The sequence below is a fragment of the Vigna angularis genome, chromosome 9, assembly GCF_016808095.1.
Source record: "Vigna angularis cultivar LongXiaoDou No.4 chromosome 9, ASM1680809v1, whole genome shotgun sequence".
In the NCBI taxonomy this organism is placed as follows: domain Eukaryota; kingdom Viridiplantae; phylum Streptophyta; class Magnoliopsida; order Fabales; family Fabaceae; genus Vigna; species Vigna angularis.
Window position 1 is genome coordinate 7,759,294 of NC_068978.1, and position 144,179 is coordinate 7,903,472.

The 144,179-nt window shown below is 34.0% G+C and overlaps 10 protein-coding genes and 1 pseudogene across 19 annotated transcripts; 5 read left to right on the forward strand and 6 right to left on the reverse strand.

The window, feature by feature from the left end:
• Positions 1 to 10,491: 10,491 nt before the first annotated feature.
• Positions 10,492 to 19,103, forward strand: LOC108321585 (putative UDP-rhamnose:rhamnosyltransferase 1). Its single transcript, XM_017553383.2, has 3 exons — positions 10,492 to 10,614; positions 16,315 to 16,413; positions 17,453 to 19,103. The coding sequence occupies exon 3, from the start codon at positions 17,524 to 17,526 to the stop codon at positions 18,910 to 18,912; it is 1,389 nt and encodes a 462-aa protein (XP_017408872.1). The 5' UTR covers positions 10,492 to 10,614; positions 16,315 to 16,413; positions 17,453 to 17,523; the 3' UTR covers positions 18,913 to 19,103.
• A 633-nt stretch (positions 19,104 to 19,736) lies between these two features.
• On the reverse strand, positions 19,737 to 24,870 carry LOC108321600 (mechanosensitive ion channel protein 1, mitochondrial). Of its 3 annotated transcripts, XM_017553407.2 has the most exons (7): positions 24,745 to 24,870; positions 23,679 to 24,567; positions 23,306 to 23,583; positions 22,311 to 22,411; positions 21,722 to 21,829; positions 20,606 to 20,827; positions 19,737 to 20,129 (listed from the first exon to the last, which is right to left on the reverse strand). In XM_017553407.2, exons 2-7 carry the CDS (start codon positions 24,476 to 24,478, stop codon positions 20,016 to 20,018), a joined length of 1,623 nt encoding a protein of 540 aa, XP_017408896.1. In that variant the 5' UTR covers positions 24,479 to 24,567; positions 24,745 to 24,870; the 3' UTR covers positions 19,737 to 20,015. The 3 variants fall into 3 exon arrangements, with proteins under 3 accessions (XP_017408896.1, XP_052724323.1, XP_017408897.1); XM_052868363.1 differs by lacking the exon at positions 20,606 to 20,827; XM_017553408.2 differs by lacking the exon at positions 24,745 to 24,870 and having other exon boundaries at positions 23,679 to 24,738.
• A 1,436-nt stretch (positions 24,871 to 26,306) lies between these two features.
• LOC108321576 (sufE-like protein 1, chloroplastic/mitochondrial) lies at positions 26,307 to 29,523 on the reverse strand. 3 transcript variants are annotated; one of them, XM_017553370.2, is made up of 3 exons: positions 28,287 to 29,523; positions 27,452 to 27,657; positions 26,307 to 26,934 (listed from the first exon to the last, which is right to left on the reverse strand). In XM_017553370.2, the coding sequence occupies exon 1, from the start codon at positions 29,369 to 29,371 to the stop codon at positions 28,310 to 28,312; it is 1,062 nt and encodes a 353-aa protein (XP_017408859.1). In that variant the 5' UTR covers positions 29,372 to 29,523; the 3' UTR covers positions 26,307 to 26,934; positions 27,452 to 27,657; positions 28,287 to 28,309. The 3 variants fall into 3 exon arrangements, with proteins under 3 accessions (XP_017408859.1, XP_052724324.1, XP_052724325.1); XM_052868364.1 differs by having other exon boundaries at positions 28,228 to 29,522; XM_052868365.1 differs by having other exon boundaries at positions 26,307 to 26,950; positions 28,228 to 29,522.
• Positions 26,558 to 26,934, forward strand: LOC108321578 (nuclear transcription factor Y subunit C-2). The gene has a single exon (XM_017553371.2). It carries the CDS (start codon positions 26,558 to 26,560, stop codon positions 26,921 to 26,923), a length of 366 nt encoding a protein of 121 aa, XP_017408860.1. The 3' UTR covers positions 26,924 to 26,934.
• A 14,897-nt stretch (positions 29,524 to 44,420) lies between the features above and the next one.
• On the forward strand, positions 44,421 to 47,724 carry LOC108321579 (uncharacterized). The gene is made up of 3 exons (XM_017553372.2): positions 44,421 to 45,412; positions 46,658 to 47,197; positions 47,313 to 47,724. Exons 1-3 carry the CDS (start codon positions 44,582 to 44,584, stop codon positions 47,412 to 47,414), a joined length of 1,473 nt encoding a protein of 490 aa, XP_017408861.1. The 5' UTR covers positions 44,421 to 44,581; the 3' UTR covers positions 47,415 to 47,724.
• A 299-nt stretch (positions 47,725 to 48,023) lies between these two features.
• Positions 48,024 to 49,621, reverse strand: LOC108321588 (stemmadenine O-acetyltransferase). The gene has a single exon (XM_017553386.2). It carries the CDS (start codon positions 49,476 to 49,478, stop codon positions 48,123 to 48,125), a length of 1,356 nt encoding a protein of 451 aa, XP_017408875.1. The 5' UTR covers positions 49,479 to 49,621; the 3' UTR covers positions 48,024 to 48,122.
• Positions 49,622 to 55,960: 6,339 nt separating this feature from the next.
• LOC108321583 (UDP-glucose flavonoid 3-O-glucosyltransferase 7) lies at positions 55,961 to 57,630 on the reverse strand. The gene has a single exon (XM_017553377.2). It carries the CDS (start codon positions 57,528 to 57,530, stop codon positions 56,091 to 56,093), a length of 1,440 nt encoding a protein of 479 aa, XP_017408866.1. The 5' UTR covers positions 57,531 to 57,630; the 3' UTR covers positions 55,961 to 56,090.
• Positions 57,631 to 82,470: 24,840 nt separating this feature from the next.
• LOC108321581 (ferric reduction oxidase 2) lies at positions 82,471 to 86,893 on the forward strand. 2 transcript variants are annotated; one of them, XM_052868367.1, is made up of 8 exons: positions 82,471 to 82,718; positions 82,807 to 82,909; positions 83,596 to 83,793; positions 84,186 to 84,420; positions 85,040 to 85,367; positions 85,483 to 85,726; positions 85,826 to 86,532; positions 86,618 to 86,893. In XM_052868367.1, exons 1-8 carry the CDS (start codon positions 82,517 to 82,519, stop codon positions 86,758 to 86,760), a joined length of 2,160 nt encoding a protein of 719 aa, XP_052724327.1. In that variant the 5' UTR covers positions 82,471 to 82,516; the 3' UTR covers positions 86,761 to 86,893. The 2 variants fall into 2 exon arrangements, with proteins under 2 accessions (XP_052724327.1, XP_052724328.1); XM_052868368.1 differs by having other exon boundaries at positions 83,599 to 83,793.
• A 1,229-nt stretch (positions 86,894 to 88,122) lies between these two features.
• On the reverse strand, positions 88,123 to 89,447 carry LOC108321595 (disease resistance protein RPV1-like; annotated as a pseudogene).
• A 1,123-nt stretch (positions 89,448 to 90,570) lies between these two features.
• LOC128194004 (uncharacterized) lies at positions 90,571 to 94,808 on the reverse strand. 5 transcript variants are annotated; one of them, XR_008245226.1, is made up of 3 exons: positions 94,543 to 94,801; positions 93,431 to 93,522; positions 92,182 to 93,134 (listed from the first exon to the last, which is right to left on the reverse strand). XR_008245226.1 is itself a non-coding variant. In XM_052868369.1 (2 exons), the coding sequence occupies exon 2, from the start codon at positions 91,662 to 91,664 to the stop codon at positions 91,158 to 91,160; it is 507 nt and encodes a 168-aa protein (XP_052724329.1). In that variant the 5' UTR covers positions 91,665 to 92,175; positions 94,543 to 94,801; the 3' UTR covers positions 90,571 to 91,157. The 5 variants fall into 5 exon arrangements, 1 of the variants encoding a protein (XP_052724329.1); XM_052868369.1 differs by lacking the exons at positions 92,182 to 93,134; positions 93,431 to 93,522 and adding an exon at positions 90,571 to 92,175; XR_008245225.1 differs by lacking the exon at positions 93,431 to 93,522 and having other exon boundaries at positions 92,182 to 93,066; positions 94,543 to 94,808.
• A 39,350-nt stretch (positions 94,809 to 134,158) lies between these two features.
• On the forward strand, positions 134,159 to 135,066 carry LOC108321589 (brassinosteroid-responsive RING protein 1). The gene has a single exon (XM_017553387.2). The coding sequence runs from the start codon at positions 134,256 to 134,258 to the stop codon at positions 134,763 to 134,765; it is 510 nt and encodes a 169-aa protein (XP_017408876.1). The 5' UTR covers positions 134,159 to 134,255; the 3' UTR covers positions 134,766 to 135,066.
• The last annotated feature ends 9,113 nt before the right edge of the window (positions 135,067 to 144,179 follow it).

Below are 144,179 nucleotides of genomic sequence, written 5' to 3' on the forward strand. Positions count from 1 at the left end.
TCTTTGCTTGAGGACAAGCAAACGTCTAAGCATGGGGTATTTTGATGTATGAGTAAATGTAATTGCATTCATGTCTTAGTTTAGGTCATTTGCATGCATAATTGCATTCATTGAAGGATTTAGTCATGGATTATCTTTGTTTCGGATTATACATTGGCATTTTGTGTTTTTATTGTAGATTGATGATTCTAAGTGCCAAAATCACAATTTGGGAAGAATTGATGTACAAGATACCAAGATGAAACTAGAGAGTTCAACAACCAAGCTGTGAACAGTCTCACAACCTGTGGATGTTGCTTCTAAATGGAGTTGCAAAACAGAAAGTTCAACAACTGTGCTGTGAAAGTTCCCACAACCTGTGGAGTAATCTGTGGATTCACGTACAACAAAGGTCTCTTCTTCTTCATCTTCTTCTGGGGAGCTTTTGGCTGCAACTTTTTGCGGAACTTTTTGCTTTTTGATTTTTCTTTTCCATTATGCAGAACTAAATTTCCTTTTGTTAGTGGATTGATGTAGTGCTTTGGATTATATTTTCTGAACCTTTTTCAATTGATGTTAAGTTCATTTTAATTATCCCAGTGTTCTATTTATGTTTTAATGTCTATTCTATGAGCAGTTTCACAGTTGGGAGATTGGGAATTGCTTGCGTTTATAAATAGAACAGATTAGATGTTGTCACAATTGGGAAATTGGGCAGGACTAGTTAGTTTGAATTGAGATATGATTGTTTTTCATGATCTTGTTGAATTTGTAATTGGCCTAAGGGATTGGGGATTCAAATTCAAGGGATATGTTTGCCTACTAAGGGATTAGGGGTAAACAAGCTCTAAATAAACTCAAGGGGATAATTATAATTTACACATCGATTGAAAAGGGGAGGAAATTATATGAAAAGGTATGAAATCAATTCTCTAACATTGTTTATATCATTTGAATTTCCATCACTTGTTTATGTTCATCATTCACTGGATAAATTTCATCACTCAAAATTAAGTAAGTTAGTAAACTGGTACTCAACTCATTCAATCCCAGAGGACGATATTTTGTTACTACAATTACGATTGGTATACTTGCCAAACGTACATCAGTATTCCTTTGAATTCAATTATGTCCCCTATTTTTTATTTGGTTTCATTAAGTCTTTGTATTTGGTAAAGTGATCTAATTTATTTTCTTTTTTCTTTAGATTGACGTTAAGGTCGTGCCTATACGTAGCTCATAGTATTTTCAATTATTTTTTTTTTGTCACATGTCAAGTCATTGTCATGCCATTTGGTAGTAGGCAATGATATTGCACATGTCCGTAAAATGTCACATGATAGTGCCTTGAATTTTATTTAGTCCATATATCTTAAATATTAATAACTCAATTGAATCTTATTTTTTTTAAAATGAAACCATGTTGTCCCTCTCCAAAATGAGACCAAATTAATAATTAAGCTTACTTGCAATTAATATATACATGTTAAAATATGTTTTTTGAATTTATATATCAAACCATTCTACTTAAATATTTAAATTAATTTTTTACACTTTTAATATCAATAAAAAAAGGGTTAAATATGTTTTTAGTCCCTAAAGTATCATGCGATTTTGGGTTTTGTCCCTCTTCCAAAGGTTTGTTAATTTTCATCCTCGTAGTTAGGAAACTCGTATTTTTAGTCCTTAAAATGTAATGACGTTAAATTTTTTTCTGAGGTGGCTAATAGTGTGCCACGTATGATGCGAGCTTTCATGAAAACTGTGTGCCACGTTTCTTGTTAAGGACTTCCTCCTCTTAATCTCTGTCTCCGATCACCGGACCGCCTTCGATCGTTGAGTTGTCCCCTCTCCCCCCGTCTGCGACTGGTGGCAAACTGTCTCCTTCTACAGCAACCAGACCAGTGCCAACATTATCATAATCTCTATCAGATTCACATTTCACATTTCAGATTCACAATGAGAAAAAAAACACAAATTTCTAAATCCCCATCCTTTTGAATCAACGTTCTACGTAATTTCAGATTCTTTTTTTTTTCTTGATTGGAATCGTTTTTACTCTGAATTCTCTCTCACCCCTCTTAAAATTGAAAATATTTACCAAAATTCACATTATCTGGGAGTTAAAGATTTTGTCTTTGAACCACAATATTTGCCAATGATCACGTTGAACTTTGGTGATGAAGAGTTCGAGGAGCATGAGGAGGTGGAGGATCACTCTAGCAACGAGGATTCACATGGAGATGGCGAGGATCTGAGAAAGAGAAGGCGCGAGTTGCTTCGTCTTCAGATTAGGGATTTGGCGACGCACACGAGGGGCATAAATTTTGATGGGCCTGGAAGACGTTGGCGGAGTACGAGGCGTTGCTGCAAACTCTGGCGGAGACCGACGGCGGAGGTAGGAGAGGAGTGCCGCCGGCGTCGAAGTCGGCGGTGAAAGCCTTGCGGACGATGAAGATTGCGTCGAAGAGTGAAACTGTGGTGTGCGTTGTATGTTTGTTTTTTATTTATCTTGAGATTATTGATATTGTTTATTTCGTCGAAGAAGAGATGTTGTTTAGGACTTGGGAGAGTGAAAGAGAGGAAGAGTGTTGAACAGAGCTTAAGGTAGCATCCATAAGTTTTTTTTGTCACTGTTTAGTTCAGTTGGTGCCTTGAAGATGAAACGTGGCACACAGTGGGCAAGTAAGGTGACATCATACGTGACACACCGTTAGCCACCTCACAGAAAATTTAACGCCGTTACATTTTAAGGATTAAAAATACGAGTTTCCTAACTACGAGGATGAAAATGAACAAACCTTTCGAAGAGGAACGAAACTCAAAATCGCATGATACTTTAGGGACTAAAAACATATTTAACCCGTAAAAAAATCCCTATTTTAAACTAATATTTTTTTAAAAAAATATTATAAATATAATATAAAATGACACTTGTAGTTTTTTAATTTCTATATTTGTCATATTAAATTCATAAATAAACTAACAAATATGTAAAATATATTAAGTTAAAAGCTATAAATGTATTTATGACATTAAAATTATAAATAAGATAACAAAGAAACTAAAGTTTTTTTAAACCTTCATATATGTTAAATTCTAAACCATAAATCCTAAATATTAATCCTAAACATTACCGTATGATATTAACCCTGACAGTTGAACATTAAACAGTTGGACAAATGGACCCCAAAGCTTTTCTCACTTGAAGATCAAACAGTTGAAGCATATCTAGAATAAGATAATCCCCACTCCTTATATAACATTCATATAATTTTAAATTTTGTAACATTATATACTTTCATTACGTTGTTTTTAATCCCTACAATATTTATATCGAATATTTAAGAAAACGCAACCTTACTTAAGAAAACACAGTTAAAAGAATTGTTATATCTTTGTCAATTCACACTTCTTACTTTGAGTACATTTAATAAGATTTATATTTAATTATTGTTTTATTTGATGAATTTATAAACTAATTTCACTAATATAAAAGTATTTGATAAAACATAACGATAATCTATTTTATGTTTTTCTAACTCAAACAGATAATTCCATTTTTGTAACTTATTGAATATTTTATTATTATTGTATTTTAGAATAATAGATCATGATAAATGTATGACTAGTATATGTATTTGATTCAACAAATATTTCAGAAATTGAGTTTACATCATGTTAAAATTTTAATAGATGATTTTGTTTATATGAATGACACGATACAGTGCATTGATTGAACAAACTTACATTGATTAATAATATATAATAATGTAATATGTTAAAAAGTTATTTTTGATGTAACATGTTATCAGAACTATTAAAAATTCACTCATGATTCGTTTTAGTGGAGTTCACGTGTCAAGAAGGGGGCTCGACACTCAGATGGTGGGCGGCAGGTGTTACCAGCTGAGCGGACGTCCGTTTTTGACGTTGGAAGGAAAACTTTGATTTTTCAGAAATCCACGCCACTCACTGTATGCAACCTTCTTCCCCAGAATTCTGAAATCTCCTCCTTCTCTCTAAATCTCCTTCATCTTCTCTTTAAGAAATCCTCACTGTTTCTTACTCCAATCATCATTCACGCACCGCATAAGCACTTCCGGCGTCAAGAGCTTCAGTTTGAACCGATCAGTCTCGGGTTCTGAACTGGTAAGTTCTTCTTCTCCTTTAGCCGTTCGTTTTCTGGCACATGCAAACCAATATTCTGGTTACATGAGTTCATAATCTCGTTCTGAGCCATTTTTGGTCTTTTGTTTAGTTTAGTTTTGGAGAATTGTTGAGCGTTGAGGGTAGAAGGACTTGTAGTAGGACGAACTGTATTCTGCCTCTGTGAACGTTCGGTCACGCTCAGAGGTAAGGGAAACTTATTAATTTAATTTGTATATTGCTTGTATTGCATGAACGTTCGTTGATTTGATGAATTAAAATGAAATATGATTGTGCTATGTTCTGATGTATGAAGTATGTGGAATTTCTATGATGTGGATGTATGAAATTATGTAGATAAATGTTGAGAAATTGAATTGAGATAAATGATTTCTAAGTATGAAAATTCCCCATGAAAATGTACGTTCGTTACTGAATGGTCTTTGACCGTTCGGTTTTTCTCTGGGACTCGTTTAAAACTAGATTCTTTCATTTGGAAGGAAATTATGTTGAGGACGAGCGTCTTCGTCTAGTACAATTTGTGTACAGGCGTTCCACTAAGAATATTCTTTTCTTGGCATTTTGATATAAATTTAAGTATGTCCATAGGTAGTAGTATAGTCGTTCGTTCTTGAATATTAATTAAATAATACCTTATATTCCAACCGCTCGTATTATTTAATGCTAGGTCTTTCACCAAACGCTCGTAATATTTAGTGCTCGGTCTTACACCAAGCGCTCATTCTCTTTTCTATAATCTATCTTGATGAAAATAGCGTTCGTCCAACTTCAATAGAGTTCTCTCTCTACCGTGCTCGGTCATTGACTGACATTCGGTTTTCTTGATTGCTAAACTCAAATAAGCTAAGTATTTATAAGTGTTCGGTTTCTTCATGTGAATTCTTCTAAGTATTATTCTTTGAATGTCTTGAAGTGTCTGTATCCATTGGTTCCGGCCTAGAGTCTTAGTACTCGGCATGGTCTTTTCGGTGTTCAGTTCGAGCTCTCAAGAGTCAGTTCATTTAATTGGCTCACTTTGTAAGTAATATTCGTTCTATTCGTTCTTGTGATATATGTTTGTACTCGGTTTCTTTCTCAACCCGATAGTAACACTCTCGGTCTTAATCTGTTCTGGAACTAGAGACCTCTCGGTCTCGCTCCAAGTGTTCGGTCTCATTCTAAGTTAGGATTGAACGTTTGGTATTTGGTATCCTTAGGGATCTTTGTACAAAGGGTTTAATTGAGATGATTAATAATGAAAGATGAATAAAATATGATATGGATGAAATGTTTTGGATTATGGACGAGAGTTCCGGGGAGGAATAACTCATGAATGTATATTGGAATTTGGTAAAGTATGAATGTGGGCATGCTAAGCTGGCGGTTCATCCTGATGGTAAGTCATGTGTGGGAACGGCAAGAGGTCCTAGTCCTTATGGTTAATTTGGACAGATAAGACTAACATCGGGTGGCAACTGTTGAGGGCATCCCAATTATTACATCACCCGGGTGCACGAACGTCGTAACTACACATATTTCATACAGTCCGGACAGTCAGTCTAGTATTAGGCTTTGCATGAACGAATGATGAATTATCTTGTTTGGTTGATTGTGTGAAATATATGTTTATACATGAATTAAATTACATAAGCTTACCCTGTGTTTCTTGTCTTGTCTGTTTTTGTACGTTCTATTGTCTTTCTGTTGCAATGATCATCCATGTGGATGTGAGCAGAAGGAGACGAGCTGTTGGAAGAGGCGCTGGAGGAAGAAAACTTAGTAGAAGTAGAAGTTAAGACCGAACAGTAGAACCGTTTGGTCAGTAGTATAGTCTGATAGTAAGGTGATCGCTCGATCACCTTTTTCCTTTGTTTTTGTATGACCGTTCGGTATGGGCTTTTGTAAACCGTTCGGTCAGGATTTGCTTATGTCGTTCGGTTTTAAATTTTCTAGTTTTTCTGTAAGGCCATTCGGCCACTAGCTATTTCTCTTTTAGTGTAAGACTGATATGTAATATTATTTAATGTGATTATTCTATTATATAGTTTTAGAGTGTATTTTTGGGATGTTACACATGTTAAAAGTCATAACATTTATACAAATAATAATTTTGGTCTCAAGTTGGAGAGACACAATATTGCATTATTTTGAAAAAGTTGGAACTAAATTAAATTAAAAAGATATATACAAAGACTAAATTGAAATCAAGACAATAACACTTGTCACTCATACTAACACTAATACGTGACATTGTCTTGCCACATAACATTACTAATGCTACGTGTCACACCAGGAACCTGACATGCAGACAATAAAAACATTTCAAAAAAGAAAAATTACAAAAAAAACACTGATTAACACATGAAATGTCATTACCATGGTTAGTATTTTTTTAAGGACTTATTTGTGATACTTTTTCAAAAGATAGGACATAAATGAAACAAAAAAAAGTTTAATAAGGACTAACTTGAAACTTTTCAATCAAAGAAACCAAGCGAGTAATTAAGCCTTGATATAACCTTGATTACCGCTACATCATCTTCTGTAGTGATAAAGGAACTTTGCCGATCATTATTGTTCTCCAACACAGTTTTTATAAAAGATTTAATTAGTAATTTGGTTATTGTATTCCTTTCAATTCAATTATGTCCCCTATTTTTTATTTGGTTCCATTAAGTCTTCGTATTTGGTAAAGTGATTCAATTAGTTTTTTTTTTCTCTTTAGATTGACGATAAGGTCATGCCTATACGTAGCTCATAGTATTTTCAATTTTTTTTTGTCATATGTGAAGTCATTGTCTTACCATTTGGTAGTAGGCAATGATATTACACATGTCCATAAAATGTTACATGTCAATGTTAGTGTCATGTGATCATGTCTTGAATTTTATTTAGTCTATATATTTGAAATATTAATAACTCAATTGAATTTCAATTTTTCTTTTTAAATTGAAACCATGTTATCCTTTCCAAAATGAGACCAAATGAATAATTAAGCTTATTTGCAGTTAATATATATATGTTAAAACATGTTTTTGGAATTTATATCAAACAATTCTATTTAAATATTTAAATTAATTTTTTACACTTTTAATATCAATAAAAAAATCCCCATTTTAAACAAATAATTTTTAAAAAAAATATTAAAAATATAAATATAAAATAACACTTGTAGTTTTTTAATTTTTATATTTGTCATATTAAATTCATAAATAAACTAAGAAATATGTAAAATATATTAAGTTAAAAGTTATAAATATATTTATGACATTAAAATTATAAATAAGCTAAAGAAATTAAAGATTTTTTAAACTTTTAAACATGAACCATATATAACCATAAACCCTAAATATTATCATGTAACATTAATCCTGACATAAAACACTATTATTACAACTATCAGTGACATGACAAAAACCTGACATATGATATAAAAAATGAATAAAATATAAAATAATATAAACAAACACGTGACATGACTATACAATATAATGAAAAAAACTTAATTGAATTATTTTTACAAATATAAAGACTTAATTGAATCAAATAAAAATTAAGATATAATTAAATCATTTAAACGCATACTAAATTACTAATTAAATTTTATGGAAACAATGAAGGTTATTTTTTACATTAATTGTAATATCAATAATATTTTCTTTAACGTGTAAACAAAATGACAAAATATAATAATAGTCAACATAAATGAAATGAAACTAAATTGGGAAATAATATTTTTTTATGACTTGATACACAAGAAAATTTTAATAAAGACTTGATTGAAAATAAACTTAATTAAACCAAAATTTAAAATAACTTAACTATTTTCAAACAAATTTAATATTTTTTACATCTAACAGCTGGTTTAACGTATACTACATTAAATATAAATTGAAAACTAAGTTATGAGCTATCAGTTAGATTAGGAAACTATTAATGTATTTCTCTTTCTACAATAATGAATTTATATAAGAGATTGTCAAACGTTTTATGGTTATAATTAGTTTCATAATTTTCTATCTCAAAAATAAATTATTCCAATCCTTTAATTAATAAATTTGTCTCTAAAAAATGTTTAACTCTTATTTTTGTCCTCCCCATCTCATTCAATTTAGTATAAATACCTTCCTCTCCTTGTGCTAATTTTCATTCTCAATTACAATAACTTTCACTCATATCCTCACTCTTTGCAATTTCTCTCAATATTTTGAACAAAACTTGTTGCAATTTCAATTCTTCCTATTTTTTCTTATATCTAGAAGACAGATTTTGGTTTATTACCATCTTCCTTTTTCTTTCCAAGTTTTTTTTTACCCTTTCTCCAAATAAGGCTTATATTTCATTTTATTCTTCAAATTAGGATTCTTCTCCCTTTCATGGTCCTCTTGGAGAACTTCAGTGCATAAAAGATACATTTTTTTTTACTCTCCAAAGTTTAGACTTCACATAAATTTCTCACTTTTGATAGAAAAAGTGCATTGAGTGCATAAACAAATTAGGAATACACTGACTTTTTATATTATGTTCTTTTTCATCTCTCAAGCAAATTTTTACAGGTTTCTGATTTTTCATTTCTACATGTTTTGGTTTATGTTAAACTATCTTGCATTATCATTTTTCATTATTATTATTATTGTTGCTATTATTATTTATTATTATTATTTATTATTTGCTATTTATTATTATTACTGTTATTTATCTCAGTTTGAGTATTGTATTTTGTATTTCTGATTAATTTTCTTGTCTTAAATTCTAGTGTTATAATGTGTGTAATTTTACTAAAAATAGTGGATACTTTACCTTTTTATTTAATTGAGTAATAATAAGGTGATATATTTTTACATTTATTTGATACACAATATAAAAATAAAATAGTCATAAAAGATGAATTTTTATATTTTTTCAAAGTAAAAAAAAATAGTATAAATGAATGTAAAAGGTTTATATATGTGAAAGTATTATTTTTCTTTCTAATTTAATATTTTTTTTTTCTAATTTAATGTTTTTCTTTCTAATTTAATGCAGCAAAATGCTAATTTATCATTTGAAACTGGTATCTACCTCACTTTTAATATATTTTTATTTTATTTATTATAATTATCAAAGCATTTTTCTTGAGTAATAATGTTTATTTTTTTTATGATTGTGCAATTTATTTCTCAAGCAAAACACTTTCTAAGGTATTTGCAGATTATTAAGTGGCCTTTATTTCTTACACAGTATGTAACCAAACTGTTCATTTTGTATCACCATTCTTTCAAAATCTGCAGTTTCAGGTTTCTTTTTACAGTAACAGTTTCAACAAGATCTGAAACCTTTTGATTTTGAAACTCTTCGAGCCCAAATAGTGAGGAGCCAGTAACCGAGCTGTCTGCTGTTTCTTCCTACAATGACCATGTTTTGCCCATTTTTTTAAAATATGCAAATTCTTTTCGGAAGGGCGAGTTTAAAGAAATTAAAAAAAAATATTGGAGTAAATTACCATTATAAAAAAATTACATATTTATAAATTTAAATTGGAAGGGCAAGACCGATATTGAGTGAGTGAGTAATGGTCAGTGCAGGGTAGGAATAGCAGCCAACTCAGTTACTGTCTCCTCATTATTTTGTTTCGAACAGTTTCAACGTTAAAAAGTTGTACGTCTGTTGCTGTTGTTTCTGCTAAAGAAAAACCAAAAGAGTGGATTTTTGAAAGGAAGAATCATGCAAAAAGAAAACCCATTTGGTTACACACTGTACTAAGGTCATATAAATTTGTGACATAGGTACCTTGAAGAGGGTTTTGCCATAATATCAAATTGCACAAACATAAAAATTTGATCTGCTCTTAGTTTTTCTTGAATGATGATTCTGTTCATCATGAGATTGGAAGGGAATATGAATGGTGGCTTCAGAGAATTGTGACATAGGCTGCACCCCAAGATTCAGATACAAGATTTCTCGAGATGATAAGGAAGTTCCCAACACAGAAGGTTTTACAAATGGTGACGAAGAGGAAAAAGCTAAACTAATGATGAGAAACATTTATCTTTATCAAAGAGGAGATTATTTAGTTCTGAGATAATTTCAGGCTTTTGGAAAGTGTTGTATTTTATATTTCAACTTTTATAATGTAAATTGTCTTATTTCCCCCACACACCTACCATTCCTTTCTTTCCAGCGTAGCAACTTTATGTTTTGACTTCACATCAAACGTATCTCCTAGTAATCAAATGAAACAAAACATGCACAGGACTTGGAAGGAAGTTAAACAGACATTAGGCTTGAATTAAGGAAAATTGTTTTCTTCTTTTTAGAAACGTCCAAACAAAGGGGCTGGTAGCTTCAAGGATAAAACCTTGACTTCCTCCGTAATGAAACTTAAGGAAAATATTAAGGGAACCAGAAGAGAAAACGTGAGGTTGGAGATGGTTGGACGAATTCTGGGAGATCTGGACAAGTAGGAGCCACCATAGAATGTTTAGATGAGTTGGAGCTGGAGTTGAGGTAGAGGAGCTAACCTTTGTCTGGATTGTATGTATACCTTGAAATAATTTATCTGTAATACGTCTTCTGATCATATAGTTGATGAATGTTGACTTCGATGCTTGACTTATGTTTCTGTCTTGCCTCTTGACTTTGTGAATGCGAATTAGATGATGTTGATGCATGTATTGATGATCTGAGATTGTGAAGAAGAGAGATCTTGATTCTCAATATGTTGTATGCTGCAAGTTTCCTCTGTAATTGATGTGTTGTTTCACGGCTAGTTCCCAAGAGAAGTGAAGGAAATGGTCTTCCTTGTGTTTTATTTCTTGTAGACGTGCAGAATCATTTTACTGCTGCCAGGAATTCCTTTTGATCGTACATACATGATGGAACCATTATGTCTAAATTTAAGTTGAATAGAAACTTTTTATATTTCATTGTGTACGTTTTCTGCCTTAAGTAAACATGGACTGCAGTTATAAGATAAGCATAGGTGGAGTACCATTTTCCTTTGTGCGGTCAAAACAGGCCAAGAGTCAACCAAGGGTTTAAATTGAGTTGGATTTGAAAAAAATATATATAATATTTTTATGCGCATTAGTTTTTAAATCGACTCATTAAGAACTCGACTCATCTGGATTGAACCCATGAGTCGAGTTGGCTCACAAATTCACCAATTTAATTTAATTATTTATTATTTTGTGTTTCAATATTATTAGTTAGCATTTTTTTATTATATTGTAGATGAAATAAAAAAAGATGTTTGAAGAGGAAAAAATCTTATAGATTTATCCATTTAAGACTCTAATATTATAGATGGACAAGTGATACAAAAATTATATCAAAAACTTATTTGTTCGCGTGTTTGTTTTTGGATTACACTTGGATTGTATGATTTTTTTTATTTATTTTGAATTGTCTTTAGAGTTAGAGTGAAATTTATTTAGATTTGAACTAAAAAAATTATAATTTTTTATTTTAAAAAACTTATAATTAAGTGAGCTAACCCATTTAATCCACTAAACCCGTGGTGGGTCGGGTTGATTTCGAATTTTTTCAACTTGCTAATAAGTGAGTCGAGTTGGGTTAGCTCACTAAGTGACCAACCCGTGATGAATCGGGCTGGGTCAAACCGAGTTGTCCATTTTGACAGCTTCTCCAGCATGATTCCTCTTTGGCAGACCTTGATTAGGTGTAACCGTAAAGGTTTATCTTTGATAAAAATTCTTGACATGTTGATGTGCAAACCCACTTTAAGGCCGTATGTCTTCTAGAGTCCTTGTTGCTACCATGTCTCCCTTCTTCTAGATTACGTTTCCAAGAGTGCTAAGCCTTGTCTTGGTATGATTTAGTTCTGAAATCTAATTAACATCTTTGAATGAACCGTGAAAATATTTATATGAATAAGATCAAGTTCATGTTAAAAAGTGAAAAATAGTAGAAAGAAAAATGAAACAAGGTTGTGTGGTTAGAGTAAATAATGAGGAAATGCAATACAGGTTAAACACACATTAAGGCTTTGTTCACTTAAGATGATTTGGGGGAGAGTGATTGAATGGATTTGAGGATAAATTTTTTGTTGTTTGTTTGAGTAGATTTGGAGCTAATTGAGAGTGGATTTGTAAGTAAAGTTTGTGAGAATTAGTGTAAGATTTGATTGATGTGAGAGATTTAAAAAATTTCTTTAATTGGTAGAAATTAAAGATTACCAAAATACCCCTAATTATTAAAATAATATAAAATAATATTTTTTAATGTTATATTTAATTGTAAAAATGTTTATAAAGAGTAAAAAATTAAAAATAATTATTAAAATTAGTTTTTAAAAAGTAAAAAAATTATAATTTTTGTTACCTTTCGCAATGAGTAAATCCGAGATTTGTATGTGTTTACATGAATATTATTTAACTTAACATCATGTTACTGTCTCAGCAACCAAATATCAAATAAGAAAACTATATCCTCTTGTATAGTTATATATCAAAAAGATTTTGTTTTAACAATATCTAAAAAGCATCATGTCAAAATCACTTTTTAAATAAATAATTTAAAATATAATTAAATCACCGAAACCACTTCTAATCAAAATCAATTGTACAGACTAGAACTTATCCAAACCAACAATGTTCTTCATTGAAATCATAATTAGGGATTTTTCACTGCATCTGTATCCAATATACTAACACGGGCAAAGATTTTCTCCCAAAAGAAAACTCTAGTAGTATTAGAAACATGAAACGTACTAAAAATAAGTGGTCATTGAAGTCTTCTTCAAGAGTTGGGTCCCCATTTCCCTATCAGCTTCGTCTTCATCATCATCCACCATGGGATGCTCGCTGTATCCTTCCAACCTCCACCATCATCAAAATCGCATCAGCCTGCAACATGCATCAGCCATGCACGAGGGAGGAAGAATGTTGGGAAATCAATTACTGCACACGCATTCTTCAAAGCTAGAACAAAATACAAGAACGTGGAACCCAATACATTATTCTCTGCATTTTTTTGAAGGAGTGGAACCGGATACTCGTGATGGAACCTAATACAACTCCATCTTCATTTTCTTCTTACCATTGGAATCGATTACCAAATTTGTGGAACCGAATACACGCCCATGAACCACCTCTTCTTCAAGTGTCACTGCTTCAGTAAACTTCATCTTCATCCATCAAGCTGTCCTCAACATCAAGCTTCAATCAATCCCGTTCTTCGTCTTGAATGGTTGTGCCAATGGCAGAGAATAACGCCAGCTAGGGCTACAAGCGCTGCACACCGAAAGTGCAAAGTTAACAAAATTATGAGGGCACACACGTAATTTGCAAATAAATCAGCGCAAATCTCCTTGTTTCAACAAGATGAAAAAAATAGCCCTATCTTACAAATCATTGCATTTCACCGCTCGCAAATTCGCACAGACGAACACCTTCTCACTCTCAATTCATTGCTCGCATTCGGCTTTGAATAGTAAAATCTGTTCAAGCGAACACTGCCTAAAAGAGCAAATGACTTTATGTTTGTGAATTGGAAGTTAAATGATTAAGTAAATTGATGGACAAAATATTAGTGGAAAGACCATCATACCCTTACTTTGTTGTTTCTCTTCCACATATTATTAAAGTGTTTTAAAGGGTCTGATTAATTAGTTAACAATATACATGAAATATTTTATTATCGTTAATTAAATTTTGTGTTAGCTATAATTTAGGTATTATTATAATTTATGTAGATTTATGGAATTATCATTCTTTTAATAGATAAAAAATTATAAGATCTTGTATGTATATGGTACATTATTATTTGAAATAATATATCAAAATTATTCTTTAAACCTTTTTATATGATATCAGAGTAAAACACTACACCCTCTACAATATAGAAATTGGTGCTTCTTTATTTTATTGAATATTTATGATGCCTCCTTTCTATAAAAAACAATTAGAGAAACATGATTATGGGACTTCGGCTGCTTTTAAGGGTCATACTTCTATTGCTACCAGATTTGTGACCAAGACATGAATATCTAACTTTTAATCTAACTCCACCAGGCATGACAAATTCAATTGGAATGAAGGTTTGCAATTTAAAAAAGACTCTATATGGATTAAAACAATATCCAAGAACATGGTTTGGAAGGTTTACTAAGTTTATGAAGGCTTTTGGCTATAGATAACTCTGATTACACCTTATTTTTTAAAGGTTTAAACCCATTAGTTGTCCCTATTTATGTGGGTTTTTCCCAGTTTGATCTCTTACTTATTAGAATCCCCAATTGAGTTCTTAAAAGTGCTAATTTGAGTCAATTGAACCCTTGCCGTTAAATTTAGTTAATGGGGTTAAGTTTTTGTACAAGTGGGAGGTTGATGTGTAATTTTTTGAAATGTGGCATGTTGGTGTCAGAGTAATGTGCTTGTGAACCTCTCTGATTGTTTTTTCCAATTTTTCATATAGTCACTAGAGATCATCACACTCCATCACCTCCTTTGTAGTGCCAGTGATGCTCGTCTCCCCACCACCAATGCAAACCCTCGCGCCACCGTAAGAAGAAGCCATCGCGAGTTTCGTCAGCGCCACCGTGAAATCTCGAAACTTGTTGCGCAAAAACTCCAAAATCACAGCGTCACCATGAGCATCATCGCGAAACGAAGCTCCTCGCTTCATCTCCTTTATCGCGAAACACTTTCTCGCAACCTGCAAAACCTGAAACACAGAAAGCCCCAAATCTCTTCGCACCAGAAACCCTAAATTGCGACTTCACTCATCTTCCAAATTGAATCCCAATACTTTACATTCCAAATTCCTCTTAGATTTTTATTCTCAAATTGAATCCCAAATTCAGTTTTATTGAACCCTAAATCCCTTTTTCAGAAATCCATATTTTTTCTCAACTTGAAAAAGAGCATAGTCATGTTTTCTCGGTGCCAACCACAACTTCGAGCATGAGTGGCTTGTAATCAGCAGATTTGTAGTTTTTGGCATTGTGATATAAGCGGGAGTTACTGTAAGCAACACTCGTGGTTGTTTGGAGAAGATGAAGAATTGGGCACGAAGAGACCATTTAGATTAGAATTGATTTTTTTTTTCAAGTTGAGAAAAACTATGTTTTTGGCCTCTCTAAAAACTTTAGTTTCAGTCCTACAATTGTTTTTCAAAAATTCGTATTATTATAATTTTACAAGTTGTCAAATTCCACGTTTCAACTCTCACCATGCCACGTGTTCAAAAATTGACACTTCACCTTCTCATTTGTGCAAAAACTTAACCCCGTTAACTAAATTTAACGGCAGTGGCTCAATTGACTCAAATTAGCACTTTTAAGAACTCAATTGGGGATTCTAATAAGTCGGGGATCAAACTAGAAAAAATCCACATAAATAGGGACAACTAAAGAGTTTAAACCTTTTTTAAAAGAGGAAAAGGAAAAATTACAACTTTGATTATATATGTAGATTATTATATATGTGGATGACAGATTGTTACATGAAATGATCAAGATGAGATTTTTAGTTTACAATAATACCTTGTATTTGAATTTTAAGATGAAACAACTTGGAAACCTCAAATATTTTTTGGATATTGAAGTAGCTAAATCAAAACATACCCAAAAAAATATATTATTGACTTACTATCGAAAACTTGACTGCTTAAAAGAGTAAACCATTTAATATACCAATTGAACAAAATTATAAACTTTTTTAATATTCAAATTCAACAACCATAATACCAAATACTAGTAGGAAAATTAATTTATTTATCCTATACACATTCATATATTATACTTATGAGTGTGAATGTTGTTAATCAATGCATCGTTTTGTATAAATGCTTAGGTCCATTCTTAGAAAATATATTTGTTTTTAAATCATGAAAATTTTGAAAGTAAAAAAATATATTAAATAGACAGGTTGAAAAATAATATAAAATCTTCTTCTAAATATTTACTTTTGTATGAGGAATCGTATAACTTAAAGGGAGTAAAAACAATTAGCAAAATCTAGTGCCACTTTTAAAATTTTTCTATAAACAAGAAAGTTTCTTCATCTAAATAACAAAGACAATGTATTACGTAAATCAATGAACTTCATGTTTACACGCGTCTATCTGCATGTTTAGACGCGTCTCTCTGCATGTTTACACGTGTCTCTCTTTGTTATTTGCCTCCATTGTGTATATATAGGGCTCTGCTCTCTCTGTTAATGATATCTTTTCTCTTCTACATAGTATTTCTTTATGGTTGATGAAGGCAGTGAGAAGAACACAGAATTTAATGGTGAAGTTTGTGTTTGAAGAAATTCAAATTCCTCAGAACATCAGTCACTGGTAAATTTTCGTGCTCTTCCTCCGTATGCTTTAGTATGAAGAGCATAGTTTTAAGAAAAAACTTCTCTATTCTTTATACCAAACGATTCTATTTGTGTAAGTAACTTTGACATTCCACTAACACATAGTTACACACTCTACTTTATATTTCATAACAATTCATGTCTTTTATTTTTAAATTATAAAATTAAAATGAATATACATATCAATTTAACTATTTAAAGTAAATAAAAATTAGGAAAAACATGTACATGTGTTTCAAGTACTATATTTAATTTGAGTTTCAATTAGTATTTAACGTAGTAACATATTAATTTAGTTTGAATTTAATACTACTTTAGAGAAAATTGAAACAATTTCACTGATTCATAGTTTTATTGGTAAACGTTCATCTTTAATTTTGAAATAAACATTTACATATCTTATGTTTTAATAAATAATATTTATCTTTTTTTATATTTTAAATAAAATAACACCTCCTTTCTTTATTTTATTTAAAAATATTATATTAACTATAGTTTAAATATAAAACACACTACACCATTTTATTTCATAGCTTAAACAACACATAACAACGGCTAAAAATCATTATCTAAAAAAATTATAATTATCTAAATGTCATGACTCAAAAATCATTATTTAAAATAAAAGTCATTATCTAAACAACGGTGAATAATTTATATCACATTTTAAAAATCGTGAGCAATTTAAACATTTAAAAGTGAGTAGTTTATTTATACCACGGATTTGAAAATGTTGGTAGTTTAAACCATATAATTAAAATTGTGAAAATTTTAACTTAAAATTATTTAACATTACTATCACTAGGTCTAATAATAAATAAATTATAGCAGGATGCACAATTATTCCTCAGGATTATTCCCTAGCGTAGTCCGGCTTTTAATAATTAAATTTTATTTAAAAACATTAAACTTTTTTAAGACTTAAGCAATTAGGAATCTAACCACGACAACCTCGTTACCCATTTAATTGAAATGACCAGCATTGTTTGTTGATATTTTCTTCTTTACTGTTGCAGACATTGTGAAAACAATCTTGAAAATATTCTTGAAAATGCACGAGTGTGTTTGAAAGAAGCCTTAAGAGCATATGCAGAAGCAGACCTATGAAATGGCTGAGAATACAATTCATGTGGTGATGATTCCATGGTCTGCCTTTGGCCACTTGATCCCATTTTTCCAACTTTCCATAGCCTTGGCCAAATCTGGTGTTCATGTCTCCTTCATATCAACGCCCAAAAACATTCAAAGGCTTCCTAAAGTTCCTTCAAATTTAGCCCATTTGATTGATCTGGTGCAACTTCCTTTGCCATCACTAGATAAAGACCTCTTGCCAGAAGGTGCTGAGGCCACTGTGGACATTCCATTTGAAAAAATTCAATACTTGAAGTTGGCATATGATAATCTGCAACATGCTGTGAAGCAATTTGTGGGCAATCAGTTACCAGATTGGATAATTTGTGACTTTTGTCAGCACTGGATCACAGACATTGCTCAAGAGCATCAGGTGAAGTTAATCTACTTTTCTGTTTACTCGGCTTCTACAATGGCATTCTTGGGACCACCAGGCACAAGAAAAGCTCCCGTATCTCCAGAAAGTTTAACAGTACCACCACAATGGCTGACATTTCCCTCATCAGTGGCTCTTCAAAGACATGAGGCAAGTGCTTTTTGTGCTAATCACTACGAGGAAAATGCTTCAGGGATAGGGGACTTAGAAAGGTTTGCAAAAGTATTCAGTGCCTCCAAAGCTATAATATTTCGTAGTTGCTACGAGATTGAAGGAGACTATTTGAATGCATTTCAGAAATTAGCTGGGAAGCCTGTGATTCCCATAGGTTTATTACCTGTAGAGAGAGGAAATGTTGAAGGGGTTAGGGGTGAGACATTTGAGTGGCTTGATAGACAAGCATGCAGATCAGTTTTATTTGTAGGGTTTGGCAGTGAGTGCAAGCTGAGCAAGGATCAAGTTTTTGAGATAGCTTATGGAGTTGAGGAGTCTAAATTGCCATTTTTATGGGCACTCAGAAAACCAAGTTGGGCAAACAATGATGAAAATTCTTTACCTTTTGGTTTCATTGAAAGGACATCTAAGAGAGGAATTGTTTGCATGGGATGGATACCACAACAGGAAATATTGGCACATCCGTGTATTGGGGGGTCTTTGTTTCACTCTGGCTGGGGTTCTGCCATTGAAACCTTGCAGTTTGGTCATACACTAGTTTTGTTACCCTTCATTGCAGATCAACCTCTTAATGCAAGGTTTTTGGTTGAAAAGGGTCTAGCCATTGAAGTTAAACGAAATGCAGATGGGTCATTCAGTAGAAATGACATTGCCACATCTATTAAACAAGCTATGGTATTGGAGGAAGGGAAGAATATCAGAGCTAATACAGGAGAAGCTGCTACAATTGTAGGAAACAGGAAGCTGCACCAAGATCATTACATAGCTGCATTTGTTCAGTTTCTTAAGAAATGAATCCAGAAGAAAATATGAAGTTGAAGAGAATCATTAAGGCTTTTTGAGTTTAGGGCTTAACAGTTTGTTAATCCTATTCTTTAGAGCAGTGTCACATAGGCTTAGCATTTTTCTTATCTATTGATTTAATTTTTGTTTTCTATCTAAGGCTATTTATAAAAGCAAAAAACTTGTATTCTGAATTCAGCAAACACTCTCTATTGTTGTAGTTTTTTAATATTCCAAAAGTCCAATTCCACATGCCATAGTGCACTCTTTTTCAAATGGTTTATATATCTCTACATTCCTTATATCCTCAAAATGAATAATAAAAGTCATGGTGCTTATATGTAGAAGGTTAAAGCATGAGATAAAAATATAATTGTCTTTTTGCAGTTTTTGGTTTTTCTGCTTCAAATGGTGTGTATGGTTGTTAAGCCTTTTAATTGTACCATAAGCAAACATTCAAATACCTCATGTATACAACGTCGAATCTTTTAGTTATGTTCAAAAACGATTTTTCTCACATGCACGTTATGATGTCAGTTTGCAAATGTGATAAATGTTAACGTAGTTTTTTTAAAGGTTTTGCAATAGATCTTCATGGTAGTAACCAAAATAAAACATTTGGAAACGTTAGGAGACTAAAAAAAAATTACAAAAAACACTAGATTACAAAATTAACATTAAGGCCTTTTGCCATGAGATCGATGGTGGAAACTCCAACCTTGTATATCTTAGTTAGGTGGATCGAAATAATTCATTAAGTTATTTTATTGTGATTAATTATATTGATAATAAAAATTGAAATTGTATTTTTAAATTTAGCCATGATATTTGAGTAATTTATTTCACCGAAATATAATAATGAAGGGGTATATTAAAAAAATAACTTCTAAGTAAAAACATAGTGCCAAAATTCACTCAACGAAAAAAATCACATTAGTAAATCAAAATTAAAACCTGAAGGCAAATGAACCAACTGCACAGGGGAAACTATAGTATTGGAAAACTGCTTTAGTGTGAATGAACGACAAATTCCTTGTAAGCATTGCATTAGTAAAAGCTAAAGCTCACGATGTCTTGCAACCACTTCTTCCAAAACTGTCTACTTGCATAGCACATCATTTAGAAGGCATTTCTTGCCATGTGCTGCCGAGAGCAACCCCATGATTTTTAATGATCTGAACTGCCAGAAGCAGAATTTCTTGTTCAGCAGAGTATAGTTCATCTTTGCGCTGTAGAAAGCAGAGACACAAGATAATCAGTAATCAACTTGGAATCACAACTAACTCTGAAGATTGCAAGTAACAGATCCTCCTGTATCTATTTTAGAAACCCATCAGAAAATCAGTTTCCTTGGCCAGTTGGCCAGACCATTATTCCTACTTACAGGTCTAAGTATGGTGTTCGAAAGTTAGCGGCAGTGAGATATCATTTAAATATTCCTTGAACGGTCAAAACAAATGTAGAACAAGCTGGAAATCCAATCAAAATAAATGCAACACAAAATGAAGCAAAGGGAAGTTAAAAGATAATTATAGCACCTCCATATAGTATTCCTATAGGTGTTTCACTGTGCTTGCACGTCAATTTCTTAAAATGTATTTTCATTTAAGAATAATTTTTCCAAATTATGAACAAAAAGGATTAATCAACTATGAAAGAAAAAACATAATATTGTTAAAATCAGAGATTCAAATGGGTGAGGTACCATATGTTTGAGGTTGTACCCAAGAGTCAATTCTGCATATGAACTTTCTATACGGGATAAGAAACAGTAGGGAACATCTTTCCCTAAGAAAACCTTTGCATTTGACCTGAGCATGCTTTTTACATCATCTGATATCTGGGGAATCTTACTTATATCCTCACTTTGCAGAGGAATTTTGCTAATAATGGCACGATATTCAGCACGGGACTTATTCACAATAACCTACAAAGTTAGCATGAAAGAGGGTTGTCCATTCAATGAATGAGGAAAATAAAGTATATCATAGTCACAACATCAAAAGCTTAAGCACGACACATGCTCATAGAATTAAGGTACAGCTTCGTATCAATAGTGTGTGAGAGTGCAAACATGTAAACGTGAAGTGTGAACATCAATTTATATATCCTCCAGAGAAGTTTTCAATTACACAAATTCAAGCTCAAAAATCAAAGGGAAGTATAAAAATTAAAAACACAAGTGCGATCAAGTAATTTAATCAAATATTTTGGCTTCAGTCTAAAAGCTGACGAAAAGAATGGCTTGACAAATCTAAACTCTAGAGACAATATCCAACAGTGTACCATGAAGGAGCAGCACATGGTATGATAGCAATGCATTACAAAATTATTTGACCAAAAGAATAATGAAATAAAAGAAAAATCATGTTCAAGATAAGAAGAAAAAAAAAACATGGTTTGAAACACAGGCACATGTCAGCATTTTCTTCTTCCTTCATAATATATTCGTATTTATTTTTTCTCTTGCAACAGATTATGAAATAAAACTAACTAAAACAAACCAAGGAGCAAAAAGGTCGGCTTAAACAGAAGTATAAGATGAAAGACAAGAGAACTATATATATGCTTTCTCAAACTAGTGCTTCGAAAGTCAAACTACAAACAAAATTTTCCAACTAGTTGCATATCTTAGCATGATGTAGTGCCAAAGATAAATTTGTAATGTGCAAGTGCTCAGAACATATTTTCTCTTTCGTAAAGTCATTTACATAGATACATTTTAGAGAAAGAAAGAAACAATAGAATAGACTTCACTAATCTTAAATTATGGGCCCCATTTCTCTGTATTGCTTAAGCAGAAGTGAGCATAGAGACCCACCTGGCTAGAAAAAAATGAGTTTGGAACAATGACTGGAAACTTCTCTGAACTCAGCAAAGATGTAGTAGTAAGACCCATTTCCACCACTTGACCCTCTATCGAGCCTGCCTGCAATTTTTAAAATTTCTCAGACAGATAAGAAACATGAAACTTAACCAGGGGAAGACCTCCATTGATGCAAGAACACTTCACGATTTCCGAATTTTGGGAAATGCTCTTTGCAGTTACAAAAAAATTTATGATAAGTATGTTAATCAATCCAAACTCATGGTATCTTTTCTCCAAAACACTCATCTAATTTTTTTTCTTTTTATTTTGGGCCCTCCAATGTTTCATATCAATCCTAATCCTAAAGCTAGACGTACTAACTACATCTATATATGCACTACACGTTGGGCCATTTGAAAAAAGCACCAATAATGAAGGACTATCTAACTTAATAATGTGCATGAAGTAAAAAAACTAATTATAACTCCTCACCTAAAAAGTTAACCGTAGAGAGGGCATTCAAGTGAAAGACCATAGTTCAGAAAATAAATTATACCATAAAAGGACCAATCCTTAATGTTCACCTACTAAATCAACATACTTTTATTGTATCTCCAACTGAAAAAGGCTTAGAAAACTGCATAGATAAACCACTAAACACGTTGCCAAGAATGTCCTTGGCAGCAAAAGCAGTAGCCACTCCTGCATAAGAAAGAAAGAAACATGAAGTCTTCTATTCTCTGTTTTATTGGTAAAAAATGAGTGAAACTTGTCAAGGAATGGGGAGCAAGTCAACAACATGATAAAACATTTATCAACTGGATAGCTGATGGTTCTGCTAAACGGAACAAAAGAAATACTATATGTGCATTTGTGTATTCTATTTCTTTCATTTACCTACTGCTGACTTTCTTCATTGTTTTACAATTCTAAAAATAGAATGCAACTCCTCTAAAGTCAACTGTTCATTGAAAAAATACGAATCAACAGTTGAGAAATGTAACAAAATCAAGCATATGTATATCAAGCTTTGAATCTTGTTAGTATCACAACTGTTGATTAGCAAATTAAAAGCTATTACTGCACTTTATTCTCTAAAGTGGACTCCCCTAACTTTAGAGGTCAAAATTAGACGACCTAGTTGTACAGTGTATTTTTATAAAAACAACTTATGCTGTGCGTACTCTCCCTTTGAGTTGTTTTGCGAACGAAAAGCACCATTAATAGATGCCTAATCAATTCCTTCAGTAGGTATACTTATCCCAATACAACTTGCAAATAATTTTTGTCATACTTGACCCTTTTATAAACTAATTCAAATTATTTGTCATACTTGACCCTTTTATTTAAGCAAACTGAAGCTTACCACACCAGATAATAATATACCAATTTCTACAGTGCTAATGGTTGTCATCTTTCGACCAAATTCTATGCTTATAAGGAACTTTTCTTTTCGAAATCGGATCAACAAGACTTTTCGGCTTCAATCAACACTCAACTTTAATGAAAAACAAACACATAGGGGTAACAGAGATGCCAAAAAATATTAAGAATCCAAAATTAAATTCATCAGACTTAATTTAATTTAATACTTACCTCCTATACCACCAACAGTAACAATAGATTGCACGGCCACACCACAAGCCTCAGCAAAAGCCATTATACCAATCACAAATAGACCAATTGATGAGATTTTGTCAAGAGCGAGCACTTTGTCCCTATCAAGTCCAAGTAAACTTTGACTGGACAATGTCCGTGCAAAAACATTTGTTTTCCATCTATGCAAAAACCATACAAATGAAACTATGACTGCACCCCTCCAAACTGGTGCAAGATATTCTGCGGTTATAGTTGTTGGAGCTACCATTACACCACTGGAAATCAAAGTCAGCTGTCATATAACCATAAATACAGCAAACAAAATGACACATTTAAAAAATGACTGAGTGTATACATACAACCCACTAACATTTGTGAGAATGCCATAAAGGTAACTAAATATCGCACAGGATCCTCCATAGCACCCCAGAAGCTTTTCTCGTAAGGAACTGGATCTCCAGACATGCTTCCTGGCAATAGAGAAACGGGACCTTGCATTGCATATCTGTGAAATTTCCTCAAAATCACAGGCATCAAGAACCAAGCTATTAGCGTAGCAGTTAAAGTACCACCAACCGGAATAACCACCTTGCCTAAATATGGGTGTGAATCAAGCAACTGCTGAGCATATGGACTGAGATCATCGGACGTTGATTTAACCTTTTCCCCAGCATATGATGCTGACTCTCCCACACTCTTCCAAACATCTCTAATCCTCTCAGCCCAATCACCCCCAGCAACAGAATCACCAGTGGTATTCATGTCACTCGCACCAGAACCGGCAGAGACTTCTGTACCAGCATCTCTACTTCCTTTATCACCACCCACCGTCGACGAATAAAATCGGCGATTCAACACGTGGCTCGCAGAAGCAAAAGGAAGGGCACTCCGAAAACAATAGCTAGAGAATCTAGGATTATACGATACATTGGATCTAGTACCAAATTGGTGTCTACTTCCAAAGGATTCAGAAGCCAAGTTACTAAACTGATTCTTAGCAGACTGCAACTCTCTTTTGTAATAAGGATGACTAGGTAAATCACTCGGCAACCTTGCAAGGTTCATGAACACACTATGGTGAGAGTGACGGTGCTGAACTAATTCCGTACTGAAAGAAACATTGATTGTGATTCCTATACGTCTTACAGAGGAAGCCCTAACAGCTGCCATTGTAGAACAAACTAACAACTCAACATTTGAAAGTAAACAGCGATGACATTGTATGGAACAATATCAATCAAATACAGTAACGAGTCAATCTGCGAATTCGAGAACAATTATCAGAATGCAATCACAACATAATTAGATTGAATTAAAATTTGATATAACCAATTCAGAGTAATAGAATTAATTGATAAACCCTAAGCATAGAGTATTTGTCAGCAGAAAAAAGAGTGGAAATAAATTAGCAGAGACTGCCATAAACGAGGTCTTACTTTCGCCCTGAATGATTTCATTTGGGAACTAACAGAATCTTCTTTTACTTGCCTTGGAAAGAAAGACAACAACCCAATAAATTAATAATATTTTTTGGCACAGCATCACTGGATGGTAACTCACCTGCAGTTTGGACATTGAAAATTCGAGAGGGTAAAAAAAGTTAAGTCTTATTTTATAGAAAATTTGAAGAAAAATGTTTAAGCTTTTATTTTTATGATTAACATTTTTTATCACTAATATTTTAATCTTTATAATGTATGGACAATCTTTCATTTTATTAGTATTTACAAAATTTAAAAAGAATCAAGCATAAGTATGATTTTTTAAAAAATTAGATATAAGTATTCAATAAATGAGACTTTTCAATTTAATAATTGTTCACTGTAATTTAAAATAAAATAAAGAGAGTCTTGTAAACAGTATTAAGTGAGACAAAAATTTAGGAATATATGCTATTGGTATTTTAAATTATATTTTTAAAGAAAAAGGTGCATTTAATGAACATTTTTAAAAGTTATAATAATTAATAAAAACTATGCGGATCTTTCATAGCAAACTGCAAAATATGATGATATTAAATTAAGATTTGAAAATGATTAAAAAAAATTGTCTTGAATTATTTTGTTATGTGATTTTTACGGATTTTGTCTAATTTTTAAAGGAAGAAAAAAAAAAATTGGTAATGAACGTTTTTTTAGAGGAAGGCAATGGATTTTTTTTAAAGGAATGCAATGAACGAATTAAGAGAATAAAAAAAATTAAAATTTTATTGTTCAAGTGAAATATGATAAAAGGATGAATATATTTCTTGATTTTGAAATTCTGAAAGTGTTTGGTCGTTTTTATGTTTCTTCTAATAGAATTTCTATAAAAAAAAATTGCTTTTACATATCAATTAAAATAATTGGCTTCTTAAGTTTGAAAATATAAAAACTTTAGTCAGTAAAATTTCTTTAGATAAAATTAGTTCAATTGTTTTTTTCACAAAACAACCTTAACTTTGCCTACTGTGTTAAATACTGATATAATATGACACTTCGCTATCCTTTTTGAGTGCATGATGAAAAATTTAGTCAAACAGTATCAGTTTTCCTTAGTCTCATTCCCTCCATTAAAAGTTAACATATGACTACTTGGTACCTAATATAGAAATATAAAAAAGTTTAATACAATATCAAAAACTTTATAACACTACTAAGTTCCAATTATTTTGTTTAATGTTTCATTTTTCACACAAGGCCTGTTTATAAGTTATTATGCTACTGAATATAAAATGAACTTTCACGTGTTATAAAGTTGCTTGGTGTATACTAATTTCATATAGAACTGGTTGAATGCTGAACGTTCGAAATATCCAAAAGCGTACAATTTTATAGAACTGGTTGCTGTAGATCGTGACACCAAAAGTTTAATTTGAGCCTAATATGTTTCTTTTATTGACCAATCCTTTCAAACTGCTAAATACTTTGCTGTATTAGCAAAGAATCCTTGTCATTATTGATAATGCTTTACCAAGTCATAAACTTTTTATACTTCATCCCTAATGTTTCTTGACACAAGCAACAAATATATAAATAGTATAAAAGTCTTGCAGTCAAAGAGTCTAATTAAGAATTCATCATAGATATTTATTAAAACTCCAATTTGTGAGCTAAAAGCAGGCTTGGCCGGCCATGTTATTGGAGTGAAACTATGAAAGATTCAATGAAAATGGTGTATATATAACACTGAAGCTAGAATTAAGAGTATATCAGAGAGCATTGAAGCTGAAATTAACTCAGAAGCACATAGGAGTGAAGTAGAACAGATATGAGACAAGCTGGTGCATATTCAGGGTTACTGTGTGGAGGGGTATCAGGAAGGACAGGACCCCACTCTCTGCCCTTGGCAAGGATCAAGAAGATCATGAAGAAGTCAGGGGATGATGTTAAAATGATATCAGGGGAGGCTCCAATTATCTTCTCCAAGGCTTGTGAGCTCTTCATTGAGGAACTTACTAGAAGGTCCTGGATCATGGCCATCCAAGGCAAAAGGAGGACTCTGCACAAAGAGGATTTGACCTCTGCAATTATAGCCACTGATCTATTTGACTTTTTGATCACTTTGGTTTCCAATTCTGACAGCCATCCACTTGGTGGCACCACCTCTACCATAGAGGTAGAAACTATATATTAGTCTTCAGCAACCTAAACACAACAGCAGCTACAGAATTTGAGTTCATGTAATTATTGTAATATACATATGTATGTGTGTGTGTGTGAGAGAGAGTTTATCTGTTGGTTATGCATCACTATACTTGAATGAATGAAGTTGTGCCATGATTTTTAAGACACACAGTAACTGTATATTACTAGTTCTTCTAGACTTTAGGCAGTAAGATAAAGGCTGCATAACTTTTTCATTTAGGTGCAGTGAGACATCATTTGAATATTCCTTGAATGGTCAAAATAAAGGTAGAAAAAACTGGAAATCCAATCAAAATAAATGCAAATAAAATGAAGCAAAAGGAACTTAAAATGATAATTATATCATCTTCATATAGTACTTCCTACAGGTGTTTCACTGCGCTTGTACGTCAATTTCTTAAAATTAATTTTCATTTAAGAATAAGTTTTCCAAAACCATTTTATGAACAAAAAGGATTCATCAAGTATAAAACAACCATAATATGGTTAAATTCAGGGATTCAAATGAGTGAGGTACCATATGTTTGAGGTTGAATTCTAGAGTCAATTCTGCATATGACTTTCCAACAGGACAAGAAATAGTGGGGAACATCTTTCCAATAAAACCTTTGCATCTGATCTGACCATCGCCTTTACATCTTCTGATATATGGGGAACCTTAGTTAAATCCTCCGTTTGCAGAGAAATTTAGGTAACAATGGCACGGGACTTGTTCACAATAACCTACAAAGTTAGCATGAAAAGAGGGTTGTCATTCAATGAATGAGGCGAAAGTATATCATAGTCTCAACATCAAAAGCTTATGCAAGAAACAAGACTATAGAACTCGGGCAATAGCTTCGTATCAATAGTGTGTGAGAATGCAAACATGTAAACGTAAAGTGTGACCTTCAATTTACATATCATCCGAAGAAGTTTTCAAGTACATAAGTTCAAGCCCAAAAATCAAAGGAAATTATAAAATTAAAAACACACGTGCAATCAGGTAACTTAATCAGATATCCTGGCGTCTGTTTAAAAACTGATGAAAAGAATGGCTGGACAATCTAAACTCTAAAGACAACATCCAACAGAGTCTGACCATGAATGAGCAGAACATGGCATGATAGCACTGCATTACACTATTATTCGTACCATGTAACAATAATGAGAAAACATGTTCATGATTGCAATCCATTACATCTGTTTTTAAACGACAATTCTTACATTATTGGAGTGAAAGCCTCAACTTCAACAAATCTAAATCCATTCAATTGCATTCATTAGCGTAGGTTTCCAACAAATAGAATTTACCCTTCTAACAATACCGAGCACCATTATGGTTCAACAAACAAAACTCAGAAAACCTTGACCTCTCTTGCAGCCTAATGAACTCTCATCCTTCAACTTCAGCCGGCGTCTTCGCCTCGATAGACAAGGCATGCAATCCAGTTTCCAACTCCTCTTGCAGAAGGCCATAAATAAGCCTATGCCTCTTAACCAAACTCTTCCCTTCGAACTCCCTAGACATAACTTTAACATTGAAATGCGTTTCTCCATCACTCCCTCTAACCCCAGCATGCCCCGCATGCTGATAAGACACATCCTCAACCTCCAACTCAACAGGCTCAAGCTCCTTCTGCAACTTCTCCCTTATCCTCTTCCCCCTCCCTCCCAATTCCACACCACCCTCAGAATCCAAACCAACATCACCCTCACCAAGTTCAGAACTTTCTCCACCCCTTGAAGGATTTTCAACAATGCTATCAGAATTCGACTCGGGTGACTTCAATTCAGTGAACTCACCACCCCTTTCAGCTTCCACGTACAGCATAAGCGCCTTTTTCTGCATCAATTTAAGCATGTTCAAAAACCCGTTGTTCCTCGAGGGGGTCAGGCTCTGCTGCAACCCCAACAGCGTGACGAAATCTGGCGTGACCCGAATGATTTCACCAACGGGTCGACCCGAGAGGCCCTGAACGAGCAACGCGGCGAGGCCTTTGGTGAGGACGGAGTCGGAGTCGGCTTCGTAGATGACGTCGCGGTTGGGGTCGAGGTAGGCTCGGACCCAGACCTGGGAGACGCAACCTTGGACCTTGTTGTCGTTGGTTTTGAAGTGGGGCTCGAGGGGTTTGAGGTTTTTGCCATAGAAGAGGAGCTGTTCGTATTTGGCCTTGGGTTCGTGGACGGATTGGAAAAGGTGGACGATTTCTTGGAGCTTCGGGGGAAGGTCTTCGATGGGTTGAAGGGAATTGGATGATGAGAACGGTGATGATGATGACGATGATGATGGCGGCGGCGGCGGTGGTGATGATGGAAGTCTCTGGAAGGTGATGGATTTAGAGAAGAGAGTTTTTCTTAGAGAAGGAAGGAAAGTTGGGGTTTTGGGGAAGAGGGAGAGAGGGATTGTGGTAGTGACAAATCGAAAGGAAGATGATAAAACCGAATTGGTAGCCATTGTTGAAGATAGTTACAGCAGTTGAGAATGTACCTGAAAGTGACAGAGACAATCTTTCATTCATTAGTTTGTAGGCTTTTCGTGGCCTAAGAATAGAGTCATACTATTCCAACCTTTAGGCTTTGTTCTCTTGGGGTGAAATGACGGAGATGATTTGGGGGAGATGATTTGGGTGGGTTTGAGGGTAATTTTATAGTTGTTTTTTTGAGTGGATTTGTGAGTAATTGAGAGTGGATTTGGAAGTAAAGTCTGTGAGAATTAGTGTAGGATTTGAATGATGTGATAGATTTAAAAAAATAGTTTAATTGTTAAAAATGATAGATTACCAAAATGCCCCTGGTTATAAATATAATATAAAATGTTATTTAATAATGTTATATTTATTTGTAAAAATGTTTATAAAGGGACAAAAAATATAAACAATTTTTAAATTAATTATTATTAAATTATATAAATTATAATGCATTATGAAATGAATTTTTTTTTTAAATTTAGTATTTGTTTGTAATTGAATTTACTACCAAGTAGTATAAATTTATTTGTTACGTAAGTGTCAACACCCAATTTTGTTCGGGTATCTTAAAAACGTGTGTCAAATTTGTATCCTTTTTCTCTTTATTCCCATTTTTATTTTATCTTCATTTTTAGTTTATTTTCATAAAAAATAAAAATCAAATAAAAAATATAATAAATCTTTTCTTTTTTATTTAATTTTATCTTTATTTCATCTTTTATTTTCATTTTATTTTTGGTTTTAATTAACTTTATTTTACTTTAGTTTTATTTTATTTTCATTTTTATAAAATCCATAAAAATTAATATATATACAAAATACAAAAACATACAAAATAGAAAAGTCCAAAAAAAAAATAAATAAAAATATAAAAATGAGAAGGAGATTTCAAGGCAGTGGCTTTCCAGCCTTTGCGTGCATGGCAGCCACCATTCCCACTGTCAACCTCAGACTTACACTCCAGCACATGCCTCCGCGTTGAGGGAGCCACAGCCCACACCGACCACCACCGTGCACCGTCTCCAGCTCGTTTTCTTTTCTGGGCTGAGACTTTCTCCCTAGATTTGACAATAGCAACCTCTTCCATTGAACCTGCATCTTCATTTTCCAGCCATCGACAACCACAACACCATTCACCGTGAATACCCCCACGACGAGCTACCGCCACTTCCTATCTGAATCGCGTCCAGCCACCGCCACCGCAATCGAGAACCTGCTCCCGAGGCCGGCCAAGCACCCAACAACGCTGCATCATCAAGACTGTAACCGGTTAACGTTACCCGTAATCGATTACACCACCGCGTGTAATTTGTTCATACACACGTAACCGATTACGTCTGCTGTAACCGGTTACAACCCTCCAGCTGCACTGTTCATCATCTTCTTCATCTTTCACGCAATTTCTTTCGTCTTCTTCTTCAACTCTTTGCTTCTTCTTCCCATGACCACGCACTTTGTCATTCTTCCTCCCAACGTACACGCGCATGGCAAAACAAAAATAACTCAAGGGCACACTTGACTTTTCATCAACTATCCACGCAAATCTCTTCATTTTTGCGAGTGATAAAAACGGACTGTATCCCGCAAATCCGTCCGCGATGATCCGTGCATTTCACCTCAAACGAACAGCACCGTTTTGGGAAATCCTCGCTCTCAAATTCGCATGAACAGTACAATCTGTTGATGCGAACACAGGCTTAGGCTGTTTTCTTTTTAAGGGATTTAAGGGAGATGATTTGGGGGAGATGATTTGAGTGGATTTGAGTGGATTTGAGGGTAATTTTTTTGTTGTTTTTTTTTAGTGGATTTGAGGTTAATTGAGAGTGGATTTGGAAGGAAAGTTTGTGAGAATTAGTGTACGATTTGATTGATGTGATTGATTTTAAAAATTAGTTTAATTGATAGAAAATGTAGATTACCAAATTGCCCTTCTTATAAAAGTATTATAAAATGTTATTTTGTAATGTTATATTTAATTGTAAAAAAGTTTATAAAGAGATAAAAAATTATTAATAATTGTTAAAAATATTGTTTAAAAATTATAAAAGTTATAATGTAGTAAAATAAATATATTTTAAAATGTTTAGGGAAATTTTAACATAATTTAAGATTTCAAAGTCACATACAAACCACAATAAAGACATTCAAGTCATGGAATACATTATCGGAAATACAAATATTCTTAATCATCTAAATGGTGAAGAATCGAGTTCACATTTTGATTCAGGTTAGTAAATTGGCGGTTCATGTCTAGGGAAAGGTTTGCCAAGTTATCTTCAATACGTTGTACCCGTACCTGCATTTGTTCCATACCCTGCATCCTATGTCTCAAGTCTTGTACTCCATCCCACATTTGAGTTATCATGTTAGCATTTGATAGAGGTGGAGGAGGCTGCATAGGGTTTTGATGAGGGTGTGATTGGTCTTCTTCTTCATCATCATCCAGATCGTGTTGCCAAGCACTGTTGACATAAACAATTTTCATCCTCTTCAAAGAATTGATAGAAAAGTGATGTCGGGACCCTATTTGAGTGTTGGGATCGGCTGAGACGTCAACTCCACAATATTGCATGATGTGTGTGATAAGGACACCGTATGGGAGGGCTGTGTCATTGACCTTGCATTTAAGCATATGCTGCATGATGTGATGAGGCCAATTGATAGGTATATTATTTTTCAGCACCCATATCATAAAAATATCTTCGTGCAATAACCTGACATAATTCCCTGGTCGTGGAGTCAACATATGCACAATAATATAATGGAGAAGCCGATCATTGATATTCAAACAACCAACGGTTAAAACACCTTGACCACCCTCCAAATCTGGTATAACCATAGTAGCTAATGCCATGTCGCAGTCATATGGATAATCGTCTGGGATATTTGAGTAACATAATTTCTGACCGTCGTACTTCAAGTTAGCTACAGTCAACTAATCAGCAGGTTTGAATCTAATTTTTCTCCTATTGACCTTAGTGAGCAAATATCCATTTGCAGATATCTTAAGATTTGAATAAAATACTTTGATTAAATCCGGATAGTAGGGTCCCTCTAATGTCAGAAATTGGCTCAACCCTTGAAAAAGAAGCTGTTGTTGGAAAAATAACCCTGAACCAGTGAATGAATCAAAATTCATTATCTTTGGAGGAATTACACTTCTTGTATAGAAATCAGCTGCATAGTTCTCCATTTGATGACTGTGAGTGAAAAAACGCCGCTGATCTAATTGTTCTTGTACAGATGGTCTAACATGGGGTGCATCTTCTGCCTCATTGACAGTTTCTTTTCCCTTACGGGTTCTTTTTGACCTTCTTGTTGATGATGATGCCATCTGAGAATTTGTTCAACAACAAGCTATTTATTAAAACAAAAAAAAAAGGATATGATAACACATTAGTTCTATATAACGATAAAATCAAGAAATGATACATATTCAACCAAATCATTACATCGTTAATATAATAGAAGTAAAATATTACATCCACCATAGAAAAATAATAAGTCATAATTAAATCACTAATACAAAATTGCGTCCTTATACTAATAGTAGTAAGTCATATATGGAAATTCTTAACAGTCACCGCCCGATATCATTTTACATAATTTGTTCCACCGCTTATGTGGTGGCAATCCCATCAACCTCTTCGTGCATGTCGGGTTTCGACATAAGAAATCATAGCACTGCTCTAGCAAATTATCGTCACTGATGTTCATAGCAATCAACATTTCATAAATGTCCGCCTCAGTATATGTGTAATTGGGGGTGCGACGAAGAATCTTGGTTTGGGAACGTAGTATTTCATTTCTGTCCTCCATCGCTGATACTTGACGCACGGCGGCATCAGAAATTACACCAAAATGTACATTTGATGAGCTTAGTACATTTGCAAACTCATCCAGACTATTCGTCAACTTATCAAATTGGGTATCAATAGAATCCACCATAGGTGCCTTCCTTTTCGAGCCTCGTGAGGAAGAAGTCCCACCAGATGGGACGGAAGGCACAGATTGAGTCTGTCCCGGACTATACTCATCAACAGATGGAGGAGGGGATGGTGGAGTTGGGTCTCTGTACCCTGTCCACTGAGACTGTTCTGGAATATACTCAATATTTTGATTTAAATCAACACTTACATGAGGACCAACACGTTGTCTTCGAGCTTGACGAGCAGTTCGAACACCACTCCCAGTAGCTCGATCAGCTGCCCATAACTCGACCATTAAATCGTAGTGTTTTATACTGTTAACTCTCCACTTCGCCGCAGCTGGCCGTGACTGCAACAACAAAGACAATAAACAAACTGCTTCATATTAAGTATATTAAGGATCCACATAAAAAATAAATATTTTTATAAATACCTGAATCAGGTCAAGCCATACTTCGTCCTCAGCATGAAATGTCATACTTACTGGATTCCAAGCAAATCCACTCAATCCAGAGAACAAGTCATGCACCTCACGCCATTTATCCTTTAACACTTTCTGACGATTTTTGACATTATTTTTTGTAACTGCGACATACCCAGCGCTGTGAAGATGATCAATTATGTTAGTATATGCTTGGGTTGTCCAGCTTCCATCAACCCTATTACCCATTCTTGATTCCTCGATCATGCAGTGCAGTAGACGTGCGTCCATGTCCTCAGTCCATTTCATGAACTTTCTAGTAGGACCAGAGGACGGAATGGCGGGTGCCTTACCCCTATTCATTTTATACCTAAAGAGTCAAGAAATATTTATTAAGTTAACATAAAACATCCTTAATAATATGTTCTTCTCATACAGATAAAAATAAGTTAAAATAGAATACAATCAAATACAATAACTACGATGCTTGGTAATCACGCCACATTTGATCAGCTATACAATCCCTAATACTACTACCAATCCTATGGTCCTCTTCTCTAACTTGAGATGAAGTCCCATCATGTTCTTCCCTTTCATTCAACTCGTTATCAACTTCATCAAGTAAGGAGTCATCGTTATCCACGCCCCGAAGGAAGTTGTGTAATATACAACAAGCTAGTATGATATTAGTCATCGTCTCTAATCCATAGTGTGGTTCAGTGATAGGGAATCTTTTTTTCAACACACCAAAAGTTCTTTCAATTACGTTTCTCAACGACGAGTGCCGATGATTAAACAACTCCCGTGCATTTTGTGGTCCTCTGCGTGTATATTCTTTTAAGTGATATCTTACGCCTCTATATGGAGTCAAAATTGTGCTTTTCAACATGAAACCTGCATCACCCAGGTAGTATTTTCCTACAATTTTCCAGATACAAAGGTAATTAGTCACTACTAAATAATTTCATGGACATCGATTGTTTACACACTGACCTTGGGGGATAACCAATGGATCATCTCGATCAAGAGCATTTTTTAATATTCTTGAATCGGATGCAGTGCCTTCCCATCCAGCTAGAACGTAGGTGAATTTCATGTCAAAATCACACGCCGCAAAGACATTTTGTGTTGGCCAATCTTTTCTTCCTCGAAATCTCGGAGCTTCAGAACTTGGAACCCTTACCCTAACATGAGTACCGTCTATGGCCCCCAAACAATCCTAAACATAAAAATATTAACTCATCATATGTCACAGAATTTGTTATCTTCCTTGTTCAAATAACATTAACAGAAGTAATGAAATCACTACCTTAAAGTACGGATAAAATCGATTGTTGTTCAACACATGTGGATGAACCTCATTTCCTGATGGTTGTATTAGAAATTCTGATTCTAAACTTATGATAGCGTCCAACACATTGTGAAAGTGTTTGCTAACTGTCGAACCTGATCGATGAAAGAAAAATGCCACACTACGATTCTTAACATTATGACCAATTATATAAAGAAATTCAGCAACTTGTTCCTCCACGGTCGACCGAATTGCGTCCTTGACTAACCCAGTTGATCTTACTCTCTCACAAAGATTAATAAATGCCTCTGGACCCATCCTAATAATGTCGCGGCACCGATGAGTATGCACAAGATATGACATTAACTGCTCCCTACGACAGTCTCTCTCAGGTAGGTAATTGCTTACACTACTCGAATCAGTTGAGTACATATTCGAGATACTCAATGCGTGTCCAACAATGCATAACATTGTGATTGCCGCTAATGATGTGGTTATTTGTAAGTGTTGACGTATCATTCCAATAATCTTGAAGTCTACACCAACCACATCATCATCTACATCTTCGCGGTCCAAATATGATAAATCTATATGTTCTTCCATCTATATTTACTTAAACAATTACACATACTATTTTAAAAATTTAAAATTCATATATTCATTGAATAAAATACAAATATACATTAATACATTCAACTAATAATTATAAAAAAAAATTAATAACATAATACCATAAAAACATTTAATATCTTTCTTATTAACTACTTACATATACATATAACAAATTAAATTAATATTTCAAATAATAATACGTTAATATATTTAATAGAATACAAATATAAATGAACATAAAATATATGAAATAAATAATGTTATATTTCTAAGGTACACATGTCCATAACTCAATGATTCATTCAAATAATTACAACATACGACAATAATGTAAAATACTTACCTGTTCAACACGTATATGCAGACTTGAAGATGCTTTCACCAACAACTAATCAACCACACAAGAACCTCTTTCCTATGAAAGCAAGTGAAAAAAAATTGGATCAATAACTCATACTACACTCATCACAACTCATTAGTATATGCTTTGATTTTTAACAAAGAAAACCAAAACCGCAATTCATTTGAAATAATGTTAAATACTTACCTCTTAAACACGTTAAACACCTTTATGCACTTTCACCAAGAACTAAGCAACCACACAGGGAACTCTTTCCTACGAAAGCAAGAAAAAAAAAGGGGTTAATAACTCATACTTCTCCAATCCAACTCATGATACTTTGCTTTCATTTTTAACAAACAAAACCAAAACAACAATTAATTTTATATTTTCATGCAATAGAAAACGATGTTCTTCCTTGACCTCCACCAGATTTGGTACCTTTGGATTACCAAATCTCCACCACCTTCACGCTTCTTGCTCCACCGCGATAAACACCGCAATTCCTAGTGAACACCTGCATCACAAACCCACTGTCAGACCATGATAGATCACCCACTACAATCCACTCCTCATATAATCAGTACATATGGTTGCTTCTCCATCATTGTTTCAACAGAACTCTATCTTCCCTCTCCACCTTCTTATCTGTCACATGGTCTCGGCCACCCTCACCTCCTCCATAACTCCCTACAATGGCAATCAATAACAACCATTACAACATAACTCTTCTCAACCACTGAAATCCACCATGCACCAACGTCTCTCTCCCACTTCGCGCAACAACCACCAACACTCTTCCATCCATTACAGCAGCTCTGGTGCCCTCCACTGACCAACATACACCACTTTACCTTTACTTTCTTCTTTCTGGAAACTGGTTAACATATAACCATATGTCCCCTCAACCCTTTCATGATGCACACTGCCTGAGAAAATTGTAACATGCATGTTCTGAATCATCACCCATCCACAACGACCTCTCTGCACCCAGAAAAAGAAGCCCCTCAACACCCAGCTCTTCAAGCCCCTAAACGTGCACAACCACCTCTTGAAGCCCCTCAACATCCAGCTCATGAAGCCCCTCAATGTGCACAACCACTTCTCTGCACCCAGCTCTTGAAGCCCCTCAACACCCAGATCTTCAAGCCCCTCAACGTGCACCAGGCAGCAGCAAGGAAACAGCCACCAGGGAAGCTCTGTAATCGGTTACCACTTCACGTAACCGATTACAGAAATGCATGCATTTCTTCAGTTTTCTGTAACCGCAACACCCACCCTTGTAACCGGTTACGCGGATCTGGTGCACTGTTCACCATCTTCTCCAACACGCCCTTGGACTTTGTTCATCTTCAACAACCACGTCCTGCATTCCACCAACACGCAGATGGTGCTTCTTCCTCCTCTTATACAACCTGCAAATCAAAACAAACTTAAACCCTATGATAAACCAGCATGGTATGTTACTGACCTATGCACTTGCTGTTCTTCTTCTCGGGAAAACCTTCTTCTCTTGTCTGAGCTTACACCGGACAACTATCTCTTTGCACACAGCTTACAACACTGGCAACCAATTTATTAAGCTTGTTACCACTCAATAAATAACATGACCTACCAACAACCAACCACGTTTGAATTCTCACCAACGGGTCCATGGCAATTCTGCACTGTAACTGTGTGGATGCGGGAATCTTTCCTGTTCAATGGCTGTTCGAAGCTTATCAGCTATCAGGAGTAGCTCAGGAATATTTCAGGCCACGCCCCCACGCCAACTTGCTTTCTCGTGCATGCACAGTGCAAAAGTAAATACTTCACTGTATTGGATTTCTTTGATATGTAATCGGTTACCCTTAACCATAATCGATTATGTGGTGCACCCTTTTCATTTCCATAGGATTCAGATTGGAATTTAATTTAAAGGTAAGGGCACACTGGACATTTCAGTCAAAATCATCGCAAATCTTCTCACTTTCGCGAGTGATGAAAAAGGGAGGTATCTTGCAAATCCGTCCGCGCAAATCCTCGCTAATCATCTCAAACGAACAACATGGGTTGTTTAATTCATCGCTCTGTAATTCGCATGAACAGTAAATTCCGTTCATGCGAACACAGCCTTAGGGTCTGTTTGCTTCACTATTTACGAGTAAAGGAAAACACGGATTTAAAAAAAATTTATGTTTGTTTTAAAAGAATTGCGAGCGATTGAAAGGAAGGATTTGTGGGATCAGCTATTTTTTCAATCATCGGTGCTATGTGAAGATTTAAGATGATTTATAATCAAATGTCTTTTTAGTCCCTTGCACTTACCATTATGTGAATGTATTTTATCACCACTGTGTGAATGTGTGAATGTATTACATCTTCAACCAAAAAACAAAAATAATAACTAATAATAATAATAATTAATAATAATAATAATTAATAATAGTAATGATAATAATTAATAATAATGATAATAATTAATAATATTAATAATAATATTCATAATAATGATTTTTTCTCTTTCTTTATAATAATAATAATAACGATGATGATAATAATAATAAAATTAATAATAATAATATTATTATTATTAATATTAATAATAATAAAAATAATAATGTTATTACTAATAATAGTTATTATTATTATTATTATTTCAATTTACTAAATTATCATTTTTTTACATTTTAAAAATTAATTTTTATTTTTTCTCTTATAAACATTTTTATAATTAAATATAACATTAATAAATAACATTTTATATTACTTTAATAACTAGGGGCATTTTGGTAATCTTCAATTTTTACCAATTAAACTAATTTTGTAAATCTGTCACATCAATCAAATCTTACACTAATTCTCATAAACTTTACTTCTAAATCCACTCTCAATTACCCACAAATCCACTCAAAAAAACAACTAAAAAATTACCCTCAAATTCACTCAAATCCATTCAAATCATCTCCCCCAAATCATCTCCCACAAATCATACCAAAAGAACACACCCTTAGGCTTTGTTCCTTTCCAATGACTTGGAGGAGATAATTTGGGGAAGGAGATTTGAATGGATTTGAGAAGATTTGAAAGTAATTTTTTTAAATGAACTTGTGGGTAATTGAGAGTAGATTTGAAAGTAAAGTTTGTAAAAATTAGTATAATTAATGTAATTAGTAGAAATTAAAGATTACCAAAATGCTTCTAGTTATTAAAGTAATATAAAATGATATTTGTTAATGTAGTGCCTTCCCACCCAGCAAGAATGTATGTGCATTTCATGTCAAAATCACACGCCACAAACACATTTTGAGTTGGTCAATCTTTTCTTCCTCGAAATCTCTGAGCATCACATCTTGGCACATTTACACGAACATGAGTACCGTCTATGGCCCCTAAACAATCCTAAACATTACAAATAACAAGTCATCATAAAAGTAAAAATTTGTTAGCATCCTTTCATCATAGAACAACTACAAATATGATGAAATGAGTACCTTACAGTACAGGTAAAATTGATTGTTGTTCAAGACATATGGATGAACCTCATTTACTGAGGGTTGAATTAGAAATTCAGATTCCAAAGTTAAGATAGCATCCAAGACATTGTGAAAGTGTTTGCTAACCGTCGAACCGGATCGATGAAAGAAAAATGCAACACTTCTCTTAACATTATGACCAATTATATGAAGAAATTGAGCAACTTGTTGCTCCACTATCGACCGAATGACGTCCTTAATTAACCTAGTTGATCTTAGTCTCTCACAAAGATTAATAAATGTCTCTGGACCCATCCTAATAATGTCGCGGCACAGATTAGTATGCACAAGATATGACATTAATTGCTTCCTATGACGGTCTCTGTCTGGTAGGTAATTGCTTACACTACTCGAATCACTCGAGTACATATTCAAGATACTCAAGGCGTGTGCAACAATGCATAACATTGTTAGTGTAGCCAATGAAGTGGTTATTTGTAAATGTTGACATATCATTGCGATAATATTGAAGTCTACATCAATCACATCATCATCTATATCTTCACGATCCAAAAATGATAAATTTATTTCTTCTTCCATCTATCTTTACTTAAACAAATATACATACTATAATTAAAATCATGCATTCATATATTCATTTAACTTAAACTTCATATATACATTAATACATTCAATTATATTGAAACGGGTGTTTGTTTAAGTTTTGTATTCTTAAATATAGTTACTTATAAATCAATTTATCTAATAACTTATCTTAATCAGTATGTTTTGTTTTTATATTCATCTCCCATTTTAACTTCAGCATAAGTGTCTTCACTAAAAAAAAATCACAACTAAAGTATATACACTAATAATAAACCAAAAGGTTAACATGACAAGTGTGTCTTTATTGTTTCTTCCCACGTCAAATCTAACCATAGTAAAAAAACACATTACCATATTATGTATATTTGTTATAAAAGAATCCATCATAACGTTCTCTAAACTCGTTTTGGAAACTCGGAAAAACACATTTTATATATGGATTTTTTAGGAATAAATTATGGATACTACGATTATATATTTCCATATTTCCACATTTCCACGTGTGATGATATTTAATATTAAAGTAGATGAAGTAGATGATAATATAGAAATTAAAAGAGATATACGGTGTTAGGAAGATAAATTAGCATCAGGATAAGTTTGGAAATAGTATTTTAGTCTTAGATTTTTATTATGTTTACAGTTCATATTTATAATAAAATAAAAATGAAGTTTTATTTTAAATTATATAATTTTATGTTAATTATAGATTTTAGAAAACTAAAATCTTTTATATATGTTCTTCTGTAACTGCCAACAGCATTTGAAATAATATAACTAATCCACTGCCAACTACTAATGTGATAATGTTTTATATTTTTAACTGTAAAATCTCAAAAATACAATCTAAAACTATATAATAAAATAATCACATTAAATAATATTACAGCTCAGTCTTATATTAAAAGAGAAGTATGCTTGTGGTCGAACGGCCTTACAGAAAAACTAGAAAATTTAAAACCGAACAACAAGCAAATCCCGACCGAACGGTTTACAAAAGCCCATACCGAACGGTCATACAAAAGTAAAGGGAAAAGGTGACCGAGCGATCACCTTACTATCAGACTATACTACTGACCGAACGATTCTACTGTTCGGTCTTAACTTCTACCTCCACTAAGTTATCTTCCTCCAGTGCCTCTTCCAACAGCTCGTCTGCTTCTGCTCACATCCACATGGATGATCATTGCAACAGAAGGACAACCGAACGTACAAAACAGACAAGACGGGAAACATAGGGTAAGCTTATGTAATTTAATTCATGTATAAACATATATTTCACACAATCAACCAAACAAGATAATTCATCATTCGTTCATGCAAAGCATAATACTAGACTGACTGTCCGGACTGTATGAAATCTGTGTAGCTATGACGTTCGTGCACCCGGGTGATGTAGTAACTGGATGCCCTCAACAGCTGCCACCCGACGTTAGTCATATCTGTCCAAATTAACCATAAGGACTAGAACCTCCTGCCGTTCCCACACATGACTTACCCTCCTCTACGTTAGGAAGAGTAATCACGAAACATCAGGATGAACCGCCAGCTTAGCATGCCCACGTTCATACTTTACCAAATTCCAATATCCAATAATGAGATATTCCTCCCCGAAATACTCATTCAAAATCAAATACATTTCATATACATCATATTCCATCATCTTCCATTTTCAAACTTCAATTTTAACTAAGATCACTTAGGATACAAAATACCGAACGTGAAACTTTAACCTTTAACGAGACTGAACACTTGGATTGAGACCGAGAGGTTTCCAGTTCCAGAATAGATCAAAGCCGAGAGAGAATTGCTATCGGGATTTGAAAGAGACAGAGTTCAATAATATTTCTCAAGATTTAAAAGGATCGAACGTTATTTACAAGGTGAGTCAATTTGATGAACTGACCCATGAACGTTTAAACTGAACAGCTTAAAGCCTAGACCGAGTACTAAGACTCTAGGCAGAAACCAATGGAGACAGACACCACAAGACATTCAAATAATAGTACTTAGAAGACTCATATGAAGAAATCGAACGCTTATAAATACTTAGCTTACCTATAAATTTATCCTCAAGAAAACCGAATACTAGTCAAAGATCGAGCACGATAGAGGTAAACACCATTGAGGTTGGACGAACGCTATTTTCATCCAGATAAATTATAGAAAAGAGACTGAGCGCTTGGTATAAGACCTAGCATTAAATAGTACGAACGCTTGATAAAAGACCTATGAGTAGATAGTACAATCGCTTGGTGAAAGACCTAGCACTAAATCGTACGAACGCTTGGAATATAAGATATTATTTAATTAATATTCAAGAACGAACGACTATACTACTACCTACGAACATACTTAAATTTATATCAAAATGCCAAGAAAAGAATATCCTTGGTGGAACGCTTGTACACAAATTATACTAGACGAAGACGCTCGTCCTCAACATAAACTCCTTCCAAATGAGAGAGTTCAGTTCTAAACGAGTCCCCGAGAAAAACCGAATGGTCAAAGACCATTCAGTAACGAACATACATTATCTTAGGGAATTTTCATACTTAGAAATCATTTATCTCAATTCAATTTCTCAACATTTATCTACATAATTTCATACATCCACATCATAGTAAATTCACATACTTCATACATCAGAACATAGCACAATCATATTTCATTTTAATTCAGCAACTCAACGAACGTTCATGCAATACAAGCAACATACAAATTAAATTATATAAGCTTCCCTTACCTCTGAGTGTGACCGAACGTTCACAGAGGCAGAATACAGTTCACACCACTACAAGTCCTTCTACCCGTAACGTTCAACAATTCTCCAAAACTAAACCAAGTAAAATCAAACACTATCAGAACTACGAATTTTAGAAAGTAAACAACACATGAAACCAGAACTTGGTTTGCATGTCCAGAAAACCGCACGGCTGAGTGAAGAGAAGAACTTAACAGCTCAGCTTCACAAACCGATTGGTTCAATCAAATCTCTTGACACCGGGAGAGTGGAAATGGTGCTTGAGTGATGATCGGAGTAAGAAACAGTGAGGATTTCTTAGAGAGAAGATAAAGGAGATTTAGAGAGAAGGAGGAGATTTCAGAATTTTGGAGAAGAAGGTTGCATGCAAAGAGTGACGTGAAGTTTGAAAATCAAGTTTTCCTTCCATCGTCAAAACGAGCGTCCACTCATCTGCCAACACCTGCCTTCCACCAGCTGAGTGTCGAGCCCCCCTCATGACACGTGAAATCCACTCAAGCGAATCCTGAGTGGATTTTTAATGGTCCTGAGAGATTATCTTAAAGCTTAAATTAAAAATATAATTAGTTTTTTTAACAAATATTTATATAAAAAATATTTTTTATTTTCTCATTTCTACATTATATAAGTTATCTAGAATACAAAACTTAAACAAACACCCGTTTCAATATAAAACTAAAATAATAAATTTTAAATTTGTGAATAGAAAAGAAACTTATTCCAAATTCGAAAAGATAAATTCACATTTAAACCTGAATTAAAATATTTACCAGATTTAAAAACTTAGGGTTAAAATAACAATTTTTTAATACATACTTTCTATTGAAAGTGAATACATATATACAAAAATCACTAAAAAAAATGTATGTGAATAAATATGCAAAAATCCCAAATTTAATGTGAATGAGAGAATAACGAATATGCATATATGTTGTCTCCTTTACCTCCTAAATTATATACTCTCCATTTTTATTCAACTTTCTCTGTCTCTTTTTTCTTTATTGTATACTTAATTAATTGTTTAATTTTACAATTACAAAACTTTTTTTTATTTCAATCTTGATATTAAAAACATCTTTTTTTAGTTAACATATGTATAATTTTTATTATATGGACTGAATGACATGTGTGCAAACTAAAGTAGATTAAAAATACTGTCAAACAATTTTAAAAATGTTTTCAAGTAAGGACACTTAAATAAGAAGATTTAATAGATATAAATTCAATTTCAATCTTTAAAAATACATTTAGAGACACCCATCGTGTCTCTTTCCCTAATAAATAAATAATAAAAGTTCCCGTGAAAGAATTATGAGAATTTTTTTAATAACATACATAATAACTACAGGTTCTTTTATAATATGTTATCAATTTTAATGATTTTGTAAACATTTTTTGAATCAGTGGAGAGTGGGTTAAATTTACTGATTTAGAATCATTATTATAAAAAGCACAACCGAAATGAATTTTAATCAATTAGTAAAAAAAAGGTTACGTTTTTGCATAGTACTCAAATAATAACTGTTGAGAAATGGCGTTAGCATATTGCTGTAGTTTGCTAAATTTAAGATTTATCCTTAACTTCAGACCAAACAGTGTTTTTGTTTTTGTTTATCATTTATCAGGCATCCTTTTCGATGTGGTACTATGCACATCTTAAAACTTTACCAAATCTAATAATCTTCCGTTCTCTCTCCTTCTTGGTCTCCCCATCCATGGGGTTCTCATGATAAAGCTTTTGGGGGTTTCAATTCATCATCCGATAAACACTTGAAAACCATGTCCACCACGAAGAACCATTTCAAAGACCCTGAACATTTATACTCTCCATGGAGCTTCTCAAAGCTCACGGCTTTCTTCTTCCTCTTAATCTCCATCTCCTACCTCTTCTACTCCCTCAGATTCGTCAGCCACTCCTATGACTGTGATCAACCACCCCACATTCCCACCGTCACTCACCATCACACATCCAACCCCCCACCCGAAGAAAAGCCTCCACCTTTTGAAGAAACCAACCTTTCCCACATAGTCTTTGGCATAGGGGCCTCGGCCAAGCTCTGGAAGCAGCGAAAAGAGTACATCAAGATGTGGTGGAGGCCCAATGAGATGCGTGGAGTTGTGTGGTTGGAGCAGAGGGTGAAGACTGAACCCGGTGATGAAAATTCCTTACCCTTGTTGAGGATCTCCGGTGACACTTCAAGGTTCAAGTATAAGAATCCAAAGGGGCATAGATCGGCGATTAGAATCTCACGCATAGTGTCTGAGACTCTGAGGCTTGGGATGACAGATGTGAGGTGGTTCGTGATGGGGGACGATGACACCGTTTTTGTGGCAGAAAATTTGGTGAAGGTTTTGCAGAAGTATGACCATAACCAGTTCTATTACATTGGGAGTTCTTCAGAGAGTCATTTGCAGAATATATACTTTTCTTACAATATGGCTTATGGGGGTGGTGGTTTTGCCATCAGTTATCCTTTGGCTGTGGCATTGGAGAAAATGCAAGATAGGTGCATTCAGAGGTACCCTGGTCTGTATGGTTCTGATGACAGAATTCAAGCTTGTATGGCAGAATTAGGAGTTCCTCTCACCAAGGAGAAAGGCTTCCATCAGGTTAGAACTCTGTTATTCTCAGAATTTTAATTTTCATTGTTGTTTGGATTGTGGCATTGCTCTTGTTTGGCTTTTGACAGATTTATTACTCTTTGGTTCCTAGGAAAATCTAGGAAAATAAGGTTAACATAGGCAGAAAAAGAAAGTAATTAAGTGTGTCCGTGACTTCAGATATTGACTCTGTCCACTTATATGATTGTAATGGAGAAAATTTGAACATTTAGAAAGTGCTGGAGAAAGTGGGTTAGTGAGAGTAGGAAGTGGAGGACTTTTAGGTTCGTTGTAATAAATTTTTTGAGCTTAATTTTGACAAAATGGTAGTGAAAGGTTTGTCATTATTTATATAATTTCATAATTATGTATATAGACATTAAATAACAAAGTTTATACGAAAACTTATCAGACATTGTATAAATTTCTATTTCTTTCAGTAGTGTTTAATTTCTATTGTATAACAAAAGAAATATGTAATGGCACGTAGCCGCAAGATGCAAAAGTAGAAAAAGACACAGCCACCGTTAGATGCCAAAATGAAGATAGTAACAGGTGATTTATTTTTTGGATGCATAAGGTGGACACATTTATTGCTATTTACTATTTTAGTTGAGATTTGAAGTGGACTGTGTGAGAAAAAATTGGAGAGATTTCATCAAATTGTGAATTTATGTGGGAGCATTAAGGTTAAGATGAATTAAATTAATTTTAAACTAGGTCATATTGGAAATTATATGACCAATCATAAATATCAATTGACTTCCTTTTTCAAACCTAAACCATTGAACCACCTTATCCATGAGCATGTTGATTTTAATTTTAATTCTTTTTCTCTTTTGTATTTATTGAATAGTATAAAATAAATGTGATTATCGACGTGTCACACAATACACATTTTGCTGTGACCTTCTTAAGGTGCAGTTGAACCCACTTACGTTTTATTTAAAAGTTTAACATCACACGCTATAAGACACGTAGCATGAAAACATGGGCCACAATGTCCTCCATTCATAAACTATTGTCTTTTGTCGGTAGATAAGACCCTTCCTAATTCCCACTTACCCTACATAATTGTGTTGTTCGATCAATTCTTATTAATATTAATACTAACTAATTATACACGTGTACAAAGCCCGCACGTGACTTGTGGGTATGTAAGCGGGCTTTCAAGAATATTTTTGGGTTGAGTTGAGTGGAGTAAATATGTAATTTTGTGACGTATGATTCTTCTTCTGATTTGACGTTGAATAGTTCGATGTGTACGGCAATCTCTTTGGGCTTCTGGCGGCCCATCCACTTACACCGCTGGTGTCTATACATCACTTGGACGTGGCAGAGCCCATATTTCCAAACGTGAGCCGGGTGCGGGCTCTGAAGCGGCTGAACGGGCCCATGAAGCTGGACCCAGCCGGGCTCATGCAGCAATCTATTTGCTACGACAAGGGCCGGACCTGGACCGTATCCGTTTCGTGGGGATACGCGGTTCAAATATTCCGGGGCATTTTCTCGGCCAGGGAAATGGAGATGCCGGCGAGGACGTTCCTAAACTGGTACAGACGGGCCGATTACACGGCGTACCCGTTCAACACCCGCCCTGTCAGCCGCCATGTTTGTCAGAAACCTTTTGTCTATTTCTTGTCAGAGGCAGTGTATGACAGTGCTGCCAATGAAACTTCAACTCATTACATTCGGGTTCAGGAAAACCCCGATTGCAAGTGGAAAATGGAGGATCCCACCCGGATCAAATCGGTCGAAGTTCGTAAGAAAATCGACCCGCATTTGTGGGATAAGGTAACTTAATTGAAATGTGTTAATCTTTTTCTAGCATTATTATGAACTATTTATTTGCTATTGAAGATAATGGAATGAAAATTTGGATAAGTAAGGGTTTCGTTGGTTTGAGCAGGCTCCAAGAAGAAATTGTTGTAGGGTTCGACGCACGAAGAAGAAAGAAACTATGGTGATTGATGTTGGGGAATGCAGGGGAGATGAAGTTGTTGAATTGTAGTTATAGATCCTTTACATCAATTCATCATTCTTAACTCAATCCCTTGGTATATGTATTTTTTTCTTCTTCTACTTTATATATAATCATTTACTTTCGGCGTTTTTTCGCTTACTGTAAACAAAAATGAGTAGCTAGAAGTCTAAATCAAACTAGTATTTTCCTTAAACGTTAATTGTTTTGCACCACAAGTTTAGGATCTAGATGCTTGTCCCAAGGTCAAAATGTCACACAATTCAACACTCTTTTTTTTCTCCTTCAGTTTATTCATTTCTATATAATAAAATTAGAATATACAACATTTGGCCCTTAATTAACATTCTCTGCATTCTCTCCCTTTTTAGAATTGCATTTCATACACCATTTGTGTTTGTTTTATCTCAATATGCAGATCGCCAAGGTGTTTTATTTCTCTGTATTAAGTGTTTTTTCTTTTTCTTTTTAATGGGGAGAGCTTCTAAGTAAAATGTTTATATAATTCAGTCAGATATCAAATTCTGACCCATATACACTATCAGTTGCTTTTACTGTTAGTCGGTCTAACAGTTAAATAAGATACAGAAAAAACTAGGTAAGTAGGTAAATGGATTTAATGACATGAACTTCAAGATCAACTAAATTAATTTGTTTTTCCATTTGGTTTCGTGAAACCAACTTATCAGCTTCAAATGAAAAATTACTTTCACTAGTAATGAAAGCTAATTCTAATAATCAGGCAACTGAACTCATTGCTAAAGGACTTGGATCGAGTGTTGCACAAGTGAGGAGTTCAGGGTTTGCTTTCAAATGAGTCATATCGTCCTCTTCCAAGGTAACCCAAGCTTCTATGCCATCTCCCAACCTTGTGTCCACTAGGATGATAAGATTCATAAACATTGAAACTGAGTCAATTGAACCACAACCACTCACCCATGTGGGTTTTCCCCACCCAAAATCAGCCTCGTAGTACCCAAAATTGCACCAACTACTAAACCCAAAATAATCCACTTCACTCTTTGATCCCATCTCACCTATTGCCCTAAGACTTTCCTGCATAGTTGACCTTCCCTTATCACCTCTCAATTCTTCAACAAATTCCTTATCTACTCTTGATATTGCAGTCCTCAACTTCCCCACCAACTCCTCCAACCCCATCTCATTATCATCCACACTCTCTGCAGCCATCAACCAAAGAAGATTTCCCATAGCATGTTCAGGACAAAGAGCCTCGTCCGTTTTTCTCCTCAGGTTCACCAGATGAGTAACAAAAGAAGGCCTTTGGGTGCCAAACCGTGCCTTGGACACCCCCATGAGGGACTTCCACAGCATAGCAGAAACCATCTGCAGACGTGTGGAATTTTCTGTGCCTGGTGTTTGAGCCTTGACTGTGGCAATAGCTGAGTTTCTAAACAGAAACCTCCTTGTGACCCACTTGCCCTGTTTGAACAAGGAACCCCACATCCACATAGATAAGTCTCTAAACCATGGACTGTAAGTGGGGAAGAGAGAAGGTACTATGAAGTTTGGTTGGGTTGATTGGTTACAGCCCTTGGCCCTTTCTGTCCACCCTTTGATAAAGGTGCTTAGTGCAGCTCCATCTAGGATCCTATGAGAAATGCACATGCCAATGGCAATTCCCCCACATTCAAAGATGTTCACTTGAATGTTAGTCACATAGGTTCCTGAATTTGATCCTTCAGACAGAAGATCAACAGGAAGAAACTTGTGTAGTTCGGTTACCTGAGGTTGGACCAGAAATTCATCTAGAGGACATTTCACTCGGGCCAGCACAAAATTAGCACCTTCATCATTGCACTCAATGGACAGATCCTCTTTGATTTTGCCACCTAGAGGGTAGAAGTTGGTTAGTGTCTCTGATAGAGATGTTTTCAGCAATTGTAACCTCTTGGGGACTTCAGAAAGGTAAGTTGTGTTACTCTTAGGTGAGTTGTAGAACAGGATTATTGGAGCATATGGCGATGGGATAAGGTGATCCAAAAGGGAAAGGCTGAAGACTCTAAGGTGAGAGGGTGTGGGAGAAGAAGGTCTAATATCTTCTCTAGAAATTATTTCTACTTCAACTCTCATCCTCTTTCTTCTTTTCGTTCAATAGCTTGTGCTTAAATGGTTACACTTGCTCCTGTAATATTAATACATATATACGCGTGGAGGGGCTGAAAATCTTCCACTTTCTTAGTTGTGAAAGTTGATTTTGCTAGCACAGGTATGAATTTTCTCAAATAAGACAACCACATAATTTGACATGTCCATATTCTACATATTTGTCAGAATCATAAATGTTGGACTGCCGAATATTTCAAGAGTGATGCTTTCAAAAGGGATAGTCAAGAGTGGCGTATAATGTTGAACTGTGCTTCTTACATGCTTAAGTCGTCTAATTCCAAACAACAATAATTCAGAAAGTAATTTGTTTTTACACAGGTTAATGTCATATAACAAGAAATATGATCTTTTGTGGGGTGAAATCACTACTTCGAAATATTCCATATTTGAACCTATGTGTTAATTCATTAAATATTTAAAATTAGTTTGATTGATAGTTATGTCAGAATTGAAATTGATTAAAAATGTAAAATGTTAATGTTTAGATTGCATGAAAATTATAAAATTCAGATTTTGTGTGGACTCAGAATTCTATTCTAACATACTGGGAGCAATTGTCTTCTCTGTCATTACTTATGTCACGTCCCATTTATTACTGTGCTGAATCACCACTCTGCTTCCATTAACGCCCGGGACACGTGTTCAGTGCCATTAACGACACGCACGTACTCTTGCATGCGACGGCCAGATGTCATATTTGGAACGTTCCAAAACGTTAATGGAAGACAGGTGGCAGCCAATGAATGGACGAACGTCCTGCTTGGGAAGAGAAACTTAATTTCTGGAAAACTCTCCCTCTTTCTCTGCGCGATTCATCTTCTTCCCCAAGATTTCTGAATCTCAAATTCTCCACCTTCTCTCTAGAACTCTTCTCCTTCTCTCTTCCACAACTCACCATTCTCTGCTCCGTTCACGTTTCAGCACCGTGAGAACGATCCCTGCAACGTGAGCTTCATCTTGAACCGATCGGTTTTGGATTCTGAAACGGGTAAGTTCCAGACTCTTCATTTTCTTCCTTAGCTACATGCAAGCCTCGTTCTGAATTTGCATGCACTTTCCCTGAACCGATATTAGTTTTCTGTATTTTAGCTTAAAGAGTTTTTGGGGCTGAACGTTAAGTAGTAGAGGAGTGTACTGGAATCTGGTTTTCCTTCCGTAGAACGAACGCACAATCCTGGTAAGGGAAGCTTATTGGGATTTAATTTATATTGTATGTTGTATGCATGTTCGGTATGGATTGTATGCATGAATTGTATGCTGATGTATAAGTTATGAACGATCGCTGTTACACTGAATGAATGTGGTATGCATTGGTTGATTCGTATGCTTATTGTTGCTTGGTAGGAATGATTAATGAGAATCTTATAAAGTATGGAATTTGATATTTTGATACGAGGTATAAAGTATGAACTGAAATATGATAATATGGATTCTGTAATGTATGAGATTTATGGTGGAGATAGATTATAAGATATGAATCATATGAAAAATTTGTGCAAAGTAATAGTTCTTACTTTGATAATGCGCGCTCGTCATCGAACGGTCCTCTACCGTTCGGTTTTCCCTGACAATGGTTTACAGTAGGATTTCTTTCATTTGGAAGGGATTCGACTTAAGAACGAGCGTCCCCTTTTAAAATGCTATTTGAGCGTTCGTCCTAATAGTGCTAGGTTTATACCAAGCGTTCGTCTTAAGTAGCGCTCAGTCTTACACTGAGCGTTCATCCTAAGTGGCGCTCGGTCTCAGACCGAACACTCGTCCATTTCCGTAAATTGTAATGAGCGAGAATAGCGCTCGTCCTGAATTTCCATAAGTGTTCGTCCTAAATTTAAATAGCGTTCGTTCAATATATTAGTGACGTTCGTCCAAGTCTTCGGTGACGTTCGTCCAAATTATTCATTAAATGCCTACTTTCACGCTCGGTCATTGACTGGCATTTTGTCCCCTGAATTAAATTGTGTTCGATTTATTTTATTCAACCAAGTCATGAGGTATCTATCCAATGGATTCGTTATAGAGTCCTTGAACTTAAATTATTCTAAGTATTTATCCCGATTGTACCAGAGTTAGTTCATTTAACTAATTCAAGAAGTCTTTCTCGGTCTCGCCCTAGACGTTCGTCCTTGTTATGAAGAGGAGTGAACGTTCGTCTTTTTAAGAGTGTGGAATATAGAATGAAAATGTATTTAAGAGAATGAATTACGATGTGCGAACACCATGAGAAATGAAATTGTGATTGTGGATTTTGAACGAGCGTTCCAGGGTGGAACGACTCTTGATTGGATATTGAGATTTGTAAGTATGAACGTGGTAAGCTTAGATGGTGATCCATCCTGATATTCCATGAGTGCTCGTTCTCAAGTAGAGAGGAGTATGTCATGCGTAGGAATGGCAGGAGGTCTAGTCCATAACTGTAACTTGGGCAGAACAGACTAACCTTAGGTGGCTACTGATGATCATTCCAGTTACCCCACCTGAGTGCACGGACGCCTTAGCTACACAGGATTCATATAGTCCGGACGGTCAGTCTAGTATCAGGATTTTGGATGAAATTTATGTATGAATTGAATGTATATGTTGTGAACTTACTTGCTGGAATTGATATGTATAAAACGTATGTGTTGATTTGAATTAAATTCAATAAGCTTACCCTGTGTCCTTTATTTATGTTGTCGTTCGTCCTCGAACCTTCGTCTTGTCTATGCGATGATCATTCGTGTGGATGTGAGCAGATGGAGAGGCGTTATTGGAAGAAACACTGGAAGAAGAAAATTTGGAGGACGCCAATCTCGTAGAAGTGGAAGTGAAGGCCGAACAGTAGAGGCGTTCGGTTTTTAGTTAGATTAGCGAGCGGCTGTGAGCGAGCGCTCTTTTATGGTTTGTACATAGTTGGACGTTCGGTCATTGTTTTGTAAACCGTTCGTCCTTACCTTTTGTGAACGCTCGTTAAATTATGTACATTTACGGCCGTTCGGCCTCTTTCGTTATTGTCGCTCCCTGTGTTTTAAAACTGTTTTGAATTATTAATATATGTGATTATTCTAAGTATATAGTTGATGACTGTATAATTTTGGGATGTTACAACTTACGATGCTAGACAAAAGAAAAAGGCATTAACTTTTTGTTTTCATATTTGTTTATATTTTTATTATATTATACACCTGTATGTTTACAGTTTTTTACAATGTTATCGTATTTTTCACAACATTCTTTTGTACCACTATTTTTATCAAGTTATAATATTTTATTGTGTTAAATTTTAGATTTTTTTAATATTCTAAATGTATTATCATATTTCTATTGTTTTTCAACTATGTTTCAATTAAAAAAAACAGAAGCATAATATGCATTGCAAGTACATAAATTTTTTAATTATAAAATTTATCATCCACATATATTTTAAAGTATTAAATATATTTTTAATCCTAAACTTTAACTCAAGATTAGAATTTGTCTATAAACTTTAATTTGTTTTTAAACATTATAAATACATATAAATCCAGAAGCAACGGAGTTTGACTTCTACGTTTATGCGGAGAAGGACAAGTATTGTTTTTGTGTGCGTAGGGTTAAAGAGAGGTCCATCACTATTTCAAAGCCCAACAACAAGGATATCATGTATTATTTACACCTCCAAGTTTCAGATTTGCCTTTAATGTGGTTTGTTGAAAATTAAATGAAGTCTAATAAAATGGTTGACCAATTTATTTAATAACCTAACCACATTTTATACTTACTTGTCCCCGCATTCCTTCGTCTCTTTTATTTTGTGTTTTCTCGTATGTGATTCTTGGTTTTTCTTGTCGTTGCATTGAAAAAGTTTTGAGAGATATTTTAGAGAGATTTTTCATTGGAGAAATATGGTAGAGGTGTTGTCGTGGTGCTGTTGTTTTCGTGATTGACATTGGAGTGATTTTGTTTGAAGTTTCTTGCGTTAAACAAGTGTATGAGTCTATTTGAAAACTCAAAGTCTTAATTAAATTTGGCAATCTGACGCGTATCCTTTCAAATATCGAAATTCGATCGGATATTAAAATTCGAAAACACGTACATTGGTTATTGAAATCCGATGAAGGCCGAATTGGTTTTCGAAATCCGATTCATGCCTGCTACCAATTCCAGATCTGATTCACTATTTTCACAACTTGTATATACAAATCTCTTTCCTTTGTCTCGTTCCAATCTCTACATACAAATTCTATTACAACGGTTGGAAGTCCCACATAAACTAGAAATAAGGCTAATTTATAATATATAAGTAGGTGCAAACATCACCTTAGAAGCAAACTTTGTAGGATTAGATTAGGCTTAAAATTTACTTCTTAACATGGTATCAAAGCCTGATTATAACCTATCTTAGCGATATTTGTTTGTTTGAGATATATATATCAAGCCGTTATATTAGGTTGAATAGATGCAACAGTACCCAAAATCAGAACGTGATCTCTAACAATAAGAAGTTGATCTCGAACAAGTACAACGTGATTTATAGATATGTGGAGAAAGATGGAGAAAATAAAGATGAAAGAAAGCTTGGCATAAAGAAGAGAGAGCTTGAGATTCAATAGAAAACCAAATATTTTAATAGAAATCGAGAATTTGGTCAAAAAGTTATTCTACTTTTATTAAAAATTAATCTCATTCTTATGGAAGAGCATTACAGTATTTCAAAAAGTTTTGGAGATGTAGATGAAATCTTTAAGAGTATAAGGTAAAACTCCCATTATTTATTAAGAGCATGTTATATGACAAAAATATATCTCATGGCAAGAATATGTTTCCCAAATAGAAAACAAGTTGAGACCATTCTTATGGAGGATCACAAACTTCTGGAAGGTTTCTTCTCAAAGTTAAGATTTTTACCTTAGATCTGTATATCTATTAAGCTTATCTCCCTCCATATTCAAAACTTATACTACAATCGAGGTCCAAATACAAGATTAAAAAAAACTCTAAATTATTTGACTTATTATATAATATTTAAAATAAACCTAATTTATTAAAAATTCATTAATTACATATGATAAATAGAACTTTATCTATTTTCCACTCATATTCTTCTTAAATATACTTAAACAGGGAGTATGTCATCATAGACCCATCTGGTCTAAGCTTCAATCTAAAAACGCACCTCACATCAATAAGATGCTTATCTCGTGGCAAATCAACCAGTTCCACGTTCCATTCTTTTCAATCACCATGACATCCTTCCACTCCCTGACTTTCAAAGTCTGTCTCCATGTGATAGGTTCTGTGTCAATCATAAATGCAAGATGCACCAACTCACCATCTGTCAATACCATGTTGTCACCATACACCTCATGATGTGCAACCTAGTGAAGGAAAATCTAGCTCTCTTGATTTTCTTTCATTTGAAACAACAACTCCAAAATCCATGGAATTGCACTTTCTAATTTTTCCTTCCACTCCAATGAGTCTCATTCATCTACTATCACATCTCAGCACAATACTGTCTAAACTCTCTTCAGTTGTACTCTCTGAATGGAATTACATATTTATCGAAAATGTCTGTGAACTTTCATTATGCAATCATGTATATTACATATATATTACGTGGAAACACTATATTATAATTAGGTTTGTGAGAAAGCTTGGTAATGTGATATGATAGTCAGTAAATAATTAGATAAATAATATCTGTTCAAGATTTAATAACGCATATTCCAAGGTAGTTTTTTATACGAAATTAGAAATATTAATATAAATTTTACATACGACCACAGTCCATCATCATATATTACTTTAATTACGCTACCTGCTATAACAACAGTTTATGTCATATAACTGTTGTTTGGACGATGGTTTGAGAAGAACTGTGAACCGTTATCAAATCTTTGAAAGCCACGAGAGAAGAAGGTTCTTTTTACATGAATAGTGTTGATTATTTACGTAAAAGTTCATGAAAAATTATTATTTAAAAAATAATATTTTAACATATGCATTTTTTATGTTCATTTAACATTATTTTTATTTATTTATTTATTTTAAAAAAATATAAAATTTATCATTTTATAATCATTTTATTTTTATACTGTAGGAAAGGATTTTGATATGTTAATAATTTTTATAATAATATTTTTGACATTATATCACATGTTATTATTTTATTAGTTCGTTTAAGTTTATTTTTAAAAAAACATTTGAAACAAATAACTTACAAACTATATAGACGTTGTCAAATTTTTTTAAAATAATATTTTCTTATATAAAAGTATTATAAGAAATTTTTTTAGATGTTAACCACTTTTTCATAATAACTTTTTGAAATATGATATATTAACAGTATTTTTTAACAATTTTTTAATAATAAATTATGTGTTATTATTTTATCGGTCCAATAAATTAATGAGTTATCCTGGATGGTTGTAAAAAAGTTATTTGTTGCTGAAAAAACATTTTTCATTATTTTATTAGTAGTTTGAACAAACAAGAAACCAGCCGTTTTTATTTTTCTTCAGAATTAAAATATACAGAACTTCACTTTTTGTTCTTGACTTATTTGTGAAGAAATCTGCATGACTAAGGTAAGAAAATGGAAGAAGGAAGAAAGGAGTATTAGGTAGATACTGGAAAGAGAGATTTGAGATGATCGATGAGAGCAGTGAGATTGTTGTGTGAGGATCCACCTTCTTGAACAGCTCTCCAAGCTTTATCCTGCATTTCCTTCGCCTTCATCCTTATCTTCTCACCTTCGTTTCCTTTATCCATCAACCTCTTCACAGCCTTCTCTATTCTCTCCCCACTCAACACCGTCTTCTTCCCCTCGTACGGCGACATGCTCCACTCCGCCGCACCCACCTCCACCCCAAACCCGTGCACCTCCGTTATAAGCTTCTCATTGTAGTACTGATCACTGAACCCCGGCATAGTCACCATCGGAACCCCAGCACTGATGGCCTCCACCACCGCGTTCCACCCACAGTGCGTCAAAAACCCTCCCACTGCAGGGTGGTTCAATATCAAAGGCTGCGGTGCCCATCCCTTGATCAACATCCCTCTCTTCTCTTTCTCCATCTTCTCCTCAAACCCCTCTGGCAACCACTTTTCTTCCTCTTCTTCTTCTTGTCCCTCTTTTTTTTTCCGGTGAACCACCCAGATGAAAGAGTGCCCGGAGGCATCCAGGCCGTTGGCCAATTCATAAAGCTGTTTGTCCGAAAGAAGAACGAGGCTTCCAAAACAAATGTAGAGAACCGAGTCCTTTTCCTTTGAGTCAAGCCACGTAAGACACTCCTGTCTGATCTCGCTGACAACGGCGGGTTTCTTAACGATTTGTTCCACCATGAGGGAGCTGGGGCCAACATGCCAAACTTTTCTTCCTGTGAGGTTTTCGTAATTCTGAGTGTACTCAGCGTCGAGTTCAGCGAAACTGTTCACGATAACTCCATGACTGTCCTCTTCACCTTCAAGAAGAGATTCCGTCAGCACTGCGAAACCCGGCGAGGGTTTGACCGGGAGAGTGAGAGGGTGAGGGAGACCCGGAATCTGGTAGGGCCCGGAATCGGAGAGAAAGGCCTCGGGGTGGGCTTTGATGGCCTGGATCAAGCAGACGTCGAAGATGGATATAGGGTTAAAGACGAGCCTCGGGATTTGAAGACGCTTGGACAAGTCCTTGCTCCAGGTGAAGAGGATGTCAGGGATGAAGACATCGGGAGGGGACTCTTTCAGGACAGCTTCGACCTGAGGCTGGATGAAGTGCGCCGCCATGTGGATTTTTCCGGCGGTGATGTTGTCTGTGGCTGAAACGAGATTTTCTATGCCTTCCGGTAGACCCACTTGGGTGTTGGGGAATTTGATGAGGTGGACGCGGATGTGGTGGCCGGAGGCTATGTCGTCGTCGATGGTTTTTTGGAAGAGGTGGGCGTTGGCGGAAGTGGCGACGATTGTGACGTGCTGTCCACGTGAGGCGATCAAGCGTGCAAGCTGAACCATTGGGATTTGATGGCCTTGTGCGAAGAATGGAAGGAAGCATATTTCCAACGGTCGTGGTGTCTCCATTGTTTCTGCTCTCTGCTTCCGATGACGATGATGAAGAGTGCGTGAGTGAGTAGTGTTAGTGGCTTTTTATATGATGAAATCCTGTTTAGCGAGTGACACGCTCTTTCGTATTTAATAAAGGAAAAATTGCACTCGTGACCTGCATGACCATGGAAGTTCATTCTATATTGGGAATTTTTGGATATATACTATTTTTTTTTTCAATACCAAATAAAAAATAATAATATTTATAATTTTTTTTTGCGTGAGTGAGTAATATTATTTTATATTTCAATATTATTATTTCACTTTTCTCATAGTGTCTTACGTTCATCTCAAACTCAATTACTAGTTAGATAGGCGAGAGATTCTACGTTTTGGAAGTGTTAGCTTAGAAAAAAAATATATTTAAATTGTTTTTAGTTTTGATTATTAATGTTATTGGTCATTAAAGAAAGTATAATTATTTTACAGTATTTTTTTTAAGAAAGAGTATATTTACCTATTTCTTACTTTTAATGTGATTATATTATTTTAATTTAAAATTATTTGTCAAAATCAACTACGTAAGAAACCGTGCCCTATTTCTTAATTAGGAAAGTGAATTTAATCCCTTTGTGATTAAACTGTTTTTTAAATTATATGCTTTTTAAAGTATATGTAATACGTTATCCTTATCCTGGTTACATTATTTTCATGTTACAATAATATAATATAACATGCGTGGCTCTCGTGGGAAGCTTGTCTGGTATTCTTTATTTTTGAACAGCGATATCTACTTAAAAAAAGTACTCATAATTTTATAGACCTTTATGACATGTTTGGTTGCATTTAGATTTTTTACATTAAAGACGTAACATTCCATTTAGATTTGTATGGGACAACCAATTTCATTTAATGCAACTAGTTTTTTTTTTTGTTCTTTTCTGCATCAAAAACATTGGGTTTATTAGATATGTGAAAATCTTTTGCTGTTACTAGAATATGGGAGATTGTTAGCTTTGAATAAGTCTTAGCTGATAGTTTTGACTAAAGTCTATAGTATTCTGTTTCCGTTGTTTTAGATGTTTTTGTTTTTAAAGTTGGCTATATATTTTGTATAGCACAAGAATAAATCTATCCATACTATCATATACTTTATATAACAATATGGTATCAGAGTTTCTCGTGGGTCTGATAAAGGATAGCATCAGCTAGCACACAAAAAGTGATGGCATGAAATGCTTTTGTACAACCTGTAATTCCTAAGTTTGATGAAGTTTGATGGTTACTATGATGATTGGACAATGGATGTGTGGCTCATGTCCATGTAGGACATAACTCTCGCACTAAACTAGATCAACGGAGTGTGAAAATGTATTTTATTGGGAGTTAGTGAAAAATCAAAGCATATAGAATCTATAATCCCACTACTAAATTAATAATTATTAGTCGGGATGTTGTATTTGAAGAAGATGACTCTTGGAATTGGGGAGACGAATTCATCACTTCAATCAATCTGAATTGGATTGGCAGGTCAATACAAAAAAAAAAAAGTGAATTACATACAACCAAAATTCGTATATAAGATCTAAAATCTGTATATAATACTTGGTTATATATGAATTACATACGGGCGAAAATCCGTATATAATACTATCGTAGCTAGAGTTATATATGGATGAATCTGTATATAACCTATATACGAAACTTATATACAGATATATCCGTATATAACTTATATACGGATATAAGTGTATATAACTTATATACGGATATATCTGTATATAACTTATATACGAATATATCCGTATATAATGGTTTAAGAAGAGCTAAATAAATATCCTGTATATAGCAATTCTCCATGCATAATTCATACAAACAAACTTGGACATTATAGTGAACATTCACAATTCATATAAACAGACCTGGACATTATACATTGCACATTGACATATAAAACCAATAAGCTTTTCACATACACTTAATCCACAAAGGAAACATTGTACATGAATACATAAATATTGTTTACATAAATATAAGTGCAAGAATAAACATTAGGTAAGTTCATAAACTGATTCTGGTTGTGGTTGTAAATAAGTTCAACAGTAATGGAAATAAGTTCATAAAGTGATTCTATTCCAAACTTCTGCTCCCGTAAGATATGGTGGTGCGTCATCCATCTCCACTTCCCCCTTCTTGAAAGCATTCCTATTCCTCCTAAAGGCATGGTCATTCGGTAAAAACCTCCGATGGGAGTCAAACCAGGAATTTTTTGCCCCATGATATAATCTAAAAGCCTTTGTATGCTCCATGCAATGTGGATATGCTAGTTTACCATGAGTGCTCCAGCCGGACAACATACCATAAGCAGAAAAATCATTAATTGTCCACAAAATAAAGTTTTGTTTCCTTGAAATATCATATGTTATCACACCCGTCCACAACTTCTTCAATTCGTCTATCAAGGACTCTAAGTACACATCTATGCCAACCTTTGGATTGAATGGCCCGGGAATGAGACATGTCAAGAACATGTAAGGTTTAGACATGCAAATTTTTGGAAGAAGATTGTAAGGGGTGCCAATAACTTACCAACATGAATATGGTATATTTGATACCTGTACATATGAGTTAAAGTCGTTAGAGCATAAACCGAGTCGTACATTGCGTGGCTCGATACCAAAGTTAGGATATACTCTATCAAAGTGCTTCCAAGCCTCTCGATCGCATGGATAACGCAAAACACCATTCGTCGACATGTTTAGATAGTGCCATGTCATTTGTCTTGTAGTTTGTGTTGAGGCATACATTCTTTGTAGTCTAGGAAATAATGGCAAATAGAGCATTAATTTCACTAGAACCTGTTTTGTAGTAGTTGCTCCCGTGTTACGTGGTTGATATCTTGGCTTTCCACAAAATTTGCATTCAACCAACGCGCCATCATTCTTACCATATTCATTATCATAGAAGAGCATGCAACCATCCACGCAATAATCAATCCTCTGCTATTGTAATCCCAACTTTGATACACACTTTTTTGCATCGTAGTATGTTTTAGGCAAACCTGATTTGATGGGTATTGCATCCATAGCCATTTTTGCAATAAAATCTATGCATTGGTTAGGAATATTCCAATTCGACTTGCAAGCTAATAGCCTGACACACATTGATAATTTCGAGTCTGATGCTCCTTCATACAATGGATGGTTTGCATCCAACAAAAAATTATAAAACCTTTGTGTCTCTTCATTCGGAGCCTCTTCAATGTTATTTGAAGTAGATGCTTGACACGACTCATTTTGCCTAAGAGCATCATGCACCATGTCTTCCATTGTCATAAATTGGTTAATTTGACCACCTTCTGTCTCTACAACCATCCAACTTTCATGATTTTGTACATCATCTTTTGGCATTCTTTCCCCATGATCCTCCCAAATGAAATAATTCGGCTTGAAACTATTCTTGTAGAGGTGAACCTTCACAACTCTTTCGTGCATAATCTTTGTACAATCTCACTTTAAACATGGACATCAAAGACCCTCATCTCTACGATAACATTCTTGTTCACAAGCTTTACTTATAAACTCTTCAACACCCAATGCAAAACACTCTTTCGCAACACCTCTTCCTCTATGACACCTATTGTACATCCATGAACGATTTGGTGGAGCATGATCCATGTTCTGTACATAAATCGATTACAATTAACCAACGGTTAATACACGTCTCTATATTAGGACACGTGCCCTATCAAATGACTTCCTAAAGAATAACCTAAATTAATTTAGGTCATCTTCTCTCTATCTTACAATGTTTTTCTACATGTCTCTATCTTACAATGTAAGTCAAACAAGCATTGGTTTCCTCATAAATAGGTTTGAAATACAGTATAGACCAAGGAGAACCTTCTTCTAATATAAACCAACTAATGGATGACACAAACGAAGCAAGTTTGGTTCAAGGCAAAGCTGATCCGCATAGCAACCAAATTCCAAACAAATAGAGTAAAAATATGTTAATGAAAGGCCATCACTTTATAAATAACTTAGGTGAAACCTTAAACTACAAGAAAGGGGTTTGACTATGGGAACTTGTGCTAAGACAAGGTTCAAGCATCATAATAGTATATCAATTATACAAAACACATTATCTTAATTATTATTTATTTTACCACATTACATTCCAAACTTTACAGAGTGTTAAAGTATATTCATGTTATATGCTTGAATGTAAATAAACTCTATGAATGACATAGGTATGCATTATTTATAAGTTCAATTGTTAATACTCTTACCTTTTGTCTTGAAAACTTACTTGAGAAGTTAAAAACAAGCAATTAAAGAAACCCAAAGCTGCAAACCCTATCAAGCCTCAAGATCCCTAGCAATTAAAAACAACTTACAATCAATATATTACTAAGCTGAGACAAATTTTCAATAAAAGTCTGCTTTTAGGTATAAGTAACAGAGTTTTTAAATTATACCTCCACATGTCCAGCGTGAAAGAGATCAAAACACCACCAATATATACAATGCGAGAATCAGGTCCTGGACCCTGGAACAGAGTGAATAAATTATCAAGTGACAGGAAGAAATTACTGCATATAGGTACAACCAACACAAAGCATGAATCTACTTAAAATTATTTGGAGAAAAATGTTACAATATCTCAAAGGAACACAAAAGAACATATATTTCTATAAGCATGTGAATGTGAACATTTTAGTGTTTTAGGCTATATTCGTTTATGGAGAAAAATGTTTCCAAATCATTCAAGTAAATTTATCTCCTGTAATAAAGTCATTTATAAGCATAATAAAGTTTAACAGGTTTAATATTCTGTCAACTTTTCTAATACAATTTTGTTTGTGTTGGTTGTTTTAAGATCATAACGATATAAGGATTGCAAAGTTTATATGAAATTGGTTGTAGTTAACTTAATTAGCAATGAATTATAGCAAATATCCTCCTACTATCAACAAGACAACCACATAGAACTGTGTCTGCTTAAAGTAAAAATGTTGTGACTGAGTTATTTGGTTGGCATGTAAAGATGCATGCTATCATAGAGGATTATGAATTTCCATATTGATGCATGCTAATTTAGTATACATGTTTCGTTTAGTTTGTTGCTGCTTAGATGGTTTGATGGATGATGTCTTTAATCCCAAGATACCCATTATGTTAGTTCATCACAAAATCTATAAATAGTAGTTTGAAATAAAAAAAGTAGGTTTCTTATAATCTGAACTAAACTACTTTAGTGTCACATAACCTTTCATAAGTACCCTCGACCAATGTTAATAAACAAAACTTGGATTTAAAAATGACCAATTAAAGACCATCTCTTAGATGATATTTAACACTAAAAGCAACTTATTTATATTTTAACGAGGAAAACAAAATTTTTGGAAGACAACTTTATAACTCTTTCTTTCCTTCACTATACGCAGTCTTTGAGATACTGCATAATCACACTAATCCCATCTGATATTCCCATGGCACTAAACTATGGTTAACATTAATATAAAATACAAATTTATCATATTTAATGCTTGCATGGTCACATTTTCTTCTATGGTATTGATGATGCCTTGGGAATTAAGTTGCATTTCATGAACGTTAATTCACAAAAAGCATAGGAGGAAGTGCAAGCTATGCATCAAAAAATGAATATAAATAATTATACAAGGCACGATATAACACCTTTAAATGGAGTCAGCCTAAAAAGTTTTGCTTTTCTACAATATTGTAAGGTATGTACCCTATACAGCAACACTACAATCACTATTCTGTGAAATATCCTCATGAGTTTCAATAGAAGAATGTTGAGACACTTCCATTGCTGCTTTAGCAGATGAAAGTTCACTTTCAGGGTTAATATGTGAAAGCTTAGAATTAACAAGATTGTCAGTTAGATTGCTTTGCAGTTGATTGACCAAACTTGAGTCACCAAGTTGGGAGTGATCGAATTTGGCAGCAGCATCATGAAGCGTATCATCAATATCATCATGACTAACGTCACAAAGTTGTGGTGATGCCAAGTTTTTCTAAATTACTTCTAAAATAGAGTGGCACTTCTAAATTACTTCTAAACATTTAACAGTAGTAGACCTTGGTGGAACATCCTTCAACACCACAGAACCAGATTTGGAGCTAAGACTATCTCTTCCAGCTGCTGCCACTGAAAACAGTGGCAAGTTCTAGTAATTGTAATGCTTTTTTTTTACAATTATGATTTGAAAAAGCACATGAACAATACATGCATCGTTTCAAGAGTTGAAACCCTTCACAATGGCGTTTGAGAGGTTTGTTATGGCTGGTTATACACCTAATTAAGCTTAGTTATATATATGTTTAGGGTTAGTTAGTACAATCTAATGAATGTGTATACCCATTCCTTGTTCAACCCTTCTATAATCCCTTATACCCCTATACCACCATTATTCTTCCCAAATAATTTACCCTTAAACTCACTATGACCCCTGGAATCATCTCCACCCTAAAACCAACTATATTTCCTAGTTACAATATTCCTTGCATGTTCCCTGCACATGCCGAACCCTTTCTTATTGTATCTTTCTTTCCCAACATAACCACGATGAGAAACTAAGCCCTTGACACATTATTACATTCATGCTACCCAACCCGAGGCACTCTCACTACTAAGTCCTTCACCTGCAACCTACCAACCTCTCCCTCTCTTCCACTCATACTCCTTTTCCACAACACCTACACCCACCACCTCCTTTCTCCATAATTATTCTACCAATCGACTCTCATTCCCTTCAATGTTCACACCTCACTCAACCCAAAAACCCTTCGTCCTATACACTATTCTCATTCGCTCATTCTCGTTGTTCTTGCCTAGCTTACACCACTACCTCTCACTCATATCAACTCACGTAGCTCTTTGTTTAACCTATGGCCCTTCCACAATCACTCTACCCTTCTTTCCTTTTTCTTCCAACTATGCGATATATATATAACCTAACCAGTACTTGATACAAAGAACTTATGCATGAAACCAACTTCTTCCTTTACTACCAACCCACACCAATTATGACAACCTCAAAAGGGACTTAAGCTTACTTCAGTACATTGCAATCCTAAATTTTGATACAGAACATTCTACCACTGCATTAAATATTTACAGGCCCAACCACTTGACAAGGAAAGAGACTTAGTCACTATGACACTAAAGAAGAAAGAATCGTACCAGTCCATACAATTCAAATACAAAACAACATATTGTTTACCAAACGAAGCAAAAGAACACAATACAAATCATTTTTCCACATCTAACAAACTTTAAAGGCAAACGAACTCACTCACATTCGCAACTCCAAATGCTATATGTCTCAGTCCATAAAACCAGTACAAATCTACTTAACCCGCCACACAGTAGCCTCAATCGATGCTTCCGAACACTCCAACCACGGCTTGCGACCCGAACCACAGATGTGACAAATAAAACACACAAAAATGAGATTAGGGTTCACGATTTTCACCATTAAACAATTACTAAGCATTACAGTTTACTTACCAGATGACGCTACTCTTTCAGTGCCCAACTGCGGCACCGCACCGAACAATGAGGCCCAACGATAGTGTTTGATGAAGGATTGATGAAGGACACAGTTCGAAAGAGAGAGACGACGAAGAACCAAAGCCACACCGAAGAGGGATTGAGACAACAACAACCAGACCGAAAGGGCTCGACAAAAGGAATGTGACAGGGTTCGAGAGAGAAAAGAAAGCACCAGGGTTCGAGAGAAAAGAAAGCACCAGGGTTCGAAAGAGAGGAAAGCTCGAGCTTCACAAATGAGAGTGAATATAGGGTTCCAGCTTCCACGTAATCAGAAATACATTTTTTTTAAATTATTTTCCAAATCCGTATATAATATCTGCAGATAACACTTGGTTCTAACTACATACGGATAATACAGGTTATATACAGATCCTATCCTTGGGTAATTTTCCCGCCACCCCGCGCCAACATTATATACGGATTTTATATATGGATATTCCGTATATAAAAGTCCGTATATAACGCCTTTCTTTAACATCCGTACATAATTTTCGTATATAATACCTGCTTTACATACGACTCTAGATCTGTATATAATGTTCCGTATCTAATTCCATTATTTCTTGTAGTGGAACATGATGTTGTAATGGACCCTACTCCGGAGGAATTGATGGATGAAAATGAAGTCACCAAATCAGCTCACCTAGGAGCTATTACAGAAGCTAGTGAACAAAAAAATTCAAGAAGGAAACACATTCAACCTTCTTGGATGCAAGACTATGTATCCGGTGAAGGGTTGTCTGATGATGATTTTGAGTCACATATTACTATGCACGGTGGAAATGATCCTATTCATTACGAAGAAGCAGGAGTAAATTTGTCAACACTTAATTTCGTCCGTGTAAGTAAATGAATAGGAAACAAAAATGAGAGATTAATAATTAATGGTGGGTAAATAAAAGAAAAAGAAAATAATAAAATAATTTGTTGTAAAATATTATTATTTTATTGCAATTGAAAGTTGTGCAACGTCCATAAACTTTTGCAACGTTAATATTTTTATTAATTAGCAACAGTCAAACTTTTAAGTGCTGCAACGGTCAAATTATTTATTGCTTTTATTGTCTTTTACTAATTTTATTATTTCCTAACTCTATAAATAGAGAGCTCTTTCTCCATTCCAAAACACATCCAAAATCAGTCTTTTCTCATTCTCCTCTCTTCTATTCTTCTTTTAAAAATATTCTGGGTTATTATTTTATACTCTTTTTAAGAGATCCTTGCTAGTTCTGAGATTCTCAGAGATATTCTGGGAAGTTCCTGTTGTATCCTGGGGGACTTGCGCAATACACCGCAGATAAGTCCTTAAGGACAGTGAATCTACACGCCTCAGGAAATATTGTTCGTGATTATGTCAGCTTTTATACAACAATCTTAAGGACTTATAACTGACATCAACAACTCAATCCCGAAGGATCAAAAATTGTTTTCAGAACTCAGACGGTATTTGCGAAACCCATAACTTCCGGAGGCTACCAAGGTGCTTGCAACATCGATTACTTCTGATCGCATTTGTAAGGACGACAGATGAGGACGAAGAAGATGAGGTACTTGAGTAAATTTTCTTATACTTTACCTACAAAGAGAAAAGCACAACCAGGTATTTTATCGTTTACCAATCTTAAATATTTTAAAATTGTGGGGCTGTAGGTAATTTTACTTAATTACTCGGAAAAATAAATTTTGGCTTTCACCTAATGATATTGATAATATTCTAAATTTGAAAATGGTGATTGTGTCATTATATGTTTGTATGTGGATGACATGTTAAATTTTGGTACATGCAATGAGATTGTCACTAGAACTAAATTCTTTCTAGGATCAATCTTTGACATGAAAGACATGGGTGAAGCCAATGTGTTTTTAGGTATTATAATCATAAGGAAGGGAGATAATATATTACTATCCCAAGAATAATATATTGAGAAACTTCTTAAGAAGTTTAGGTTTTATGACCTCACCAGTGAGTACCCCTTATGATGCTATTTCTAAATTAATGAAAAATAAAGGAGAATCATTATCTCAGCCTCAGTATGCCCAGATAATTGGGAGCTTACTGCACTTGATAAGATATTTTAGACCTGATATTGCTTATGCAGTAGGTAGACTGAGTAGGTACACTCAATGTCCAAATCAAGAACATTGGGATGCACTTTCCAGGCTTATGAGATACTTAAGAGGTTCAATGGATTATGCCATTGAATATAGTGGATTTCCCGCTGTACTAGAAGGGTACAGTGATGCTAACTGGATCTCTGATTTAGATGAGACAAAATCTACTAGTAGTTATGTATTCACACTTGGGGATGGTGCGATTACATGAAGATCAGCCAAACAAAAAATTATTGTAAGATCAACAATGGAATCTGAGTTTGTCGCTCTTGAGATGGTTGATAGTGAGGCTGAGTGGTTGAAAAACTTCTTAGCGAACATTCCACTAGGAATGAAACCAACCCTATCGGTATCAATACACTATGATTGCCAATCGACAATAGCTATAGCTAGAAACAAGAATTACAATGGAAAGAATAGACATATCAAATTGAGACACAATTTGGTGAAGTAGTTGCTAAAGAGTGGAACTATTTTCATTGATTATGTGAAGTAAGAACGAAATCTAGTAGATCCTCTAACAAAACCCTTGGGAAGTAATATGATCTTAGAAACATCGAGAGGAATAGAACTTAAATCATTGGTAAACAAACAAGTGATGGTAACCCAACCTTTGTGATTGGAGATCCCATGAATAAGGTTCATATGGGTAAAAACAAGTCACTTGTTAGTTCTGATAGCACTAATTTGATTTTAATCAATTATGTTCATTCCTATGGTGTGTGTGAAAGTGCTAGAGACTGCATTATTGAGAGGCTAAACTTTGTCATTAAAATTCTATGTGGTGAAAGAATTTTAGTTTAAACAAAGTTTTTAATGATTTTCATATCCCTTATGGGTGGGGTGTGATTTGCAACATACACTTGATGAAAACACCTATATGAGTGTTAAGCGGGTTTATGAAAACAAATATTTTTTTGTTTCTTATTAGTTTCTTTATATAATCATTTTTTAGGGAAAATTAAATATTTTGAAAAATCACGTCAACTTTATACATTTAATTAAAGGTACTGCTTTTGGGCAGGCGCGGTAGGATGTTAATACCTTCCCTACGCGTAACCGATTCCCGAACTTAAAATCTAGTTTTCGTAGACCATGCCTGATTTTATGGTTTTCCATAGTTTTTCCAGAATAAATTATGGTGGTGACTCCCAAAATATTTTCTTAAACCCGTTTATTTTCGATTCGCTGTCCCGTCGCTATCTTGGTTGCGACAAAATCCAATTTGGAGATAAGCCATGAAAGAAGAAATTAAAGCTATTGAAAGAAATGATACATGGTATTTAACCGAGCTTCCAAAAGATGCTAAAAAGATTGAGGTTAAATGGATTTTCAAAACTAAGCGTGATGAGAAAGGAGATGTTAGTAAGTACAAAGCACATCTAGTGGTTCGAGGATATACTCAACAATATGGAGTAGATTACAAGGAAGTGTTTGCCGTTGTTGCACATATTGAGACTATCCGATTAATCATTGTTGTTGCTGCTCATCATGGTTGGTCCATTTATCAATTGGGTGTCAAATCTGCCTTCTTGCATGGGGAGTTAACTGACGATGTTTTTGTTGACCAACCACAAGGATTCGCCAAACAAGGGGAAGAAAGCAAAGTCTACAAGCTGAAATATGCTCTATATGGCTTAAAGCAGGCCCTCTGTGCCTGGTACAGTCGTATTGTAAGTTATTTTGGCAGCAGCGGATTTGCAAAATGTGAATACGAACCCACGTTATTCACTACGGTGGTAGATAACAACTTTATGGTGGTAAGTTTGTATGTGGATGATTTGATTTATACAGGGACTGATGATGAGTTGATGATGAAGTTCAAGCAATCAATGCAATATGAATTTGCTATGACTAACCTGGGAAAAATGAAGTTTTTCCTCAATCTTGAAGCAACACAACAAGTTGATGGTATCTTTGTGTCTTAAAAGAAATATGTTACAGATCTTCTAGAGAGATTTGGCATGAGAAATTCCAATTTTGCTCATAATCCAATGGTTCCAGGAAGAAAATTAGGCAAAGATAAAGAAGGAAACGAAGTTGATACAATACCATATAAGCAGATAGTTGGGAGTTTAATGTACGCAACTGCCACACAACCAGACATTATGTACAATGTAAGTCAAGTTAGTCGATTTTCAAGCAACAAAGCGCATCATGTGTTACCTCAAAAGAACTTGTGAATTTGGTCTGTTTTATCAAAGAAATCAAGGAAAAGATTTGATTGGATATACGGAAAGTGACTATGCTAATGACATTGATGATAGAAAAAGCACATCAGGCTATGTTTTCATGATGAGTAAAGTTGTTATTTCATGGAGTTCGAAGAAGCAACCAGTGGTGAGTCTCTCAACAACTGAGGTAGAAATTATAGCAGCAGTTACGAGTTCTTGTCAAGCTGTATGAATTAGACGCATACTTGAAACAGTAAGAAGAAATCAAACGAGTCATACGGTTATCTACTGTGACAATAGTTCTACCATCAAGCTCTCAAAGAACCTAGTTATGCATGAGAGGATCAAATACATTGATGTATGCTTTCATTTTCTAAGAGATCTTACAAGGAATGAAATTGTTGAACTGCAACATTATAGCTCAGAAGAACAATTAGCAAATTTTATGACAAAGCCACTTAAGTTGGTACATAGGATGACATCATTTAGACATTGGGTTGACGTTGTCGGTGAAAAAAAAATAAAAAAAATGACTATATAAAAAATAAAAGACAACTCTATGGGGTAGGACAACTTGTTACAAATTACATTATTGGAAGAGGTACCCTCAAGCACCAACCATCTTCTTCCATCAGTGTTGAGGAGGTCGTTATCCACCTCACGCAATGACTAGAAGCACGTCATCATACTTTTGAGGATTTAAGCTGCAAGTTTGACACATTGCAAAAAGTTACCTTTAATAGCCTTAGTCTACCCTAACACCGTCCCAACAACAACCCACTTCATTGTTCACTAAGCCACTTCTTTTCACATTATTACATATTTTTTAAGTTTAATAGCCTATTTTGTCCCCACTTTTGCTGAATAATGTCAATTTTGTCCCTCGTTTTAAAAGTATTTGAAATTGGTCATCACTTATTAAATTTTGCATCAACGTCGTCCCTTTCGTTAAATACGCATGAACGACGTTAACTTTTTTTCTATCTCTATTTTTTCTGTGCAAAACAGCCTTTTGTCAGTGTTCTGCAGTAAAAATAATTACTTTGTCAGTTTTGAATTTACTTTTCAAGGCAGCCTCTTTGTCTCTGTTTTACCAACAACCAACACACTTCGCAGCCTCATGGTTGTCCCTCCCTCTTTAGTTTCCACTACATTCTTCATCACCTCTTCCCTTTTAATCGTTCTCACGGATCCCTCGTTCTTCGTTTCCCCTTTCTTTACTGCGTTTAATTTAACCGTTTCTCCTTTCTTTACTGCATTTAATTTAACGACTCACCCGCATAGATGTCAGACCTCGTAAATACGCACCAAAAACCCCTCCTGTTAGTCATTTAAAACGCACCCAAAACCCTCTGCGCGGACGCCAGGTGTCAAGCAACGAAGATTCGAAAATCAGATAGTGGAAGGCAGGTGTCAGCGAGTGAGCGGACGTTCGTTTTAACGAGAGAAGCAAAACCTGGTTTTTTTCTGAAAAACCCGTTTCACTCACTCTGCATGCACCTTCTTCCCCAGAACTCTGAACTTTCCATCTTCTCCTCCTTCTCACTAGGAATTCTATCTTCTCTCTAAGAAAACTAACCTTTTCTCTTCTCCGATCATCATTCAGAGACCGTAGAAACGTTCCCGGCGTCCCAAGCTTCATCTTGAACCGAACGAGTTTCAAGTTTGAGCTGGTAAGTTTTCTTCCCTTAGTCGTTCGTTCTTTTGTTACATGCAAAACCAAGTTCTGGTTGCATGCAGGGGTGTAGTCTAAGTTATTTTTGATTTTATGTGGTTCGGTTTAGTTGAAAGAGTTAAGTGATCGTTGAGGGTAGAAAGCTGTAGTCGGACGAACCAAAAACCTACTTTTAGGCCATTCAAACACGTATCCAGGTAAGGGAAGCTTATCTAATTTAATTGTATGTTGTTGTACATTCGTTGTTAATAAATGCATGTTGATGAATGGTTGAACGTATGTATCGAGTATGAATGTTGATGTGATTGTCTATGTGAAATATGATTTAATAGTATGATATGAGTTGTGCGAAGTATGCAAATTGATTATGATATGAATTTTACAAAATTATGAAGTTATGAAGTTACAAGTTAAGAAAATGAGTTTGAATGTAAATGGATTCTGGATATGAAACTTCACTATGATAAAATACGTTCGTTACTGAATGGTCATTGACCGTTCGGTTTTCCTGTTGAACATAGTTGAAATGGGATTCTTTCATTTGGAAAGAATTCTAGTTGAGGACGAGTGCCTCCTTATTGTAATGATGTGCTTGAACGATCGGTCAAGCGTAGTTGCATCTGAGTGTTCAGTAGTAAACCTAAATTCGGTATATATATATATATATATATATATATATATATATATATATATATATATATAGTTATTCTTAAACACCATTCATATAATATCTTATTTATTAATCTTTTATTTTAATTTTAAGTAGTGCTCGGTCTCAGACCAAGCATCTCAAAATTTAGTGGTGCTCGGTCTTACACCAAGCGCTCGTACTTTTTACAGTTGATCTACCTTGATGAAATAGCGTTCGTCCAATTTCAGAAGAACCTTCCTTCGCCTTGTTCGGTCATTTACTGACATGAGATTTTTGCATGTGAACTATTCTAAGTATAGTTTCTTTGACGTCCTAATGTGTCTACTTTATTGTCTCGGATCAAGAGTTCCCGTATCTATGTATTCTTTGAGTTTTGGTTGGAGTCCACGAGAGTTAGTTCATTTAACTGATTCATGTTGAAGAAGACGTTCGTCACATATTGTATAGTTGTACCTGATTCCTTTCTAAAATTTCAGTAAACCCCTTTCGGTAGTATTCTGTTCTAGGACGAGGGAGTTCCTTGTCTCGTTCCTATCGTTCGTCCTCGTTATAAAGAGGGTTGAACGTTCGGTATTTTACGTTCTCAGAAATGATTATGAAAATGACACTAAAGTGAAAGGTTTTAAAGGATGAAGAGTATATGAGATAAATTAAAGGTTGTGAATTTGGAACGAGCGTTCCGGGGAGGAACGACTCTTGGATGAATATTGGAATTGGTAAAGTATGAATGTGGAAATGCTTAGCTGGCGGTTCATCCTGATGTTCCGTGAGTACTCGTCCTCACGTAGAGGAGGGTAGTTCATGTGTGGGAACGGTAGGAGGTCCTAGCCCTTAGGGGTACTTTGGACGGAACGGGCTAACCTCGGGTGGCAGCTGATGAGAATTCCAGTTACTACATCACCCGGGTGCACGAACGTCGTAGCTACACAGAATTCATACAGTCCGGACAGTCAGTCTAGTAGTAGGCCTTGGTTGAATCGTATATTGGAATGTATTGGATGTGTTTGAATATGAGAAATGTATGTTATCACTTGAATTAAATTACATAAGCTTACCCTGTGTTTTATTGTGTTGTCTCGTCCTTGTACGTCCGTCTTGTCATTGCAATGATCATCCGCGTGGATATGAGCAGATGGAGACGCGCTATTGGAGGATGCGCTGGAAGAAGAGAATTTGATAGAAGTGGAAGTGAAGGCCGAGCCATAGGAGCGTTCGGCTGGTTTATAGTAGATTGTTATGAGGTGATCGTTCGGTCACCTCCTCCCTTTTGTTTTAAGTGACCGTTCGGTATTGGGCTTTTGTAAACCGTTCGGTCATGTTTCCCTCATATGGTACAACTTTAGTTTATAACTTGTGTAAGGCCATTCGGCTGTAACCGTACGTTCTTTTACCTGTTAAGATTGAACTGAATTATTATTAACTGTAATCAACTCTATTATATGGTTTTATTACTGTATTTTTGGGATGTTACAATAGACCAATTTTATTAATTGATCACTGCAGCAGAGGTTTCATCGCCTAGGATTTTGTACACTGAGTTAATTTTTTTTCCCAATTATTTTTTCAATTATCATTCAATTTTTGGTAAACTAAATTTATTCATGGCGTCGAGTTTTGACCGGTGGGAAATGATCCTTTTTTTAACGCCGTCGAAGAAGTTCAAGAGTCCGCAAACATGATGGAATCTACTTATAGGATATGGTTACACGTAACAAAAGATGTGTCTAGCATGTGGAACTCTGATGAAGTGTGTAGATATCTACATATTGCAATTGGCACTGCCAAATGGCAGTTAGAGGTATTTGAGCGGGCAGTGATGTCAAGTTATGGCAAAATTTCAAGTGATGAAGCGAGAAGTAGGCACCTACAATTTATATATATATATATATATATATATATATATATATATATATATATATATATATATTTTAATTTAGAATTTGGGCCTTGATTCCCAATCCGTTAAGCATACGGGGCAGCATGTTCTCTCGCCCTTTTTGTAATTTTAATTGGATTTATTGTATACACATTCCACCCTACAACATGATTATGTCATTTTCATTTCTTAACCAATCTTTTCTCATTTAGTATAATATTCAAACAACAACTTGTAAAACATTCATATATCTAAATTATAAAACATATCTATAATTTATAAAAACAAATATCTAGTGATAGCTATGTTAGATACCTTTTAATACGATGGTTATTACAAATATATACAAAATTAATTTAAATAAATTCAAATATATTTCTAATTCAATTATACAAAAATTAATTAAACTACTTTGAATGTACTTATAATTTAATTATTTAAGTAATTTCGATAGATGTATTTTCAATTTAGCTGTCGTAAAAATAATTAAATTAAAAAAATATATATGTTTTAGGACGTTGTAATAGACTTTTGAATATGAAACTTGGCTTTGAAATAACTTTTCATTTTAATTTTTATAAAATAAATATTAATAGTATCTTTATTATTTTTTTAATTAATTTTACTTTTTAGAAACACTCCATCTGAATCTTATAAAACAATTGTTGTGCGTGGCTCATTGTGATAATTCTGTGTCATTCATGTTAATCAGTAACGTATTCTTAATAGAAGAATTATCTATAAACCTTATATATTTTAATAATATGTACCACAATCTACAAAAATGTCTTTCAACCAAAATCAAATATATACGAAGTTTGACATTTAAAGAAAATATGTTAAATGGACACTCTTTATTCTTTCAAAGATAATACAAAAGACACAAATCCACCCTTTACTTTATATCTCTTGACCAACCTAAAGTCGTAAAACAAACATTTTTTAGATTTTTAATAATTTTATTTAGATATATAACTATGTTATGGTTAACTTCATAAAATAAACATCTTATGCATGATAAAGTTTCATGCCCTCTATCTATCACTGGGTTATTATTCCTATTGTTGTAAACTCTATGAAACTTCAAAGTGCCACACATTTAAAAAAGGAACGAATTATGGAACAATTAGTATGATGATTCATGCTATTTCTAAATGTTTGTTATGTTTAGCATGAAACTCGGAACAAGAAGGTATAGATTTGAAACATGATTAATGTGAAAAATGATAGTAGTCAAGGAGATTTTTTTTTACTACGTACCTACAACTCTCAAGCTAAAAAGTTAGTGAATAAAATACAGTTCTATTCATTAAAAGAATATGACAAACACATAATTTTTAAGATTACTTTTATTGAGTGATTCTCCCTGCACCCACCTTCAAAATACATTTTAATTCCAAGTATACCCTTGTCATAGTTGTTTCGACTGAGTCGGTGAGGACCCTGTTAAAACATACAAACTTACTTGTCGAAGACGGGCGGGCGGATGGCGAAGAAGCATGGACCGGGCGGACACTGCTGAATCCCACGAACCAAAGCAAGCTGAACTGGCGGACGGTACAATGATGGACGGACGCTGCTCCACGCTCCAAGCTGGGCGGACGTCCTCCTACTCCAGGCGCTGCTCCATGCTCCAAGCCGGGCGGACGTCCTCCTACTCCAGGCGCTGCTCCGTGCTCCAAGCCGGGGGGCCGGGTACCTGCTAAAGGCACTCCGACGCTCAAGTCAGTAATATGACAGAGCAGTTTGTGATGCATGGATGCATCGTAAGGAAAAGTTTTTTAGAACTCATACCTGAGACCGATATTTATAATGATCGTAATGGGCTTTTACCATTAATGGGCCTGATGAAGGCCCCTTTTACCTTTAGTGGGTCTGATAACGGCCCAAGTACGAACGGTTGGAAGGATGATCGACCAGGGATGTCAACTTGTGCGGGCGGCCATCTGACTTTGCTGACCGGTCACACTGGACGCTCGGTCCTTTTGCGTACCTGGGCGGGCGGTTGAATCATGACTGGCAAACCTTGGAGGGTCGCCCGGTCTATTGAGCGACCGGGCAGCGATAACTTTGAGGCTCGTTCTTGGCGCTCGGCAGTGGACGTTCGGTCTTCACTGTGACTAAGGAAGGGGCGCGACCTTGGACGAACGCTCGGTCTTGTTCGTACATCGCCCGGTCCTGCTAGTACATAAGTCCCCCGAGCCCGAGCATAATTTTATTATGCGTAGGGGTATTGTGGATGGCCCCTCATGCTGAACGCTCGGTCTTGGCGCTCGGCATGGACGAACGCGTAATTTTATTGGACGTTTGCTTGGATGCTCACATTGGATGGTCAGTCCTGTTTGGTTAAAAGGATGGACGTTCGGTCTATGCCGGGACAACCTTGGAGGCCAAACGTTCAGATGGCGGGCGCCCGCTTTGGCTGAGGCCGGATGGCCGAGTGCTTGTTGAGGCCGGACGGCCAAATGTTGATGCCGGATTTGGCTAAGAGTGATGAGGTCGGACGACCGAGAGCTTGTTGAGGCCGGACGACCAAATGTTGATGCCAGATTTGGCTAAGAGTGATGAGGCCGGACGACCGAGAGCTTGTTGAGGCCGGACGGCCAAATGTTGATGCCAGATTTGGCTAAGAGTGATGAGGCCGGACGACCGAGAGCTTGTTGAGGCCGGACGGCCAAATGTTGATGCCAGATTTGGCTAAGAGTGATGAGGCCGGACGACCGAGAGCTTGTTAAGGCCGGACGGCCAAATGTCGATGCCGGATTTGGCTAAGAGTGATGAGGCCGGACGACCGATAGCTTGTTGAGGCCGGACGGCCAAATGTTGATGCCAGATTTGGCTAAAAGTGATGAGGCCGGACGACCGAGAGCTTGTTGAGGCCGGACGGCCAAATGTCGATGCCAGATTTGGCTAATAGTGATGAGGCCGGACGACCAAGAGCTTGTTGAGGCCGGACGGCCAAATGTTGATGCCAGATTTGGCTAAGAGTGATGAGGCCGGACGACCGAGAGCTTGTTGAGGCCGGACGGCCAAATGGTAGAGATTGAATACGTACCTTTGGGAGCCGTCTGGCCGAACTCCGTGCACTGTCCGGCCAACCTAACAGGAGTGGCTCCGTTCATCAACTTGGACTTTTGCTGGAGGCGGACGGCAGGGGTTCTTCGGAAAGAAAAACGGCCAAGTTGACAATGGTTCCCGGGGGTACTCGCAGGTCTTTAACTTGGACTTTTTGGGCGCGGACGCCAGCGGTTCTTCGGAAAGAAACCGGCCAAGTTGACAACGGTTCCCGGGGGAATTCTCAAGTCATTAACTTGGACTTTTTGGGCGAAGACGCCATCGGTTCTTCGGAAAGAAACCGGCCAAGTTGACAATGGTTCCCGGGGGAACTCTCAGGTCATTAACTTGGACTTTTTGGGCGCGGACGCCATCGGTTCTTCGGAAAGAAAACGGCCAAGTTGACAATGGTTCCCGGGGAAACTCTCAGGTCATTAACTTAGGCTTTTTGTGGATGCGGACGGCAGTGGTTCTTCGGAAAGAACTCTCCGTTCACCGTCCGGTCAAGTTGACAGGAATGGCTCCGCTCATCAACTCTTTATGTTATGCCTGATGCGGGATGATTGAGGAGAGCCCTCTTTTGCTTTGTGCAGTCGTGTAATTATGGCAGGTCACCTGTATTACGAGGGAAACATGACCGAATTTCCAGTTTAAAGAAAGTATGTGTTCATACCTTGTAAGGTGGATTGGTTGGTTGAAGATATCCGGATGAAAAGGATTCTTCCTACAGAGCACCTCCGAGAATAACCGCTCGTTGAGTGCCTTAACCCCTGACGTCACAAAGGACAGATGATAGAGGCACGATGGCAAGTACCTTTGTGGCCGAACGGTTGAATTCTTGTTAAGACCGAACGACCGAGAATATGTTGAGGCCGAATGGCCTAGAATATGTTGAGGTCGAACGGCCGAAACTATGTTGAGGCCGAACGGCCGAGGTGTGTTGAGGCCGAATGGCCGAGAACATGTTGGGGCCGAACGGCCGAGGATATGTTGAGGTCGAACGGCCGAGACTATGTTGAGGCCGAACGGCCGAGAATATGTTGAGGTCGAACGGCCGAGAATATGTTGAGGCCGAACGTCTGAGACTATGTTGAGGCCGAACGGCCGAGACTATGTTGAGGCCGAACGACCGAGGTGTGTTGAGGCCGAACGGCCTAGACTATGTTGAGGCCGAACGGCCGAGGTGTGTTGAGAACATGTTGGGGCCGAACGGCCGAGGTGTTGGGGCCGAACGGCCGAGACTATGTTGAGGCCGAACGACCGAGAATATGTTGAGGCCGAACGGCCGAGACTACGCTGAGGCCGAACGGCCGAGACCATGATGGGGACCTAATATCCGATAGTTGTGGCCGAACGGCCCAATTTGGCTAAGGTTGAGGCCGGACGGCCAATACTTGAGGTCGGACGGCCAGGAATGGGGGCCGGATGCTCGCATCTCTCGTGGTCACCACTGGGTATTTGAAATCCCACGGCCCCACGGTGGGCGCCAAATGTTTCGACTGAGTCGGTGAGGACCCTGTTAAAACATACAAACTTACTTGTCGAAGACGGGCGGGCGGACGGCGAAGAAGCATGGACCGGGCGGACACTGCTGAATCCCACGAACCAAAGCAAGCTGAACTGGCGGACGGTACAATGATGGACGGACGCTGCTCCACGCTCCAAGCTGGGCGGATGTCCTCCTACTCCAGGCGCTGCTCCATGCTCCAAGCCGGGCGGACGTCCTCCTACTCCAGGCGCTGCTCCGTGCTCCAAGTCGGGGGGCCGGGTACCTGCTAAAGGCACTCCGACGCTCAAGTCAGTAATATGACAGAGCAGTTTGTGATGCATGGATGCATCGTAAGGAAAAGTTTTTTAGAACTCATACCTGAGACCGATATTTATAATGATCGTAATGGGCTTTTACCATTAATGGGCATGATGAAGGCCCCTTTTACCTTTAGTGGGTCTGATAACGGCCCAAGTACGAACGGTTGGAAGGATGATCGGCCAGGGATGTCAACTTGTGCGGGCGGCCATCTGACTTTGCTGACCGGTCACACTGGACGCTCGGTCCTTTTGCGTACCTGGGCGGGCGGTTGAATCATGTGTGGCAAACCTTGGAGGGTCGCCCGGTCTATTGAGCGACCGGGCAGCGATAACTTTGAGGCTCGTTCTTGGCGCTCGGTAGTGGACGTCCGGTCTTCACTGTGACTAGGGAAGGGGTGCGACCTTGGACGAACGCTCGGTCTTGTTTGTGACTTGGGGCGGGCGGCTTTGGACGAACGCTCAGTCTTGTTCGTACATCGCCCGGTCCTGCTGGTACAATAGTCAAGGAGAATATTTTGGATTTTTAAAAAGTTGACTGAAGCTCTGCCGCATCTCAAACTCAAACTCAAACTCTACACCCCCTTTCAAAATCACTCCTCCCTCTTTTTGTCTCCCTCCTCCTCTGCCATTCTTCTCTCCCCCGTATCCTCTACCACCGCCCTCCCTCTTGTGCCAACGTTCGTCCGTCCAGGTTAGTACCCTTCATGCATTTGCTTTGTTTCCTGTCATACATGCATGTGCTTGGTTGGGGTATTCAGTTCGTGTTCGTCGCTGCACGCCGCTTAAACGTCGTTCGTCACAGACTTCCGCAGTTGGAAGTGCGGTGGAGAGAAACCGCATTTCGATCTGCGGAAAGCGGCCAGACTAACCGCACATGGAAGTGCGTTAGTTGTTGCCGAATTTCAAATTGCGTTAGGTTTTTGAAAGGTTTTTTAATTCTTATTATTAGGTTAGTATATTTATTTTATTAGGTTTTATTTTTATTAGCTTAGTATAATAAATTTAATTTTTTATGTTAGTATTTAAATAAAATGTTTTCTTTTAATATATTTTGAATTATTTTATTTGTTTGTTAAATTTTGTTGAATTTTTTATTTTTGAACATATTATTATTTTCATAATATATTATTTATTATGTATTTAATTTTATTTAAGTTTTTTTATTTTTTATGAAATTGAAATAATTATTAAATTTTTTATTGAATTAAATAATAATAATTATTCGTAAATTTTGTTAAATATTATTTTGGATTTATTTGTAATTATTTAATTATTATATATGTAATTTTTTTGGAATATAATAAAAAAACATGAAAGAAAAAAAGATATAACATGAAAGAAAAAAAAGCATGAAATTAAGAAAAAAAGAAATAAAGAAAAAAAAGCATGGAGAAAAAAGATATAACAAACGCACTTCAAAGTGCGGCTAAAAAATATGAAACGCACTTCGAAGTGCGGCAACTAGTTTCCACAGCTCGAAGTGCGGTTAGGAGATTCCGCGAAACGTACCTCTCTTCTTCCTCTCGCCGAACAATGTCACAACAGCACCACCACCACCAGATCTCCCAGCACTACCAGGGAGGGAATGATAACTACCAACTGAGTACACTAAAGGAGTGAAAAAATAACAAACAATGCTTGCTATGCTACAGTGAAAACGAAGAAGACGGCTGCACTTTAGAGTTTATACCCAAAAGAAATTTTAGTTGTCGGCAGTTACGAAAATGGTTGGTGGTTAAGAAACATTAATTCATTAATTATGTTTTGACTTTTTATTAAATGAAGGGTAAAAAAGTAAAATTGGGGTGGAGGATGAAGGCAGTGAAGTGGAGGAAGAATGACTCACTTTTATTTCTTTGATTTATGATAATTAATGAAGTAGATTTTTTTAACTGTTTTTAGGTATACTTTCTCACTGTTTTATCTTTCATATTTTTATTTTTATTTTTTAGTGTACAAAATTATTAATATTTTGGTTATGATGTCACAGTATATAAACTTATGAAATATTATATTGATAAACAACTCTTACTTTCTCTGTACATTACTTTTTGAATAATAAATAAATAAATACAATAAATAATAAATATATAAAATTAATTCAATAAAAAGAAGAAGAAATTAGGAAAAAATATGTAATTATTTAGTAAAATTTAAGATAAAAGTGCAGGAAAAAAAATAGAAAGTAAGAGAAATTATACATATACAATCAATATTTTATAGACACTAATTTTACGTAAAGTCTTGATTTAATTTACGTAAATTTGATATTATAATATTATTTTTAAAGCTTTATATTAATTTAACTATAATATGATATTTTAATAATATCCATTTTAAATTTACTGAGAGAGATTTTTAAATAAAAAACATTTATTTTTATAACTAAAGTTTTAAATTTTATATTATATCAGCAGACTATAACAGAAAAGGTCTAAATTTATGAAATGAGTATGAATAATAATCATGCTTGTCATACTCAACTTTCTAACAAGTTGTTTCCTAAGGAAGAAAAAAAAAACACCATGATTCTGAGAACGTAGGTGAAGTCATCAAAATATTATAAAATCTTAAGGGAATTAAATCTGCAACACATGCATGGTTCATGGCTTTCACCATATTGTGTTCGACAAATAATATTAGAGGAATTATTTTAGCAAATGGAAATTCTTTAATGTTTATAATAAATGCAAATATCATTTTATCATACATAATCATTTACATCAACCTTTCTTTTCTTTTGATATATTTCTTTTATTTTCGATAATCACAATAGATGATGTTATAAGGTATGTAACTTTGTTAGTGACGTTTTACTTATACACATAAGGAAACTTCTCACAAAAAGAAATGTTATATCTATATTCCACAATTATTTAATGGAATAATCGTTTAACAATTAAAAAAATATTAATAATTATATAAAAGAATAAAAGTAATCAAATATGTTACAAAATTCACGGTAAAAAATTAATATAATTCTTTACTATATCTAATAAATAAGTGTTTTAATAATTCAAAAACAGAATAAAATTGTGGATAAATATGGAAACAAACAAATATATATATATATATATATATATATATATATATATATATATATATATATATATATATATATATTATCAGCGTATTATATATTATTATAGAAAATGAAAATATCTTGACAGATGGTTTAAATTTTATTAAATATAAGTTATTGTATATGAATGACCATTCACTCTTACCATAATTAATATTATTTTGTTCTTTTGTAAGAAAGGAAGCAAACAAAGATTCTATGAATAAAACTGTTACTAACAAACAGTACTGTTTTCTTCAGTCTTCTCACCTCACTCCCACACGCATCAGAAACTCGCAATTCCAAATATGGTTTCAAACAGGCACGTGTCATGAAGAACATGGTCCTTATTATCACACAATAGTCAAAACGCACTTTAATCCAAATTTATCAAAATCATTTGCGTTTATTTGCTCTGCATTTTGAAGGTAACACTGTTTCTGAACATTAACCATTCCTTTTGTTTTCATCCAAATGATCAGAGCATAAAGACAAATACAACTGCATATGATATACCAAACATTTTTTGTTGGTATTTATGTTGTTCCTATTGAATTCTATTACAGATTTTCAATGAAGCCAGTAGTTTTCTGTAACTTTTCTAAGGATGTCTGTTGTAGTAGTAATCTTAACATTTGGGTGTTTTTTTTTTCATCAAAGCTTTGTTTTTGTTTTTTAAGGGTGTGAGAAAGGGGTTGAAACCCTTGATTGTCTCATCTGGCATTAGTCACACATCACTCAAATGGTTGTTGACCTTCAATTCATGTCAACCCTCTCATTGTGACACACATAATTTTGGGTCCACAAACCATGATGCAAAAAATTATATTAATTTCTACATTCCCATAGAAGGGACATGAAGCATGCTTTTTTGTTTTTACCCTGTTGGTGTCTCATGCCTAATGTTTTATTTATGTATAATTGTCCAATCAAACTAATTCCATTTCTTGAACTATAAATTGGTCATCCACTTTGATTCTCCTCATTGCAGTCTTTTCTTTTCTTTGTCACCCAAAATCAAAATGGCTCAAGAAACTGTGGTGAAGAGGTCACCCTCTCAAGAAAAATTTCACAGGGTTCAATTTGCAATAGGGCTGTTGGTGCTGGTTTTGTTCTTGGGTTGTATTTTCATTCGGGTAATGTCACCCACAAATACTTTTAAAAACAGATGGCTTCCAAGATACAGAGCAAAGACTAACAATACAACTTATTTGGGTTCAAAAGGTCTTGTTAATTTATTCAATTATTAAATTCAGTGCCTACATTGCTTTGATTATTTTATGCTGATATTCCCCTTTGATTTTCATTGCAGGTTCTAATCTTCTGATGTACACATTCTCAATCTTGCTCATAGCTACTTTGGGGTGTGTCTACCTCCACGTAACAAAAAAAGCAAATGACTCCAACATGGAAATGTACCATTTTTCACCACTTACTCTGGTTATAATCTTTTGATAAATGTTTCATTGTAAGATTAACATCACACTTTGTTGATCTCTGTTAAAAAAGTGCTTGCCGATGTGATTTTCATTTATCGAATTGGAGTTTTATCTGACTAACACATAAAAAGGTGTGCTACAAATGACTTGAACAAAAAAATAAGAAGCATAAAACAACACTCACAGAACTGTATTTAAAGTTTGTCCCTATATCATGTTTGTCCCTATGTCATATCATGTTATGCACTAAAGATGGTAGATAGCAGAATAAGTTTTATCATAGTTTTGACAGATAACCAGGAAAATATTTCTCTTGTAACAAAAGTTAAGGCCTTATTTTTTTTTTATATATTAGTACTTATATGATGAGAAATAGTAAATAACTAGTTGTTAAATGATGAACTTATGTCTTATTTATAAATTAATTTATAAAAAGTTCCTTTTTTTAGTTTCTTCACAAACTGATTTTAACTTGTAAAACGTTAAATTAATTTTATATACTTATTGTCTTATCTTACAGATACTTTTTTCAGCAAAATGTTTGATTTTTCAACTCTAGAAAAATGATGTGAGGGTGGGGACAAAGTCTTTAATAAGCCTGTAAAGAATTGTACTTGTGATAGTTGACTTTTCACATGTATATATGTTTTGTGCATTATCAGCAGCAACTCAAAGAAACATGAGGTAGCCCTATGGAAGCGTTCAGTGCTTATAAAAGGCCCTCTTGGCATTGTCTCTGGCACAGAGCTTGCATTCTTGCTCATGTTCATTGCACTCCTTGTCTGGACCTTTGCAACTTCTTTAAGCAACAGGTTTGCAAAAATCAGCCCCGAATCAGCAGCAAAGGATGGAGAGAAAATGTAAACTTTTATTATGATTACTATTAGACTTTGATTTCTATACATAATTAGAGTAAAAAGTTATTAACTGCAAATCGATCTAAAATCATTACTAAATAACTTTTGAAGTAACTATTATAAAAGTCAGCAAATTTAATATCTATGGCATGATACTTTTTATACTGAATGATTGGATGATGGTAGAAAAATCCTTAACAATATCAGTGCCTAAACTATTTTTCCCATTGTTTGCAGTATGATTAGTTTGTCAACTTTTGCAACAATTATCTTAGAAAGTCGTAGATTTTTGTGATTTCTGGTGGATTAACGGTGTAAAAGTGCATTATTAAACTAAAAACTAAGTTGAGCATTTTGATTGTTATTGTTAATTGTGATATATGTTGGTGGTGCAGATGGGAAGAGAAGCTAGACGGTGCAGGATTGATGTTTGGTGTTGTTGGGAACATATGTTTGGTATTCATGTTTTTTCCTGTGGCTCGTGGTTCAAGCGTGCTGCCACTGCTTGGACTCACTTCTGAAAGTTGCATCAAGTACCATATTTGGCTTGGACATATTGCCATGCTACTATTCACTGCTCACGGTTTGAGCTTCATCATCCATTGGGCAATTATTCATCACTTGTCTGCGGTTAGTTAAGAACTTGCAGTATATTGATTTCATGGCATGCAATGTTTTATCATTTATATGAGTGTTGATTGCCATTAATCCACCTTACGTTGTAAAGAAAGTTTTTTCTTTTTTTTTAACAAGTTTACTCAAGTATGTCAAAATTCGTAATAAGTGATTATTTTATTTGAAGAACACTTTTTTTGTACAAAAACAGTTTAAACAAATAGACCCATTGCCCCCCTTGTCACTTTGGATATTCCTCGCGCTTATGCTTATTGGTATTCATTTCTGACTTGCTTTTTTAAGTAGCAAATCGGTGAACACTACCAAAAGGGTTAAAAAATGTGATTTTTTTATGCTTGAACTGTGAAACTGTTTCTGTACTACACTAATCGTATAATTTTATATGATTTTATGCGTCTATATTTGTAGGAAAGTTTTACATGATAAAGAAATAAGATTTATACAATTATTTATGAATTGATTCTAGAACTGTTACATCGGAACATTTTAGAGACCAAGCAACAAACCTACCGCGGTGTTTTTCTTGAACAAGTCGTCTGAATTTAATGTTTTGTTTTTTGTTTCATAGTATTGTGCACTGAGCTGATGGGACCATGACTTTTTTTCGTTGCAGATGCTGGAATGGAAGAAAAACGATATATCAATTGTGGCTGGAGAGATATCTTTGCTTGCTGGTTTGTTACTGTGGATTGCAACCATTCCCCGCATTAGGCGAACTTATTTTGAGCTCTTCTATTACGCTCATCACCTCTACATCCTCTTCGTAGTCTTCTTCATCTTTCATGTTGGCATTTCCTTTGCCTTAATTATGCTCCCTGGTTTCTACCTCTTCATGGTTGATCGTTACTTGAGGTTTCTGCAATCAAGACGCCAAGTTCGTCTGGTTTCTGCTCGGGTTTTGCCATGTGAAGCTGTGGAACTCAACTTCTCCAAGGGCCATGGTAACTAACATCATGATCTTAGCTCAATATCTTAAAGACACCTGTAGCTACTTCCTCATAAATGACTAATTTATTGAGACTTTTTTATGAGCTAATGTAACATGTTTTTTTGCAGAATTAACTTATAACCCCACAAGTGTGATGTTCATAAATGTACCAAACATATCCAAGCTGCAGTGGCATCCATTTACTGTTACTTCTAATAATAATTTGGAGGCAGACAAGCTAAGTGTTGTTATTAAAAGTGAAGGACCTTGGACCAATAAGCTATACCAGTTGCTTTCAACTCCTTCCACAATTGATCACGTTTCTGTGTCTGTCGAAGGTCCTTATGGACCTGCTTCTACCAACTATCTACGGTTTGTATCTCAGAAGCAAAAACTTCAAACCTAATGTTATATCTGACATGAGTTCTTTGACTTTCACATAATAATAAATTTTTGTTTTTTCCCCATCAGGCATGACACTCTTGTGATGGTGAGTGGAGGAAGTGGCATCACACCTTTTATATCCATCATTCGGGAGCTAATACATCTGAACACTATATTCAAATGCAAAACCCCAAAAGTCTTCCTAATTTGTGCCTTCAAGAACTCTTCTTCTCTGTCAATGCTAGAGTTGATCCTCCCAATAAATGGCACCCCTTCTGATATTTCTAATTTAGAATTACATATTGAGGCCTACATCACAAGGGACAAGGAGCCTAAAGCAGATGGCCCTATTCACCCTCAAATCAGATGGTTCAAGCCAAATCCATCTGATGAACCAGTACACGCTATATTAGGTCCAAACAGTTGGCTCTGGCTTGGTGCTATAATTTCATCCTCTTTCGTCGTTTTCCTTATCTTAATAGGGATCATTACCCGTTACTACATTTTCCCAATTGATCATAACTCAAATAAAATATTTTCCTACCCTTTGGATGCCTTCCTTAACATGCTAGTAATATGTGTGTCCATAGCAAGTGTTTCTAGTGCAGCTTTTCTTTGGAACAAGAAATATTATGCTAAAGAAGGAAAGAAGATTAAGAACATGGAAGGGTCTACACCAACAGTGTCGCCAAACTCCATGGTTTACAATGTAGATAGAGAACTGGAAAGTCTTCCATATCAGTCACTTATTCAAGCCACCAATGTGCATTATGGTGCAAGACCTGACCTAAAAAGTAAGTCACCTCCAATTTCTTTAATTATGTCTTAGGGACTCATGAATGGATTTGAAATCACTCAATTTATTTTTTCTTTTTACAGAGATCCTATTTGAGCACAAAGGGTCTAGTGTGGGAGTTCTTGCTTCAGGACCCAAAACAATGAGGCATGAGGTTGCAGCCATTTGCTCCTCATCTGGTTTAGCTGAGAATCTGCATTTTGAGTCTATTAGCTTTAGCTGGTGATTTTACTCATACTGTTATAATGGGTGTAAAAGTGAGTGATCAATCTCTGGAAGTACCTTGAAGGACTTGTTAATTCTGTTGTTTTATATTTAAATGACTGAAAATTGTTGTCAATAATAATCACGCCTTCATACGAGCAAGATTATAAATAAAGGAATTTACTATAATATTTGATCCTCAGTAGTGTGGATCATATTCACAAAACATGCAAAAGCTGAGCTCAAACTACAAACATGGAGAACGAGAAATTTCTATTCAAATATCAAGACACGTGTAATTACATGAAAAGTTACTGAATAAATCACACCATCTCATTAACCAATCCCATCAATAGATAAAATGATACTATTGTCAAGCACTAACTATATCAGAAACTCTAAGTATCATGCTAAAGCCTAGAAATCATTTCCATAAATATCTTCAACATCTTCCTCACATACCAAATGACAACCACACCTCAGTATTTCCAGTGAATGGCAGCAATAACTTTTCAATGCAAATTCAATTTCATTGCAGTCCCACCTTCATATACTTTGTGAAGGTGTTCATCAATGGACAAAGAGTACATAAGGGTGAGGTAACATCGATCCATGGAGGTAAATTGCATGGTTTAGAATAATCATATTCTTAAAATAATTATATTCTCGTATTATTTAATTTATAATAAATCTAAAATAAGAATTCACTAATATATTATATTCCAATTACTTAATCCCAACTAGAGACCTATTCTTGGATTTAAATCACACAAAAATTTCCCACTTTTACGTAAACTCTACTGGAACACAATGTTGTAACACCTTGTTTAGCCGGAAATCTGCATTTTGAGTACATTAGCTTTACTTGGTGATTTTACCCATGGTGTTGTAAAGGATCCAAAATGTTAATTGATATGATAAACCTCTTGAAGGAGCTAGTAGTCTTAGGCTCAGAGTAAGCCTTGGTGAACTGGTTGATTGTGTTGCTTTAATTTAAATGGGTAAAAATTGGTTTTTCCACAATAGTTAGGCCTTCCTATCAGTAACAATTTCAAGAAAGGAGTATACTTTAATATATTGATTCCTCATTAGTGTGGATCATTGCAACAAAACATGCAAAAGTTGAGTTCAAACTACAAATACAATGAATGGGAAGTTTCTATAGAAATAACAAGACACATAGTTATATGAAAAGATACTCTCACTTATCTGAGATGTTCACTTCAAGTATAATCATACTATTTTCAAGCACCATCTGTATCAGAAACTACATATCTTAGGATAAAACCTACAAACTATTTCCATAAATATCTTAAACATCTTATCAATTCCTCTGATAAGCATGTCAAATCTTTCTCTGGGAAGACGGAGTTTCTGCATGTAGTAACATATAATTTTGAATAAGTAACAACAGTGGATGATTATATATTACACACAGTTTTAGAATGTGGATAAATGCCATTTTGAAGGTGATGCAAAGAGACTCTACATGGTTTGGATGGATTGTATTTGGAAACCTCAAATGAAGCGCAATAGCTTGCCTCCAATGGTTTCATGTTGGAAAAGCATGTTAAGTAATGTTGCAACGTGTTCACTGCAGTCTATGAGAAGCTCTATAAGCCATGGCAGTTTGGAAATGCAACTTGGTAAGCTAACAATATTGTTGCTATAAAAAATGTTGCCAGTGAGATCTAGAGTCTCCAATGAAGATAAGCGACAAAAATCATCGGGGAATGACTCTACAGATAGATTGCAGTTACTTAAATCTATTGTTTTCAAAGAGGGTAATCTAAACCCAATAGAAATTTGTTCATTCAGAAACAGCATCCTAGAGCGGAGAGAAAATCCATTTACCGATTTTGATACTGGCCCTTTGCACCCAGCAAATGAGATATCTTTGAGGTTTTCATGATAATAGACTAATGAAGGTAGCTCTTGAATAGCAGTTTCGGGAGTTTGGAGAGCTTCTTATTTGTTCTAAAGCACTATGCCAAACCTCAAAGGTTTCAACCACTTCTTCGCACAAATCCAAATACTCTCTTTTAGGTTGATTTTGTTTAAATGCTTTCAAACAAAAGAGCTCAAGGGCTTCATTTTCGGCTAAGACACTGGCCTTATAAATTACATCCACTTCAGGTGTCTTTAGCAAGTGCTCATCTCTAGTTGTGATTATTAGTCTGCTTCCTGGACCAAACCATTCTCGCTTTTCAGCTAAATTCTCCAATTGTCTTATGTCACTTACATCATCAAGAACAAGAAATACTTTTTGTTTCTTAAAAAGTTTGCTATGATCTTTTTCCCATCATAAAGATTATAAAAATCATTGCTTTTTACACACCAAGATGAGAAAGAACTCCCTTTTGAATGTGAACTAAGCCATTTGTCTTAGACAACTCTGTGATGTTTTCAAGAAAGCAACAATCCGTGAATTTCTCTTTGATTTTTTCATAGACTAATCTAGCAATTGTTGTTTTACCTATGCCTCCCATGCCCCCATATTCCTATAAAGTGAATATCATTTAATTCTATGCCCATGAGTGAAATCACTTCTTTCATCCATGAATCAATTCCAACAAGATTATCTGTGACACATGCAAGTCTAGGAATTATTTCTTTCTGCATGCCTCCGACGACATTTTCAATCAGTGTTGCTTCACTCCTGAATTTAGAGAAGGACAAAAAGAAGAATTTTATTTTAACAATAGCCATAAAGTTGTATAGAAATAAACAGAGAAAAGGGGTTATCATTTTATATTTTGCAAATCCAAGGTTAAGTGATAAAAAAATTCCACTAGAGTTCCCTTACTTGATTTTCAATGTACCACAGACAAACAAAGAAATGACTAAAGTAGGCTTTTGATCCCTTATCTATCTTACTATTATTTTTTCAGTTTGATCAGCTATGTTTAAAATGTTTTAGTTTAGTACCTTAAATTGTCTCCAGTAGACAAATTAATCCTTATATTAGTTTCTTTACTAGCAATGTTAATTTTGGTTAATGTAGCAAAAATTCATTTGATTTGACATCATCTGTCTCCAAATTAACCCATATAGTATGGTAATGCACAGCCTTGCATGAAGACTGTGGTTAATGCACAAGCAGTGCTGGGAGGGGTTTAATTTCGAGGTAAAACTTACTTTTCCCTAATTGAATTACTTTAGACCTCGAGATAAAATTTTTGTTGGAGGTCTAAAGAAATTCAATTACAGAAAAGTAAGTTTTACCTCCAAATTAAACCTCTATTCATAGAGTTTACAATAATCTGACCAATTAATTTATCTTTTAATGGTCATTAATGTCAGCTTTAACTAGACATCAATAACAGTTATTGTATTAATTGCGCTTTAACTGTGCTCAACCACTATCATGACCGAACGGCTGGGAAGTCTATTTCCATGCCTTGGCCGTTCAATCCATTCTAGTCAGCCCAACATCATACCCGATCAGTTGGGTCTAACCCTATAGTAACATTCATCATAAAAAACAAATAATCACAAAACAAAGTTAGACACGGCTAGGTTCACAAATTGTCAAACCAAATTTGAGCAAACGTTTCATAGATCATATTGCCACGTTGCACGAAATAATGCACCTCAAGAAAGAACCTTTAATTCAAAATGTACGAAATTTAACTAACACCATGGCACAGCAAGAAAAACTATGATTCTCTTATCAGTCGTGAGTTCAGTTGGAACAAAAATAAGACGACGTGTGGTTAGAAAATTGGATGACAAAAACCTGGAGTAAACACAAAAACATGCACTGTTAGGTATCTGAGTTAGAGACCTAACACTCTCTCACCAGTAAGCTCCAAGAATTGCAAAACAAGAATGAGTAAAAAGAAATGTATTATATTCACAACCAATGAACAAAGAATACAATCAAGAATCCGGGAGCTTAACCTCCCTCACCAGGTTTACAACCGGTCTGTACAATTAATATAGTAACTAACTAACTAAAACTACAAAAGAGGTATCGTATATAGACACCTTTCCCGCCCCATTTTACTACTCAGCAGTTAGGTACTCTCCCTTATTTTTCTACTCTCTTTCTTCTTTCATATACTTTCCAAGTCCTAACATTACTCCCTGCTGCTGAACAACCTTGTTCTAAAGGTTGAAACCGGGAAGCTTGATCTCATGACTCCTCTTCATTCTCATGTTATCATATGAAGGAACCCCACTAGCTACTACTTTCCAATTCAGGTATGGCAGCTTGGGTGGTGGCAATTCCTCCTCCAAGGACTTCCATTCTTCCTGCCTTCTATTAGCTTCCAGCATTATGGTCACCTCTTTAGCCAATGATGGATCCCCTTAGATCACCACCTCCTTTACTCCCTGCCTGAAGGCCATGGTTAGGTTTCCCCAGTTGGTCGTTACTTCCCCCAATTTTGTTAGCCATTCCACCCCTAATATCGCCTATACTCCGCCTAGTTCGAAAAGATAAAATCGTTCTTCAACCTCAACCTTCCCTATTTTCAGTATTACCCCCCTGCATAGACCCTGGGTCCTCCTCTTCTGTCCATCCCCCAGGCTTACGTGATACCGCCTGGTCGCCTCTACCTCCAAACTCAGCTCCTCGACCACCCCTTGCAATATGAACTTGTGGCTTGTGCCATTGTCGATCAATACGAGCACGATTCTCCCCTTTATCTCCCCTTGCAACTTCATCTTCTTGGGCTGTGTTAATCCTCCTGCAGAGAACGAGGAAAGTTCCATCTGCCTCTGGTCCATGCTCGCGTCAGTCTCTTCCATATCCTCCTGCAAGCTCGCAAGGAAATACCCCAGTAGTTGTTCGTTCGGAAACCCTTTCGTTTGCCCCGCCAAAACCTCGAATTCTTGGACGAACTCATCCACTGTCCCCATTTGTTTAGTCGCTGCTAATCGCTCAAAAACCAACCCTCTGTTTCGACCCCCAGACCTCATTACCAGCGCATCCTTCAGTCCTTCCCAGGATTAGTTCCTGGCCTTCGTTCTCCAAGCCCGGATCCAGTATCCTGCACTCCCTTTCATACTAATGTATGCTAACCGCACTTTCTTCGCCTCCGAGACGCCTTGCACTTCAAAAATTTTTTCCACACAATTGATCCAATTTAGCGGATCAAAACCCTCGAAAAGGGGCAATTCTACTCGTTTTCGCCACCTGTCGCGACTTTCGTCGCGCTCTCCGTCTCTTCCTCCAATCTTGCCTTACCGCCTCGTCCTCCGATTGGCGTTTACAGACGTTTGACTACCGTCAGACATCCCCTCCTGGTCACGCACCCTTCCTCCCAAAATCCGCATGACTTCTTGCAAGTCTTGTCGTATCGCCATCATATCTTGGCACAATGCTATATTTTCTGCCTTTATTCCGTCGACCGCTATCTCCATGGCATCCAGCTGGTTCTCCACTACACTCAGTCTTCCATCGAGTCTGCCCTCCATTGCTCTCTTCTCCCTTCAATTGGATTCGGCAGGTCAGACCACTTTGTTAGGTATCTGAGTTAGAGACCTAACACTCTCTCACCAGTAAGCTCCAAGAATCGCAAAACAAGAATGAGTAAAAAGAAACGTATTGTATTCACAACCAATGAACAAAGAATACAATCAAGAATCCGGGAGCTTAACCTCCCTCACCAGGTTTACAACCAGTCTGTACAATGAATGTAGTAACTAACTAACTGAAACTACAAAAGAGGTCTCTTATATAGACACATTTCCCGCCCCATTTTACTACTCAACAGTTAGGTACTCTCCCTTATTTTTCTACTCTCTTTCTCCTTTCATATACTTTCCAAGTCCTGACAGCACAAGAATCATTAATCACTAAATACATGACTCCCACTTTATAGGAATAGAGCCAATGAAATGGTTTGTTATGAAGGTCTTGGTGGAATACCAGAATTGTGGAGAAAATGAATGAATATAGGCATGAAATTTTGATTGTTCCAATGTTGTAAAAGTATAATTTAGCTTATCTACTGCCTGTGAAGCAAAATTACGCAGCTTAGAAATCGCATATATTCCACGTTGTAGATGCTACTGCAACTAATAGTTATGGAACAATTCACATTATCAAAAGAGAGATTAACATAAGTTAACCTACAAGAATACCAGTGACTTAGTGCCTTTTACAAAAACCACAATTCGAGAGTTCTTACCCTGACATCTGGTAACTAAAGCATACTTTTCTAAAATATTCTTAACCGAGTTTAGTGAGCATTTTGCTCGTTGACTGAGGTGCTTCTATTGCTTGTTAGTATAGTTGGTAGCATTCATGTATTAGCAACGGCAAAAAATAAATTCCAGCGTTTGCATCAAACTCTGAGCCAATGACTCCTTCTGGCAACTAGAACCAAAAAGAAAATAACCGAATGATGTTGGTTCATATTCCTTTCCTAGTCACAACAAGAACCTCTGTTGCGGACAAGAACATACAAGTAAATAAAAGTGGTGTCACTATCTCGTATAAAACAAATATTGCTCAACAAACTTGGATATTGTTTCAAAGTAATGCAAGCTCCCAATCAAGTTCATTGTCAAGATTCATGAAGACTTGTCAGCATGAATTTGGAAATCCTTATCATTGGAGTTGCCCGACAAAATGAAAAATCCAACAAAATAAATACCACGGTTGAATCAATCAAGCTAAATCCTTAAAACTAGAAAGTACAGTGCTGACTAATAGTAGAACTTTCATGTTTAGCGATTACCTGTTTTTTTTAGGATGAAATGATTGAATTTCAACATGTATTTTCACCTCCCCAGAATATAAATATTAAATTCTCATCCCCAGTGTGCAATGCTGAAACTCGGGAGGACATAAATCAACCGTAACATTTAAAGCATATAATACAGAGCAATCTTACAATGCAAAATCATCAATGAAGGCAGTACAAGAGAAAAATCTTAATTCCACATAGAGAAAATCCTTCCAAAGTAAGACTGGTTATATAGTGAGTAGTAAAGATGTATCCATGCCAAACTCACAATGCATTTCATCAAATCAAGAGCAGGTTTATTTTAGACATTGATATCTCGAAACTACTTTGGATTTGACTAATCTGAAAGCTATTTTAAATCATTTGGGTTTGACTTGAACTCAAATCCTTATTTATGGAAAACTAGGGCCTCCTTCAGGGAGGTTTACAGTTTCCTATTTTATTTTTCAGTTTTTAAAAAGTTATTGCAAATTAAAAATGGATGAGTCAATTTACTGATAAGCCACCAAACTCTCGAATACTTTGGATTTGGATGACATTTTGGATACATCGTATTATCAAAAGGATGGATAACATCCTCTTTTAGTTTCAAATCCAATAGACCGTCTAATTAACACACATTGGGTCAAAATCAATCCAATTGGACACACATAAGATTCCATACGACCTCAAGCAGAGAAGAAATAACGAATCCTTCAATATGCCACTTATTTGAAACAAAACGGCAAGAGAAAAAGTTTCACAATCATAAAACCTATCTCAACTTTTTCTTCAAACAGATTCCGTGCCATTTTCAGTCACCATCGAGAGGTTGAGCAAAATTATTGAGCTTAAAACAAAGAACATGCATCTCGCACCAGCAAGTAAGTAGTAACACACATTCAACTACACTCACTTGCCACAATCTCAAAGAGAAACCAACGTTGTTTCATTCAAAAAACGGCAAGAGCAGTGCAGTACCAGATCATCGTAAGATAAACACTTATTTCCAAAGCAACACCGAAGCATTCATTAACTCAGCACAGAACTAAATTGTATACACCCATATATCTATATTGTGGAATAACATTAGAGTGAATTGAAATGGCCTTCGAATTTCAAACCTTGCGAACACCAGCCGTTAAGAATTCACTAATCAACGGCGCGCCTCTCACTTACAGTACCCCGCTCTATTAAAAGTTGCTGATCCGTTCAAGATGGTGGGGGCCATTATCTCAGGCACGGCAGCGGGGGAGATTATCACGGCGGCGACGGAGTACGGTGGAGTAATCTGTGGAAGTGAGAGAGAAATAATAATCTTGTCTGTTGATTTATATTTTAAAATAATAATTTACGCATAAAACTCCGCAGAGATAATATCTTATTTCTAAATTATAAACTCTAAACTTATATTATTGATATTTTGAGGTTTTAATCTTTTTTTATTATAGGAAGCATTTTGTCGTTGTGTTTATTAATTTTATTATATCAAACTTCGCACGTGAAATATGATTATTAGTTTTATCAAATTATAGATATTGAGTTTAATTTTGATATATTATTAATTAAGTTTTTTAATAGTCAACTATCAATAATACACTTTCTAGTAAGTCTTTTACACCAATTTATAAAATACGATAAAACTTAATAATATTATTATATTTTATAAAATTCTCATAACTTATGAAAATCTAAATAATATGCAATAATAATTTCATGCAATGTCAAATATATTTATACATAATATGATAGACCCATCGATGGTATGAGCATCTTATCCATAAACATAAGTTATAAAAAAAAAAGATTAAGAAAATCACTTTGCTTCTCCACTCCACCATCAAAAGTGTATATAATATTACCAAATACCAATGCCATGATCATATTAGACCATGGGAACCATTAAAACCATAAAATTGGCAATAATGCTCAAATGGCCATTTATCACTAATACCATTATGGTGATCAACATTATCCCTTTGTCATCATCACCATTTGTCATCCATTATATTGCACTTAGAGGACCACCACCACCACCCATTGCCATTTTAACCATCCTATTCACATCACATTCACCATTGTTCCCAAACATCATTAATCCAATAATATTATCTTGTCTTGAGTTCAATTTCAGGAAAATGACGTCTCCCAATACAATTTTGGTGCTTATCCATGCATTTGTGCATCTTTTTTGGGATACATATCCTATCTTTACACTCACATTAGACTATGATTTGGTTGTTATGTTTGGAGACAATTGGCATTGAATATTGATGTTAACCTAAAGGACTTCATAAATTATGCACATAGTAAGGTTGAGTTTAGCCTTAGTCCAAGAAAATGTAATGTAGTTTTTCCTACACCTTTGTATGAAAAATAAAAATTCTATTTTTTTTTTCAAAATCTAGAAGTCAAAAATAATTTTTAGATTGTAAAATCTAAAAATTAAAAATAACTTTTAAAGTTATACCATCTGAAAGTCAAAAATTACTTTCAAATTATGCAATATATCTAAATTGTGTGACCCAAAAGTTAAATAATTTTGGGATTCTGCAATAAAAGAACTAGTCATTTTTAGCTTCTATAGTGCACAGTCCAAAAGTCATTTTTAACTTTTTGAATCCTATAATGTAACATCTATTTATGACCTCTAGATTATTGGACAATCTAGAAATTAACATAAGGTGGTGCAGAAAAAAAATTGTCAAAATATAGTAAGATTGACCCAATACAAGAATAACTGAAACAACTTGGAAATTACTTCCTGCACCTCATCAAATTGCTACTCCCACCTATCAAAATGCTTCTGGAAAATGTCTTCTGTAAAAGGAGGGATTGATTGGGTTCCGGAAAAATAATTCTAGAATTGTTTATTGTGTTCTGAAACATAAATTTCAGAAGTTTTTGTATATTTATAAATACTTTTTAGTTTTTATGTCGACAAGTTTTTGTATATTTATATATCTATCTCTTCTCTAGTAGAGAATAAAATTTTTCACTTAACATATTTAAAGAGAAAAAATTGAAGAAAAGAGAAAATATTTGAAATTTTAGATAAAATACATGTATTAGATTGAAAAGAAAAAACAATAAGTATGAAAAATATTGTTGTTAAACTAATAACTTTACCTATAGAGACTGAACATTACATAACATTGACGAAGATATCAAGAATTCAGAAGACATATAATATAATAACCCCATCAATGTCTACCAATGAGCTAGCACAATAACCACATTGATATTTACTTGACATTTAACAATCTACCTTAGCATTTAATGTGTCATGTCATCAAGCTTGTAATACTCAGTGGACAAGCAAATGATGAACATGGTGACATTTCATGATCTTTCACAAATGCATTACTTGACAACATCCAGTGACATAGTATGTGGGGAAACCCTAATCTTATTTTGAACCTAAAATGATAACCCTAACCCAACAAACACACATCAACAAGTTCCTATTCCAACACCAAATTATTTTACCAACTTATATAGAGAGTTCAAATGCATGAGATATGATGATATTTTGGAAAACAAGATAAATCAAAATGAAGAAAAAATGAGAGATCTATAGAGTTAAGAAGAGGAGACTAAAGAGAAGATGAGAACCACAAAAAGAAACTAGAGTTTTTGGAAGATCCAAATGAAGAGTCAAAGATGTAGTATCCCACTTCTTAGAGAAGATAACATAATAATATCTCAGCATGTGAAGTGTGCATGTTAATGGCAAGTGACTTTGGGAGACATATATCAAACACCTTGTTTGCATATTGGGTCCCTTCAATTTCATTCATGTTTACCATTACTTATTTTTCATATATGACATAAAGCAAAACCCTCTTTCAAATCACCAAATTATCTCATTTAGCTCCATATCAAATTGGTTTCTTGGTATTCTCAAAACTCATCCTTTATTTAATTAGTTCAATTATAAATACTCACAATTTAACCATCGAAAATAATATAATTAAAGTTGTTAAGATAATACATAAATTGAATGTTGATAAACTTTAAGGATGTGATAAATTAATTAAAAAAACATAATTCTTTTATATAAATTAAAAAAAAAATATTCATATACATTTTATTTATAGACGAGTATTTTGTAGTATGTACTTTGTGGAACTTCCATTTTGATGAAGAGGATCATGGCCTCCTCACCACCACAAGATGTTGTGCTGGTTGGCTAGGGTTCTAATCACCCACCATCCATTTTTGTTGCCTGTCTCTTCTCTTCCTCCATTCACCTACCCTTATGGACCTTTTCATGGACTTTCTAGTGGGCCTGGCCCACCCTCCTTCAAATGGGCCCACCCCTCCATTCGTGGTTTCTTGGTAGTCCCACTTATGTCTCAATCTTTCTTTTCATACTCCTCACAGTGCTTTGTGCCATTTTGGGTAGGGTAAGTTTCCATCCATGGCAAAACCACGTCTGCATGCAAATTTTGTCCTCCTTTATTTTGTAATTTCTTCAAATTATTAAAGTCTATATAAGTTCTTTCGTATGAATTATTATAAAAATTCATATTTAATTTCTGTTAAAAAATCCACTTTAAATCTAATTTAATGGTAAAATCGACTTTATATTTACTTATATACTTAAAATAATTTTATTTTTAGTGAAATTTTCAACAATTTCCACATAATATGTTTATTGTATAGTTAAATAAAAAATTATTCTCTCAAAAATTAAATTAGCATCTATATGCATTTTCAAAACTCAGATTAATCATTTACCAATGTGATTCCATCTCTTGCAAAACTGAAACCTTCTACCTGAACTTATTGTTCTCACCGTTTAGAGTTTCTTTTTTCCTTTTAAATTCAGAAAATTGGAAATGCAGAAAAGAAAAAGTTAGACAAACGTAATAATATATAATCATTAAACAACATGAAAAACGAGACATTAAACTTTTTTTTCAGAAACTATGGATTTATGTAGAAGTTAAATACACAATCAAATATATTTTTAAATGAAATCAATTATATTTTTAATATTATAAACCTAAAATATTACTAATAAAAACGTATTAAATTTTTTTATAATATTTTCTTTTAGTTTAAATAATTTCATTTTTTTTACCTTTTTTTCTGTTTTATTATCATTTTCATCTAAATAAAGCATTAGCATTAATGAGATCGAAATAGGATGTGACTGGAGAATGAAATGAGGAGTTGAGAAGATGTTGTTTAATGTTGGAAGTGACTAAAACTTTTATAAATCATAACTTTTTCTGCGTGAATGTTATTTTTTTTTTTCTGTTTGAGGAGGGAATAAATACTAAATGCTATTTGAATAATTGCATGTATTGGGGTGAGACATTAGGGAATAATGATCACCTTATATGTTTTTTTTTTCTTTTTGTGTTTAAAAGTTGCATTGAGTTTTGATTAATTTACTTATTCGGTTTATATTGAATCTTTAGAAAGATTATACTTAAAAGGTGCCTAAGAGGCATAACTATTTAATTTAAAATTATAATTAATGAACCCTAGTACTATTCATAGCATTATTTTTACAAATTATAATGTGGTTATTTTAATTTTTAATTATTAGAGACTGTGTAATATTATTAGGCTAGATGTAGGCGTTTTAGTATGGTGCTGCTAGAATTTGGCCAATGTCTCTCACCTATTTGTTTTAGGGAATTATATTTCCCCTTCCAAAAAATGAGTCACTTTTAGCTTATAATTTTCAAAATACATTTTTTAAAGATATATATGTTTTACAATTAATTTTGTTTTATTTATTTCTTTTAATATATATATATATATATATATATATATATATTCTCAATTGTAAAGTGATATGAAATGTTTATGTATACAAAACTATTTCTATTCAACAAATGATCTTGATGATGTTATTTTACTAAAATAAAAGTTAAAATATTGCCTTTCTCATAAGTCATTTTTTATGTTCAAAAGTTCTTATTGTTAAGAGTCCATGTTAATGATAATTCTTAGTAAGTTGATTTATATTATTTTAGTTGGTTAAAATCACTTTTAGGTTAATATATTAAAAAATTATTTTTAATCGACTAAAATAAGATGATAAAACTATACTTGATATTTAAGTAATTTTAAATATTTAAAAACTCATTTTAATTAATTAAAACATAGTCAAAATTCACAATTTTGAATTTAAGTGATTCGAATTTATTAAATTGTCATTTTATTTGATTAAATTGTTCTTTATTTTTTCAACAAATGGAAGAACATTTTAACATATTAAAACACATTTTAATATATTAAAATATAACTGAAAATCACGAAGGACTTCAAAACACTTTCAAAAAATTTCGAACTTAGCAAATGGCCAATTAAGATAAAAATAAGCACTAACAACAGGATTAAAACTACAAAATACAATTTAAACCTAAAAACAAACAAAAGCTCATTTTCAAGACTTACATGGTCATCAACCAACATATCGTTGGAAGCGTCAAATCTTCAATCTTATAATCATCAAATATTTAAACTTCTAGCTTATATAACAACATATCATATAGATATTATATAGTTAAAATACATTAATATATGTTTATACATCACTATCACAATTTATTGTCTCTTTAACTTATCTTTCTTAAACAAACCTCAACTAGTTACAAGCTTACATGCTTAAGTCAAATTACACAATTGACGGAGCATCGTTTCAACATGAGTTGTAATTCTTGTAAGAAATTCAATAGTCTCAACTCACCATTCTACGCCTCTACAACCAACCACCCTTTAAGCATATTAATGTGGTTGCATGATTTCTAGAAATCTGAAACACATGCACTCCTGCCATGAATAGCACTTGAGCGCCAAACATAATGCTTTAATGTAACGTCTAAAAATTTACAATTGTATACAATGTGTTAGAACTAATATTAATTATGAATTATATAAACATTTTATTATTTTCTTAAAATAATATAAGATATTAATGCATATGTTGAGATTGACCTTCTTAAAGTCAAAGATCACTACTACAAAAAAGTGCATAGATAGCGTTTTTTTTATCATAGACATTATTTTTTAAGCGCTATCTATATATGTAAATAGCGGCTTCTAAAAAAATCACTATCTATTGTGAGCTACCAATAGATCGTGTTTTTTTTTAAAAAAACATTATCTATTATCATTTGTTAAGCACCATTTGGAATATTAATAGAATTTAGCATCAGAAAAAACTACAAAAAATATAATAGTAAAACAAGAATTAATGACAACACTCGCAAGAAAGAAAATGTATGCTCAAAAGCTAGATGTTTCTTTAAAAGCACCATGATTCAGTGTCAAAAACAAATTGGCAGCAACCTGGAACAATTATAAATTACTATAATATCGTTCATGACTAGCCAACATGCAACAATTAGCATTGATAACAGAGAAATCAAACCAGTATCACAAAGCTTAATTCCATCCAAAATGATTAACTACCCATGCCAATTTATACATTAAACAGAATCAAAACATCAACCCCTAATTTCCTTTTTCCCAAACATCCATATGTATCACATACAAGCAATCAAATAAAGTCATAGTAACTCCCCACACCTTGGCTGATTCCGCTCTTTCCTAGATAAGCTAGCTTCCCACCGGGTTCCTTCTCCCTTTCTCGATTCGTCACACGTTCTCTCCCTCAATTCTCACTTTGATTTCACTCAAAAGAGGATGTCTTTGTTCCTCCACTCTTCTTACCTCACACCCCTTAAATTATCGCGCCCACATCTCACCACTACTCACTCACTATCAATGCTCTCACCTAGGACCCCTTCCGCGCCCCTAATGGTTCTTCACACACCATAACTCACCTTTACTCTCCTTCCGTTACTCTAAACTCATTAAAATCACACCTGACCGCCTCTTTACCCCTTGTACTCACGATTCTAGGGTCTGATTCGAGAAAAAGAGAAGAAAAAGAAAACGAAGAAGAGTGGATTAGGGTTTGTAAGATCCTTGAAAATATTTGTAAGTTAAATACTAGATAAAAAAAAAGTGAATAGTAAAAAGTGAATAGTAAAAAAAAATATTTTTGGAAAGGATAAGTGTTCCACGTAGCTTTGAGATCAGAATTTATCAAATTGCAAATAAAAAATTATTTTTGTAATAGTAAAATGAATAAAAAAATGAATAGTTAAAATTAATAGTAAAAATGAATAGTAAATTTTTTTGCTATAAATAGCCAAGGGGGGGAGGCTGAAAATTTACACCAAAGAACTTAGAAAATTTTTGAGAGAAGAGAGTTGGAAGAATTTCAAATTTTGCAAAGGGGATATTCTGGAAGTTTTCAGAGGGCGAGGGGATTAAGTCTGTAATAGAGGTAAGGGGAGCTAACTTTGAGTATTTCCTTTTGTATTATCTTGAGTCTTGAATATGCTATATTTTTCTTTTTCTGATCTTATATCTTGAATATGGAGTATTTTGTTTCTGTATGATCTTAAATTTTAAATGAGAGTATGCTTTTGTGTTGATATCCAAGTGTGATAGTTGTAAAATGTGATGTTGATTATGTTATGCCACTTGTATGTTATTAGTTGTTTATTTTTGTATTTTGGAAGGATTAGAAATTGTCTAACCGGCTCTGCCAGATTCAATTTCTTGTTTCCCCAAGCATTCTACTGTTTTCCTTATTTATTTTATTGTATTTTGGAAGGATTAGAAATTGTCTAACCGGCTCTGCCAGATTCAATTTCTTGTTTCCCCAAGCATTCTACTGTTTTCCTTATTTATTTTATTGTATTTTGGAAGGATTAGAAATTGTCTAACCGGCTCTGCCAGATTCAATTTCTTGTTTCCCCAAACTTTCTATTGCTTTACTTATTTATTTTATTGCATTTTTGGAAGGATTAGAAGTTGTCTAACCAGCTCTGCCAGATTCAACTTCTTATTTCCCCAGACATGTATTGTTCTTGTTATTTAATTATATTGTAATTTTTGGATGGATTAGAAGTTGTCTAACCGGCTATGCCAGATTCAACTTCTTGTTTCCCCATGAATTTTTATATTAAGATTATTTCTATGATTGTCAAATATTGTATTCTTCTATGACCATTTATAGTAATATTTTATTATTGTTAATTGTTTATAATTATCTTGTATGAATTCTATTATGAATGAGTTTCTTGGCTAAAATTGATCTTGTTGGAAGGTCTGGAGTAAGGATTCTGTAATAACTTGTATATGAGTATTAAATAGATGTAGAGATACTATTTGAGGTTGTTGTAAGAGAAAGTAAAAATATTAAAATTAGGCATTTTAGATTTAGAGCATAAGAGAACAAGGTAGATAATTTAAATAAATAAATTGTTAATTATTGAAGGCCTCCCTTTGTTGGTAGGATAGAGGAACCTTAAAAACCTGAGTTGGCACATCCCTGATCATAGAGCAGCCCTGGCCTGGTCCAGTCAGTTGTGACTAGTCATATGTGTTGGCGTCGAAGGTGAGTTTGATGCGTTTAGACATCTGGGTCCTCTCCGGTGACCAATTGGGGTAAAGAAAGATCTCTAATAGGATGAAAATAAAATAAAATAAGTCAATTGGAGATGCATAAAGTTATCATGGTAAAAAACTTCATATATATTTTATTTATCGTTACATTGAGCTCAAACTTTAATACGTAGTTGCTAAGATACGATGAAATGTTTTGGCTGATCTATGAATCTTTGATTGGTGAAAATATGTTGAGTTATACTCATTATGGTCAAAAAATGAGTTTATAATATGAAGTATGATATCTGGCGATATGTTTAATTTATTGACACCAAAATAGGTTATTGTCAAATTATGATTAGAGAATGAACATGATTGAGTTATGTGGAGAAGAGGTTATGAATTGTTGATTTGATGAAATGTTGGAGTGGATAAGAGAGTATGAAATGTTGATTTGATGAAATGTTGGAGTGGATATAAGAAATTATTGCTTATGAAATGATGTTTCCTACGGGAAGTAGTATGTTCGGTTATACCATGAGAGCTTGGTATGAGCAAAGTAACACCTGAGGTTAATGAAAGCAGGCAGCAAGTGGTCTGACCATAAGGCTTTGACATAAATATGTGGTTCATAAGTTTTATAGAAGCAGGCAGAGAGCGGTCTGACCATAAGGCTTCGTGAGTAAGCATGGTAAAAATTGTAAGGTTTATGAAATTGAGGAAGATGATTTGATAATGATGAATTAATGACATCGGGGTAATGATATTTTAGTAATTGTAGAAATAAATGATTGAACTATTCTTATTACAAGTTTAATGATTGATTTGATATGGTTGGCTTACCCTTATTTGTTTGTGCTATGATCATATAACTCATGTTATATGTGATTAGATAATGTTGCAGATGCGGTTGAAAAAGCCTAGAGATGAGAGAGATGCGGGGAAAACCTTTCAGGGATTTTTGTAAAAAGAATAAATTTGTATTGGGAAGATTATGTTGTGTAAAATTTATAAGTTGAAATGTCAACAGTGAAGACTATATTGTTTAAAGTTTGTAAGTTTGGTATTGTACTTTGGAGTAATTGAAATAAAGTTTGATTGTTTATATGAGATATTAAATTAATTTAGTCTCTACTATCAGTAATACCCTTTAAAATATTTGGGTGTTACAGGGTTCGCTCCCTATCTCCTCGCAAGGACCTGCTCTCCCCCTTTTCACTTGCGCATGCGTCTTTTTTTCCAGAGTTTTTAAGCTAACAACGTTAATGTATTTGTCACATGAGTGAGAATAAAAAAACATAAATAAATAAATAAACAAAAGAAATGCAAAAACCTAACTTTCTACGTTCTGCAGGTATTGAACCAAGGTACATCTACTACTCACAGACAAGTAGACTCAAAACATTTTTAAATTTGTTTTTTAAATGCCCAATAGATAGCGCTTTTTTGAAAAAGCGTTATCTATTGTGTTGAAATAGATAACATTTTTTTAAAAAAGCGCTATTTATTTGTCTATTTCAAATTATGAATTAAAAAAATAATATTAATTATTTATAGATAACGTTTTAAAAAAAATGCTATTTATTGTCATAGGATTAGATAACGCTTTCTTAAATAAGCGTTATCTATTGTTTCGTCGCACATTTATAGATAATGCTTATTTAAAAAAACGCTATCTATTGGGTGTTATCTATGACCAATTTTGTAGTAATGTACAAATGATCCAAGGTTGAAGTGTAATGTATTGAGATACTACTACTGATTTGATTTAAGGTTGAGTACTAACTATAACTGATCTCTTTAAGGCTAAATATTGATTACAACTGATCTTCTTAAGATTGAGTATTGACTATAACCAAACTCCTTAAGTATGGTATTGACTACGACTGACCTCCTTAAGGGTAAGTATTAAGGTCAATCTCCTTAAAGTCAAATACTAAAGCCGAGTTGATAAAAAAAAGTATACGAACTTATTTCTTTGTACAAAGAGATAAATAAATAATTAATGGTGTATAATAAAATTTTGTGTTATATATAGGGGTAAAAATGTGTTATAAGGGGAGAAAAACAAAGATAAGAGAGAAAAATAAGAAGAAAGACAAGAAAAGAGAAGAGAAAGATAAGAGAAGAGAGAAAACAGAAAAAGAAGAGAAGAGAAAGATAAAGACAAATCATAGTTTTCTACAATCACTAAGAGGCATTTATCATCTTAACCGTTTTATTTATTCAATTTATAATTATAATTAGTCAATAAGGTAACCTCATTTTAAATATAACCTCATTTTAAATATCTATTCAAATATTTTATTTATATCTTTACATTGAGGTGTCATTAATCTTGTTTTAATTAATTATTTAACTATTTATTTATTTCTATTTTCAATTATGTCAGAACCCATTTAAAATCCACTGAAAACCCATTCGAGTGGACGCTAGGTGTAAGCGATTGAAGTGTTTGAAGATCAGAAAGTAGAAGACAGGTGTGTGATGCAGATTGGACGAACGGTTTTGACGGTAGGAGTAAAACTGAAACTTTCAAATTTTCGTGCCACTTCTCTGCATGCACCATCCATATTCAACCTTCTGAAATCTCCTCCTTCTCTCTACATCTCCTTCATCTTCTCTTTAAGAAATTCTCACCTTTTCTTCCTTCGATCACCATTCAGGCACCGTTTCTAATCCTTCGGTGTCAAGGGCTTCCATTTGAGCCGATCGGTTTTGGGTTCTGAGTTGGTAAGTTCTCTCTTCCCTCAGCCGTGTGGTTTTTCTTGAACATGCAAACCAAGTTTCTGGGTGCATGGGTTTCTTTTCACATTCTAAACGATGTTCTGTTTTGGTATTTGGGTAGTTTCTTAAATCGTGAACCGTAGTCTTCAAAGGAATCTGGTCGTGAGCCTTTATCTGCAGAACCGTGAACGTTCGGCTACCTTAGAGGTAAGGGAAGCTTATATAATTTGATTTTATGTTCGTTTTGAATGGATGTATGTTTATTGATTTGCTGAATGAATATGAAATATGATTGTTGCTATGCTCTGACTATATGAAGTATGAAAATTTACTATGATATAGATGTATGAAATTATGAAGATAGATGTTGAGAAATGAATTGATATAAAGAATTCTAACTATGTAATTCCATATGAAAATTTATGTTCATCATTGAATGGTCTTTGACCGTTCGGTTTTCTTGTGAACTCGGTTGGAACTGGATTCTTTCATTTGGATGGAATTCCAGTTGAGGACCGAGCGTCTTCGTTTAGTAATATTTGTATATAAGCATTCAACCTAGGATATTCGTTCCTTGGTATTCTGTTATAAATTTAAGTATATCTATATGTATTTGTATATTTCGTCCATTCTTGAACATTAGTTAAATGATATCTTATATTTATCAAGCCTTTATTCTATCAATTAAGTAGTGCTCGGTCTTACAAGCGCTCGTACTAAGTAGTGCTCGGTCTTACACCAAGTACTCGTACTAAGTGGTGCTCGGTCTTAAACCAAACGCTCGACCTTGATTCTGTAATTTAATTTTTAAATAAGAGCATTCGGCCAAAACCAATAGCGTTCGGTCTCTACAGTGCTCAGTCTTCGACTGACATTCGGTTTTCTTGATGTTAAACTCATAAATAAGCTAAGTATTTATAGAGTTCGGTTTCTTCATATGATTCCTTCAAGTACTATCATTTGATGTCTTACAGTGTCTGTCTCCATTGGTTCGGCCTAGAGTCTTAGTACTCGGCCTAGGCTTTACGGTGTTCGGTTTAAACACTCATGAGTCAGTTCATTAAATTGGCTCACTTTGTAAATAACATTCTCTTTTATTAGTCTTTGTGAAATATTATTGTAATCAGTCTCGTTTGGGGTTGAAGATTTACGTTCGGTATTTGGTATCGTAAAGGATCTTCGTTCAAATTGGTTCAGTTGAGGTATAATAATGAAAGATGATGGAATATGATATGGATGAAACAACTTTGATTATGAAAGAGTATTTCGGGAAGGAATATCTCATGAATGGATATTGGAATTTGGTAAAGTATTAATGTGGGCACACTAAGTTGGTGGTTCATCTTGATATTCCGTGATTACTCGTTCTCACATAGAGAAGGGTAAGTCATGTGTGGGAATGACAGGAGATGCTAGTTCTTATGGTTAATTTGGACAGATAGGACTAACCTCGGGTGGCAACTATTGAAGGTATCCCAGTTACTACATCACCCGAGTGCACAAACGTCATAGCTACACAGAATTCATACAGTTCGGATAGTCAGAGTCTAGTATTAGGCTTTGCATGTAAAAGTGAATGAACTATCTCGTTTATTTGAATTGTGTGAAATATATGCTGATACATGAATTAAATTACATAAGCTTACCCTATTTTTCCTGTCTTGTCCGTTTTGTACGTTTAGTCGTTTGTCCTGTTGCAATGATCATCCGTGTGGATGTGAGCAGAAGGAGAAGAGTTGCTGGAAGAAGCACTGGAAGAAAATCTGGTCGAGGTGGAAGTTAAGACCGAACAGTAGAAGCGTTCGGTCAACTATTGGTTTTCTTTGTATTACCGTTCGTACATCTCTTGGCTACTTCTTTTGTAGGACCGTTCGGTATAGGTCTTTTGTAAACCGTTCGGCCTAGTTGTAGCTAGTGTGCAGTTTTAACTTCCCGTTATATTGTAAAGCCGTTCGGCCATATCTGTATTGATTCTCTTTTGAAAGACTGAGCTGTAATATTATTAGATGTGATTATTCTATTGTATGGTTTTACACTGTATTTTTGGGATGTTACAAATTCCTATTCATATTTATTTATATTTATCTTTAAATACACACTCATAGGTTCTATTTATTTATTCATGTATATTTACATCTAGTTATGCATTCATCCTAATTGATTATTCATTTTTAATTAGTTCTGCTTGGTTTAAATACTTTAAAGCATTATTGTGGAGAGATAAGATTCACAATAAATAATCATTTGATTGTTGTTTAAGGTGTGACCTTGGAGATCTAAATGAGAGTAATATTAATCAAGATAAGGTATTTTTTGGTTATTAGTGAAACTCATTTATCCAAAGACACTACAAAATTAATTCAAATATACACGATATGGTAAAATAGAATTTGTGAATAAAAGAGTCTTTGTATTTGATATGTTATGATTTTACATGATATTTGTCCGAATTCTCAATTCTGTTTGTGTATGAAAAACAAAATTTGAAAACCTCACCTTAAACAGATGGAGACACCAAATGTTTCAAATTCTTTCTCGACAATTATTACAATCATCTTCTAGGAATGAGAAACAACACTTAGTGATATATTTTTTATTAGTCAAGCTTGATGATATATATTTTTCATTAGTATAAAGAGTGATAAATTTCTAGTCAAGCTTAATGATATTTTTTCTTTTATAAATTAAGTGGATATGGGTGAAAAGGAAAAAGAAGAAGAAAAAAGTAAGGAGAAAGAGGAGGAGAAGTTGAAGCTAGTGACACATGATGGTGGTAATGGAGTCGCAGGCGACAGTGCAATGATAGAGCAGAAGTGAAAACCAAGACAACATTGGTAGTCATAGTTGAAAGAAGAAGTGCATGATGAGGAGAAAGAGAAAGAGTCAAAGGTAGTAGGCTAAGGTGATGACAATGGAGGCGGAGGAGGGTGAGGAGGAAAGGAGAAAAAAAGAAAAAATAAGAGAGAAAGAAGAAGAAGACTCAATCACAATATTTACCAACGACCAAAATTTATCAGCAATTACAATAAATTTAAGTTGTTGATAATTATCGAAAAATTCATTATTTACAAATATTTTTGTCAATTGAAATTCTAAAATTCGTTTTATAAACAAATTTATTTTCATTGGTAATTATAAAAATTATTAGTAATTAAACATCATTAATTAGAAGTAAATAAAATACAATCGAACATTTATTGTTTTATTCTAACATTATAAATAATTAAATTATTTTTAATATATATATTTTTTAAAATATAATCTTTTATAAATATATTAATTATTTAACCAAATTTATTTTAGGCTTAATTACCTACTTAGTCCCCATGTTAGGAGGTAATTTTTTATTTAGTACCCGGTTTTAAAAGTGTAGGCATTTGGTACCTATGTTTTGAAATGTGTATCAATTCAATCCTATCCGTTATATTGTAAGTAACGGCGTTAAATGTTAAATGATTGGAAAGGCTTAATTACCTACTTAGTCCCCATGTTAGGAGGTAATTTTCTGTTTAGTACCCGGTTTTAAAAATGTAGGCATTTGGTACCTATGTTTTGAAATTTGTATCAATTCAATCCTATCCATTATATTGTAAGTAACGGCGTTAAATGTTAAATGATTGGAAAGGCTTAATTACCTACTTAGTCCCCATGTTAGGAGGTAATTTTCTGTTTAGTACCCGGTTTTAAAAATGTAGGCATTTGGTACCTATGTTTTGAAATTTGTATCAATTCAATCCTATCCATTATATTGTAAGTGAAGATAATGTTGATGAAAGGGATACTACAATTGGGTGGCAAAGGAGAAAGATTATGAATTTGGAAAAATCACTTTTGGTTTGTCAGAGAAGGGAAAAGGTCTTAATCTGGATGTTATGTTTGATGGGGTTGATTAATATCGTCTTTGTATGTATTATGTTTTAATTTTGTTGAAGTGTTGATGGAGCTTGACCCTTTAGTTGTCGTAAACCTCTAATTGTAATGCGGATGAAAATTACATTCTAATATAACCATCTTCTTCATTAAATACAATGGCATTAGAAGCACAATCTCATAATCTTTCTCCTTTGCCACCCAATTGTAGTATCCCTTTCATCAACATTATCTTCACTTACAATATAACGGATAGGATTGAATTGATACAAATTTCAAAACATAGGTACCAAATGCCTACATTTTTAAAACCGGGTACTAAACAGAAAATTACCTCTTAACATGGGGACTAAGTAGGTAATTAAGCCTTTATTTTATCACATCAACTAAATCTATTACAAACTTTCATATCACTCTTTTCAATTCAACAATATTTCTTTTCAATTTCTCATCTTATTTTCTTCGTTTTCCACTCCTTCAAATCACTAGTACAAAAATCGCTAACAACGTCGAATATTTTGATCTTTTAACGGTAAATTCGCGAACGACATCATATGTTAAATTTAACGTCAAATTTTGTCAATATTCGATGTTAATCAATTTTTTTGTTTTTGTTTTAATTAATTGTGATCCAGTTTTACAACTCTAGGAGACCTAAAAAAGCAAAAAAAAAACAACAAATTTTAGTTTTTGGTATTTTATAAAGCATGAACTATGAACGTGTAGTGTAGTATCAACAACAAACAATAATAACTAACAACAAACAAGTTCAATCAAACAACAATAACAAACAAATTCAACTAAACAACAACCACATACAAGTTCAACTAAACAACAAACACAAACAAGTTCAACAAATAAGTTCTTCAAAACGAAAAGAAAACAAAAACGAAAACTAACCTTCAAAAGGTGGTTTCGTCGGAATAAAGTTTCATACAGTGAGAGAGAAAGCATAATGCACCTATAAAGGACAAAAACACGAAAATAATCAGTTAAAACAAACAAAAATCATACATAAAGTAGTTAATTAACATGCATTTGTATCAAATAAAAGAAAGATTACATGTGATGCTCGTCAAACTTCATTCGAGAAAAGTTTGAAAAGAGAAGAGGGTATCGCGCTAAGACAAAGTGAATGAATTTTCAACCACCCCTCAAATTTTTATTGAATTCACTAACATTTTGAAGTCGAATTTAAAAGTCATTCGACGTTTAATAATTGCATTTATTTACAAAAATATCACCACTCATTTTAACCGTATGTTATTCAATGGTTGAACGTTGAACACATGACATTATACACTGTTTTTGTACTAGTGAATATAATCTTTAAGAATTAAACTCTATGCTAACAATATTTTTTGTTAACCAACTATCAAAATATTGTCTCTTAACTAACTATAAAGAGGAGAAGAAAAAAAAACTCTTATTAAGAATTAAATCATTTACCAAAACCGTGACTTATATGATCCATCTACTAAGTTTTATATATAACAATCATAATTAGATTTTTTTTCTAATTTTTTTTAGAAAAACTACAAACTAAATATATTAGTTACTAAAATAATCTTTATCATCAATAAAATATTATAATTATTTTATGAATTAGATTTTAAATTAGTCACTAAAATTAGTTCTCCAAGTTTTGATTACAAAATTTATATACTAATTCATTTGGTAACTAAAATATTTATAATTAATTTTAATGATCATCAATTTAAAATATAATTCATAGACAAATTACAATTTATTATTTATAATAAATATTATTTTAAAAATCAATAATTTTTAGTTTATAAATTAATATTTAAATTAATTATTTATAAATTAATATCTAAATTAGTTATGGTAATGATCATTTGTTATTTAAAGATTTTTTAAAATGAAAATAATTTAATTTAAAAAAAACAAAAGTATAAAAAATAAAAATAAATATATATTTTTTATTTATACACCTATTATATTTCATCAATTGGTCATAATAAAGGTTACGGGCACACACACATACACCTTTGTAGTTTAGTCGAACTTATATGTCTCGATTCACAGGAAACCGAGGCCTATAAATTGTATTACCTCGGTTGCATTTCCAATTGATATCTAATACCCTGAAAAATTCAACCACCCCTACAAAACTGACTTCCCACGCCTGGTAGTTTTTCAGATCCTGCTTATTGCCTCGGTTCTGTAGTAAACCGAGGCGTATAAGTTAAATGTAATTTCAAAAATGTCATTTTATATTTTATTTTTATTTATTTCTGAGGTGTATAGGCATTAGTTGCTTTATTAACTGAGGCATATATGCATCTATTGTCTCGGGTAAGTGAAGAACCGAGATAGTATAACTTTTTATACTCCAGAACGCATTAAAAATTTTAACTTACTGTTTAATCTTCTTCTTCCTCCTACAAGAGCTCTTCTTCCTTGCGCACCCAATAAGTCTTCTTTTTCCTCGTGCAAGACTCCATTGCTCTGGAGTTATCCTCGTTGCTCGCTTTCTTCACACGTTGGTGCCTCTGGTTCTCTCACTGCTGCTCCAAAGTGTCTCGCTGCATCCCTCCAAAGTGTCTCGCTGCATCCCTCCAAAGTGTCCCGCTGCTACTCCAAAGTGTCTCGTTGGGCTTGGCGGAGTTTCGCGAGATCGGGAGGAATCTCTTTTCTCATGGCGCGGCGAGGATGCGACAGCGGTGGTGTGGTGGCGGTTAGGCGCTGGAGGTTGTTATTCTAATTCATGATTTTGGTCGATTTTGTGGTCTGATTTGCAGGTTTAGAAGCTAATGAAGGTGCGAAAGGGTTCGTAATTCTCGCGATTTGGGGCTTGATTTCTTGTTTGGTGATTTTTGTTTGTAGGTCACGAATGGAATTTCTGTGAAGACAAAGCTTGCAATGAAGCTGTCTTGCAATTTCCATGGTACGATGGCTTCGCATGATGAAGATGAGTTCTTGCATTGGTTGTTGCAATGGGTTTCGCGTATGGAGGAGATCGCGACGAGCTCGCGTGCTTGGAGGTTCGGAGATGGTGGCTTCACAACGACGCAATTTAGTGGAGACGTGGAGAAGGAAAAAGACGTGATTAGGGTTTCTGGAAAAATGAATGTGCGATTTGGAACTAAAAAAATTAAAAACACTCTACTGCCTCGATTGTCTGTGAACCGAGGTAGAATCCGAACCTTTTTGCCTCGGTTCATAATTGAGACAAAATACCTATCCCTTTTTGCCTATATATGCCTTGATTGTGAAACTGCTGCCTATAAGCAAAAATAACTATTGTTTTCCCCTGATTGCACTAGTGATAGACTAATTTATAAATATAATTTTATTTTTAATATATATCAAGCTTATTTTTGATATTTTTTCCTTCCTTATATTTCTATTAAACATTCCGAAGATGTTTGTTGAATTACACTTTATAACTTTAGCATTAACAACCTGAATTATAACCATCAATTGTGTTTTGACTCCAAATCTTATTATTATTAATTTTCTTTCTGTACCAATCTGAACACAGTGATCCAATGAGGTGCTAAAAAATTATTTTTCAGGCATCAGAATATTTGTTGTTAACCATCTGGTTATGTAAGATGCTTGAATTGCCAAGTACTATTGTTTTCACATATTTTATTGCTTTTATTTCTCCATCTAACCTTTTAGAATTCCTTTGTATAAATAGCACTGCTTACAAACATTTAGAATATATCTTATTCCAATATTTCTAATTAATTAAAAACAATACAATATCATTATTCTATTCCAGTTGAATAAAATATTTAGTTTTATTTTTAATTAGATTGCTGTATAATTTAGATCCCTTAACACATCATTGTTGTAGCAAATAGAACAGAGACATAGTACAAGCACACTCATTATTTAATTTAATTTAGTATTTAGTGACAGTTAATAGAATGTTCCACCTCTGCTATTTGCTATTCATTTCATTAATGTCTCACTAATACTATATAATCAGGTTGATTAATTAATAATAAAACGAGAATCAATGAAGAGAGAAATTTAGAAAGATTCATTTGGATCGAAAAATAATTTAAAAACATAAACAGATACTAATTTAGAATTATTAAATTTGACTTCATATTGAAATAAAATATTTGAAAAATGATATAACTTGAATTAAAAAAAAATCAACTTCTATACACTTTAATAGTCTTTTATTTATACATTTATTAATAAAAGATATGTTCACTATTTTGTTTCCTTTTTACCGAGCATCAAATATTTTGACAAGAAAGATGAAGACGACTTTTAGGTTTTGTGATTACTGTTGAGAATTGTACGTGACTATGAACCTGTTGAATTGGAAGGTACTATTCGAAAGACCTTTCAACTGACCATTCAATGATTCTCTATGCTTGTAGCATGTATTGTCAACAGCATTTATTCTAGCCATTGTTTAGCAACTATTGTACTCATCATTCTCAAGGTCTGTAACATGTACATCACTTAACATGTCAAAACATATATACTTTAATAAAATATATTACTGAAATAGTTAAACTATCGTTTAACAGATATTATATAATAATAATAATATTAATAATAATAATAATAACATAAAATAACATTAAAAAATAGTATTATAATTAATAATAAAGTTTTAAAACTAAGTTAAGAACGATATGTTTTATTTGAAAAAGAAGAGAAAACTTTTGGTGTGTTTGAGTAAGACAAATTTATCCTATGTTTGATTATTAATTTTTATTGATTGAAATAACCATATATTTTTTATCATTCGTCCTTTTACTAAAAGGTGTTTATCTTTTAAAAGATTATTAATTTAAGTAAAAAAGAATTCTATGGAAACAGTCATCTTTCCGAAAGATTTATGCAATTTTCAACGTTTTTTTTATTCAAAACATAAATTTGTTCCATTAGATTTCACCTATATAAAAACTATAAAATTAATCTAATAATGTTAAAAAATAAATCCATATACATGGTTAAAAAGCACATGAAGAGTTTAGTTCCGTGTGACAAGAAAGAATATAAAATTAGGTTTAACTTTCAGGTTCCTTAAGCTTATTTTTCATAGAATAATTTTCACTATGTTTATGTTTTTTAATTTACAAATTTTTTAAATTTATAGAATCACTTTAATAAGACACATTTTATGCATAGAATAAGGGATTAATGGGTGAGATGAATGGATGGGAGTTTGATTATTATTTCTATTTTTATTAGGATTCGAAGTGTGAACTTTTTCACATGGGACAAGATTCAAGTGGTGCTTGAAAGTTTCTGATAACTAGAATTGAATCTCTTATTGCTTTAAAGAGGGAAGTTCATCTACAAAAAGCTCTTCGACGCTTAAGTCAATAAGAAAGTTTTAAGATCTATGAATGTATTAAGAGAGTATGTGTATTTCCTAGTCAAATACCATATGTATTTTTAGGGTTTTTTGGTCTTATGAAGATTGCTGTAAAAACTAATATATTAAGAGAATAATATTACCAAATATAACAACTTAACATATATATGATAATTAGCGAAATAATAACAATAATGTGATACATTACCTGATATACCAAATATTTTTTAAATATATGGTATCAAAGAATATTATGACGTAATCAAATTGTCAAGATTTGGTTACATATACGGTTAATATATGAATATTTGCAACAACAAATATATCTTGTAATATCTTCCAACCACTTTAGCATATTTATTAAGTCGGGTATATATATAAGCCCCCCAAGCTTGAAAGTTTGATTAGGATATGAGGAATGTTTGTTGTGACTGTAACTAGCCCTATGGTTGAGTTGTAACTAGTTTTATGTTGGCAGGTGGATTGGTTGTTTAGCTAGACTATATGTGGTTGTCTTTGACCGTGCTGAACTTGTTAACATTAATTGTTCTTGATTGAGTTGCGAGCGATCGTCTTTGACTTTACAGGTCGATTGACTGTTTGACTGAGTTGCGGGTGGTCATCTTTGACCATGGATGCTTGATAAATGTCCAATTTAAGTGAATTTTAAGATAATTTTGGTATTTATCTTGCTTTGATTTTGTTTATATCATGCTTAATTCACTCTTATTTAGTTTGTTTTGCAGTTCTTGATATCAATAGAGAGTTAAAGTTGAAAAATAAAGAAAATAGATGAAATTCAACTAATTATGGATAAAACTAACATTAGTGCAGCTGAGTAACAAAATTAAGGCTTGAGCCACATAGGCAAACTCATTGCAAATGAAAACCTAAAACACTAAAGCATGAGGTTTAGGCCACAAGAGCAAATCCTCATTAGGAGAAAACCTCAAGCACCCACCTTTATAAAGATTTGGAATGTAACCTTTACAGCTTGAGCCCAAAATGTGCAACTTAAGCCCTAAGAAAGGCAGTTTGGAAAGATATAGAATAAAAAATTTGCGACTTAAATGCTAAAGTTGGAGTTGAACACCACCCTAAACAGTTTATAAATATAGACCTCATGTCCTCATTTTAGGCATTGAGTGGAGGACCAAATATGTAGTAGTAGAGTAGGAATGATGTTGAGACTTTGGCAAGTGTACCAAATCGTTCTAAGTAATAAAACCGGTAAGACCGGATATCGTTTCCCAAGAGACTCGTGTCACCAAACAATCGTATAATTTCCAACTAACTTAAACTAAAGAATGCTTCATAATTTGTGTTTTTGTGCAATTAAAGTAAACATGAAACATAATTGATAAAAGTGATCTTAGATACTCAAACACTTGGAAATGGAAAGATTAGAAATGATATGGAATGGTATTGTTGGGGGTATGATTTCACCTACTTCACTCTTATGTATAGAAAATCACTTCCTCTTCATTCATATGCCAATGTCAATCTAATAAATTACTCAAACCCAATCCCTTGGTAGAGAGAGCCTAGACTTCCTTATTAGGCTCTAATCCCTTGGAAAACCTAACAATTATTTCTGCAATAAGAATTGAGATCTAAGACAACCAAAGGTCCTAGCTCTATCCCTAGATACTATTTCCTTTAGGTGTTTAATCCAAGTCCAGATTTACCCAACATTTCCCAATATCAAGCAAACCCTAAAATCATGTAATGGGTAGCAATTTCACAACAAGCATTAAGAAAAGGAATTAAACACTAACCATCAATGAAAGAGACATAAATTCATTCAAAACATAGTATTTTACATAAGATTTCAGTGGCTACATCAATCCCCCAACAATAATGAAACTAGCTCTCCATGAATGGAGAGCCCAAGCTTACAACAATGGTGGAAATGGAAGAAGGAAGAAGACCCAAGGTTGAAGAAGGACTGTTCCCACAGCTTCTAGCTTGCCTCCAAGAGCTCCAATTGAGAGAAAACATGTTTGGGCAGCCAAAGATCCCCAAATGCTTCGAGACCCCTTGAATAAATAGGCATTTTGACACATCAGCAAAAGTCGCGCCCGGCGCCCTCTTAGTCGCGCCCGGGCGCGAACCTCTCTGGAAAAGTCACGCCCGGGCGCCCTTTTCTCACACCCGGGCGTGAAACTCTCTGGAAAAGTTTGCGCCCAATGAAAGTGGACGAGCGTCCGCTTCTAGCTGCCGAGCGTCCACTGAGCGCCTTTGGACGAGCGTCCACTTCTCCTGGGCGAGCGTCCTCTCTAATCGTCTTGGACGAGCGTCCTCTTCTACTGGACAAGCGTCCGCTGAGAGTCTTCTTTGTACGAGCGTCCTCTGTGCGTCCTCGCTGGACGAGCATCCACTCCGCGTATTCACTGACGAGCGTCCACTTCCTGCTGGGTGAGAGTTCTCTCGGGCATGCACAGGACGAGCGTCCTCTTCTTGCTGGACGAGCGTCCTCTCGTGAGTCCACACAAGACGAGCGTCCAATTCTCTTTGAGTGAGCGTTCTCGTGCACATTGGACGAGCGTCCACATTTCTCTGAGCGAGCGTCCTCGGGCGTCCACGCTGGACGAGCGTTCGTGCTCTGGGAGACGAGTGTCCGCTCGCTGGGTAACGAGCGTTTCTACATGTGTGCTTGTTCCTTGTGTTTGGTTCAGCCCTACACATTGTTGGAGACTCTTCCAAGCTCCTTATTAGCTACAAAATAAGAGATTATCGAAGAAAGTAGATTCAAGTAGCCTAAAACACAATTATTCATAAAACAAGACAAAAGAAGAGGATTAAACAAGTTATAAGTTATAAAGGAGTTGATTTTGCTACTAAAATGATGCTTAGATAATGGTAAAAATTAGCATTATCATGAGGCTTGGGAGAAATGATTTCATCTAGATGCTGTTGGGATTGCATTGCAATATTCTATGAGTAGTTGAACTCTCTTGTGTTGAGGTTGGATGTAATCAATTCTAACTCTCTGTACTTCTATTTCTTGAATATTTATTTATATTTTCATTCAATCTATTTATTAATTAGTTTGTGCTTGTCATTGGATGAACTGATCACTCATCTTATTTCAATCGCTTAGGATTGAGTGGAAATTGGTTTCAAGTTGTAGTCCAACTAATTTTCTTCTTGATTTTAGATGTTTGGAATAGATCTAGGGCTGTAACTGGTTATAAAGTCTTGATCTTAATGCTAGTGATTCATTCAAGTAGTCATTGAGGGATCATACTAAAGTTTAATGATCTTAGGCTCTAGGTTCCAAGAATGGACCCAGAGTTACATTTAAAGAGCACTCCCATGAAAATGAATGGTATGTGTAAGTACATAGAGAAGATCAATAGTGGTGCAATGGAAGATGATGAGATAAATTCCACTAATATCCTTTACTTCAATTATTCTATATAATATATACATTCCAAATATAAAAACTAAAAAACAAACAACCAATATACTTGTTAAACACCCATGGATACAATAACCTCATTTGATTGTACTACAACTGACTTGGTGCACTTGCCAATAGGTCACACAATTGGATAAAACTTTTAAAACTTGATATTGTGTGATGTTGGGGATTTTGGGGTTTAAGCCTAATGAACATAAAGATCACAACCTAAGTTTGCCTCCATCAATGATGTCTTGAGCGCTTCAAGTTATTGACCTAGGTAGGATATGATGCCGATTATCTAAGAAAGCTTTGCGTGTGCTATAGCAAGCTCGTGCCACTTAGGCAACATTAATTTGATGTTATCTTCTAGGTAGGCTAAGGTTTCACCTAAGCAAGCTTAAGGTGTATTACTGCTTAGGTAACTCAAGTACCATGTTTGTTGGCTTATGTTTCCATTTAGGTAACTCAGGTGCCACATTTGTAGGCTTTTTTTACCGTCTAGAAAAATTTGTGCCTCGTTTGAGGGCTTTGCTTATCTTATTGTCTAAGTAACTCAATTCTTCGTTTGATGACTTTGCTTAAGGTATTGTCTACGTAATTTGGTACCTCGTTTGTGGGCATTCATTTATGTTACCATTTAGATAACTCAATGTCTCGTTTCACGGCTTTTCTTATGTTACTGTCTAAGTAACTTGATGTCTCGTCTAAGGGTTTTTTTTATGTTACTGTCTAAGTAAATTGATGTCTCTTCTGATAACTTTGTTTATGTTACTGTCTAAGTAATTCAATCCCTCTTTTGAGGACTTTCGTTTATGTTATCATCTTTAGATAACTCGGTGTCTCGTTTGAGGGTTTTTCTTTTATTACTATCTAAGTAACTTTGTGTCTTTTCTTAGGGTTTTTCTTATGTTGTTGTTTAAGTAACTCACAGTATCATTTTAGGGTTTTCCTTTATGTTACCATATAAATAACTCAGTACCTTGTTTGAAGACTTTTCTTATGTTACATTCTAAGTAACTTAGTTCCTCGTTTGAAGACTTTGCTTATTGTTAATCTCTTTGGCAAGTGCACCAAATCGTTCAAGTAATAAACCGTGGTAAGACCAGGTATCGTTTTCCCAAGAGACTCGAAATACTAGAAAATTATGCGATTAACAACTCATCTAGACTCAAGAACAACTCATCATTTAAGAATATGTGCAAAAAGATAAATTCACAAGTAATTACAAGGTTGGACTTTGGTATTGAAGGCACTTGAAAATGGAAAAGACTAGAAATGGTATGAATTGACATTGTTAAGGTTAGTTTTCACCGATGCACTCTTGTGTATAACCAATTTCATCTCCTCTCTATCAATTTACTAAAGTCAATCCACTAAAACACTCTAGCCCTAATCCCTTAGGTGAAAAAGCCTAGGTTTTCCTTATCAAACTCCAATCCTTTGGACAATCTAACAAGCAAACCCGCATTAAGAACTACGATCTAAGACAACATGTTAATCATATCCCATCCTTGGCTCAATGACCCACAAGGACTCTTGTTTCAGTTCAAGATTTCATATCCCATCCTTGGCTCAATGAAACCCCAAAATCAAGTCATGAACGTCCTCATTACATGCAAGCTTTAAGATCAGAAACAAGAATACTAGTAATAGATAGAAAAGGCATTTATAAATACGAAACAATCATTCATTACACAAGAGTTCATAGGCTACATCTAACCCTAACAAGATGAATCTGGTTCTCAATTTCCATGGAGAACCCTAAAGCTTACAAACATGGAAGATGGAAGAAGAAGGAGACCCAAAGGAAGAGGAGGAGATGTTCCCATAAGCTCCTCGCGCCCTCCATGAGCTCCAGACGTGAAATCGCGCCTCCAAAGAATCAAAGACCATTTTTCTTTCTGCCTCGTGAGTATATATACTGCCCGAATTCTCGCTTAAGCTAAATTATTCTCGCTTAAGCGAGAATTCTTCTTGGAGAAGATAGTCATTCTCGCTTAAGCTAAATTATTCTCGCATAATCGAAAATGACTGTTAAATCAATGACTTCCTGGATCATCGAGGCTCTTCAATGTAATGGAGGATCTTCCTAACATCAAAATAGATCAAAGAAAACAAGGGATTAGAGTATTATTTGCCTAATGTAGCCCAAAATATAGATAAATACTAAAACTAAATAAAAGAGAGGATTTAAGCAAGTAATAAGCTAAAGAAGAGTTGATTTTGATACTAAAATGATGCTTAGAGAATGGTAAGAATTAGCACTATCAAACTCCCCTAAACTTACACTTTTGCTTGTCCTCAAGCAAAAGTACTTCACGTAGTAAACAATTCAATCACGATAGTCTAGCAACTCAAGCATAGTTTCAATCAAATAAACAAAATCAATCATGCTTGCTCAACTTGGAAATTACATTCAATAGATAAAATGGCCTTAGCAAGCTAAACTTCAATCATGGTGCTCACAATTTAAAATCACAAGATAGATGTAATTGATAGATCAACAAACGTGGCAAGATGTTTTCATTGAATGCATGGAACCATCCTTCACCAAGGAAAGTGTTTCACTCAAGCACAATGGTGTATAAGGATGTGTCTCTAACTCTCAACTATCACAGTGTTACACAAATTAAATTTGCCGTTCGTTTCACAATATCAAACACATTCACAAGCAAGTTAGCATCACAAGGACTTTTTAAGGCTTGTAATATGGCTGGGCTAAGAAGAAAAATTAGTTTTTCTGGATAACAAAGCACCTTGAGCTAAGAGATAAAACAATTTACTTCATGATATAACATTAGTCTCTCTCTTTGCTTCACAATTGGATAAACCACTTCTCAACTTATTTCCCAATTCTTTTTCAATGAATTCATTTTTATTTCTCTTCTTCTTTCTTCTTTTTCTTTCTGTTTGACTCATTTTGCTATTTTCTCAATGCTTCCTTATTTCAAAAACTCCCTCAAACTTAAACCATTCTCCTCATCCTAACATATATGTTCATCTCAACTCAAGGTAAGGAAGTTAAGGATTTTTCAATAAGCTTAAGGTTCCAGGGGTGAGAAAGTTTTTCTTCAAGGTTCAAGTGTTTTGCATTGGCTTTTAGGCTCAAAAATGTAGAAGAGGTTGAAGAACAAGATGGCCTTGATCATTTGTAACAAGCAAGCAAATAGTTCAAATAGAGAAACTCAGGCAAAATCAACTGTGATTTCAAAGTGATAGCACTCAACAATAAACTCTAGGCACAACATCTCACAGGTTTACTCAGGGTTCCAAAGTTTGATAAACATCATGCCAAGAATATTGATCACAATTAAAACCAAGCATCCATCTAAACATATACAAGCAACCACAACCTCTATTCAACAAACTTAACCACATAATCTCAATTAAATTTTCAAAGAAATTTTCGTAGATAAAGAGCAAGCACAAAAGATTTGTATTCAATTCAAGCATAACATATGATTCACTCGAATCACCAAACCAATTGCAAAAAACTATCCACTAGGCAAGTAAAAAAGAAATCAAAAACACAAAAACTAAAAGTAAATAAGAACTGGAAATTAAAACTCAAAAACCGATTAAAATGGACTCTTTGCAGCTCCAACAGTGTAGAACACTAGCTTCACTTTTCATATGTAACATCTTCCTCCATCAGTAGCTTATACTCCGCAACTGCTCCACCTCTCCCATTAGTAGGGGCCTGGCCCCCAGGCCATGCTGCACGAGCAGCAAAATCTTCAAGTCATATGTTTCTCAGCTCAGGCATGGCTCAAAGGTTGACCAATGGTGGTTTTGAACTCTTTAATTCCTAAGGAAGATCTTATCCTGTAACAAGAAAGCTCAAAGTAAAATTAGTATCTCGTAGTCAACAATTGAAGAGAAAGGTCCAAAAACATACTAAAAGAAATGTGCAAAAGAAAGCAAAGAAACAAAACAATGAAAGTCAAAACAAACAAAGACAAAAGTACATGAACATAGAGGGAAGTCTTAAAATTAAGCTTCCCAAAGGTACAACAACACAAAAAGGTTTTAAAACACATCAAAAGAAGTGTGTGAAAGAGTGCAAAGCAAGAGAAAACTCAAAATCAATCAACAAAAACAAATGTGCAGAACCAGTATTGGCAGCACCATATCAGATTTTAGCCTAAGCTAAAACTTTTTCGCTTACGCTAAACATTTTTCGCTTAAGCTAAAATTATTTCGCTTAAGCTAGATTTGCAGTAGAAATTTTCGCCCAAGCTACAATATTTTCGCTTAAGCGAACTTGTTCCAGTGGGTACCCCAATTTTCAGTCTAAATCTCGCCCAAGCGACTTAGTTTTAGCTTAAGCGAAAATATCAGCAAAACTTATTTTTTCAGTTTTTTGCATATCTCGCCCAAGCGAGAAAGTTTAGCCTAGGCGAAAATAAAGCAGATTCTTGCGAGATTGGCCATTCAATTTGTGATTTTTGGTTCCATACCTTCATTCAATGCACTTACACACAAACCAAGCTACAAATAACATAATATACTTATACAAACCACAAAAACAACATTACAACAAACATGCAATAAAATACAAACATGCATAACACAAGTTACTAATTAAAATTGAAACACATACAAGCACATGACACTAAAACAAAATAAACACAAGTAAAAAAGGTAAGAAAATTGGGTTGCCTCCCAAAAGTGCTTGTTTAACGTCATTAGCTTGACGGATGAAACCAATGAAGTGCAGATGTTGTTGTTGGTGTGCTCATTTCACCAACTCTTCTTAAATCACTTTCTAGTCACCAAATCAACTCGCATAGCATAAGAATCTTCATTGTAGCCCTTCCACTACCTTGACATCTTTAAATACTCATCAAATAGTGGTGGTGACTAGTCTTTCTCTTTTGTTTCTCCCTTTCTTCTTCTACTTTCACTTAGTACTTGGAGCATACACAAGAAACGGAGAATTTGGGGCAATTTGTGATGCTCAAGCTAGTTGTCTCCTTATATCCTATAGTTCCTTCACCCTCACGGTCCACATGATGCTTTGGAGGCTGCAGTCCTCCTTATGTGAACATCTCCCTGCATACACTTAGACACAACTAGGCTAAAGCCACAAATTAGCCCAAATAAAAGTGAAAATCTATTTACAATAAAAGAGTTAGTTCTCTATACAAAATCAAGTCTACATAAGTTAGAAACCTCACAAAAGTCTAGTATTGACACGAGTCCCCAACAACGGTGCCAAAAACTTGTTAATCTCTTTGGCAAGTGCACCAAATCGTTCAAGTAATAAACCGTGGTAAGACCAGGTATCGTTTTCCCAAGAGACTCGTAATACTAGAAAATTGTGCGATTAACAACTTATATCGACTCAAGAACAACTCATCATTTAAGAATATGTGCAAAAAGATAAATTCACAAGTAATTACAAGGTTGGACTTTGGTATTGAAGGCACTTGGAAATGGAAAAGACTAGAAATGGTATGAAATGACATTGTTAAGGTTAGTTTTCACCAATGCACTCTTGTGTATAACCACTTTCATCTCCTCTCTATCAATTTACTAAAGTCAATCCACTAAAACACTCTAGCCCTAATCCCTTAGGTGAAAAAGCCTAGGTTTTCCTTATCAAACTCGAATCCCTTGGACAATCTAACAAGCAAACCCGGATTAAGAACTAGGATCTAAGACAACATGTTAATCATATCCCATCCCTGGCTCAATGACCCACGAGGACTCTTGTTTCAGTTCAAGATTTCATATCCCATCCCTGGCTCAATGAAACCCCAAAATCAAGTCATGAATGTCCCCATTACATGCAAGCTTTAAGATTAGAAACAAGAATACTAGTAATAGATAGAAAAGGCATTTATAAATATGAAACAATCATTCATTACACAAGAGTTCATAGGCTACATCTAACCCTAACAAGATGAATCTGGTTCTCCATTTCCATGGAGAACCCTAAAGCTTACAAACATGGAAGATGGAAGAAGAAGGAGACCCAAAGGAAGAGGAGGAGATGTTCCCACAAGCTCCTCACGCCCTCCATGAGCTCCAGACGTGAAATCGCGCCTCCAAAGAACCAAAGACCATTTTTCTTTCTGCCTCGTGAGTATATATATTGCCTGAATTCTCGCTTAAGCTAAATTATTCTCGCTTAAGCGAGAATTCTTCTTGGAGAAGATAGTCATTCTCGCTTAACCTAAATTATTCTCGCTTAAGCGAAAATGACTGATCAATGACTTCCTGGATCATCGAGGCTCTTCAATGTAATGGAGGATCTTCCTAACATCAAAATAGATCAAAGAAAACAAGGGATTAGAGTATTATTTACGTAATGTAGCCCAAAATATAGATAAATACTAAAACTAAATAAAAGAGAGGATTTATGCAAGTAATAAGCTAAAGAATAGTTGATTTTGATACTAAAATGATGCTTAGATAATGGTAAGAATTAGTACTATCACTTATGTTACTGTCTTAGTAACTCAGTGTCTCACTTGAGAACTTTCATTTATGTTACCATCTAGATAACTCAATGTCTTGTTTAAGGGCTTTCATTTATGTTATTATCTAGATAACTTGGTGCATTGTTTTAGAGTTTTTGTTATCATCTAGATAACTCGATTCTTCATATGAGGGCTTTTCTTATTTTACTATTTAAGTAACTCAATGCCCGTCCGAGTTATGTTACCATCTAGTTAACTTGATCTCTCGTCTCAAGATTTTGCTTATGTTATTGTCTAAGTAACTCGAATATCACTTTTATAAGCCTAATTTATGTTATCATCTAGGTGACTTGGATGCCATGTGTGTAGGCTTGACTTAGTACCTCTAAGTGTTTGCTTTTCAGGATTTTGTGTTGATGAGTAAAGACATATATGTAAAAGGAAAAAGGATTTTTATTTACAAAAGTAAAGTGTGTCTCATTAAAATCTTACTGACAAAAACCCAAATTTGGGACAAAATCAAAGCGAAGAAAATAGAGTGGGTTTCCTTATACCTTAGTTGTAAAACATCTTTGAGTGGGTTTCCTTCCATGTCCTCAGGATAAGATTTTCTTTGAGTTCTTCTTTAGGTTTCATTCTAAAGGGATTCTATAATGCAATACAGTTCGTTCCAATTGAGTGCAAGCTTTCTTTTTACTTAAAGTCTTGAAAGTAGTCAGACTTTCTCCATACTAAGTTTACCTTCTGCAACATTCTTTCTTGAGTCCAGATATTGTAAGGTGGGTTGTTATCTACTCTGCGAGTATTGGAACATTGAGTTATCCTTATACTTGGACAATGAAATGTCAAGTTACTCCTATAATCTATCATTGGCACATCGAGTTACTCTTGTACTCAGACATTGAAACACTAAGTTGTTGTTGTATTCTAGCATTAGAACGACAAGTTGGTCTTATATCATTGAATTTTTCCTACACTCAGGTATTGGACGTCAAGTTCGTTTTGTGCTCAGGCATTGGAACGTTGAGTTGGTCTTATACTTGGGCATTAGAACACCAAATTTACTCTTGTGTTTGGACACTGGAATGTCGAGTTGTTGTTTGGTTTCTCATAATTGTGCACCCGTCAATTGGCAAGGGTGACAGTGATAACCTTTGAATCATCTTACTCATGTTCATGGACTATGAATGTCACAACCCTATACGGTAGTCGAGCTGAGTGTGAGGTGTTGATCACAATCGCAAGATACCCAAGGCGTGAGGTTGTGTAGTGCTCTTCCATTATTAGGTTATGCTCCTGGTGACTATTCTGTATGGAAGGTGCATTCCTGCGATTCTGGATTCAAGCTCTACTCTTGGAGGGTCATGAGAGCCAACACCTTTTCACGTTAGTGAGGTGGAGTGTGATCTCTCTTTGACCTCTGAGACCCATCTCGCGGTCTACTCTATTAATTTTTACATTCTAGAGATCAAGATTATTCCTGGCTTTTGTGGTTGTTGAAGTGATTAGGTCATTCCCAGTGTTTGGATTGTCGAGCTCCTTCTAGGTTTGTGCGAGATTCTACTACTCAGACAAAGTTTAGGGATTACTTCCTCAGTTGTTCCTCTTTGGAGAGATCTTTCCTTTCTTGATTTTGTCAAAATTTTGGTTCTTTAACTCAAGTTTTGTACTATTGTGCAGCTTTCTATTTCATCATTGTTTTTCTTATGCTAACTTCTTTCTAGGCTTCATGAATGAGATTCGAATCGTCTTGAAACTTCTCTTTGTTGTTCTCTTTTTAGTATGTTATCTTGTCAAAGCTCTTGTTGCATGTGGACTCCCTTTATCTTTGAGGGTGATTTTGGTGAGTTTTTTGGATATTTAACGAAGAATGGTGTAAGTTGATGCTGGTACCATCCAAATTATCATCTATGCGATGCATAAAAGTTTCTCGAGAAAATATTATTGAAAGTTTATAAAGTAGACTCTTAGAAAAGAGAAGTGAGTCATAATATACAACTTAAAACATTATCCTTCTTAACCTGGATTTTCCTCATATATTTTATTACAATTTTCTTCATAAAAATTCATGATTTTTATTTCGTAAAAAATCCTAATCATGAGATCTATACTCCACTAAAGAATATCACAAATATTTTTAAGTTTTTTCTCGTACCTCGTACATATATTAGTATTCTTATATATTAAAAATTTTATGATCATCGTAATTAAAAACAATTTATAAGCAATTTATAAGTGATTGAGACCGATGTGTAAATTATCATCATTAACTTCATTAAAGTTTTCATAATTGTCTATCAAATGCATATTCATATATGCATCCAAATTACTATAATTCTCCCTCAAATGCATAACAGTTTTGAACGCAGGACGGATTCGTCTATCATGCCTGAATGAAAGAGTTTAAAATTGTACCCAATAAAAAAATATTATTTCGAAAGATTAATATTGATCCAAAGTTAAAACATCTATGTTATTGCACTTTTTTCAAACCAAAGATGTGATTTGATGCAGGTCTTTAAATCCAACCATCAACGAAGTCATATTTGTTCTTCACACTCCATACAATATGCGTAAAACAACTCCATAAATTATACATATGTGTTTGTCAAGTATAGTACGAAATAGGCAGGACCTGTTTATTTGATTTTTACACCTATCTCCATCATCAAACAAAATGACAAAACATAATGAATTTGGCCTTAATAACGCCTCTGCAACCTTCCACTACTCAACAACTCATCTTTAAATATGCTTACAAAACTCTAACTTCAAATAAAATTCTTATTTTAATGTTCATTCCAACTAATAAAAATTCTTTTTTAAATATATATATATATATATATATGATATATTTTTATTCCTAAAGAACTAGGTGACTTAAAGATGTTACACGTTATTCAGAATTCCGCCACTGCATGTAATATTACAGTGACACGTCTAACTACGTTTTCGTTTTTCTTATTACTATTATTTATAGAAAAGCTGCTGCTACACTTATAAATGCTGCCCTTTTATATTTCTTGGAAGAACAGCAACGCATTCTTCTCTAATGGGATTTACTGTGTGTTGTGCAGACTTATACTTTTCCAAACCCTTCGTTTCCCTGTCGGAAATTCTCGGCCTCCTCAGAAACCTTGTATTCTTCTTCTTCAATCTCTTCGGCTTCTCCCATTTCCTCCGAATCCAGCACTCGGCAATAACGTCCGCCACTACGTCCGCCTTCACCTCCGTCACGACCTCTGCCGCTGCAGTCACCAGAACTCATGAAGTATCGCCGCCAGTCATCAGGGAGCTCCTGCCGGTGGTCCTGTTCGGAGAGACCGGAGAAAACGCGTGCATATGCGTGTTCTGTCTGTCCGAGTTTTCCAAGGAAGAGGAGATTCGGTGCATGCAGAACTGTAGGCACTTTTTTCATCGCACCTGTGTTGACCGTTGGATCAATAGTAGTAAGAAAACATGCCCTCTTTGTAGGGCTCCCTTTGTACTGAATCCTGTTAGTGAAACTCTATGAGCTCTTAATTATTTTATATTTATGAATATTAAATATGATTTTATTTCTCAGGATTTTGTTTGTTGAGCTTTTAATTATCTTTTAAGTTAAATATGCTTTTTTATTTTCTAAATTATCATGAATTTTTATTTTTATTTTTTTTTAATTTTGTTTTATTTTCATTTCTGGTTTTATAACACTTTATAAATAACAAACTAAGTCACGAATTTATAAAGTTATGTAAAATCACGAATTTATTACGATGTAGTTAGTTTTCTTTTGAGGTGACAAATTATATATTATGTTACTAATTTAGTTCTTTTGAGGTGACAAATTATATATTATTTTACTAATTGTTTTTATTAACCTTATTAATTTAGTTTTTTTTAGGTTCGGTAAAAGTGAAGAAATAGTTTTAACCTTTCTTTTGAGATGGCAAATTATATTTTATGTTTCTAATTGTTTTTATTAACCTTATTAATTTAGTTTTTTTTAGGTTCGATAAAAATGATGAATAGTTTTAACCTTTCATCTTGATGAATAGTTTTAACCTTTCATCTTGATGAATAGTTTTAACCTTTCATCTTGATGAATAGTTTTAACCTTTCATCTTGATGAATAGTTTTAACCTTTCATCTTGATGAATAGTTTTAACCTTTCATCTTGATGAATAGTTTTAACCTTTCATCTTGATGAATAGTTTTAACCTTTCATCTTGATGAATAGTTTTAACCTTTCATCTTGATGAATAGTTAGTTTTAACCTTTCGTCTTGATGAATAGTTAGTTTTAACCTTTCGTCTTGATGAATAGTTAGTTTTAACCTTTCGTCTTGATGAATAGTTAGTTTTAACCTTTCGTCTTGATGGAATAGTTAGTTTTAACCTTTCGTCTTGATGGAATAGTTAGTTTTAACCTTTCGTCTTGATGGAATAGTTAGTTTCAACCTTTCGTCTTGATGGAATAGTTAGTTTCAACCTTTCGTCTTGATGGAATAGTTAGTTTCAACCTTTCGTCTTGATGGAATAGTTAGTTTCAACCTTTCGTCTTGATGGAATAGTTAGTTTCAACCTTTCGTCTTGATGGAATAGTTAGTTTCAACCTTTCGTCTTGATGGAATAGTTAGTTTCAACCTTTCGTCTTGATGGATAGTTAGTTTCAACCTTTCGTCTTGATGGATAGTTAGTTTCAACCTTTCGTCTTGATGGATAGTTAGTTTCAACCTTTCGTCTTGATGGATAGTTAGTTTCAACCTTTCGTCTTGATGGATAGTTAGTTTCAACCTTTCGTCTTGATGGATAGTTAGTTTCAACCTTTCGTCTTGATGGAATAGTCAGTTTCAACCTTTCGTCTTGATGGAATAGTCAGTTTCAACCCTTCGTCCTGATGGAATAGTCAGTTTCAACCCTTCGTCCTGATGGAATAGTCAGTTTCAACCCTTCGTCCTGATGGAATAGTCAGTTTCAACCCTTCGTCCTGATGGAATAGTCAGTTTCAACCCTTCGTCCTGATGGAATAGTCAGTTTCAACCCTTCGTCCTGATGGAATTGTCAGTTTCAACCCTTCGTCCTGATGGAATTGTCAGTTTCAACCCTTCGTCCTGATGGAATTGTCAGTTTCAACCCTTCGTCCTGATGGAATTGTCAGTTTCAACCCTTCGTCCTGATGGAATTGTCAGTTTCAACCCTTCGTCCTGATGGAATTGTCAGTTTCAACCCTTCGTCCTGATGGAATTGTCAGTTTCAACCCTTCGTCCTGATGGAATTGTCAGTTTCAACCCTTCGTCCTGATGGAATTGTCAGTTTCAACCCTTCGTCCTCATGGAATAGTCAGTTTCAACCCTTCGTGCTCATGGAATAGTCAGTTTCAACCCTTCGTGCTCATGGAATAGTCAGTTTCAACCCTTCGTGCTCATGGAATAGTCAGTTTCAACCCTTCGTGCTCATGGAATAGTCAGTTTCAACCCTTCGTGCTCATGGAATAGTCAGTTTCAACCCTTCGTGCTCATGGAATAGTCAGTTTCAACCCTTCGTCCTCATGGAATAGTCAGTTTCAACCCTTCGTCCTGATGGAATAGTCAGTTTCAACCCTTCGTCCTGATGGAATAGTCAGTTTCAACCCTTCGTCCTGATGGAATAGTCAGTTTCAACCCTTCGTCCTGATGGAATAGTCAGTTTCAACCCTTCGTCCTGATGGAATAGTCAGTTTCAACCCTTCGTCCTGATGGAATAGTCAGTTTCAACCCTTCGTCCTGATGGAATTGTCAGTTTCAACCCTTCGTCCTGATGGAATAGTCAGTTTCAACCCTTCGTCCTGATGGAATAGTCAGTTTCAACCCTTCGTCCTGATGGAATAGTCAGTTTCAACCCTTCGTCCTGATGGAATAGTCAGTTTCAACCCTTCGTCCTGATGGAATAGTCAGTTTCAACCCTTCGTCCTGATGGAATAGTCAGTTTCAACCCTTCGTCCTGATGGAATAGTCAGTTTCAACCCTTCGTCCTGATGGAATAGTCAGTTTCAACCCTTCGTCCTGATGGAATAGTCAGTTTCAACCCTTCGTCCTGATGGAATAGTCAGTTTCAACCCTTCGTCCTGATGGAATAGTCAGTTTCAACCCTTCGTCCTGATGGAATAGTCAGTTTCAACCCTTCGTCCTGATGGAATAGTCAGTTTCAACCCTTCGTCCTGATGGAATAGTCAGTTTCAACCCTTCGTCCTGATGGAATAGTCAGTTTCAACCCTTCGTCCTGATGGAATAGTCAGTTTCAACCCTTCGTCCTGATGGAATAGTCAGTTTCAACCCTTCGTCCTGATGGAATAGTCAGTTTCAACCCTTCGTCCTGATGGAATAGTCAGTTTCAACCCTTCGTCCTGATGGAATACACAGTTTCAACCCTTCGTCCTGATGGAATACACAGTTTCAACCCTTCGTCCTGATGGAATACACAGTTTCAACCCTTCGTCCTGATGGAATACACAGTTTCAACCCTCCGTCCTGATGGAATACACAGTTTCAACCCTCCGTCCTGATGGAATACACAGTTTTAACCCTCCGTCCTGATGGAATACACAGTTTTAACCCTCCGTCCTGATGGAATACACAGTTTTAACCCTCCGTCTCGATGGAATACACAGTTTTAACCCTCCGTCTCGATGGAATACACAGTTTTAACCCTCCGTCTCGATGGAATACACAGTTTTAACCCTCCGTCTCGATGGAATACACAGTTTTAACCCTCCGTCTCGATGGAATACACAGTTTTAACCCTCCACCTCGATGGAATACACAGTTTTAACCCTCCACCTCGATGGAATACACAGTTTTAACCCTCCACCTCGATGGAATACACATTTTTAACCCTCCACCTCGATGGAATACACATTTTTAACCCTCCATCTCGACGGAATACACAGTGTTAACCCTCCATCTCGACGGACGGAAGGAATAGTGTTAACCCTCCATCTCGACGGACGGAAGGAATAGTGTTAACCCTCCATCTCGACGGACGGAAGGAATAGTCTTAACCCTCCATCTCGACGGACGGAAGGAATAGTCTTAACCCTCCATCTCGACGGAAGGAATATAGTCTTAACCCTCGATCTCGACGAAAGGAATAGTTTTATTTATGAAAAATGGCACTGGTCATTTTTTACGTTGGATATTCGAGGGTCAGACATTTAAAGGGTGACGTTAAAGGCCTTTTTTACTCTAGTGCCTTTAACCCTCTATCTCGATGGGATAGTCTTTAACCTCTATCTCGATGGGAAAGCCTAGCTCGATAGGATATCTTTTAATCCTCTATCTTGATGGGATAGCCTTGAACCCTCTATCTGAATAGGATAGCCTTTAACTCTCTATCTCGATGGAATAACCTTTAACCTTCTATCTTGTTAGAATAGCCTTTAACTTTTATCTCGATGGATAACCTTAACCCTCTATCTTGATTAGATAGCCTTTAATTCTCTATCTCGATGGAATAACCTTGAACCCTTTATCTCAATAGAATAGTTAACCTTCTATTTAGATGGATAATCTTTAATCTTTTGTTTTAATGAAATAGTCTTTAACCGACTTAAAAATAATCTTTAACTCTCTATCTCTTTTATATATATATATATATATATATATATATATATATATATATAAATATAAATATAAGAGATATATATATGTTTCGTATTTATATATGTATATATTTATATTTATATTTTGATAGAAGATATTAAGATAGTTTAATATGGAAAACTTATATTTGAAGGACTTGGATTGAAAGTATTGAAAGTTTAGAAAGTTTGATAAGTGATATTTGAATTATCTAAATTATTTATCAAAATACCTTAATTCTTAATATAAGTGTTAAAATTTGATGTTATAGTAAGATCCATATAAGTGTGGCTATTGTAGTCTACTCATTAACGATTTATACACTATTAAAATTTTGGACCTATTTGTTACACATTTTAAAAAAAGATTCAATTGAGACCAATCAAAATTTGAAGACCTAAGTGCGATTTTTGAACAAAAACAAACACTGACGGAAGGTTTAAACCTAATATATATCTTCTAAAAAGTGATTCTTCATCATTGTCAATACCTTCTTGACCTTAGATGGTCACAATAATGAACATAAAACAACAACTCTTTCATAGACACCACACAACCTACTTCATTTCACCTGTGTAGGTACTTAAGAAAATCAAACTCACATAGTTAATCTCAAAACATGTAGAATAAAATGATAATATTGCATATAATTGTCTAAGAAAAAATAAATAAAAAAATCATAAAAAAATCATAGTATAAATATGTAGTCATTCCAAGATTTGTTAACTAATCTTTATTATATATTTAATACATCACAATTACTTTTTGATTTTATTTAAGTGTATCTCTGTATATATCTTTCATCAAAATTTAACGAAAATGAGGGAAAAAAAATTATTTAGATAAAGTAATTTAAGAGAGTAATTCATTTATTTTGATAATTTGAAATTCTTTAATGTAAAATTATTTGTTTGGATAAAAAAATTACAATGAAATTGAAATTGAGAAATTTTCAAAAGATATTTTAATTAACTAAAATAATAGAATTTGAAATTCAATCAAAACAAAAGGAAATTGAAATTTCACAATTTCTGGAATTCTTCGTTCGTTAGGATGAAAAAGGTCCACAAATCATAAAGTACACTCATATCTTTAACTCGAATTAAATCATTTTGACATCTAACTTAAGCTGACTCAATCCGACTATGAGTTCACACTGACTTAACTCAACCTTTGATCAGAGTAAAAGGTCAAGTTAACTAGGCTTGAGCCAATGGTTAAGTCATGTTAATCTATGTCGATTTGGCATAAATAAAAGGTCAAGTCACTCTAACATAAACTAAATATTTAGCTAAGTCGGTTTAGACCACAAGTAAAAGTTGAATCAATTAGAGTTGAAGGTAATACTAAGTTAGTTTGGATTGAATGTTGAGCTGAGTTGAATCAGGTCGAAAAAACAAACACAACTCAAGTTCAAACAAATCACCTAATTCTTTACTTTCAAATCCATGTTTTTTAGCTAAATATAACTGCTTTTCTTCACTCATAAGTAACCTAACCCATATACAAATACTTAATCTATGCGAGTATAAACAATAAACATCTATTACCAATAATCAATTCTTTAAACTAATATTAGTATTTCATAAAATCAATCTTCTATTCTATTTTCCTAAGACTGTGTCGAGCTAAAAAAATCCACTGTACAAAATAAATAAAAAATAACTTCAATAATTCAAACTAGTGTGTCTTTATTAACACATACTGTAAATGATTTAAAAGCTAAACTCGAATTTTAACTGTAAATACGGCGAATAAAAATACCAATAAAAAGAAATATCATTTTAAAAATAAGTAAACAAAAACATTAAAAAGATGAATCATTAATGAAATCTATAATATTTGATAGTTAGATTATATGCGCGTAGTTGGCAAGGGACCTTTCAACAATTGCCTTACGCACTATGGTAACCTATTTTGAAGTCTTTTATTTATTTATATATAAAGTAGCTGCCACTACTATATATTCCACACACTCTTCCCAATATCGAACCTTCTGTTCCTCACTTCTCTCTCTCTCTCTCTCTCTCTCTCCGACATCAACATATTTTTCTCCGATGGGTTTTCCGGTGGGTTACGCGGAGGTCTTCTTCCCCAACCCCTTCCTCCACACACTGGCCTTCCTCGGCCTCCTCCGAAACCTCGTCTTCTTTCTCTTCCACCTCCTCGGACTCTCCGACTTCCTCGAAACCGAGGTCGCATGGCCGGACCCCCGCATCCCCGCCACCACCGCCGCCGCCTCCAGACCTCCCTCCGTGTCGGCGCTACTCATCAGGGACATCCTCCCCGTCGCCAAGTTTGGAGAGTCTGGGGAAAACTCCTGCGCCTGCGCCTGCGCCGTCTGTCTGTTCGAGTTCTCCGAGGAGGAGGAGATTCGGCGCATGCGGAACTGCAAACACATTTTCCACCGCGCCTGCGTGGACCGTTGGATCGATCACGATCAAAAAACATGCCCTCTCTGTAGGACCCCCTTTGTGCCTGATGACATGCTTGATGATTATAATCAACGCCTCTGGGCTGCTTCTGGAATCAACGAGTTCTACTCCGATTACACTTCTTCTTTCTGATTTCCAATTTCTTCAACTTCTCTCTCTCTATTTCTATATAATCAATCATGAAAGTGAATTGTACATAACAAAGTAAAAAATAAAAGAAAATTTTGAACAATTGCATAATGCAATGGATACATACACTTTTCACTTAGCATAATAATTATCATTAATTATTAATTATTAGTGGTGTTACGGCAATTTCATCCACTACTATGGTGGCGGCTCTCGTTTATTATTGAATATCATTTCTGTACCATGGATGTAGTAAAGGATTAAATTATTGTTTTAATTATATTATTATTATGATCTACTGTCATTCATCGAATTTTGAAAACTATATTGATTCAAGGTCATTTCATTTCATCCAATACTTTCTCTGAAGCTTGTATTTCTTTTATACAAATTTATATCAATCTTTTTAGGAATGATGATGTTCTGTTATTCCTGACATGGAAACTTTCTACATTCAAAACGTCTGTTTAAATTCTACTATTTTACATAGTTTTTGTTTGGTTATTGTAAACATTAGATTTGAAGAAGTGTTAGAAAATATCTATATCCATAGATATTGGTTTAGGCAGATATATCTAAGTAATCTTTTTGTTTATATGTAGCTTGAACAAACAATTTATTTTCTATGCATTTTAAACAGTAAAAAGAAAGGAATAGTTTTGGGCTTATAAATTTTCAGAAGGACTTAATTATACCTGCACTTGGTGCTGCTTTTTCACTTTCCTTTTTCTCCTACTTTAATGGAAAATTACAACATGAGTTAGGAAAACTCCTTATTAATAATAATATAAAAATATAATTCTCACAATATATAAATTCTTACTTATATAATAAACTTTTTTTAACATAACAAATTAATAATTATGAAATTCATATTAAAAACTCATGTAAACAACTTTTACTTAATTCTTATAAAATAATTATATATAGTATTTCGAATGCGAACTGTATTCTTCTCTTTTTGTTATACTCGTGTGATTTGAAGAGGAAAATGTAGCTTAGTTTCATTCTTGTAATATTTCTCAATGGTTAATGTTATAACAAGGTGTAGTTAGAAATAGAAATTTCTAATTATATTTTTATTTCTTAAAAAATATAAAATTAATGTTATTTTTTTTACCTTTTCAGAATTAACATTTATTTAATTTTCAATACATCCAAATTAATATTCAGAGATAGAAAAGTAGTGCTTAATAGATAATATTTTTTTATTGTTTTTAGCAATAACAACAGGCGTGTGCAAATGATATTGTTCTGTTAATTAATATACTTTTCTGGACTCTGAATAGTCAGAATTCTAAGTATGGGGTAGTTAAAAGGAAAGTATTAAAGCAATCTAGAAGAAACAAAAGTATTCATAAAAAAAGAGAAAACCAAAATGTTTGATTATATTAATTTACTTATTTTATATTCATACAAAATATATTTTCTTATTTGCATCCTTAATTATGTTATCTGTAACGGTTTAGTCCGGAGTTTGGTATTTAAAAATGGATATTATAAGTCTAAAAGTTCACTATGAATTTAAAAATCGGTCTCTGTTTAAATTTTATCAATAAATACGGAGATTTAATAAATGATTATTGTTTTTGTAGTTTTAATTTATTTTTTTAAAATGTTATTATTTTTATAATTTTTATTTTAGTTATTTTTTATTTTTGGATAGTAAAAATGATTTATAGTTATTTACCTATAAATAAAACATTAATTTTAGTGTTAATGAACGAAATTATTTAAATAAGAAACATTTTATATTTTCAGAAATTATAAGTGAGATATTTTCAAAAGAATAATTTAGAAAAAACTAATCTAACATAAGGTTGTTTCAAAATCTCAATATAATTATTTTATGTGATGTTTGTCATAAAATAAGATTACTTTAATGTATAGACTAAAATTTCAGTATATCTCACAAAGTATGAGTTTTTATTAAATATTGTTAGTTATTATTTTTGAAATTGTTTATTTAAAACTATGGTTAATTTTTATCTTAAAAATAAATATAATGTTACTAGATATAATATGTTATGGTGATATTTTATTTTAAAAAAATTAAATATTTTACAGATATTTTCTTCTTAAAAACTTAAATATTTTATAATATATTATTCTAATCAGCTTGAATGTTTCACTGATATTTTTATAGAAATGATTTTATTCTTTATTTGATACATTTCTATAGATGAAAATATATAATTAAAATTAAAATATTTATAAAACAAATTATATAACAATTATTTACCTTAAATTATAAATAATTTATTTCAATAAATAATATCATTGTTATTTATATTTTAATTTATCAGAGAAAATAAATTCAATGAAGTTAAAAATTTATATTTTATTTTATTTTTTACTTTTTTAGATGTTTAATACATTATTATTTTATAGTTAATATACTTTATGACTTATCTTTTTTATTTTTGTTTGCTTATTTTTCTGTTAATTCAACATTAAAATGTAGTTATTTATTATTTAATTATTTTTAAATTTCTTTTTTTTGTGTATATTATTTATATACATTTTTGTCTTTTAAATACATTAAAACTGTACTAAATAACTATTAAGATCAGAATTCACTTAATGTCATAATTAATATAAAATTTTGTAAAATTTAATATTTATTAATTATTTTTAGCAGTGACATAATACCCTAAACATGATCCTAAAGTAAAATACTTTATTATTTAAACATGACATTCAAACATGACATTCAGACAGCTTTTACCAAAAAAATTGGTTTCGGCATTCTAGTGTGAACGACATGACCTAATTATAATAGGGTGGTTAAAGTAGGACTAAGATAAAACAAAGATAAAGATATTTTTATAACATTTTTTTACAATAATTGATTCAAAATTATTTTATAATCAATAACAATAATTATAAATTATATGGATCAATCACATAATGACACGTACATGATGTTAAAATGCTGTTAAAATATTATTATTTTAAAATAAATATCTAAAAATACCTCAATTAATTTGTAAATAATAATAATAATAGTAATAGCAAATTTTAATGGTAATATTAAAAATTGAAAGAAGCTGTCAAAAAGAAGTACCAGATAAGTAAGAAACTTTCTCAAACAGTATAAATTATTTACTATAAAAGATTCTTAATTTGTTTAAAATTTCTTTCTGGACTTTTCTTAAGTGAGAAGTTTAAGAATTATGCTGGGGTAGTATTACTGAAATTGTTTTCTAGAAAGTTCTTAATTTTCTGACTACAGCAAGTATGTTTGGGCTTTCATAAGGGCTTTGGAATGATAAAATGATAATGAAGTCCAAGCCCAAGCCCATCTAGATCATTACCTATTCTGGACTTGACCCAAAAGATCTATTCCAGACAATTTGCATATAAGCTCATTCTTCTCAGTATTTTCTAAACTCTTTATTATTAGATGAACTCACCAAAAACATAAAAATTCAACAGAATAAAAAAAATCATAGGTTACGATGAAAGGTGAAAATTTATATCTTTTCAATGATAATATGAAGCAATAGAACTAATAAGTTTTTAGTAAATTATATTTAAGAAATGTGAAGGACGAGATTATAAAATGATTCTCCAATATAAAAATTTATAATTATAAAAACATATCTTCAAAATCACATGAAAACCGAATTAAAAAATAAGTTATTATTTTTCTTATTTTCATTATAGATATTTTCCTTATAACAAAATTCTCCTTTATTTTTATTATAGATTTCAAGACAATATCATTAGATACAAACTCAATCTATATAAATTATTAACATCACTTTTATGTTAAAACCTTTTAAAATGATCTATTTATAAATTTTCTTATTTAAGTCGATCATCAAGACTTATAATCACTCTAATACCATAAATAGATTTTTGGAAAGAGGATTCACACAATAGCAATTATACATATATTCAATTTAAGTAAATAAACTAATATTACTTCTAATCTAAAATAATAAAATACTAAAATAATAAATTTATAAGTCTTATTCCTTGTGATTATCAAATTTCACATTTTTACTCAATATAATACTTAAATTTATATTTAGATTCTCAAAATTCTATAACAAAATTTTCATTAGTGTTTTTTTTACTGTTTTTGTGTAAATTATTTTATAATGTGAAAAGTAAATTTAAATCAACATTATAAAATAATATTGTGAGATGATAAAAATTATTTATGATCTTTAAACATACTAAATTATAAGTAAATGTAAATTTTATTTTTCTAAACTAATTTTATGAGAGTTCGTTAAGTTTAAATTCAATTTCTATAATGATATGAGAATCATTTACACGTTGATCTGAATTTAATTGGTTGAATCCATTAGACATGCTATATTTCCAAATAGGATGACATAAAAGGAAAATCCCATATCGTTAAACTTAAATTTCATATGCCAATACGAAACTCTTTTAAGTTTCCTAAAATGTTATTAAAATAGGAAGCATACTCTATTTGTTTAGTTTTATACTGTTGTTGTGAATCCTGTTACATTGGGCCTTTTTGTTGAATATTGTTGTCTTAACTTTGTGATTGATGTTACCTAATGGTACTCAAAAGGGTAACTTCTATGAAGCCGAAGATGATTTGAAAGAAAGCGACATTTGCTATCTCCAAAATACCATTTCAAAACCCTTTTCTTTCCTTTCTCCATTTTAGACTTTATTTTTTTTTTAATTTTCTTCTTAAGAATATATTGAAAGAATTGAAGAAAAAATATATATTTAAATTATTTATATATAGGTAATAGTTTTAGAATTCCAAACTTAAAACGGTTTAAATATATTTTTCTTTTTAATTTTTTAAGTTGTTTTTAAAAGTAGACAAATTTTAAAATAGACAATATTTTTTGAATGTATGATGATAGACAAGATTCTAAAGGAGATGGTGATTGGAATGGAAGGATTTAGGATGGGAACAAATATGAAAAGAACATGATTTCTCAGCTTTTCTTCTGCATACCTGCATTATACAATTGAGTTTGGTGACAATTTTGACAGAGGAATGAATTTCCCTTAACCTAACTTTGGAATCCTCAATTTGATAGATACGTGAGCCTTAAACAACAGACAAAAAACAGAGCAGAGACAGAGTGACTCAATTTATTTGCTTGACTAATTCACTTTCATCACAAACAACTACAGATTCAATCAAACTGCACAATACAATCACCCTCAAATTAACAAGTAAATAAGAGACAACAGTGTTTTAAAATCAAATGTTGTTGTGAAATACAGAGATACTAACAATGGGAAGAAACCATTGTTAATGAAAGTCCTGCAGTTATGTGATCAAACTTGCTACTGTTTTTTCGTTATGATCTTAGCACTGCACTTATTTCTAAACCTTTTTTTTCGACATAGAGTGTAGGATGAAGAGAGGATTTTGAGGGGGATTCATTTGCATATCAAACACCTTTACTATGTAATTTTAGTTTTGAACATGTGACATATTGATGTTGTAGGTTTCAGTAGTTTTCTGTACAAGGCTAGAGTTTTGTCCTGTCATGACAGATTCTAACATTTTAGATGAGTGTGCTTAGGAAGCAGACATCATGTGAGCATGTCTTAATTTATTAGGTTTTTTTTGTCTCAAAGACAGTTAAGATTGGCACTGTTCTTCCATATTTCTCCCTCTTCCATTTTGAACTGTCAACTACCATAGGAAAGTGAACGGGAAAAAAGTAGTAACCTCTGAACCCTAGCCTTGAATATAACACTGCCAATTGGAGGTTAATTGTAAATGTATAAAGGAAAAAAAAAACTGATTTTTCAAGTAGTTGATCTAATGAAGATTAAACATTTAAGATTCATACTACATGCTTGAAAAAGGCAGTTATGTGTAGTTTGTCCTTTGTACTTAGGTTTGGACAGCACATCTGCATGTTAGTTTATGTTGTCAGTGTTTAATTAACTTTTAATATAAGTGAAAACCAGTTAAAGTATTTGGTCTGTGAAAATAGTAGGTTTAATTGCAGACCTATAATTAATTTTTTCATTTCACATTTTAAGTTTTTGTCTTATATATTTCATCATCATATCTTTTAATTTTTTATCAAGAAGATTTACTATAATTGAATATTCTACTATGTAAATTTGTAAAACGTGTTTTAGAAAAGAAAATGTTTTTAAAATAAAGTGTATATGATATTTCATTGCAATGAACTTAAACCAACTTAAGGGTATTCAATGAGAAGGTAAAGTAATAATAATGATTACTGATTTACGTAAGATATAATGACATTGTTTGATAATTAAGTTTGATGCCTTTTAATTTAATAGTTATTAATATTTTTATGAGTAATTGAATGATATATTAATTGAAGGCTAATAATGAGAGCAAGGTTTTAAAGGAACAGAGTTGAATTTGAGAGAGGCTGAGGAATCATGACTGCACCCTATGAAATCTACTGGTTCTGCCTTTCACCATTGTCTGTGTAAAAGGTTCATCTCTTGGGGAGATCAATTTCAGAACCCTCTTTCTCCCCATCAATGAGAACAAATGATCTCCGGACAGAAAAGCGAAATCAAAATCAGAAGAATTTTTTTTTGTTTAGATAGATATATGGTATGTTTTTCAAAAAAAATTCATTAAAGTACTTATTACTTTATATTACTTTTAATGAATAATATTGTACATTTTGAAAACTATTTTAGATATTAAAAGAAACATTGTATTATCTGATATAATACTAAAATAACAAATTAATAGGAACATTTTCCAAATATCCATACTTGGTGACACTATCCCAAAATTTGGTTATTTGGTTATTTCTAATTTCAGTTTTCCTTTAACACTTCTTATGTGGTAACAATAGTTCTCAAATTTGGTATTTATGTCATTTTTTATTTTGTTGTATATTATACATACGTACTCCTATTTTATTTTATTTTTTGATAATTTATTTTATTTTTATCTTTTTATCCTTTTATAATGGCGCCAACACATGATGGATGGTTTTTGATCAATGTTTATTTTTTTTTGTTTCGTTGTATTTTCATACCCACTTCATCTTCTTTCTATGATATTTCTTTTGGATTATTTGTTGTTATGGTTGACGAGTTGGGTAAATTTTGTGGTTATTCATGGATTATTCAGGTTAGTGTCATGTATTATAGTTTAGGTTTATTAGAATGAGAAATGAAGGATTTTGAGATCTTGCAATGAATTTTCATTACCAAAATGTCTTCTACCACCGTAATGACTTGTGTTTATGACTTTTATATTAAATTTGTTCTTTTTTGTTTGGTTTTGACATTGGAGTTATTATTAACCTAATTTTCTTACTTATTGTATGAATTTCTAGTGACGTTTCATTTTTGTGATGAAAAGTAGAGACAATACCATTTTGTAATTGAACATATCAGAGTTTCCTTTTAGGAAGAAGATTGTCACTTCCAAAGTAATAAAAATGTAAGATTTTTCTTTTTTCTTGGGTGTTGTTGATTCCTTGATCTTGATCTTTCTCTAATTTTATTACTAGAAATCTTGAAAAATTCAGCTACAAGAAGAGGTTTTGAACCTAAAAAGAATTGTGAAGGAAAAGTTATCAAGGAACATGTAAGCTTTTATTTTCACTCCTTATTTTAGAATTAGTCTCTTCAACTTTGTATTGTCTGGCATACAAACTTTGTCTTTAAACCTAAAAACACCGTCTAACTACATCGTAAACTCCTTAGCTTGTTACATGTCAAGCCAATCCACTATTTTCTTTAGGCTAGGGTCCAACAATTACTTCTCTTTTATTAAACTTAAAAAACCACTACATATAGTCAGGCTACTACATCTAATGAAATCTGCTCCCAAATCCACTTGTAGCTTCAAATTTATAAACTTTTCTACCAGCTCAAGCTCTCTGATCATCATATAGAAACATGTACTGCCTTTTTGCTCAAAGCATATGCCACAACATTGCCTTTCTTGGATGGTATAGTAGTTCAAAGCCATAATCCTTTAGGAACTCTATCCATCGTCTCTACCTCACATTCAATTCTTTCTTATCAAACAAATACTTCAAACTCTTGTGATTGTTGAATACTTGGAACCGTGCACCATATAGATAATGCCTCCATATATTCAAAGAAAACACAATTGTTGCCAACTCCAAATCATGAGTAGGATAGTTCTTCTCATAAATCTTTAACTGCCTTGAAGCACAAGCTACTACCTTCTTTTCTTGTATAAGCACACAACTTAACCCATTATGAGAAGCATAATAGTAAACCTTAAAGGATTTACCTATGTTAAGGATTACCAACACTAGAAAACTCATCAACCTACGCTTCAACTCTTGAAAGCTTTCCTCACACTTGTTTGTCCAAGCAAACAATTGATCTTTACGAGTCAGCAATGTTAAAGATGTCATTATTTTAGATAATCCTTTTATGAATCTCTTATAGTAGCTAACTAAATCCACATAACTTCTTATCTCAGTCACTGACCTAGGTCACTCGCATTGCAACACTGCTTTAACTCTGGCCAGATCCATAGATATCCTTTGAGCCAATATCACATGCCCCGAAAATTGAACCTCTTGCATCTAAAACTCACACTTGGATAGTTTGGCATACAACATCTTCTCCTCAAGATCCCAAGCACTATTCTTAAATGTTCAACATGTTTCTCATGAGTTTTAAAGTAGATAAGTATGTCGTCTATAAATACTAAAACAAACTTATCTAGAAAAGGTATAGAGATTCTTTTCATGTAGTTCTTGAACAAGGTTGTAGCATTAATCACACCAAAAGACATAATTACATACTCATAATTCTCATATCTAGACCTGTGGGCTACCTTTTTCATATCTTCTACCTTATCTAGAATTTGATAATACCCATATCGTAGATCTATGTTTGAAAACACAACCACACCGTGTAACTGATCCATCAAATCATCAATCCTTGGTAGGGGATATTTGTTCTTGTTGTTTATCTTGTTATACCCATATCATCCTTTATCTTCACCAACAACATTGACACTCCCTAAGGTGACACCTTAGGTGTGATGAACTATTTTTCCAACAACTCTTCAGTATGCGTTTTTAGTTCAACTAATTCTATTGGAGCCATCTAATATGGAGCTTTTAATACGACCTATTCTCCTAGCACCAAATTAATTGAAAACCACACTTCGCTCTAAGGAGGCAACATTGACACCTCCTTAAGAAACACATCCCCAAACTTATATCACCTTTTTTAGCTTCCAAATGGGTTAAGATGATAAAACACTAAGATCATTCCTTGGCTTCTTGCAACACTTGATAAGAAGACAACAACACTAACTCCTCTAAGCTAGGAGAAAAGAACTTATTTTCACTGTAATCAATAAGAATGTTATTGTCATATAGCCAATCAACTCCTAAGATCACATCTAAACCTTGTAAAGGTAGGTATATAAGGTTGACCTTGAACTTATGCCCCTCT

Excerpts from the sequence above, each read along its gene's own strand:
- LOC108321578 (XM_017553371.2), top strand. The coding sequence starts at position 26,558 with ATGAGACAAGCTGGTGCATATTCAGGGTTACTGTGTGGAGGGGTATCA.
- LOC108321589 (XM_017553387.2), top strand. The coding sequence starts at position 134,256 with ATGGGTTTTCCGGTGGGTTACGCGGAGGTCTTCTTCCCCAACCCCTTC.
- LOC108321600 (XM_017553407.2), bottom strand. The coding sequence starts at position 24,478 with ATGGCAGCTGTTAGGGCTTCCTCTGTAAGACGTATAGGAATCACAATC. Across the intron at positions 21,830-22,310 it reads CAGTTGGAGATACAATAAAA|GCAGGCTCGATAGAGGGTCA; the intron begins GTATGTTGATTT and ends TAAAAATTGCAG. Across the intron at positions 20,828-21,721 it reads ACTCATTTTTTTCTAGCCAG|GTTATTGTGAATAAGTCCCG; the intron begins GTGGGTCTCTAT and ends CTAACTTTGTAG.
- LOC108321585 (XM_017553383.2), top strand. The coding sequence starts at position 17,524 with ATGCAGAAGCAGACCTATGAAATGGCTGAGAATACAATTCATGTGGTG.
- LOC108321579 (XM_017553372.2), top strand. The coding sequence starts at position 44,582 with ATGTCCACCACGAAGAACCATTTCAAAGACCCTGAACATTTATACTCT. Across the intron at positions 45,413-46,657 it reads AGGAGAAAGGCTTCCATCAG|TTCGATGTGTACGGCAATCT; the intron begins GTTAGAACTCTG and ends GACGTTGAATAG. Across the intron at positions 47,198-47,312 it reads ACCCGCATTTGTGGGATAAG|GCTCCAAGAAGAAATTGTTG; the intron begins GTAACTTAATTG and ends TGGTTTGAGCAG.
- LOC108321588 (XM_017553386.2), bottom strand. The coding sequence starts at position 49,478 with ATGAGAGTTGAAGTAGAAATAATTTCTAGAGAAGATATTAGACCTTCT.
- LOC108321576 (XM_017553370.2), bottom strand. The coding sequence starts at position 29,371 with ATGGCTACCAATTCGGTTTTATCATCTTCCTTTCGATTTGTCACTACC.
- LOC108321581 (XM_052868367.1), top strand. The coding sequence starts at position 82,517 with ATGGCTCAAGAAACTGTGGTGAAGAGGTCACCCTCTCAAGAAAAATTT. Across the intron at positions 82,910-83,595 it reads AATGACTCCAACATGGAAAT|CAGCAACTCAAAGAAACATG; the intron begins GTACCATTTTTC and ends GTGCATTATCAG. Across the intron at positions 86,533-86,617 it reads TGCAAGACCTGACCTAAAAA|AGATCCTATTTGAGCACAAA; the intron begins GTAAGTCACCTC and ends TTCTTTTTACAG.
- LOC108321583 (XM_017553377.2), bottom strand. The coding sequence starts at position 57,530 with ATGGAGACACCACGACCGTTGGAAATATGCTTCCTTCCATTCTTCGCA.
- LOC128194004 (XM_052868369.1), bottom strand. The coding sequence starts at position 91,664 with ATGAGGTCTGGGGGTCGAAACAGAGGGTTGGTTTTTGAGCGATTAGCA.